Source organism: Vanellus vanellus, assembly GCF_965231255.1.
Source record: "Vanellus vanellus genome assembly, chromosome: 2".
Taxonomy (NCBI): domain Eukaryota; kingdom Metazoa; phylum Chordata; class Aves; order Charadriiformes; family Charadriidae; genus Vanellus; species Vanellus vanellus.
Window position 1 is genome coordinate 20,564,184 of NC_138906.1, and position 144,179 is coordinate 20,708,362.

At 40.1% G+C, this 144,179-nt stretch overlaps 2 protein-coding genes across 2 annotated transcripts; both read right to left on the bottom strand.

The window, feature by feature from the left end:
* Positions 1-14,220: 14,220 nt before the first annotated feature.
* Positions 14,221-21,954, bottom strand: MSRB2 (methionine sulfoxide reductase B2; the record flags this gene model as incomplete). Its single annotated transcript, XM_082479775.1, is given in 8 exon segments — positions 14,221-14,325; positions 16,302-16,449; positions 20,429-20,505; positions 21,507-21,563; positions 21,565-21,666; positions 21,670-21,708; positions 21,711-21,806; positions 21,883-21,954. Coding segments are annotated over 8 exon segments (696 nt in total).
* A 16,100-nt stretch (positions 21,955-38,054) lies between these two features.
* Positions 38,055-94,691, bottom strand: ARMC3 (armadillo repeat containing 3; the record flags this gene model as incomplete). The annotated part of the gene is made up of 17 exons (XM_082480052.1): positions 38,055-38,264; positions 39,779-39,941; positions 42,468-42,665; positions 47,947-48,039; positions 49,131-49,231; positions 55,040-55,208; positions 58,683-58,819; positions 59,983-60,232; positions 73,281-73,386; positions 73,508-73,660; positions 78,952-79,135; positions 79,924-80,118; positions 81,433-81,608; positions 81,925-81,993; positions 84,422-84,547; positions 87,306-87,423; positions 94,644-94,691. 17 exons carry the CDS (start codon positions 94,689-94,691, stop codon positions 38,055-38,057), a joined length of 2,496 nt encoding a protein of 831 aa, XP_082336178.1.
* Between the last annotated feature and the right edge of the window lie 49,488 nt (positions 94,692-144,179).

Sequence of the window (144,179 nt, forward strand, 5' to 3'; positions counted from 1 at the left end):
TTTGTTTAATAGTCTTGGCTGTAAGATGATGTGAAAACTATCCTGATGATTTTTAGCTAGGAAGAGCTGACCTGCCATGGTTGTTCGGTTCCAGGAGAGGATTTCCAGTGGAGATCCCTCAATGCTCACTTCTAATCGCAGTTAAGTTTCTCTCCTGCCCGGAGTTAGACATCTTACATTTGCTGGCTCCTTGCTGAGCCCGCTGGCTCACTCTTGCATTCTTTGTTGATCACCCGCCTCTCATCATACCAGGAGCCTTGGGGCTGGGTGCCCAGCACCTACAATTTAGGCATTGCAAAACCACATCTCTGCATCCATTTAGCCCTGAGGCTTTTATCTTTGTGGCAAATTATTAACCAAGTCAGGGACATGAAAAACATCTACACGAGGAGATGCTGCATTTTCTTTGGAAGTTGTCCACACAGGAATAGTGCTGTTTGACCCAGCCTGGTACCCCTTCTCCTATGCTCGCCTTCCAGCAGGCATGGCAGAACACTGTTCACCCCACTCCATGAGAACCTTTCTCATAATAAGGATTGTTTTTATGTCTCCTCTCAATGATCTCTTCCTGAGACTAAGCAAATCCATTTCCCTTCATTGTGCGCTTTTTAAACATCTATCATTTTTTGCTGTTCTTTGCTAATTTCCCTGTAGCTTTTCTTCAACTGTAGTGCCCCAAACTGGTCACTATACTTAGGCTAAGCCTCACCAGTGCCAAGTAGAGCAGAATAATTACCTCAGTGTTTTACCCAAAACACTGCTGCTAATATATCCCCAAATGACATTTGTTTTTCTGCATAGGTTTTATCCCACTTCACATAGCGCATGGCTCACGACAGCCAGTCGATCCCTTCCTGCACTATTGCTGCCTTATCAGTTATTCCTCATTTCACAGACCATGCATTTGATGCTGTCTTTTGTCCCAAGGCTGCATTTTGTACTTGTCTTCATTACAGTGCAACTTATTGATTTCAGGCAAGCTCTCCAATCTGTGAAGATCAATGTGAGTCCTGATCCTGTTCTCCAAATCAACCTCTCCCAGCCTCTCCCAGCCAACGCTCTCAGGAGTTGAATCAAGTACTCTCTTTTCCAGCAGCCAATTTATTGTTGAAAACATTGGGGCCACAACAGACACCTGCAGGACCCCACTCGGCACATCCATCTTTGAGAGTGAACCGCGGATGAGTGCTTTGGTATGAATCAAACATCATGTGCTTATTCTAATCTGTATTTAATTTAGATCTCATTACACGGCTTTGTAAGAATAGTAAGGCTTTTGACACTAACAAAGTCGACATATATCACATCTATTCCTTTATACACTTGGCTAGTTAGTCCTTCAAATCAGGACACTGAATTAATTTGAAGTGATATGTTCTTGATTAATCTATATTGATATGTTCTACTGCCTTCTTATCACTTCTGTGCTTACAAATTGATTAATAATTGACTCTCATTATCATGGTTACGCTGATGGATTAATACTTCCCAGGATCCTCTTCTTTGCTCTTTTTTGGGCTTGTAAACACATGCCTCTGGCATCAATGTCCTCAAGCAAGTCACTTAGGGTGTGAGTCATCATTGCCTCTGACTTCAGCCAGTCAAATGCTGGACACTAATTAGGAGAGGAATTCAGTTCCTTACACACAGGAATATGACACGCATAGTCTAGTATCTTGTTAAGTATGCCATATATATTGTACTTATACAATATATAATATTGTATAATACATAGTATAAGTATATATAGTATACAAAGTATAAGTACTTATATATAGTAGCACATAGTATATATATAGTAGTTATACAACATATAGTATCCAAGACATTTCTTGGGGCTTGCAGATAAGACACAGGACCCACAGCAGACCTGCACCTTTCTGGAAGCTCAGCTGGAGCTTCCACGCAGGCTATCCATGTAGGATACCTGATACTATCTAGAATGGGGTAGGGCATCTATATCTATGTTAAAGTTACTGCAGCCCTAAGTATAAGATGTTCATTAATATTCAAGGCAAAAAGATGGATGTAACAAACCACCCCCAGGAGGGAACTTTATTATGATGGAGTCCGATGGCCTTTGGAGACGCCACTCCCATTTCACTGGCAATGGAAGGCATCAAAACATTTTAGCTTCAAGTTATAGGACTACATGTTTTTCAAGGCATTCTGACATTTAAATGGCCAAAATGCCTAGCAAGCATTTTGAAGTATCTAAGAGCCTTGCTCCCAGACTGGCCCATGCTTATTCTGGCTGATTTTCAGTACTACCGACGATACCCAGTGTAGGAAGCTAATTACTCCAAAGCCTCCCGAATTCTGGAGTGCCCTCTTTACATGTTCACAGCTCTCTAACAATTAGCAAGAGAACCTGCACTGATTAAACCTTAGCTTGGGTAATTTTGTTGGTTGAGAGGAATCCAGGGTTTTATAACTCAGCCCTATCTATTTAAAGTGCAGAAAACAGCCTTTCACTGACTCTCAGGGCGTTGTGAGGATAACCACATGAAAGCTTGCAGGGCACTCTGATCTGTGGTAACAGAGCCACATGCACTCAAGGCAGAAGTGTTTGATACACGATGTAGTACAGATTGCAATACTGGAAGCTCACCTGAGCTGCCCACAGCCCTGAGCTGTGTTAAGACCTTCCTCCAGATCTGCTAAACATGGCAGGACATCTTTAACGCACCAACAAATGCAGTAAATTAAGAAAACATCAAAGATCACATCAGGTGACAATTGCTTCTTTTTTGTTACCAAAACTCTCAAGACCTCTTCTGGGCATAGTGAGTCCCAAAGGTACATGTCCATGAGCATTGCAAATCCACAGGCTGAGCTGCATGCATACACTCATGCTCTTCTGACATACCAGATCTTTATGATAAATTCCAGTCAAATGAATGAATGACATATAGTACTGGTGAGGAAGGGGTAGCTGGAGAGAGCAGCATTTTCCTCATCTGTGCCTTTATCTGCAAGCTGTTAGAAATTTGTAGGAATAATTCCACTGCCAGTAGCATACAGGCTGTTTGATTTAATCCATGCCTCCATCAGCTTCCCCATCAACAGAGCCCGCAAGGACTTATCATATAATAGTTCAGAACCAAATGAGCTGCTGCAGTTTCCCGCCCCAGCATGAGGACTGAGCCCGAATTACCCTAGGCCACCTGTCCCCGCTCACCACTGCAATGTACAGTAGAGGGATTTAGCCCTTATTTGTGATCTTTTGTCTGCAGCCTTGTTGTTTGGGTGGGGCTGCACCTGTTCGTGGCGAGTGGGAATCCCTTAATTACGGCTGTGGGGCTGGGCAGTGAGCGCCAGCCCTGTGCAATGGCACACAAAGGCTTAGGGGAATGCGTGTGAATTCAGTGCCCTCTTTATGCCATGCCAACATTCATTGCAAATCCTCCACAGGTCTTCACGGCTCAGCTCCTGCATTCCCAGGGCTTCTGTCTGGTGTTTCACACACTGGATTGTCCTTTCTTTACAGGGCTGAGGTGCTGCCTTCCTATATTTTGCAATCTCGGGTTCTGCAATTGTTTAGGTATAGGTATAGCAGTTGAGCGACAATGACACATTTTAAGGTTTACCTCTGGCTACAGCATCACCAGTTCTCTCCTGTTATCAAATGAAAATTGAGCTTATTGGTGAACATATCCCCTTTGCTTTGAAGCATCGTGTTAGTAACGATAGCTTAAGCTACAAAGACACCCAGGTTATACACTCTACTGAATCCCCAGAGACGATGTGACCCCAATCTCTTCCCCGACTGATCCCAGTTACCCACTGAAGCTCCCGTCGATGCCACCTCACCTCAGTGAGTGTCTCATTCCCTTCCCTACCCTATGCTCCCCTCTGCCCTTGACACCTCATCTCCTCTTGCCGCCATCTCCTTGTGCTCCCTCTTCCCCCTCCCTACCCAAGCTGTCCCCCTCTGCGTTTCAAGCCAAATGTCACCGTCTCCCACCCAAATGCCACCAGAGCACTCAGAGATAGCACGGCTGGCCTTCCACCTTTTAACTCCAGTGGTCCATGTCACAGAGACCTCTCAAGACCTCAAATAAATTTGTGCCTACCCACACCTTGCACTCCTGGGCTGACGCGTGACCGGTTCAGAAGCCAACCTGCCTGCCAAAATCGACCGCGCTCCCGTCCCCCAAGACTCACAACACAACGGTTTAGCCCACCCTTTTCCTGGCCAGCTCCCCAGCTCCTGCCGGTTTTGGCGATTTAGGGAAAAAAAAACAAAACAAACGGCCATGCGGCGGGAAGCTATGCGGCCCCGGCCCCGGGGCTCTGCCGCCATCTTGTGACACCGGGTGGAACGGCACCGACAAGGGAACGGTCCTGTGATGGCGCTCCCGCCGCTCTCCCAGCCCCTGGTGGGGTGTGTGTGGAAATTTTGGCGGTTTTTTTTTGGCGAATTTTGGCGGTGTGGCGGGCTCAGGAGCTCGGGGCCTTCGTGCCTGCCACACCGCCAACCCTATCCTCAGTGGGTTGTGGGTTTCTAGCTGCAGAACATGCTGGTGGATGTTCTTCCATCTTCATGGTGGGTCAGTGCAAAGAGTGAAGCTGGTACCAGATAATCGACGCCGAGTCCCGCCAATGCCGACTCCTGTGAAGAGTGCAGATGAGGAACCCGACATCCATCACCTTCTTTGAACCTGGCGTAATAGCTGTGAGGATAACCAGGGTTGAGAGCCAGCTGTTGTTGAGTTTATATGACAAATGAGAGGTTCAGATGTAAGACTGATAGCAATTAGATTGCCACCTGCTATCGCTTTAATCCGTATTCAGGATTTTTAATTGTTGAGGGGAGGGGGCAGGGGGGCTGTTGGCACATGAATACATAAGGACTATCTTAAAAGGCACAAAGCGTTAGGATTGCATCCCAGTCATCGCAAGTGGGCCTGCCCATTTTTTTTTTTTTTTTTTTTAGTTTTAGCCTCTGCTGTGAATTTTGGTCTCATTTTTGAAGAGTTTTGTCCTGAGCTTTCTAGGACTTCTGTGCTTTGTACTTCCATCCATGATTTTAATTGTTTGTTTATTTATTTTAGCGAATGCGGATGATTCCATTTTCGGCTTGGCCAGGCTCTCTTCAGTTTGGCTTCCTGACAGCGTTCTGCTGTCAAGTGGCCCGCATTCATTTGCATTGTGTCTGATTTTCGGCAGGTCCCTATCAGAGGCCTGTTGCTCCTGGCTGTTACCCAGGTGAGCGGTCGGTCCCCCTGCAGTCAGAGCGATAATAGCTGTCAGTAATTGCTACTTCCACAGGTTTGTGGGGTCAGGGCTTGCTTCTTCCCCCCTCACTCCCCACCCCTTTGGATAGCGCTAATCTGCTTTCAAGTCACGCTTCATCAGAAAAGGAGAACGCCAAGATTTTTGAAAGGTTTGCTATCAGGTTCCACAAAGGAAAATGCTTGGGAGAAACACGTTGATTTTGTTGGGAGAGACACACAAAATAGACTACAATTTGCATAAGGAGCTACTGAGAGAGGAGAACTGAATGAGAGGTCGAGGGAAGGGTTTTCATTGACTTCAAAGAGTATTGGATCAGATCCATGCAGAGCATCTGCGACTTCCTTTGATGCACCAGCAAACTGGAGATAACAAGCCTCTCATCTCTGTACATGCTCTACCTAAGGCATTATGTGGAGAAAGAGGTGGAGACTGGCCATGGCACAAGCCAGTCTTAGAAGACAAAGTAAGTCTGTATAATCCATTGGGGAGAAGCTGTTTTTTCCAAGTGATCTACGGTTGCAGCGGGTTTGAAAGCAAATGTACCCTAGAGGTCACTGCAGAGCACCCGTTTGAGCCGTTCTGAGGGAAAGTTGCCAAAATATTCTGGAATATTAAAGTAGATTTTTATTTAAATGTATTTTGAGGTGACTCTGAGTAGTCACTGTCTGTCCCTCTCCAAAACCGCCCAACCCTATGCCATACCTCCACAGAGCAAGATCCCAAAACTGTACCCTGTTACCTTTCTCAGATGGAATGTCACCTCCTTCTTGTTAAACCCTCCACCTCATATTCCTACCCACTCCCTACACCACACCTCACCCCATGAGGTCTTCCTGCTGCGGAGTAGCCCAACCTCATCATCCTGTGTGCATCACATCTCCCCAGCACCCACAACCTGCCTCCTCCACTCACCATGATGCCAACAAGTAGTCTCCTTTGTCCTTCTCCAGCCAGAATAATGTTTCTGGTAGCAGATAGATCCCTGCAGCCACTGTTGTGGTTGCTGCAGGCTGGGAAGTCATCACAAGTACAGCTGAACACCTCTGGTCTGCTGTAGCTATTTATCTGTGGAGAGGTGCTTAACAGGCTTAGTTAAATACCACAGTCTGGGCAGAGTGGAGGAGTTTTACTGTGTCTCCTTGGAGTTCATCAGCTCTCTCTGTTTTAAGCAATGTTTTTTATTGGCAATTTCTGCCTATTCTTGAGGCAGGTGTAGGGCAAGAAGGTGAAACTTGCAGAAAAGAAGATAAATTGGCACAGGGGTGATAGAAATAAGAATAGCAACAGGATCAAAATAATAACCCATCATAAGCATTTCTACAGCCCTTTTCATCTCATTTCATGTCAAGCAATTTGCAAGAGCAAAAAAAAGATTAAGTCTCTCAGCAGTGCTCATAGGTCAGAAATACACAGTTTCTTTCACCTATTGCTTAACTGCTGTCACCCCTGAATTAGGACAGAGAAGCTGTTCATAGCTCAAGGCAACGATGCCTTGCAATTTAGGGTGTGAGAGGCTAACTCAAACTGTAAGACAAGGCAGCATTTAGAGTCTAGAGTTGGCCAGGCCACTGCCTTACAAAAAGAGCCATGGATCTTTAACACCCAGTGGTCAGGCCCTCAGTTTGACGTCTCAGCTGATAAAACAGGAAAGGTGAAAGCAGGGGCAGAACCAATCTTTTAACAGCTGGCTGTAGGAGAAGACAAATTTGTAAACTGAAAGAGGAACAAAGGAAAAACATTTACCCCCCGCTTTTAATAGAGATTCATTCATAAAAGTAAAGCGAAGGCTACAAGGTCATAGAAAGTTACATGTGATCTGGTTTTGGAAAATGCCCTTCTTACAGACCAAGCTTGGAGGCAGAGGCTATTTGGGCTATTGCCAAGGAGAAGTGTCATGGAGGCCTTTTTTATCCTTCTCTGGGGGCCTAAGGAAACTCCAGCTAGACATATTGTACATGACAAGGTTTAATGACCTTTGTTCATAAAGGACCCGAGCATGAATACCCAAGTGCATTCAGGAGAGACCCAGGACTAAGAGGTAATGTAAAGCCTGAAATAGGGAGGGAACATTTTCTGGATTGGGAGTAGGGTCATTTCTGGGGCAGTGAATGTGTGAGGGTTCATTTTGCACCTGGTGTTCTGATTAACAGAGCGGTCAATCTCCTGAACTTCCTAAGCATGAACACCTGCTTCTAGCTCTGCTCAGATCCTAGCCCTTCACAAGGCCTTCTCCCTCAGTAATCCAAGAAAATGCATAGGCATGCCGTGGCTCTGGCAGAATTGTCCCCAAGAGACTGTCACACCAGGGAGGATTGATCTCAGCTCCCCTGTTTCCTGAGAGCTCACAGTCAGCTCTTTAGCTGCCATCCTCCGCATGCTTTCCGTCCACCGGCTGTGTCCTCATCCTTCAGTGCTGTCTCCTTCTGGAAAGGAAAACACCAATTCTCGTTGTCTCTCTTTGACTCCAGCACCTTCCTCTGTGTTGCCTTTGCCTCCTTCCTAACAGTTGTGCAAAATACTTTTCTGTCCTTTCCTGTTCCTTCCTCCTCTCATAAAATGTCTGGACCTATCTTCTGATCTTTCAGAAATGATACCTGAGCAAAGATGACCGGGCTGTGGTCCACATTTCTGCAACCCACACATCAGTAATGTGGCAGGGCAGCACAGTCTTTGTTTCCAGAACTAAGCAGGATACTCAAGCATCCCCCATGACCTTTTTATTTTCTTTTTTCCTGATTTTGTGGCAGCTCCTCTGTCCCTCACAAGTTTTTCTGGAAGTCACTTTGTAAATGCTGTGAATCTGTGTGCACAAAGGAGGTGAGTTGGGTAAACACAGATGATGCCTGCTCGGCCATCATCCCCAGAGCCCGCAGGCCAGGTCCCTCCAGCGTGTGCAGGTAGCTGCTGACTCAGATGTGGGTGCAGGACTGCGTGTTTGATCATCTCCCTGGCACCAAGAGAAGCAGACTGAATGTGTGGAACAAGGAGGGTTCAGGCACAAGGTGAGGGTGAGTGCAGTCAAGAAGGCCAGAGCCCAGGAGGATATTACAAAGGGATTTCTGAGGAGGAAAGAGGAAGGATACCACAGAGAAAAAAAAAAAAAAAGAAAAAACAACAAAAGAGAAGACAGTAAAAGGGAGCACAATAATGGGCATGAATTTCTCTTTCTTCTGCCCCATGGCAAGCTGCCAATCCCTTCCACACACATTCCTCAGTGCTACTAAAACCAGTCCCCATGGACACACCTGCCTTGAGACAAATTCTTTTAGTGCTGAAAAAATCTGGGCACTTCTTCAATACAGAGCTTTGCTTTTAAACTACTTTGCCTTTGTGAATTTTGGCAGCAGCTCACACTTGGAGAGCTTTTGAGAACCCTTTCTGTAATCAGATTTCCCTGCCCTGCTTTGGGGGACTGTGGGCGAGTCACTTCCCACAGCTGTCCCTCAGCTTCCTATTCTGTGACATGTGGCCCACCACTACCTCAAAGGGCTGGGGCTGAGCATCATTTGTTCATAAAGAGCTGTGAAATCCACCAGGCTGATGCGGTGCTGAGTGCTACACGAAATGCTGTGAGGGTGGTGTTACCGCAGCTCATCACTTGGGTGTAGCAGGAGGTGGGACAGGCGCAAGAATATGGTTTAAAACTCTTCACTCCCAGTGTGGAAAGTCATTAAGTGAATGGAAGAGGAGGCAGTTTGGTTGTGCGGTAACAGGACTTCTTTCTTCTACACAGCAGGGCCAAGGTTGAAGACCAGATAATACAAACATTCTTAGGAGTATAAGCTAAGTTCTCACCATCTTGTTCAAAACCAGAAAAAAAAAGCAAAACCCAAACAGACTTTCTCAGTTCCTTCTCATGCAGGCTGCCCCCTGAGCCACCTCATACTGGACATGTTCTGAGATGGCAAAATCCTATTTTCACTCTGAGAAAAGTGTCTCTCCTTTTCTTGTTGTGAGCAGAATCAGACTAGGTTGTCAACAAGCTTAAAAGAGAATCCAAATGATTTGCAGCATGATGCAACAGAAAAGAGCATCACTACAGTTCTGTGGTTACATGGCTAAAATAATGGAAATTACAACTTCTGGTGAACGGAGCGTGAAGCTGTTAGTAGTATAAGAGTAACCTGCTCCTTCTTTCCTATCTTCTCTCTGTGCTCACAAAAAAGCCATGCTGCTTCCCAAGCAAAGAAATAGCTGTTAGCAAGCTGCCTTGTGTCATTTCTACCTAAAGCTGTCTTGGAACATGAAGAACATTTGTTTATTTTAGGGTGCGTGGCAATACACTGCACAGCCACAGAATACAGTGGACTAATCCCTAACCAGACCCATACCACCTTTGCTCTGAGAAAGAGGTCAAGTATTGCTCTTTATGTGCCAAAGTTGCCCCGTTTGGCTTGGCTTTGGTTTTAATACCATAGCTGGAAAAACATAGACTAATTTTACCTCCTCTCTTTTGATAATTCACCCCCCTAAACTATCAAGTACCAAAACAAGTTTTAGAAAAAGCAGGGTCTGAAGGTCTGGACGCTGTTAGGAGCCATGCAGAGTCTAATTCTGGCTTGGCTGCAAATTTAATTTGTAGACTCGAGCAAGTCAATTAAATTCTTTTCATCAAGTCTTCCCTCAGAAAAACTGAGAATAATTACTTGCTGTGTAGAGATGCTGCAAAGACTAAGGAAGTCTTTAAATAGGTTATTTAAGATGTTAAAATCTCTTAAGAATTATGTAGAAGCCTCAATTAGGATTTATAAAAAGGTTATTTAAAAGCACAATGGGATAAAAAGTATCATCACTGAAACTAATTTATGAAATATCAATGTTGAAAAACTTCTCAGATGCGAAGGATGGAACATAAATCTGCAGTTGCCTGGTGGAGTATATTCAGCTCAGAGAAGCAACTGCTCTTTATTCGTTATGGTGGAACAAAGTCAGTGCAGATACAGGAGGAAATACTTGTAGCCTATGGTACTCTTTAGTAGGGTCTTCCATTATTATCAGTCTTTATTATTCATGATATTATAACACTTTGGGCCTTTAGCTGGGATCTGTTCTGGTGTGGCTGGTTCTACAGACACAGAAGATAATGAAGTTCCCTGCTCCAAAAACCTTACGGTCAGAGATCCTGGATGTCCAGCAGTTTACATCACATGGGAAGACCATAAATGTCAACAGCTCACAAATTTTATGTTTATAGATATAAAATTAGCTTGTGTAAATGCAACATCGTGGGAGATAAGCTCAAATACATGATGAGAAATGTCACATGGATTCCCCTGGCAGATGCATGAAGCACAGGGTAACAGTGGCATCATTACGGCTGGTGTAACTGCCGGAGTACAGCAGTTGCTTAGATGTGCTCTGTGCGCGTACCAAGATGTGAATTTCAGGGAGGAAGTCAGGAAGAGGCAGGATTGCTAAGTGGCCTTGCAGAGTCTTTGATGGATCTCCTCTTTGGTTTTGGCAGCTCAAGATAAAGCACAAATGTATTTGAAGAAAACTTGACCTTAAATTTGCAAAGGCAGACATTACTAGCAGAGCACAGGCCAGTACCATCAGCATGGCTGAGACAAAGCACAAGGTGGGACCATGCTGTGATAGATCTTCAGAGTGAAAAGTAGAAGTCTGAGCTGACGTACAGAGAATAAAAAGCCAGCAGAGGTAATGGTAAAACCAAGACATAGACAGCTTGCAGTTTTGTATGTGCAGATCTTGGCACATCCTCAAAATTAATTGTTAACCTAATAATAATAATGCTGTGCTCAAGAGATCTTGTACCCAAATGAACGTGGTCCTTCTCCCCCATCTTGCACTGTAAGACAAATAATAGAAAACAAATGAAGGACTATAAAGGACTACTGAGGAGTAACCCATTTGATCCGCATCATTTTTTTCACAAGTGCTAAAGCAATAAAAAGACCCCTGCCTTATCCCCACCACAGTACTGGAAATTGCTCCACAGCCAGTTCCAGCCTCTTCCTGATACAGCAGAGAATGTAAGAGAGAGAGTCAGACATTGCCAAAAAAAAAAGCATCTGAAGAGCTAATTCAAGAAGTTCATACCCATTTGCTCCACTCATTCCTCCCTTACCTACCCCCCTCCCTTTTCCTCTGCTCAGTCCTGCATCATTCCTTTGCATGGCTGTGTTTCAATACAAGAGGTGCAAACTGCCCGCAGTGGGGAGGGCTGGGAGCGATAAGAGGGCTTCTGTTGATTTTGGGTTTTATTCCAAATTGATGACCAGCAAAGCAAAATTATTTCCCCTCTTGCCCGACTGATACATATACATGGTTACATACAGATATCTAAACACTTCGAGATTTACAGTGAGATGTAAAGGGTGGGATATTCATATACCTCTCAGTATAGCTACTCCAAACTGTGGGATACACGGCCGCATTGAAAGGTGATGTGCCATTACTTGGATTTTACACATGTGGTGAAAGCCAAACCTTCCTCTTTTCCCCATTTTCATTTGAAAAAGCAGAACAATGTTGCTTAGCTCAGTGCTGGTTTCTCCACGGCAGTAGTGTTGTGCTTCATGCTGTTTGACTGGTGACATATCAGTGTAGTGCAGGTTGGGTGCTGTCCTTGAAGACAGGGGTTTGTTTCTGTGACTGTATCTGTAATTAACACTGCACAAGCTAAGTGGTGCCTTACAGGACTCTTTCCTCAGGTCATCCTGCTGTATGAGTGAGAAGGCACCAGCTGCTGCTTAGCCCAAATGTCCAGTTACATACAGTGATGTTTATAGGTGGAAAATAAATGTGCTTTCTGCTCAGGCAAGCTTCCTCTGTCAGTGATGGCTACTAACCTGCCACTTCACTAAGAGCTGGTCTCCACCAACCATGTACGTCCAAGGTACTAAACTGAGTGTGGTTTGCACACAAGTCTGTGTGTGGGTACTTGTTTTGTCAGACCCATGGTGTATTTTGTTTGTATGGCATTCAGTCTTATCCATAGAAGGTGTCAGTGAGACGTGGTATCTGTGGGGACAGGCAAGACACAGGTATTTTGCCAGTTCTCTTCCTACTTTCTGTCCCTTGTAGAAACAAAGTCTGTTTCGGTTTGGTATCCCAACCAAAATTCACTGTACTCAGGCAGGTGCTGGCTTCTCCACCAACACCTGGCTGAATGCAGGAGTCCAACTGGGGACACCTTCTAGTCACGGTCCTTTCTGAGACAACCCTCTCAAGGTGAGGAGAGGGGAGAGGGCTGCCTGACTAAAGAACGTCTGTAAGGGCCAACCCCCCTTTCCAATAGCTGTGTGACAGATTTTAAGAAAAAAAATCCCAACCAGTGAATGAAAGTATATCAGGATAGGGGGGTACATGGATTCAGAGCATACAAGGACGGTGATTCCTGAACAACATGTGGAGACTCTTGGGAGCAGATACATGGACAGGCTGGGCACGTACACCCTGGTCAGAGCAGGCAGAGGATAGCAATAGGTGATGTAAGGGCATCTCTGCATGGCAGAGCGTGATGCAGCATGGGCACAGCAAGCAGCATGCTCTTGCCATTTACAGACACCTCTGATGACAATGCGACCGTCACTATCTATGACACCACCTAAAACCAGCAGCAGCGTCTGCTTCATTCATGCTGCTTCACACCTCCGGTGGCCTTTGTGCCATTCTGATTTTGGTTGGCTGTAGTGATCACTGTCTTCATATGATGTTTTTAAAAGTTATGAAAGATAGAGTTCTCCTGTAGAAAGTACAAGAGAATGAAAAATGGCGGAGCTGCAAGACAGAATGAGCAAAAGTAAATCCAGTGCAACAGAGGTCCGTTTTCTGAAGATATTAAATGGTTTTAAGACTACACTAGTAAATGAACACACCCTTTTTATTACTGAGGCAACCAAAGTGGGGAGAATGGAAACAGCCTGTTATAGGTAAAGCCAAATGAGGTGTTGCCTAGTAACTCTCAGCAGGGAAGCATTTAAACCAGCCAGTTTAGTGAAGCTGATGTTCTGACTCAGAGATTATTTTCTCTGGAAAAAAATCTGAAAGCAGGAAAGCTCAATTTAACAAACATATGATTTATTTTCCTGTTACAGAAAACCATAGTGACAATGCTTGGGAGAATACAGAAGTATATACAAACTTGTACAAGGAAGAACAGGCAAGGCATGTTTTCGACAAAAGCATCACTTTACTGAACGTGTTTTTTGATGCTGATTTTTCCCCCCAAATACAAAAAATTTCACATTAATTTTTGTTTTCAGATTCTGAAAGTAGATAACAGAAGTCTGGAGATATTACACAGATCATTACATTATTATCATATTATATATGTATGAGGAAGTTTCTGGAGCAAACCCTACTTCAGTTCTGCTAGTGGACACAGAATCAAAGTAATTGATTTAAAAGAAGAAAGAGTCCACGTCTCCACTGGTTCCATTGCCTGGAATAGTTTTAATTAGGCCCTCCTTCAGAACTTTGCTTTTATGGGTTCACGGAAAAGTCACTTGGCTTGGCTAAAGGTCTCGCATCAGGGACACACCTCCCCAACCTAATTTGGAGTTTTACATTATTTTTTATTCCCTTTAAAAGGATATGATGATCTTACAGAAGTAAAAGCTCTGGCATGATCAGCCATGTACATCTGTATTCCCGGGTGCCACAACTACTGTTCAGCACAGGCAAAGTCAGGTTCAGGAGAGCGCTTCACTTCAGCAACCTCAATACAGTTAATGATGATAGTTATGAATGTGAACTATTGCACAGATTTTTTTTAATTAAAAAAAAATACAATAAACAGATCAACACATATCACACTAGCCATGAAAAGGCAAACTGCCGAAGAGTTACCACAAAAATATGTATTTTATCAACACTGATAATAACTGCAAAGCAAAGCTGCAATGGCATAAGTAATAAAATTTGAAGTCTATATTAAAAGTGTGAGAGTTTTTCACAAGTCTGTTGTACGAGCAGGGAAAGGATGTTCTGTAAGCCACAGAGATCCACGTTTTACTAACCAGAGCCTGGTTTGAAGTTTAATGAAACACTGTTGATACAGAACCTCTGCCCAGAAGGTGTGGGACCATCATCAAACACGTGGCCTAGATGGGCATCACACTGCAACAGAAATTATATATTGTTATTACCATTGTAATTATGGACCAACATTGTGCTGGTACCTACTGTGCTATCCTGAATTAAGAAATGTGTATGATGAATTCGCTGTTGAGTTGTGTGGGTGGAGGAGTCTTGGGGAGAGACTAGAAATGCGTCCTGGAGTAATCACCTCTGGCCAGTGGGTGGATATCTGCCCCCAGACAAGCAGATCCCAAAAGAGGAAGTCAAAAGGTACTAATCCCAGAAAGTATAAGAAGAAAATGGGCACATCTAGACATCTCAATATATAATGAAAATTTCAAGTTAATTGAGACAGTCACTGTAGGTGCTTCTCACGGGTCAAGTGAGGATTCCCCCCCCCAAATTACTGATGGAAAAAAATTAGACTCAGAATAGCTATCAGTGGCTCATTATAAAATTAGACAGTTGTCTTCAGCTGCGGTTCTTGAAAGGTGATTGCTGGATATTACCGCAAACATGAACTCTACCACGATAATGGACTGCAGCGAATGATTGTTATGTTTGCAGATAATACCTGATCTGGCTAGAAGGGGCTGCAAGCGCACTGGAGGACAGAATTAGCAATCTTAACTGTTTGGAAAAACAAACACACCCCCACAAAAAAAAAAGAAAAAAGGCCAAGATGCAATTCATTAAACTCAATTGCATACTTTTATGCCTTAACAAATGTAATAAACAGCCCAGATTTAAGGTAGGGAAGAAATGGTTAGGGGTGGCAGTTCCTTTAAAAAGGACCTGGGTATTACAGCAGGTCCCAAAACAAATATGGGTCATGGGCTGTGGAAAGGTAAAGGTGTGAGGACAGGAACACTACCTATAATGGACCAAAACAGCCTCTAATCTCCGATGCAGGTGAGGCCCAGTGGCAGCGTTATGTCCAGCTTTGCACTGTACTTCAAGAAGGAAAAGGATCAATTGGAAGGAGTGCAAAATAAAGCAACAAGATGATCAGCGCTCGAAAAAACACTGCACAAAAAGGAATGGTTGAAGGAACTGGCCCTTTCTAGTCTAGAAAAGAAATGATTGAGGGAATCAAAATAGCTACCCGAAATAGAAGGGTGGCTTCTGTGAAATAAGGCAACCCACAGAAGATAGCTGTGAAGATCTGCGGCACCATCACCACGGTGCAGGGCAAAGAGTAATAAGCTTCAACTGCTGCAGAGCAAACTTAGTGTTTTCCCCAGTGTCTAACCAACAGGAAGCCATGAAGGTTACAACTCATTACCTAGTGAGGCTGTGGAGTCTCCATCACTGCATATTTTAAGAACAGCTTCAGCAAACATTTATCAGGACTGAGTTAGGAATAACTGCCCCTGTGATGGGTCAAATGTATGGACCAAATCTCAGAGTTCATTCTACTGTCTGTTGTCATAGAGTCACAGAATGGTTATGGTTGGAAGGGACCTTGAAGATCATCTAGTTCCACCCCACCTGCCATAGGCAGGGACACCTCCCACTAGACCAGGTTCCTCAAAGCCCCATCCAGCCTGGCCTTAAACACCTCCAGGAATGGAGCTTCCACAACTTCTCTGGGCAACCTGTTCCAGTGCCTCACCACTGGAAGGTTGGTTAGGAAGAAAAATTTCTTCCTAATATCTAATCTAAATCTGTCCCCTTCTAGTTTAAAGCCATTCCCCCTCGTCCTATCACACACACATCCTGTCACATCCTGCAGTTCACCTGAGGTCCTCTGAATAAATGTTCTGTCTAAACTCCAACCCTTGGTTATGCTTACACAACTACTCTCCCCAGTCACATCATTTTCTTCACCCCAAACTGACTGCCTGCATTTGGTACTTCAAACTCTACTCATGTGTTTCATACCAAGAAGTGAGACAGAATGATTCCAGTGATACCATAATTCTTACTGCTGTATTTAGGTAGATTAATTCATGGGCACAAAGAAAACTTGTTAAGACTTGACTCTTCGGGTTTCACCTCAAAAATAAACATACCTGTTTGCAGACAACTTCCATTCTAGTTGATCCCAACGAGTTATCTGGTTGTCTCATGATATTGGTATTACTTTCATCTCTGCCACAAGTGCCGTAAGCCTCAGAAAATGATGGCCATCCAGTCCCAGAATTGTACTTCTTTTCTGAGCTGTAGTGGAAACCAGATCTTCTTGTTTATTAATAACAGAGATGTTACAAAAAAGTCTGGTTTTAATAAGAACATTGGCTTTTTTCCTTATCCCTGTCTTGTACTGCTATTAATAATATTTGGCACAGTAGAAGTTTTCTCACTGGCATCAAACTGTGCTGGAAGCTCTATTCTAAGCTCCATCAGCCCACAACAGGAGCTTTTGCCTCACTGTTTCTATTTCACTGTCAGCTTGAAAAAAGGTTTTTCCAACAACTGAGCACACTGTTTAGCTGAATTACACCTGCAAAGTTGCAGTTTGAAGTGTGGCTCAATACAGCACAACCTCCAAGAAGAAAGGTTACAAGAAGAAAACAAGTATGGAAAATGGCTGGTCTGGCCCACCGGACCAGGCTCACGTCCAGCGATGGCTTCGGCTTGCAGTCAACCATCAAACTGGTTTGGAAAATCAAAGAGAGCCTCGCTCAAACCATCAATCAACCAATGACAAGTCCTCACAGCACAAAGATCTACTTTTCCCAAGAGATAATGGCAGCCATCAGAAACAATGCTACAGACTCTCAACTTGTGGGTGCCTCCTGTTAACATCCAGGATTCCCAACCCTGTTTAGTTGCATATGAAAACCTAGAGCATATTGGAAAAAGTTTTTGGGATATAGCATACGGAAATGAGATAATCCCTCCCATTTGAAGTTGTGCAGGCTTTGATAGCAATAAATACTTTCTTCTAGCAAAGAGTGACATAGTGTGAGTTAGAGCGAGAAATTAATCCAGGCTCAAGTACTACTAGGATAAATGGTCTGGAGACCCACCACAAGGGTTTCCTCCCGGTTTCCCTTGTGTTATCCCAGTTTCACAAACCTAATGCTCTTACTGGCATCTAGCGGTGGATGGAGACACCAACACCAGCAGCAGTTTCCTATGACCGGGGGGATTAGTCCGTTAATTGATACAGATTTTAAAGCAAAATACCTAGTATATATCAGGTATATTTCGGTGGGATATTAATACAGTGAAGAAAAGTCTGCAAATCTTACTTTCAGTGCCTTTTAGAAAGACAAGGCAAGCAAGCTGGACAAAAAGCTTAAAAAATCCAACCAAAAGAACAGTGCATGTTTCAGCATGCATTTTATAATTAACTGTACAGGGCTGTCTTTGAGCAACACAACTGTGGAAATAAAAGAGGATTTGCAAACACAGACTGACCAAAGGTTAGTTTTTGTGCAGGCTGTTGCTCAGTCCTTGACATCAATCCACAAAGACCCATGAGAAATGCTGTCCTACTGCCTCCCCTCCGTAAAACCGGGGAGAAATAGGACACAGCACAGAAGCAGCTGCACCAAAGCAAATGCAGTTTGCAGACTCTGTGTTTGTACGAGAAGGTATTTAGGGCTCCAGGCCTATTTGTTTCCAGCCAAAGAGGGCTCCCTGCCTTCCCAGCTAGAAAACCCCACAAACACTGTGCCTACCAGCCACAGCATCCCAAGGTGTAACCTGGGGGAACAGAAATGTCTGTACATGACTTCTGAGTTTCCCTGATATATACCTGTGCTGTTTCTTTTTTATTTTCACAAGACTTCAATCAGAACTCTTCATTTTTTGACACAGGGATCCTTCTGCTTATTCATACATAGATATGAGGATCCTCTCTGGAACCCTGTAGAGTCAAGGAAGGTCTTTAATGCGATGCGGGCTTTGCATCTGACCCTGACTGACTCCGTCCCTTATATGCCGCTCATAATACTTAAGTTTATTGTAGATGTTTTCCACTGCTAAAGGATCAATCTTTTGAGCTGTTAAACTAGCTCTCAACAGAAATGGTCTCTGTGTGGTTTTACTAACAGTAATATCACTTAAATTCCCTAATAGAAACATTTTAGTACCCAAAAATATTGCTGTTCAAGATCATATTTGGCCTTTGAAGTATTTCACCACTTAATTTATGGATAAATGGACTTTCCCTAAACATATGCATTAGATTAGCCTTCGACACACCATTCCTCCAGCACATGTCACTTACTTTGATCCTTATTTCAGTCGTCCTGGATGGAATCCAGATAATTCTAAAAAGTGCTTTTTGCTGTATGAATCTCAGCTGTAGGTTTATGGTTCGCTGAAGGTTTGAGATTTCATTAAAGCACCACAATTTGCTATCTATAAAGGTTAGGGGTTTGTTCCATGTATTTCCAACTCTTTCAAATGAATATTTGGCAGCAGAAGGTAATAAATTCTGGTATAAATGTATACACACGTGTATAGTTTGAAAGAAAGGAAGAAATGCTTCATATTTACCTGTAGCTAATGATCTAATGCATTTGAAAAAGAAAGGACATTTTTTAATGCACTAGGAAATAAACATGATGAATGAATCTCTTATCAAATGCCATTTTTTTCCTCATTGTTAGTGTTCTCCACAACATAATGCATTTGTGGAAAATATATTTGCAGACTATTTTGCCCATTTAATAATTTTCAATTTTCTTAAAATGTTTTTTTTCTGTAAGCTTGGATGATGATGATGATGATGATGATGATGATGATGATGATTATTATTATTATTATTTCCTTGTATCAGTCTGAAAGGCTTAGCATTATTTTATAGTTTAAACAAAAGTAGCTATATTCTCTGAGAGCTGGATACTGCAAAAAGCAGCATGACTGTTTGGTTATATTGTTGTTTTGTTATTAGTTTAACAGCAGAAGCAATTCCCTCCAGTCCTCATCTCTCTTCATGTTGGCCTGTCAATATCTATTTTCTAATATAAAGGATGCCTAAATTGAAGTAACATTTGAAGGAATTGAAGGAACTCATCCACAGCTCGGTAATTTAAAATGTCTCTAATTTATCTGAATTTTCCAGAGCTATTTTTAGGTTTTGTGTTTGTCTTTAGAATATTCTGCACTGCTGCATTAGCTTCTGAAATAAATTTCTTTTAAAGTGTTTATTAGCAAACCTCTACAGAAAAAGATATATTTAAGCAAATGTTCATTTGCATAACAATAGTTTTCTGTACTTGGCCAAAGGAAAACTGCCTGTTCACTATTACCAGCCTCCGATTTTACCATTTAATAGCTTAGTTTAGGTTTATTTTTAATACAGGCATTATATTTCCCCCCATTTCTTACTATCCAGATCTCCTGTTCCTCAGCTTCCCATCTGAAGTTCTGATCTGTGATGCATCCTTTAAAGTCTTCATAAAAATGGGCATATCAGCCATATTCCATTGAACTCTCGGTTGGGAGTAAATAAAGGCTGTTTTCTGGATCAAAAATATGAGGAACTGTCTTTTCTGGTTCAGTTACAGAGAACAGAACGCCCTCTGCACATCCTACTTTGAGGCACTCTATTTCCTTTTACTTAGACTTTAATGAAGTTGCAAAATATATAGTATTGTAAAGAGCACAGAGGTTAATAGCGCAGTTGTTCGCAGTCAGGTTTTAAAAAGTAGATTTAACCGAAAAGGCAAAAATAGTGGAATTCAATTTAGAGAACAAGAAGGGGGTGGGGGTAAAGAGGAGGTCTCAGCTCCAGTACGAGGGACCCAGCACTAGACCCAGCTAGACTAAAGCAGACCAAAGCCAGTAGCATGAGGGGCAGAAGATGACAGTGGAAGAGCACAAGAACACAGCAAACATACAGTGATACGCATAAATACATGTATTTTATGGCAGCTTGTGGCTTAGGGACCTCTTAGAGAGTTATTATCAACCAAAAAGGACTCTGTGTGGCAAGAGAAAAAGGCAGACCCTAATGTAGCAGCCGCTGTCTGCTGGTCACTGGAGATCCTCATGCACTCAAGAAAAGGGCATCCCATGCACCTGTATCACCACAGGTATTCTGGAAAATTTATACATAGTACTCTGGCAGCAAAGGATTGTTTTTCTGACCTACACTTTCCATTCCTCTCATGGAAACACACTACCCCTCCTGCCGCATTTACAGCATTTTAAGGATGCTGTGAAATCTGAAGGGTGTTACCTGAACAGTGGGGCGTTGCAGCACACGCAGCAGTATATTCCCGATTCTGTGTTATTCAGATAGATCCCGCTAAACGGCTTTTAAAAAAGGAAGAAAAAAAGAGAAGTTAATAATGCAGGTCTTTAAAAGCTCACCATCTGGAACAAGCATGTAGGAATCAGATTCAAAACAGGAGAAAAACCATAAAAAGAAGGCTTCACAGGGGGGCTTTGAAGAACAAACATTAGCAGCCTAAAGAAATGAAGGGGAGGATGCCTTTGGATTAATAGTGAAGACTACCCCCTGCCCCAAGAAACTTTGAGACCAGTCAGATGCATAAATCATCCAGGTACCAGGGCCGGAGTCGTGACCTCCGGGGAACTTGTGAAATGTGCAGGATCCCAAAGACCAGGGCTTTGCTGTGGAGTGCCACAACTTCAAAGTGGCTCTACAGAGGGACTTTCCTTCTCCCTGCGTGGTCTGGAATTGGGATCCTTGTTTTACAGAGAAGGATTTGGGCACGGTTCACATGATTTAATCCCGTGGTACATGCCCCACACGCGCAGAAGCCCAGTCTCTGGGCCTGGGATGCCGGCACTCCACCCACAGTGCTCCATGGCCTCAGTCACAGAAGGGAGCAAAGCACGGGGACAAGGCGGGTGTGTGATCTGGCACACGAGGGATAACCCAGCTCCTGAATGGAGTGCTATGTGTAAGATTTCTATGGCTAATCTACGTATGGACAAAAAAAGGAAGCTACAGGACAAAAATACGATCTTCTGCCTCCCCTCTGGAGAGGCCTCCACTGCTGCCACACAGACAGCTGAGCTGGCAGTAAAGTACTCCAGGATAAAAAAAAAAAAAACAACAAAAAACCAAAATATGAAAAGAATGCAGAATATTTTTTCATCTGCGAAGCGCTCTGGGTCAGAACAAAATCCATGCAGTTCAGTGTGTTGAGTCTCACTTTGATCCACCGGAAGGCAGGAGAAAAACCTGCGAAGCAACTGAGTGGTGACAGTTGCCCAGAGCAGGTTTTCTCTGGCCAGCAGGCAGAGGAGGTGGCTTAACCTTGGACAGCATTAGTGCTTTTGCTTACCGGTTCAGTTCCTTTTTCTCTTGTCACATAGAATTGCTCGGGAGTCAATTTTTTTTTTCCAGTCTGTAGCAACGGTTGCTTCAGCTTGTTTAGTCAAAGAGCCTGTGTCTTCAATTAGATGTAGAAAGATTATTTGTATTATTTTTAATGCCATTTTAACTTAGACGCTGTTGATGCTTTCCATTATCACCTCAATTTTCCCGAAGTTTCTAAGGGTCCAGACAGAGCACAGGAGGGCAGTTCAGGGACATATGAGCAGGGGCGAGTGCAGGACTTTGCATCTGCTTTCCATTCTGTGTGCTACATACGGAGAGCGGCTCCAGCGTACCGCTTGGGAAGGCTCTGAAGGGAAACGGACACCTACAACCCAGGGTACCATCTGCTTTCCCAGCGCAGCCCTCTGTTCTGGCTTGGGATGACCGCTGGCCTGCAGGTGATCCTTCCTCATCCCCGGGTATCGCTGAAAGCTTTGGCACTTTGCCTCTTGGAAACCCTCAGAAACCAGAACTAATGCTCATTATGGGCCATTAAAGACTAGCAACTTCCACAGGTCTCAGTGAAAAGCGGTGCTCAGAAGGAGCACTGGAAGAAAGCAACACCTACAGCCCAAGAGAAATGAGGCCATAGTTAAGTGAGGAACACACAACAGGAGAGCAGAAGTCACCCATCATGGTGCAAACCTCCAGCAACGCCTCCTGTGAGTCTGTACACACCATGCAGAACATTTAGGGTGGTATGGAATTGACAAAGAATTAATAGATTGGCTGAAAAACAATGAGTAAAATAGTTTCATTCCTTCCTAATCAAATAGTCTGAGGTGGGGAACTACCTCCACGCTTATCTCCCATCCGCACAGGATCCTTGGAAAAAAACCCCAGCTCCTGAGTGATAAACACTTCCCTGAACTCATCTCTTGCAATGCAGAAATTATATTGGGGGGGGGGGGGGGGGGGGAGAGGAATTTGCAAATTACAATTTAACTATAAAAACTGTAGTTTAGCCTGCCGGTTCAAGAGAAATACATACAGCACGCTGACTGAGCTCTTTCCGACCAGCTAAAGGACACCGGGGACGGGGATGCCCTCCCCTTGCAGGGCTGCAAGGGCTGCTTGCTGCCCTTTTCCCCCACCCCTCCCCATGCTCCGGGCAGAGGGTACCTGTGCTACTGTGGGCAGCGCGGGTGCAGCCGCTGCCGGAGCCCCACGGCGGGGAGCGGAGGACGAGGAGGCGGCTCCCGAGCATCCTCCGGAACAGACGAGCCGCCATATCAGCGGGGCGGGACCGGGAGAGGTCTAATCCCTGCGTTCAACCTAAACAATTGCACCTTATAAAAGCCATGAGTAAAGCACCCGCTTAAATACTGATGCAGCGTTTGAAGGTAAAGGTTTCAATCACTTCTTGCCCAGAGGCAAAGAGATCAGCTTAAAAACTGAGTGATCGCTGCAGCCATAAATATGCCATAAGTACAAGAAAATCCTGTCGAGGCATTTGCTTGCAGGCATTATAGGTTGTTTTTAAGGAGAATAAGTCTATTATTTGCATGCAAAAGTGGTCTTGCTCTCCTAAGTGTATGTTATAGGCATCGCACTTAGTTATATTGATCGAGTAATTGCAAAGGCGATGTGCTATTTAAGTGGCTACTTGTTTACACGGTGTGATTTTCAGTCACAGCTGCTTTGATTTGGCCTATAAATATACCTGTAATAGGACCTGTATTTTACTTTGGCCTTCTGTGCTTAAAAGGTGGACATAAGCACAAGTCAGTTTGCCAGGTTAAGCTTTAATGCTGTTGTCTGCTTTTTTTCCAATAGCTCCATTTCTGATTTGGAATTAGTTCATCATTACTGAATGATGTGGAAGGAACTGTTTTGATTGCGGCAGATAACAAAGCTCATAATGAAAAATGACTTTCTTTTTAGCCTAATTCTTCCAGCATAATTTTAAAATCAAAGCTGAAAAAAAAAGTGTTGTGCAATCAGTCTTGTGTATACATACCCTTTTTATTGAATCAACTTCATGTCTCAGACGGTGAGTTCAATGGCGGCCGAGGACATTCAGCGCAGCATACGATCGGTACTGTGGCTGTAATCAAATCCTCTGCTGGGATCCACTAAGCCGTGCATGGAAAGACAGATAGCAGCAAGGCTGGTAGATGATCGCATTTGATGTCTGCAGTGGCAGGGGAGGAGGGGGCACACAGCTGATTAATGGCTTTGTCCTATATAATAAGACACGGTGGAGTGAAGTCAGAGTACCTCAATAAAAGTCCTGGAGATGTGATGCCTGTGAGTCCTCAGGACCACGATTCAGGACGGTAGGGGAGCAGGGATGCTGGGCACGGAGGAGAGGGCTTCGCTGGGGCTCTCGGTGCTGGTGGAGGGCAACATCTATGCTGTAGGCAGAAGGACAACATTTTTCCATGTTCAGCCTTGTCAGGAAGTAAAGATCAGAGAAAGATCTTTCCAACCCCCTTCTAGCTTACCCCATGGCATCTCACATCAGTCGTTTAGCCATGGTTTAGGAGGGTATTGGAACATGTTAGAAGAGGCCCAATTTGACGCTCCCTCAGTTCTGGCAAATGGCTTAGGGCTGGAAATCTGTGGCAGGTGATGGTGTCACTCCAGGGGCTCACTGCCACTGTCTCCAGCTCAACCACAGAAGAGAGGCATATCCCTCCCATTCCTGGCCTTGGTCTCAGGCAGTGTTGGCTGCTGAGGAGGACAGGCGATCAATGGAGTTCTCCCTGAAGAACCTTATCTGGGAAATGAAGGAGGGTGAGAGAAAGCGATTAGTCCTGAAACTTGCGTGTTTTAGTGTAACTGACTTGATTTAACTGGTGCTTTTTTTAAAGACAAAAATCAATAAAGAACAAACTGTCACTATCTTTCTTGCAGGTCTCTGGCAGTGGTACTATCCCAAAACGCAGCGATTTCGAGGCAGTGGGAACTGAGCCAACACAGGTCCGTTGCTGTGCCATGTTCTTCAGGCTCTGGAGGAGAGGAGCAGGCGGTCATGGAGGAGAGGAGCAGAGGTCATGCACCCCAGGAAGCAGTGGAAGCAGAAAGCATGAGGGCCATCAGCCCTAGCCTCCTCATCCTCTCTGTTATCCCGTTTATTGCAAGCTATCCCCTGGTTAAAACGTGCGCGGTGGTGGAAGAGGCGGATCCCGTTCATCCCAGCAGCCGTGACCCACATTTGAGTTGATGCAGCAGCAGATCAGGTCCTCCATTTTTCCCTCCAACAGACGCCTGACCTTCAGTCCTCCAAACCAGCATGACAAGTCTTCCTCAAGCAGAAAACACCCCCCCCGGCTGGAGGTATCTCATTTTTCAGATCTTCAGTGCTGTAAAACCAAATCATTGTCCTGTCATGCCTGTAATATTGCCTCCCATGGTTACAGCACATACCAAGCTTCGTAGCTAGGCAGAGAACCGGCCTGCATTTCTCCCCATAGACTGTTATAAAAGCCAATTAGGCTGTTACTTAATTTTCCTCCTTTTTTTTTTCCTCCCTTATGCACAAGGGGAAGCAGTTGAAAGTCTCCCCTAGCTACATTATGTAAATTTTCAAGTAAATTCTCCCTGAATTGAAATTCAGCGGGTTTATTGTTGAAAATGTCGCCTGAGTCCAGCACATACGCAAGCTGCATCCAGAGAAGGGTCACTCATCAAAAGCACAATGTCTTATTAGATGTGTGTAGATGGGGGAGAAGCTCCTCAGCTCCTCCTGTAGCGTTACTTTGTGCCGAGGCAGCAGCAGCAGCATGTGTGTAGGCGGGTGAAGGCGAGAGTAGGAGGGAAGCGGTCACGGTCCAGGCTATCCTGCTAATATTTATTCGGCTCTAACCATTTCCCAGCCCAGGCTCTGTCTTGGCTGACAGCTTTGGGGACAAGCAGAGCATCACATAATGCCTACGCTGGCAGATACGGAGCAGCCAGCCAGGAAGCGGTGAGGGGCAGAAATCAAATGAACCCTGATCAAATTCAAACCTCTGCTTAAGCAGCTTTTGCTAATAAAGCCCCTCGACATTACTACATACGGAAGAAAACACTGAAATAGTGGTATTTTTATTTTACATACATTTGCATGCAGTCAGTTTTCCTCTGCTCATTTTGTCATACCTAATGTATGTCCCCTCCAACGGGATGTTCCCATTGGGACATATGGGAGCTCAGCATGCAAGAATTTGGCTTGGACCTGTCATATGTAGTGGTACTGTGTGCCCAGGTCCCCGGAGAATGAAGAAAAGGGGACCAGAATGAGCACTTGGGTGGGTAGGTTGTATCTGTGGCGGGCTCTATTTTCCTCATGTAAATCCTCATTGCTTTTGTAGGACATGATCGCAGGAAGTCCACATCATTCCTCAGCAGAGGCTTCCCTCTCCTCTAACAGACTTGGTACAACTCCACAGCTAGTTTCTAGCTCCTCAGATGTGATGAAACTCTGAGCTCCTGGTATATGGAGATACTGTTTCCACATGGAAATGTTATCCAAAGGTATGCGGTAATGCTCTGGTGCTGAATTCCAACGATGGAAAGGGATTTCAGCAAAAGTTATTAGTAGCAGAAGTGCAAAAGCATCTTGGAAAGGGTATTGCTGGTTTCCAGAGGCACAGGGAGACTGAATGCAGATCTGAACCTTCCTGAAGCTGACCCACGGATTCTGCTGAGATTCGTTTATGGAGTAGTGTGGTGTGATTCAGGTCAAAGATGTCATCAGAACTGATGAACACACAACTTCTTGCCTTGTTTGCCTTACGGTCTCTTTTTGCTAATCATAAGCTATAGGATACCTAATTATTCTGTCATCTGTTTTTAGTAAAAAAAAAAAGTCATATTTGTGGACTAACTTAAGCAGGAGCCTTCTGCTGGAGTCTAAAGGTAGAATTTAGAATAGCATTGCATTTCATTGCATTGCATAGCATAGAATAGTTCCAGCTGGAAGAGACCTACAGGTTTGGTCCACTGTGACAAATGCTTTGAGATGGATTAGACCAAATGCCCTCTATAACTCCTGTCCAGCATAAATTATTCTAGGATTCTGAATGCTTTGAGAAATTTCTTGCAGGTGAATGAAATGGATATTTTGCAATCACTCCTTGATAGAAAACTCTACTCTGCAATCAGGCCACCAATTTAGTTACATTTCATCCACTTTGAAAAGCAGACATGCACGGACTGAGCGTATCTGCAGGGACAGCTATTGGGAAGCAACAACTGCAGGCTATTTCCCTGGATTACCCCATGCGTCCCCTATATCATACCATCCAAGTTTCTTGAGCCGCATAGACAGTAATAATACATTCCCCAAACATGTGTGTTTTCTTATCCCTTGTAGCTCAAGGCAGTGAAGAACTGGGATGGTTTTTCTTCTACTCAGTACCCAAAGCCTGAACAAAACATTGAATGAACAGTTATTTGGCAGTAGCCACCATAGCGGCAGCTTTCTGTAGGTTATCTTAATGGATTTATCACCCCGAACTAAGCCCCGACCATCTGTTCATTCCTCTAATTACAAATGCAGAAAAAGCTAATTCGTGATCGCATCATAAAAAAGTAAAATGGAAATGATTTAAGAGTAGGGTATGTCATGCTTCACACTCTGACTGGGGGAAATTGCTCTCCCTTCAATGGGCTGAATTCCCCGACAGCAGAGTTTGCCTCTTTCCCAACAAACAGGAATTCCTGAGGAGTAGCGCTCACCAGAACAGGATTTACTCCCACTTATTCATCTTAAATGTATTTTTAAACTTGGGATTTACATAAGTGTAGTAATGAACTTTCTTTCCTTCTCTCTTAGGTGAGCCCCAAAAGATTTATTTTTGATGCGTTTCCTAATCAGGAAAAGCACACAATCATGGTCCTTAACACACACACACCCCCCCCCCCCCCCCCCAAACTCTGCATTTCCTCCATCTCACTTTTGCTGTGATGCAGGTGTGTCTGGTAGAGTCGCCCGCTGGTTTTGTGCTGGTAACTCATCTTCACTGCAATGCTCTTGGTTTAGAAGAGAGGCAGAAAGCGGGGGGCTGAGTGTGCCTGCCCTGCTTCCTATGAATGACCTTAAATTCTTTTGTAGTGCCACTGTCCGAGCCACCAGTGGCGGTCGTGGTTTAGCTGGGAGTTCAAGTTCTGCTTCACTTGTGTTGTGTGGGTAGAGACTCCTGGCAGTATCTGTCCTCTGCCCTCTGGAAATCTTATACTAAAAAATGGATACAATCAAACGAGTTAAGGGGCCGAGAAGTAATACCTCAGTCCTCTGTGGTTTTTTATGGGGTAAATCTTCCTGCCACCAACACCTCTTACCGGTGTGAAGCGTTGTGCCCTGGGTCTGCAGCAGCTTCGGCAGAGCTTTCAGCAGCCCTAAGGACTGACTGTGACCCAGCTCGTGGGGGAGTTTGATGGTGCGCTTGAACATGCTGCCGGCTCCCTGCAAGAGATATCTGCCTCGTGGCGGGACAGGGAGGCTGGACCTTGATTTCACTCGGGTAAGAATTACAGAGTAATTAACAGGACTGTTGGTAAAGTAGATGGATATTGGAAGGGGGAAATATCTCAAAATTAATTTGGTATCCTGGTTTTTGGAAGCTTTTTAGGTTTCTTTTCCCCCAATTATCTATCTAATTTAAAAAATTGCCAGAAGGTGTATGGTGTGCTTTGCCTAGCGTGATTTGCTTGCCTTAAACTTATTCTTTTAACAGTACTTCAAGGTTTGATTATAATCCTTGGTCTCCAGCATGCTCACCAGTTATCTGTTGGAAAAAATAGCATCCTGTCCTCAAGGCATGAGCTGGTTTTCCATTTCATGAAAATGGAGCGCTTGGTGGCAGTCTGGCCCAGCACTCCCCATTGCCACAGGAATGGGAGTCGGTGTTTCCTTTCCGGGTCCTCTCTGAGCAACTCTGGGCTGAGCAAAAACTTCTGCTCCAGCTTCATGTGATATACAGACTGGCCAGACCTGCTGGAACAACTACCTCTATGGGAACTTTAGGTTAGGAGCCTTTTAAAAAACAGTGTACTGCATCGATGTTGCTGCTATAAATGTTTTGGTCCATATCCGCTATGTATGAAGAAGGTGGAAAGGATCAGAGCAGGCTCTAGGTTTTACACAGACCTCTTGTTTCCACACCATATTGCCATTCATCTAGCAGGGAAAAATACTGGTAGCTCAGGTATTGCTAGTGTGTTCGTTAGCATGCATTGCTTTAATTTTTGAGTGGCAAGCAAAGACACCTTCCCAGCATACCTAACGTTCAGTGGCATTTCAGTACCAAAACTGAGCACAGACCTGGCTGAAACCTGTGCTCCTGTTTACTGCTGAATTTCTGTGGTCAGCAAATACATGGCAAGTGGCATCAGCACACTAAATTGGTGGTGGCCCCTTTCTTATCCCTCCTCTATCCCACGGTAGCAAAAGCTACAGACCAATCCCTGTGTAAATAACTGCAGAATTCTGACCAGAGGTTTCGCTCGGAAGAAAGCACCAGACCAACGGAGCAGTGTGCTCCTTGCTGCATGTCACACTGCATCCTGAACTCACCCTGTATTTTGTGCTATTTGTATTTTGGAAGCATGCCTCATGCTACACAGCTCTTGGCTTGCAGCGAGTGCCATGAGGAATTTGGCCCAGTGCTGCAAAGCCCCAGTCCCTGTTAACTCCTGATCCTTAGCTGTCTCGTCATTGGGAATTCCTGAAGGAATTTAATACCTGAATAGCTCTAAGCTCATCCAATGCTTGGAACTACAGCCCCTGACTTTTTTTTTCCATATATTTATATCTAAGGGCCAGCCTTCAGTCATCTAGCTCTCTTTTTGGTACTGCAGCTCCTGTTAATAGCAGGTGTATTAGAAGTCTACAGCAAAAATAGTGTCATGAAAAGAAAATGGCAGTCACAGCACGTGATTCTTCTGTATGATCTACCATAGATAAACTGTGTCTTAAGGGTGCCCATTTGTCACGAAATACTCTAACTTTCCGACTTTGGAAATCAGATATCATTACCAAAATCTCTTACATCCTGGGACACTGAGCACACTTCCGCCCTTTCATAATTTGTTCCCTAATGCCAATTAGAACTAGTGACTTGACACGTTGAAAAGTCTTTTGAGTCTTGAATATCTTTTTGACACTTGGCCTTTAAGGAATCTGCTTTCAGACTCTGTCACTAAAAGCATCTTGTTTAGAGAAGTTCATATTAAAAAGGAATCAAAAACATTCTATGGCGCAGGCTTTTTCAAATCCTTCTTGTAACTAGGAAGCACTGCTGATCTGTAGAAGGATGTAGGTTAGAAAACACAAGAGATGAATATCACAAACAGTAGGACAATCTAGGGACATCTGGAAACGGCAAGGGAGAGCAATAACAAAGAAACGGGCAACACTGAGCCTATGAGCTGTAATTTAGATGTGGGACCAGAGTGCGCTGAGGTGTCTGGTTGGGTAGGTAGCTCAACCTTTCCTGCAACAGAAGAGTGACCTGGTTTTGGAGCAGCTTCTGTTCCACAAGAACTTAGCACCATGTTTTAAAGCAAACTTGCACAACGCTGGCACCACAAAAGGGAAAGATGTCATACACTGCGTAGTCCATGGAGGAGTCTGTTACTTTTGGCAGTTTTATGTGGCACGGATGAGGGAGGGAGAAACAGTAGTGGGCAGCTCTAAAGCTTTATATGGACTGGAAAAGGCTTGCTCACAGGTAGACCTCCACATAAAACCTAATGGCACTGCACGTTTCTAGAAGTCTTTTGCTAAAAAGCCTTTTTTGTCTCTTATTCTAAAATAAGCAAGGTGATCTGGTATAGAGCAAGCATTAGGCTGCTGGAAGACGGGGTCAAAGAAGACCTCTGCTGTCCTCACTTGCAAGGTAGGACTAGAATGAGGCAAGCTGGTTATAAACAGTGTTTGAGTAGGTGGGTATAGCCTGGGCAAAGGGCCGCATGAGCCACAGGGTCTGCGGCTTACTTTGATATGATTGCTTTTCTCATCTCATCATATTTCCCCCAACATTTATCCAACTTCAAGCAAGAACTGGCTTCAATTATGCTTTGCACTTGGTTTCCATAGATGGCATCTCAGCATGTCAGTGAAACATCAATGAGCTGGAAGAACTAGATGATTCATTAGCATGCAAATAAGCTCACTCCTTAATGAGAGAAAAGCTTTTACTAGCTCATTGTGTGTCCAATACGCTAATTTCTTCCATGTCCTACAAATAACATTTTTATAAGTCAAAGATACGTATGTGTGTCTTTTTCTCCCTCTGTGTTTCTGTGATTTCTGCACATACTCTACCTGTACCTGAACCCTAAATTCTGCCTGGGCAATAGTGGACAAGGAAGGCCAGAGAAAGTCATTCCAATATTTCTGACATCTTTCAGCGTCAGAACCAGTGTTTGCATAATAGGAAAATAATTGGCTTATTAAGAGGGCTAAAGAGCTGATAATTTATCTGCAGAGTTCTGCTGCAATAGCTGTACTGGTAAAGAGTGTGAAAAAATCATGCCCCAGGTCTACACAGCTGTAACGCGAAGCCCGTGGCAAAATGCTGGAGCTGAGTCCTTTGGTCCTTTCCCTCTGTGCTGTCTGGGGAGAGGTGCAGCTGCCTGGGAGGAGACACAGCTGTGGTGGTGGAAGGTCAGCAGTCTGGATGTGCCAGTAGGTGGTTGTATGTGGGTATCTGTGACGTACTGTGTGTTTTCCTCTCTGTGTAGTGCTTCGTGGTGTTTTGGATGTGTTGATCAGCACTCAGCAGTTAACATGGTTTAGCTGCCCGCTGATTCCCACCCCTGCCATCAGCAGGCACGGTCCTGCCTCCCAGAGCGTGGCCAGCCCCACTTCTCAGCATTTGGGTGGCATCCCTCTGGCCTGTAGGGTTGCAAATGTCCAGTGTCTTACATAGATCCAATGTACAGGCTTGAGAAAGCTCTTTTTTAGCTTCTGTAGTTCAGGGGAATAGTTCACACAGGTGAAAAAGAGGTCTTTTGCCAGGGGCTTTTGTCTCACCACCAACCGTGGATACTCTGTTCAGGGTTATGACCCCAAAGTGGCTCCTGGCATCCCCAGACACCCCCCAGTATGACTTGTCGGATAGACATGCCTTAACATGTAGGCTACAAACCTGTAGGAACACAGGGTGAACACCTTGCACGGCCAACACAGGTCTTTCGGCTCACATGCGTTGATGTGTGCTCCAATATTTGTGCTTCTGTGTATGGAAAAGTCCTTGAGAGAAGATGCAAAAAGAGATTAAAAACAAAAAGGAGGGAAAGTGAAGGAAAGAAAGGACAGAGCAAATTAACAGATGGTGCTGTAACACAGGCTACTGTCATGAATAACTTACCAGTCATCTTCGATGGTGCTTTTTATTCTATAAATAATAACTTTTGAACACATCTTGCTTGTCTCAGAGCTATGGTTTCCAGCAAGCAGCGTGCTTTCCTGGTTCCCTGCTGGTCTGGTTGGTGTGGCTGGACCGTGCTGCATGGGCACCCCGGTGGGGGGGGCTGCACTGCCTGGTGTTTCGGGGTGGGACACCCCAGCTCTGACCGATGAGCAATGCTTTGCTTTTTTTTTTTTTTTTAAGGATAAAGAAGGATACCGGATCTTTTTACTCATTCAACTCAATCATCAAAAACCCACCCCATGACGTGACGGGTCATTATTAAGATGATGAGGATAAATACCAATAGGCACACAGACTGGATGCAAAGATGCTTCTTCCTGTTCCCTGTGGCTTGACATTAAGGTATTAACAGGCCATTAAGGGCTGTTGCTTCACTCGGGCCCTTGACAATTGATCATCATAGTGGGAATTTTTAGCCAATATCTCATGCTGTAGTATCAAATAGCCCAGGGGCCCAAACCTGCTATTGCTGCCTGAACCATCACCTCCCTGCTGGTAGTAGCTGTCACGTGTGGTGGTTCCTCGTTATGGAAAAAAGAAAAAAAAGGCTTATGAAGAATAAAAACCTTTGTAGTATAAAATACTACAAAGATACAAGAAGATACAAGAGGTACAAGAGCTGTGTATTTAGTTCTTTCCTAAGCCTTGAACTTTGGGCTCTTCTTTATTGCATACATCATGTTCTTCAGACTCTTTGGTGCGTCTTATCATCCTCTAAGATCAGAAGTAACAGAGTGCATACTTGAAATGGGCTAAGTCCATGAAGTCAGAAAAGCATCTCCTGGAAATTTGTACCTTCTACCTAGTGGAGCATAAGAGCTGTCATTTACTGTTGCATTTAGCAGCTCAGGATGTCACAAAGGCATAATGGCCAAATCCTATATTGCATAAGGAAATTGTGTATTTTGAAGGCCCAGAGGATGAACCACAATTCCATGTTGAGCATGTAATTTCTAGAGACAACTTTTGGTTTTTTTTTTTTTTTTTTGCATGTTGATGTGTCAAAATGTTACCTCCTGCTTGTTCACCTATCACACAGCAATGGAGTTATCTGTCATGGAATCATAAGGAAACCTTGACTCACGCTAGGGTTCAGGAAGACCATGGAGCTATACAGAGCATCCTGAGATCTATGATATCGATACAGGTTATGCTTCCCACTGTAACCACTGACTTTGCTGCTAATCTGGAGAGCTTTAAAGACACCTTATTAGACCTTGCATACTAAGATTCTTATAATGAGCTGTACCCACTCCTCCATATCTCTTCATTCTATGAAATGACGTAGCTAAATGCTCAGAATTGTCAATTGTAAATGGATTATTAGGAGCTACTAGGAAAACAAAAAAGAGAAAAGAATACAAACTCTTCAGTATTGTACGCAGGTCTAATCTAATTTCTAAAAATATAGTGTAACTAAATACACTATACACTAAATACACAGAGATACAAGTAGGAAACAGCACAATGACTATAGGTATGTGTGGGAGTCCACACAAGAAGTGATTAAATATACCATGCATATAAGTACACTTAGGGAAGAATATACTGAGGGTAAATAGAAAGGACACCCATAAGAACACAAGCCTTATGGTGATGCTAAGTAGGAAATGAATGTCCACTGTCTCTTCTACTACAAAAACTAGGAGATAATAAAGGAAAGCAGCAGATGATAACAAATTCAGAATAAATGAAAAGAGATGCTTCTTTGCACAACTTTAGTGCAGACAGAAAACTTTAAGAACTGTTACATACATATGCACATAGAAAGCCCCTAAACTGCAAACTGCTGAACACTACTCAAGTACTCTGGAAATGTATAAATGTATAAATATATTCATGCCATGTTATTAACCTTTTCTATATTCACCATTGCTGCAGATGGGCTACTTGGTTGGATAGACTCTTGGCTTTTTGTTTACTTTGCTGCAATGGCATATGCTGTCTTAAGGCTTTTAATTATATGGTGATTTTTTTTTTGCTTATTTTCAGTCTTCTGAAGGAAAATAGGTACTGCCAATGAGTTGTTGGGGAGAAGAGTCTTGTATAAACCAGCAAGAGAGCTATGAATATGATAAATACATTAGTGCTTTTTATTATCTTAACTAAGTTGGCACATTAGCCAGTAAATGTCTACTGCCTCTGCACAATCTCCATTTTGACACTCTGCGTTGATAATGAGCTGGATTTATGGAGAAATGAATCATGTAGTACAAAAGCTGCAGATTCATGCGAAGGAGCAATGAATGAAATAATATGTCGCTATTCAAAATGCGTATTTCCTAATAAAGGACTTTTTTGTTTTTCTCTGAAGTCAAGTTTGATGTCAAAAATAACAGAACAAAAGCTCCTCTTGGACTGGAAAAGAAACACCTGTTTTGCTCTAAGAGTCTTGGATTCTTCTCAGGATCCACAGTTAATCAGCAACAGAGATTTGCTGGAGAAAGAGTTCATTTCAATTTCTGCTATGCAAGGGAGTACGCAGTTTGAGGGAGTGATGTTCTGACATTGCTATAGTTTAGCAGTGGGTAATCGGAAACTATTTGAAATGTGTTAATTCTATAAATTACACAGCAGTTGTGCCCTGCTAGCACAAAGATAATACAAGTTAACCTCAGTGCTCCTACTGCTCAGGGATCGAGGGCGATAGAAGGGAAGCACGGAAGTGCTGGTACTGCTGCTGCCAGCAATCTGTGCCGCCTCTGCATCTGCTTGGGGAAAAACAGAAGAATCCACTTCTGCAGCAAGGTGTTTACCAGAAGCACACCTCAGAAACACATCTCAGCCAAAAATTGGTCAGAAGAGCCTGGAATTATCCACTTAGAATCCCCTTAGCCACAATGGTTCTGGCACACGCAGAACAAGCAGAGGCAGAGAAGTGTGCAGGGTCAAAGCATTAGACCAAAAGCTCTATTGCAACTTGAAATCACATTGACAGTGCCACCAATTTCAGTCTGCTGCTTTGCTGGCTCATGTTCCTTAGAAAGTTAGAAATCATGTCTGACCTTTTATCAACACAATCCAGTTTTGTATTTCTTGATATGCAGATGTGCTGCATATTAAACAGTGTGTTTTTCAATGCCAAATCAAAACCAAAAATTCTCTTTAATGAAAATGTATGGCAGGTGCCTGCGTGTGTGTATGTGTGTGTGTGCGCATGTGCGGTGTGTCAGTTCCAGATGCTTTGGAATAGACCATGCAATAAGCAGCAAGCTGAGCAGGGCACTACCTAAATTCATCACAGTCAGTATGAAGTTAAGTAGTTCCAGTGAACCAGAGGAACCATGACTATGGTGTCTTCATGCTAGCTTCCCTCAGAAGCACAGACATTACGCTAAGGATGACTTAGAGGTGCCTCTTTCAAATCAGGATCTACAGTCCGCAACGCTGTCCTTCGATAATCATGTACATACCCTCTCTTTCAAGAAGCTGAACATGTCTCATTTGGTTTTCATTCTGCACAGCTGCTGGCCATGATGCCCACTTTTGTGTAATTGCCCAATGGTTACAGCTGTGGAGGAATGACCCTCGTTTCAGTTCCTGTCTTTGCCTAAGACAGCCTTTCACCTTGCAGGAGAGGTGTTGCTCGAGGTTGGATACAGTTCCTACATTTTACGGTAGACATGCAGTAAGGTATAAGAACATTTCTGGCAGTGGGCACTGGAGACCCAGACTCTCTTTTCCTAAAGGAAATACCTAACTCTTACCCCTAATAGTCGCCCAGCTTTTCTGTTTCTACAGTCTACTAATCCTGCGTTCTTTTCTACATGATAGCAGAGCTTCAAAAAGAGGGATGAAGAGTGCTTAGTGGCTATAACATATCCTGGCAATTATGTAGCTGCAGACGGTTTTGTTCATGCTTAGGAAGGCACCAAGTCTGACCCCTTCCACCTCCCGAGTGACTGATCTGCCCACTAAACTATTATGTAAAAGGAAGTATGAGGCCCTTCCCCACCTGCTCCTTAAAAGAACGTAGGTGATCACTTCACTCAGGCATGGCCCTACCCAAATGTTGTATGCTGGGCACGTCCTGGGAATATTCACCCAGCTGAGCCCGGCAGAAACTTTTGAACATTTTGTTTTCTGATTCAGATCTGGAATAAGTATGAGCTGGGCGGCTCATGTCAAGGCTGGGGGAAGTCTCCAGCAGGGCATGGGCACAGCTACAGGTCCCTGGGAAGCATCAGATAAAAATATCTGGCATCTTTTGACTTACTTGACAACTAAACCGCAGTTTTCAAAATAACAATTTGGGATTTAAGTGTTTATATTCTACCTAGATCTTGTTTCTGACACTCAAATGCATTACAATTTTGAAGTGACAGAACTCAGCTAATACAAAGCTAAAAGTTGTGAAAGACATAAACCAACCCTCATCCAACATTTTTGGATCATCAAATTCTGCATTATACAAGGTTGTGTAGTGGTTTTTTTTTTTATTTGTTTAGGTATCATTTTATGTAAAGCAAGCTTATATGTCTAGAATAGAAGTTGCCCAATTTTTATTTTGAAAAACTTACATTTTGTCTTTTTTTTTATATTGACTTTTATTAGAAACAACAAAAATTGCTTTGTTTTTTAAGACATCCTCAAACAGTAAGTCACACTTTGACATTATGGTTCCAATACAAAATAATGAAATTCCAATGTAGGAAAACTACACGAAATGATAGCTAGTAGGAAATTAATTCTTATTTTACTTCCATTTCCTGCACTTTTAAAGTCGCAGGTTTCTATAGCCAATCATGCCTGTCAGTGAGAGCATATCACTTTTCATCAGTCCCTTACCTGCTACGTAGCAATGATAAGAAACACATAGCAATGATAAGAAACACATCCTCACCTTCCACTCAGTTCTGCTAACATACCGTGTATTTTGTTTCCAGAGTTCTTTTTCATTCTGAGGTCTAGAGTACTAGTACTGCTAAACATAAGGTAAAAAAATGAACATGCGGCCATATAAGTGAATTTATACCAGAAAGATAAAATGTTCACCAAAGAGCTACCAGAAAATCATGCTGCATGTCAGAGGAAGAAGGAGGGGGAGTGGTGGGATCATGCTCGTAAGTAGTAATGAATACAACAGATATAAACCTCCTCAAACCAAAGCAGACTATACAAGTGACTGAGCGTATACAAACATTAAAAAAGTAAAAGAACACAGATCCCCAATTTTTTTATCACATTTTTTGGTGGGTAGGGAGTAAATGCCTTACTGGTGGTGTTCTGGTCTTCTGAAATTCAGATTCGCACAATGTTGTCTGCATTGGCCTAACTTCGGTACAGGACTTCTCAGTTTTCCACACTAAACTCACTTGATAGTGGTACTCCTTGAAATACTCCAGTACATTCTGGACATCTTCACCAGAAAGTGTTTACTGGAGTGTTCTAGCCAGTGTTTTACCTCTCTTAGATGCACCACCACACTTCAAGAGCACCATATTACCCAAGGCAGCAAGGAATACAAATTCCCTGTCTAAAACTGCTGCCTTCTCAGGATCCATTTTATCTTTAAGTGAAAAGGGAAGAATTTAAATTGCAAGCAATAACTTATCAATCGTCCGTCTTCCCTGTGCCAGGACAAACAGTATTTACTTTCATCCAGCGTATCTTATTATCTGTAATTATCAACTCTGCCAAGTTCCAAGAAATATAAATGGCATGTTTTCTAAGGAGGGTGAAAGTATACTGTTATCTTAGTTCTTCTACTTCTCAGTTCTTGGGTTATTTCACACAAAAAATTGCCCAGTTGTTTTCAGGTGACTTGATTTCACCAGATGTCACTTGCTTCACAGATATATACTTTCTATAAATGTCCATGGGAGTTGAAGGAACATAAGAAAAAAAGAATATACTGTATTCTGGAAATAACTTAAACCTATTTAATATGCATTATGATGTTAACACATACCAAATATTCTTGATCTACCAGATTTTAATCTGTAGTTTTACAGTTTAGTACCAAAAATTAAGAAAATTTTTAAGCATCGAAGTTGGATGCCTAAAATATGTTTAATTAAACATTTAGGACAACATACCAGATATGCTTCTTTTTGATAGCTGGACCTGCAGCCCCTTATGTTTCATAAATATTAGGACTGCAAACATCTTTAAAATAGTTATTTTGGTGAAATTTGTCAAGATGATTAAATATATTTGTACTGATCTGCCTCTGCACTTCCTTGTTTTATCAAAAAGCCTGGCTCAAACATGAGGTCCACAATATACTTTTGAGGAGGAAGCAGAAGCCCAGCTATTCCTTGAGGAGAGTCATCAACCAATTCAACTTCATTCCAAGCTCTGTTATACTTGCCACGAACTAAACTACAGCGAATGCCAATCCTGTCTGCTATCACCTAAAAAGGAAAGAAAGAGGAGTTAATCACAGTTAATACGTGTAGCTTCTGTGATATACAGCAAGGCCAAGAGACGCTTAAAAAGAAAACAAGTATCTGAAAGGCCAAGAACTTTCTTGAAACAGACTTTGTAAATCCCTGAAGTGTTCCAAACTGCAAATCTTTGTTGTTGGTTCTGCTTAGAAAGTGTAGGCTTTTAAATGTTATTTCTACCATATTCTATGCACAACATGAAAAATACTCATTTTAACTCTTTCAGACACTGATACATTTGTTTATCAGCCAGTCCTTCAGATCTCAAATGAAGTGCAACACCCACAGTACCCAGCAATTGTTTTTTTCTAGTTGGAAGACTTATTTCTGAAAAACACTTTGAAGAACTGTCTATTCAGGCAATGAGGTGTAGGTACATTGCACACACAGAGCTAGTATGAAATATTAAGTGCAAAAATGCAACACTTATCAGTGCAAGTTCAGGACGGCTGCTTCGCTCTAAAGCACGCTCCTTGCTTTTCAGCCCTGGGAATGTGGGAAGCAATGAAACGCGAGGCGAGCGTCTGCTAGATGAAACACCTGCCTTTCCTCTGTGCTGCGCTGTCACTGACAGACATATAATGGTTTCCAGCTACAAAACTGCTTTCTCAGAATGCATCTGCTGTGAAGGAATGAAATCCTGAAAGATTTTTAACTTGTTACAAATGGACAGGGATATCCATTGCTTACACTGCTGTGGCTTTAGGAACGATGATCAGTCCTTACAACGGTTTCTCAGGACAGTGGAGGATAAGTGAACAACAGTGCTGCTCCAGCACAATTAATTCATGCCCTCAGACCTCCGTAAAATATGTTGGGAACTTTCTCTCCCCACAGATACCATAAATTTAGGATTGTGCTCTTTCTCCTGCGTACTGTTTCCTAGGTCCCTCCTGCTTAATGCGTTAGGCCCTTTCTTCTCTTTTCCTTTCCATCCAAGAAGAAGAGAGGTCCAGCTACCCAGCAGCCAAGGAAAAAGGATGGGACAGATACGCAGGCTGCACCAGTACATCTTCACATGAAGACAGAAGAAAATAATCTTCCCATCTAAGAAACTAGAACATAAAAGCTGTTATATACTATCATAGAATATTGGATAGATACCAAATAAAAATTGTCCCAACAAGTTTACATTTGCAGCATGGAAAAAAAAAAGGAAGCTGCATAATTCAATATTTTACAGTTTACAGAAAACGTAAAATGTTTTGACTCCCAATCAAATATTTTGGCTTTTTGCCATTTATCAAGTGTTCTGCTGATATCACTTAAGACAATTTAATGACAACAAGAATGTTTACAGAAAGAAGCGATGCTGGCTTTCATTCACTGGGAAATCAACTTTGCCAGTGAAAAATGACTTAAGTGTATACAAAAGATTTTGCATGAATATAAATATTATATTATACTGATGCAAGTATACTTTAGTTTATAATATCCATTTAACATCAATATGTTGTGTTGTAAAATAAATGTTGATGTACCTTGAAAAGTAAAGCCCTGTGGTAGAATGTCCCTTTTTTGACTTTCCCAATAGGCACAACGTTGCATTTCAGTTCAAATTCTATTTCACTTATGTGAAGTTCCCAGCTGAAGTCATGTAGTTTGTCTCTTTCAATCGGGCCACCCATCTTGTCTGCAACAAACCTGTTCCAATGTATACTGGGATCAATTACATCTATAATTCCTCTTGTATTTGTCACAAAAATAAAGCGAAAATGAAATGCATACAAGCAATAAGTGAATGACATACAATACTTTAATACTTTTGCTATTTTAATTATTTTATTTAGTAACTCATATTTTAAATACGCTCACTGTTAAATACAAGTAACCATAACTCAGGTCATTCACATTTATCACAAACTTGTCAGCAGAGATTCTGGAGAGGTCTAAGGATAGGCGATAGGCACAAACTCCTCAGAGAAAATCACCAATAACAGTGTAATTACCGAGGAAATCATTCAGAAGGTAGCGTTCATCTTTACAGGTAACAGATTATGTGAGCTACGTATTACAATTCCTGGCCCTTCCATTTGTTTCAAATAGTAATAAAGGTGTGAGAATATATATGCCAAAAATAAAGCCAGAGGTAATGATCCCAACATAGAAAAGCAACTATATCCAGGAAGGGTACTTCAACTTCTACATGTGCTTTCTTATTCAGTGTTAGGTTTATGGTTGGACTTGATGATCTTAAAGCTCTTTTCCAACCTAAATGATTCTATGATTATATCAAAGCCCATATTTGGGGGGTGAGTGGCATGTATTTATCCATTAAAAAGAATGGCTCAGTCAAAGAAACAGAAGATCAGAAGTCACAATCTGTGCAAACGCTGCCAAAAGCATGTCTTTGGGATGACTGTGCTCCCACAGGACCAAGCCCCTACCTCCTCATACACACCTTCACCTCCCCGATGCATGGCCCCTGTACATAAAGACCTTTGTTCCTCAGAGTGTCCTCAGCCACAGGCACAAGCGTTATTGAGGGTTCTCACTCTGGACAGGGTGTTGCAGAGCTGACATGGGAATCACAAGCCACTGCTTCAGACAGGGAGCTAAAATCTGTATCATCTCCTCTGCAGTGAACAGGTTCTGTCCTCACCGTACATGCAAGGCAGCCTCAAAGGCCCTACTTCTCAAAACCCGCAGCCTGAGGAGGTACTGGTCACAACAGGGTGGGTACAGGGAGTTATCACCGAGCAGGCTGGACACGGTATCTTGAAGTTGGGAATTACTGGACGAGGCTGAAGAGGTGGGGGGCTCCAAGCGGTCGCTTTGTGCTGCCTGCGCCTGCAGCCAGCCCTCAGTGAAGAGCACAAAGCTGCTTGAGCAGCTCCTGCCTGCGCACAAAGATGTGCTGCGTTTGTTTAAAAGGAGAGAGCCAGCAATAGCGCGTGTCCCCTCATCTACCCCGGCTGCCTCCCCGGCGAGCACAGCAGGAGCTCTGCTCAGGCTGCCGAGGGCTGCTGCAGCCGCCTCCTCCTCCCCTTCCTCCTATTCAACACACGCTATTCAGGCAGCCGCTTAAAATGGAAGCTACACATCAAATCCCCACAGAAAACATTCTACTTAGATTTCCCGTGATTGTCTCGCTGGGTTCTGTGCCTGTAAGTATTTCATTGGTATGTTTGAAGAGCGGATTTGAAAGAGCATTTTATGGATTCCACCTTGAGGACGGCAGCGTGATTTATGCACAGCTGGATAGTTAAGGATGAATATCTGTCGTGTCAAATTTTGCAATCAACAGAAAAGTCATTCCTCTTATCACATTAGACCGCTTCATTAAAAATGAGAGTTAGTAGAAGAAACATATTTTGTGAGACTCAGCGGGATCCGACGCCAAACTCTCCAGATTCAGGAGGTAGCCAGGAAACTGCTAAGATAGTAAAGGTTAAACTAAGGAGAAGATGAAAGCAGCACACTGCTTGGAGGTGACAGTGATTGGTGCCCAGGCTGAGTAGTCAGTGTAACTAATGAATCACACATTGATAACAACAGTCTGGACACGCACCGTTGCAATATTCGGACACTATTAAATCATCAGGATGTTAATTCCAGTAGCACCTAAAAACTACACTAGAAAAACGTCTCGTGCTTTTGGCTCTATAAGAAAACAAAATACAAGAAAGTTTCTGTCCCAAGGGGTCTCCAAACCAACCAGGCAAGAGAGATTGTAAGAGAAAGAACAGACACGAACACACAGAAAGAACACTCAAGTTGCAACAGGCTCAGTATTAGGCTGGGGTTTTAACTTCTGCGTTTAGGCTCGGCAGCACCCGGGACTTTCCTGTTCCTTGATTATATAGATGTTATATGCAGCTGTTGTGTTTATTGGAAAGGAGATCAGTACATATATATATCAATGACAAAAAAAAATATGGAATATTCATATGGAAATTGTCCATATTAATATTTTCAAAATGAGAAATCTGTACCCTTTTGTTGCAAGTGATATTTTATTTTAAAAAACTTAAACTAATTACAACAAATTTAGAAACAAGGAGCTTAAAATCTAAAATTATGTCAAAATTCTGGACCAAAGCTGATTTGTATTCCAATTAAGGATGGAGAAAATAACAAATTTTTAAAAGTTGTCCTTGGATGAGAAAACTGTTATTTTACCAATTCAACTTCTTTGCGTTATTTGTGGAAACACAATTCGGTACTCACTGTGCAAGAGCCACAACCTGTTCCCGAGTAGTAGTCAGTGGTAGAATTGTTTTGGAAGCATCATTAATGTAATCCAGTAAAATGAAGTCAGGTGGTGGTAGCCAATGTGCATTTTCTAGATTTATTTCATCCTGGACTTCAGATATAATCGGAGAAACTTCTTTCATTTTTGCCTCTTCTTTTTTCCCCTTCCCTTTTCTTACATAGGAAAAAAATACACTTATTTAGAATACCGTAATCTAAAATCTATCGCAGTAGTTCTCCAACAGGACATTTTAGACAAACTGATTTTGGGGGAAAAATAGTCAAAATCTTTTCGCTTGATAATGAATAGTCCAAAATCTACAAAGCTCTAGAGAATATTTGTGGAACGTACCCTCAGGAGATGGTTAGGAACCGAATGATATTAGCTCCATATTAATATTCCTGTAAATTCTCATTTTATGTCTGTCTGTGGCTCTGATATGCTTTTCTCATATATGGATTATCTAGGGGAGGAGACACCTACGTACAGTGACATAATAATAACAACAGGTTTTTAGGAGTATATAGGAAACATTTTTAGACAGCTACATTTTGTTTGCATACGGTCATGAATTAAAAATCATGGACTCCTGTGAGTTTTTATTCGATAGAGAACTGGACTGCAAATAAAGGAACAAAAGGTATCAAGAGCACGGCTGAAATCTTGACAGGACACAACAAGCAGTAGCCTCTGTAGCTGCAAATCCACGTACTTCAAGCTTTATACAAACTACAAAATTGTTCGTCAGATGAAGATTTTATGAGATATCTGGTTTTGCTGACTTTTTTCATTGTACACACTACATTTTTCACTTATGTTCAGAATCTGAAAAATGACTGTGATGCTGAACAGCCATCATAAGCACCTAGCAGAGGTATAAATGAAATGCTCGTTCTGCTTATCTAGAATACTGTACATTTCACAACTTATGCAGCAACTATAAAATCAGTATCTTACCAGAGGTATTGTTAAGATCTATACAATCAGACAGTTTAGGATTTTTCCTTTGTGGGAACACATGGAACTTGTGTTTTATAAGCATTATGTCTTTTTTCAGCATAGGTCCTGAATAATTCTAATGTGAAATAGGACAAAATTTCTTTCCTTTGTTTAACAGTTCTGGCTTATTTTTTAAAATCTATAATACTTCTAGCATTCTTGGAAGGAAAAAAAAAAAGAAATAAAGGATCACTAGAGTACATGGCTCCAGGGCGCACTATCATTATTGTATGTTTTTCAAATTATTCTTAAAATTTTTACAATGAACAGCCCTCTTAAGATGGAAGGCATTGGACAAAGCAGAAGGGCATATACCATTATCAGTAGTCTAATTCAAGAAATTTGTCTTCAGAATACTTTGCAAACTTTTCTTTTACCTACTGAGATTTATCATATTCACAAAAAGCCCTTTTCACAGATTTCATAAAGCACATTTTTTAGAAGGATAACCAATTAAGATTTAATCTCCAAATTATATAAAATTCACCACGCTCTTAAATAAACTGTTCCGGTTATTAATTACACTTATACTTGAAAAAAGCAGACAAACAGTTTTCTTTATCTAATGTGACTCTAACTACAGCCAGGGGACTTTACAATACTAGATTAAACAGCTACCTCCTTCTCCATTTAAACACTTATGATTATGGTTAAGAATACCTTGTTTAAAAAAAATGAATTATTCCCACCTCTCTGGTGTCTGACTTAGCAGGTTTTCAAAACAACAATTTCTACAAACGGTATAATCCTTGTTCCTTCACCATTTTCTTTCTTTGTCCTCTGCTCTTCCCTCCTGTTCTCCCAGTATTTTCTTTTCTCTATGAAAAGTGCACCACTAAATTACACTGCTATAGCAGGAGAATTTGTTCCCTTTTCCTGTCTACTCAAGAGACTCTTGAATCACTCTTATTCTCCTTCTTTCCAGTTTTCAGGAAGGAAAGACCTGAGAAGGATGGGTTTGAACAACAGTTTGGTTTTTTGCCGCTTTTTATTTCTCTGAGGTATGACTATGTTCTGTTCCTTGTTGGAACGGCTGATATAAGGTTGTCTTCCACACCTGTCTCTACCATTTTCCTCAACTCTTCAGTTCACCATGTCTGTCTAATATTTGTCTCACAAGGAACTGTGGAGATGCTGTCGTACAGCTCAGTGATATAAAATAATCAGTAACTGTTGCAGTAGACTTTTGCTATCTTTTTCCTATCCTCTTTTTTTATCCCCATTTACCAGTGTGAATTATGACATCAGAAAAAAATCACTCCCCTTTCCCAAACCTGTCTTACTACTCGTGAGACATACTTGCAGCAAATGCAGAGGAACATTGCAAAGGAGAACTCATGGCAGTTTGTAGTCTCCAAGCTGTTTCTGATTCCTGTTGCAACTTCCGTACAACAGTCCAACGGGTCACCAGAGAGACAGTGTGAGGAAGAAGACAGCCAATACAATATCCTACCACCAAAAGACAGCCATGACACTTCTTTTCTTTCCTTTTTTGCATAGCTTAATTCCTTGGCTGTCTTTAGAAAAGCAGTAAATGAGCATTGGAAAGTATTTCCTTAAATGCCACACTGGAACATAGCATGGAATAAATGCACATTTATCAGTCTACATTAAATATTATCTTTTAGCCCAGTCAATGTGTATATTGGATATGCAACCATTTGATCAAAAATGTTGCTATCTGTCTATGCAAATGTATGTCAAACTATCTGCTAGGCACTTCCTTTACATCTAATTCAAACAATTCCAGCAGACAATTACAACTGCCCTTTCTCTTCGCTTTCAACTATGGTTTATATAAAGAAGTATCACTTTTTCAAAACAATGGCTTTAAACTGTGTTCAGTAGTACTTTCCAAAATAAAGATGAACAGAAACATACGATCAAAGGAAAAAACATGTAGGAAAAAGTCTAAGCATGTTTGAGACTTGGAGTCAGATACTGACCTTCAAGTAACTCCCATATATCTTACAAATTAATAATAATAATGATGTATGAATTATGGATTTAAAATGAATGACAATGGGGTTATAAATCATACAACTTGATCATGACATTCAAAAGCAATTATTTCATACTTGAAGAAAGAAGTCTTTGTATCCCTGCAAGTTTACTATGGGAAATTGAGCCAGATATTTGTTTTTTCCTAAAGAAAATGCTTTTTTTTTCCAAAAGTGTTATGGTTGCTAACAGAGCAATCACTTACTGTGTAATTGACATAAGTTACTTTAAAAAGCAACTATTCAAGGGTATCCTCATCTCACACTGTAATAAACAAACATATTATCTTGCCAGAACAGGGCTCTAAGATCTGCACAGCTGCTTGAGACTACGCAACATGGTCTGTGACTATAGAGCATCATCTGAGACGAAGGAATCTCCCACTGGTGCGGAGCAAACTTAACTGGGGGGCTCAATATCTCCCCTTGCCTCCTGCTCCCTTTGAGTAAACTGGCATATGCATTGTGGGCCACGACCAGACCAGAGCGTGCTGGGCATTGAGAAGACGTGGTAAATGAGCAGAAGCTAGAATAGACCTGGTAAGATGCTCAAGATGCAGTACCTAGTCTTTTGCATCAGGAACTGTTTGCAATAGGAACCTTCCACAATGCGATTCATATGATCCATTTCAGATATCTACTACAAAATTATTTAAACTGAATTCCAGAAGTGCTTGCAGTCCAAATAACTAGTCAAATGTAAATGTCTGCCTTGGAAGTCAATAACTTTTGGATAGACTTATCTCAAAATGTGGATCCTCATTTAAGTCAGAATCTCAACCCTTCAGTAGCTATTATCTGTCAACAATTTGCATGTCAGTTCTAAACAAACTGATACCTATATAATTCAAAGTATAATGCCTTAAGCCTTTTCTCTAGTGCTACTTTTGCTCAGTGAAGACCATTGACCTGATAACTCCTGCTTTCCTTCCATTGGAGGTACCATTGAACTATTGAGATCACAAAGCATGTTCCAATTTTCTCTTGGTTTCATCTCTCAAACACATACAGACACATACATACACAGAAAAATATAAGCAATCTACGAAATCAACCATTATCTCTACCAATAAAATGCCTGTACAGACAGTAGCATATCATAGTTCATGGATGAACTCCAAGCTAAAAATTGCAAGCATAGTGCCTCGGTTCCTACAACAGACACTCCATCTCTCCCTTTTTTTCAAACCTGCAGTGTTTAGCATTTTGCAATGCCCACCACTGACTAGAATAAACAGCCTTGAGGCATGGCCAAGGCCCCCTATATCATAAAATAAGGAAAATTAGGAATTCAGGACTGTGACCCACAGAAACCAGCATGACAAATGGTCAGCTCAGTGAGTTAGCTAACAGAAAAGCTGAGGAGAGTTGCAGGTTACATCATGCATCACGTTCCTATCAAGGACTAGATACCATTCCATTGATAGCAAGGAGGCTCTGTTTGGACTGGATTTGGAACCCTAAACATCCCCCTCCAATTAGGCATATTTCTCTGAAAGGCACTGGTGTGGTTGTGATTGTGCTGCTGTTTTACAGAAAGAGTTACCGGTTCAGTTGGGAGACCACAGTTCAGTTTTCTTCTACAGGAACAAACTAAGGGTTAAGCATTTTATATTAAATGTCATCAAGACAAAGACTAGAACTTTGGTCTCGACTCTCTCAGATCAGTGCTCTAACAGCTAAAGTAGAAAGTTCTGTTCATTATGAACAGAGTTAGTGAACAGCTATGACGAACCACAACGAGACTGTTAAACCCCAAATATCTTGCATTCAGCTATCTGCAGGTGGGAGGGGCAGGCTCAGATCCTCTTTCTGTAAAAGAAGGAAATTAATTTCCCACAACAAGGTTAGAGATTCTGACCTATCTGGTATGAGCAGACATGCTCACCAGATCAGTTCCACAGGATGGACTGTACGTAGTGTATGGTATGGATCAGAGGGAGCCCTGCAAGACTGAGGCATTTTTAGGCTTGTTGCTGTCAAAACAGGGACAGTTCTGAGCACACCCTTCTCAGCTTTTAGTCATCTATGGGATTTCACTGGAAGAAATTTAATCTAGAAATAAGGGTGCATGTAGGCAGTGTAGGAACTTTTACGGGTCTAGGTTCTAAACTGAGAAAGAACTTCTACCCTAATTTCCCGGTGTCTTGGTTGTCAAGCTGTAAAATAACAGCATTTCACTGCCTCCAAGGGATACTGAAAGGAAAAACAGCCAAATAAATGGGACATGTTCAAATACAGCATGGGAAGGGAGCACGAGTAATTACTAAGGTAGAGAAAGGAAGATTGCTACAACTAGGAGGTGAAAGAAATACTCTGAAAACATATTTAACATTTTATTTGGGCATTTGTGCTCTGTTAGGAAACTGTCTATCACCATTTTTCACTCAGAATTCTATTTCTAATGTTAGAGCAATAACAGGACATTGACAACCAGTAAATTTTAAAACAATACCTTGCTTTTTCTCTACTGCCTTTTCTTGAAATAGAAGGTGACAAGATAGTCTGTTCATAAGATGAATCTTGTACCTTCTCTTCTACCTCAAGACTGAAACAGAACAAGATATTTTTGCATGTTATTTGCAGGGTTAGTATTTGCATGTTAAGCGATGAAAACGGACTTCTGATTTTAAAGGACAGTAAATATATTCATAGGAAGTAGATAAGTAAAAGAAATAACATAGCCACTAATAAACTGGATATTGATTCAGGGATCAAAAATGAAGTATGGAATACCAAATGATGGGCACAAAAGTAACTGAGGAGTAAGACTGCTGCCAAGGTGTAAGGGCAAGAAGCTGTATCAAAGTCAAAGAAAGAAAACCTGATAGTTAAAGACAACTCTAGGGATCAACAAAGAGCATGGAAGTTTAATTTGTCACAGATATTCTCAGACATCTTTATGGTGTCACATACAAGCTTAAAAGGGAAGCTAACGATACTGTAAACCAAATATGTGATGTGTTGACAGAGAAGAAGGTTTTGGACTTGCAAAATATTGGTAGAGCATTCTTTGATCTGTGAGACTGTTTACAGGAGATGACTCCCAGTTAAACAAGCCCAATACCAACTTCCTGCATTCAAATCTAAGAAGATTTGTTAGGCTGGCTTCAACTTAAACAGAGAAGAAATGGACACAGGTTTTTTATCAAGCCTGAAAGCTCGATGCTTGGCTTTGTCCTTCCTCTTGGGATGTTGTGCTTAAAATTCCATGCATTTGTCTGTACAAGAAGATCATAAAATCATAGGTTTCATTGTTGCATGTTGACGTTCAGCTTAGATGACATAATTATTATGGCAGATGACAAGCTTTGTTATAACTAATAAACACTGGGTGTCCCACCATCAGGAGTCAAAGGGTGTTAAATGAGTAAGTCTTAATGGCTAAGTTAAAAAAGCAACTTAACTGAATAAATCCTTTCTGTCTAGAGGGAAAAAAAAAAGTTATTTTCCAAATTCTTATTTTATAAAATACAAATCTCTTGCCTTCTACAACATGAAGCACTGCGTTGGGATTACAATTTTACTATTTTATATATGTATTATATATCAATACTATGTAGTTTGTACTGTAAACAGTGGAAACAATGGAAAAGATGAGCTATTGCAATAAATGTTAGTAGATCTAACACAACTCACTCTTCTTGTGGTTTAGCATTAATGAAGATTATGGCCCGATGGTCAGTTAGCTCTTGCATACTCAGTTCCTCCAAAGATAAAAATTTCACTCCAGGTTTTATCTACAAGAAAATTAGTATAAAAGATAAGGTGTTCTGTTCAGTTAAAGATGAAGAGAAAAAATATATTTGAAAGATATCTAAATAATTTAAAATTCCTAAGCTTTAACAGAAGACTTACATAAGAACTTATAAAGCCATTCAAAATACGTGAAATTGGTTTCTTCTTCATTTGCATTTTCTTCATCAATTTTCTCAGAAAAGATTAAGTAATTTAACTTGTTGTAGTTATTGTTACTATGTCATTCCAAACAGTTCTTGAATAAAGAAATGTTCCTGCCTCTGAAGGATTTACAATATAAGATAGAATTTTCAAAAGCAACCAAGTGCTTTAGGACCAGGTATTCCACTGATTTTCAGTAGGACTGATATTTCTAATTCATTTGGGCATTTTGAAAAGTCCTTCTCTGGAATGAGTCCTTCTCAGTCCTTCTCAGGATTGAGTGCACCCTCAATAAGTTTGCAGACAACACCAAGCTGGGCAGGAGTGTTGATCTGCCTGAGGGTAGGAAGGCTCTACAGAGGGATCTGGACAGGCCGGATCCATGGGCTGAGGCCAAAGGTATGAGGTCCAACATGACCAAGTGCCGGGTCCTGCGTGGGGAAGAGTGGCTGGAAAGCTGCCACTGGTGGAAAAGGACCTGGGGGTGTTGGTTGACAGCCAAACGGACATGAGCGAGCAGTGTCCCAGGTGGCAAAGAAGGCCAACAGCATCCTGGCCTGTATCAGGCCTCATGTGTGGCCATTAGAACTGGGGAACTAATTGTCCCCCTGTACTTGGCACTGGTGAGGCTGCACCTGGAATACTGTGTTCAGTTTTGGGCCCCTCACTACAAGAAAGACATTGAGGTGCTGGAGCATATCCAGAGAAGGGTAACTAAGCTGGTGAGGGGTCTAGAGCACAAGTCTTATGAGGAGCAGCTGAGGGAACTGGGGGTGGTTAGCCCGGAGGAAAGGAGGCTGAGGGGAGACCTTATTGCTCTCTACAACTACCTGAGAGGAGGTTGTAGCCAGGTGGGGGTCGGGCTCTTCTCCCAAGCGATAGGACAAGAGGAAATGGCCTCAAGTTGCACCAGGGGAAGTTTAGATTGCATATTAGGAAAAATGTCTTCACCATTTGCAGGGGTTGACCAGGGGATAAATAGGAGGAGTCAGGAAATTAACTCCTGGCTCCGAGACTGGTGTATCCGGCAGAACTTTGGCTTTTTTTGATCATGGGCTCATCTACAGGAAACCAGGCATGCTGGCAACAGGTGGGGGAAGCCTAACCCGAAGGGGAAGAAAGATCCTGGGACAAGAGCTAGCAGGGCTCATCTATAGGGCTTTAAACTAGGTTTGAAGGGGGATGGGGATGAGACCAGGATTACAAAAGTGGTGCCTGGGAGAAGCGTACCAGTGCTTCTGGGTAAAAGTGTTAGCAAGGTCTTGCAGCCTGTCCCAGTGATGGTGGGGGATGGTGAATTGTGTGACAGCCAAGACACGAGGGGTAGTGATAATTTGGTAGCTACAGTAGTGCCTGAGTATGATCAGGTGCTTGTCCCCCCAAGAAAGTGGCAGGGCAATTAGCCCAGCTGAAGTGCATCTATACTAATGCAGGCAGCATGGGAAATAAACAGGAGGAGCTGGAGGCCATTGTACAGCAAGGAAACTATGATATAGTTGCCATCACAGAAATGTGGTGGGAGGACATACACAAGTGGAGTGCTGTAATGGATGGCTACCAACTCTTCAAAAAGGATAGGCAAGGAAGGAGAGGTGGTGGGGTGGCCCTCTATGTTAGGGGCAGTTTTGAATGTCTGGAACTTAACAGTGTGGATGACAACACTGAGTGTGTATGGATAAAAATTAAGGGGAAGGCCAATAAGGCAGACATCGTGATGGGAGTTTGTTATAGACCTCCTAATCAGGATGTAGAAGCCGATGAAGTATTCTACAAGCAGCTGGCAGAGGTCTCACGATCATCTGCCCTTGTTCTTGTGGGGGACTTCAACTTCCCAGACGTCTGCTGGAAATACAATGCAGCAGAGAGGGAACAGTCATGGAGGTTCCTGGAGTGTGTGGAAGACAACTTCCTAACACAGCTGGTGAAGGAACCAACTAGGGGAAGTGCACTACTGGACCTACTGTTTGTTAACAGAGAAGGTCTTGTAGGGGATGTAAAGGTTGGAGGTCGCCTTGGGCAGAGTGATCACGAAATGATAGAATTTTCAATTCTTGATCACGTAAGGCGGGGAGCCAGCAGAACTGCCACCTTGGATTTCCGAAGGGCAGACTTTAGCCTGTTTAGGAGCATGGTCGAGAGTGTCCCTTGGGAGGCAGTTTTGAAGAGCAAAGGTGCCCAGGAAGGCTGGGCATACTTCAAGCAGGTGCTCTTAAAAGCGCAGGAGAAGGCCATCCCCTTGTCTCGAAAAACGAGCAGACGGGGAAGACAACCAGCCTGGCTAAATAGAGAACTTTGGCTGGACCTCAGGAAAAAAAGAAAAGTTTACATTCTCTGGAAAAGGGGGTTGGCAACTTATGAGGATTATCAAGATATAACAAAGCTATGTAGGGGGAAAATGAGAAGGGCCAAAGCTCAATCAGAACTCAGCTTGGCCACTGCAGTTAAAGACAATAAGAAAAGGTTCTTTGAATATATCAATAGAAAAAGGAAGACTAGGGAAAACGTAGGCCCACTGGTGAATGAGACAGGTGCCCTAGTGGTGGAGGACGCAGAGAAGGCAGAGTTACTGAATGCCTTCTTTTCTTCGGTCTTCACTGCTAAAGCTGTTCCTCATGAATCCCACACTCTGAAGGCAAAGGGGGAGGTCTGGAGAGTGGAAGATTTTCCCTCAGTTGAGGAGGACCGTGTCAGAGACCACTTGGCCAAGCTGGACATTCACAAGTCCATGGGCCCTGATGGCATGCATCCGTGAGTGCTGAGAGAGCTGGCGGATGTTATTGCTAGACCACTCTCCATCGTCTTTGAACGGTCATGGAGAACAGGAGAGGTGCCTGAGGACTGGAGGAAGGCCGACATCACTCCAATCTTCAAAAAAGGCAAGAAGGAGGACCCAGGGAACTACAGACCAGTTAGTCTAACCTCTGTCCCTGGGAAGGTAATGGAGCGACTCATTCTGGATGTCATCTCCAAACACGTTGAGGAACAGGAAGTTATTGGAAGTGGTCAACATGGATTTACCAAGGGTAAATCATGCTTGACCAATCTGATAGCTTTCTATGATGTTATAACTGGTTGGCTGGATGAGGGGAAAGTCGTGGATGTCATCTACCTTGACTTTAGCAAGGCTTTTGACACTGTCTCCCATGACATCCTCATTAGGAAGCTGAGGAAGTATGGGCTAGATGAGGTGACAGTGAGGTGGATTGAGAGTTGGCTGCGGGACAGAACTCAGAGGGTTGTGATCAGCGGCACAGAGTCTAGTTGGAGGCCTGTAACCAGTGGTGTCCCCCAGGGGTCAATACTTGGTCCAATTTTGTTTAATATATTCATTAATGACCTGGATGAGGGGACAGAGTGTATCCTCAGCAAGTTTGCTGATGATACCAAACTGGGTGTGGTGGCTGACACCCCAGAGGGCCGTGCTGCCATCCAGCGCGACCTGGACAGGCTGGAGAGCTGGGCAGAGAAGAACCTAATGAGGTTCAACAAAACCAAGTGCAAGGTCCTGCACCTGGGGAGGAAGAATGCTAGGCACCAGTACAGGTTAGGGGCGGACCTGCTGGGAAGTAGCTTGGAGGAGAAGGATCTGGGGGTTGTGGTAGACAGTAAATTATCCATGGCCCAGCAATGTGCCCTTGTCGCCAAAAAGGCCAATGGAATCCTGGGCTGCATAGGGAAGAGTGTGGCCAGTAGGTCGAGGGAGGTCATTCTCCCCCTCTACTCTGCACTGGTGAGGCCACAACTGGAATACTGTGTCCAGTTTCGGGCTCCCCAGTTCAAGAGGGACAGGGAACTGCTGGAGCGAGTCCAGCGAAGGGCAACTAAGATGATTAAGGGCTTGGAGCATCTCCCTTATGAGGAAAGGCTGAGAGAGCTGGGACTCTTTAGCCTGGAGAAGAGAAGGCTGAGGGGAGACCTTATTATGGCATACAAGTATCTAAAGGGTGGGTTGAAGGAGGATGGAGCCAGGCTCTTTTCAATGGTTCCAAGTGACAGGACGAGGGGCAATGGGCACAAGTTAGAACACAGGAAGTTCCGTTCAAATACACGGAAACAGTTCTTTACGGTGAGGGTGACAGAGCACTGGCACAGGCTGCCCAGGGAGGTTGTGGAGTCCCCTTCCCTGGAGATTTTCAAGACCCGCCTGGATGCAGTCCTGAGTAATGTGCTCTAGGCAATCCTGCTTTAGCAGGGGAGTTGGACTAGATGATCTCTAGAGGTCCCTTCCAACTCTGATAATTCTGTGATTCTGTGATTCTGTGAAAAGGGTTGTAAAGCATTGGAACTGGCTGCCCAGGGAAGTGGTGGAATTGCCATCCCTGGAAATATTTAAAAGACGTGTAGAAGTGGTGTTTAGGGACATGGTTTAGTGATGGACTTGGCAGTGTTAGGTTGATGGTTGGACTTGATGATCTTAAAGATCTCTTCCAACCCAGTCAATTCTATGATTCTATTCTATGTTTCTATGGTTTAAACTAAACACAGCGCTAAAAGTGATACTGGAGTCAGTCTTTATATATGAACACTGCTTTGTGAGAGAAAGGGTCATGACCAAGGTGAAAATATGGACTCGTGAGTTCTTTATTGTCGTGGTTTGGGCCAGATTCACCACTCAGGCGGAATGACAGATGCTCTCCCCTACCTCTCCAAAGAGAGGCAGGAGAGAGAGAGACTTATCAGTTTAGAAGGAACTAAACTACTTTAATGAAATATTAATAATAAAATAAAAAAGGAAATAATGAAATATACACAAAACTGTATCAAGCTTCCAGGATGATGATCATGTCACCGACTGGCACTGGGGAAGTCATAGACTGGACTCAGTGACAGATGGGAACTGGATTCTGGATCTGGATTCCAGATTGGGATCAAAGGCAGACGAACAGAGTCCTCCTCGGATGCCGGCCATTGAAGAAAGAGAGAGCTGACCCTTTGATCTCTTAACTTTTATACTGAGCGTGAGGCAGACAGGATGGAATACTCCTTTGGTCAGTTTTGGGTCACCTGTCCTGTCCGCTCCTCCCCGCAGGTGCAATCCTTCTATGCTTTTCCACTTCCAGCCATCCAACGGGGCAAATAACAAAGTTCACTGGCGTCGGGGGTTATAGCAATAAGTATAAGCAAGAGCCTTTCTGCATACCATTCCTTGGCATCAACTATATGACATAGGTCTTATCACTCTGAGAACAATCAGTTTCTGCAATATATGCTGATAATTTCTGTAGTTAGAAGCGGCCTAGCTAAAAAGTAAAGTTACTGTCCTGTTTTACCTCAAACCAGAACATTTATGTAAAAATAAACAAACAAAAAGTCCATAGGTCATTCAGTGTCAGGTTAGTATTAAATACACTGCAGGGAAAGAGATCAGAGGAACTAAAGTCTGAAAGGGATCTGGAAAGGAACTAGGTCTGCAGAGCTTACATAGGATTGGGAAGAAGATTGCAGTTGGGGGATAGCATGGAGATGATGATATTTCATCCATGAAGAAAGATAATAAAAAGAAACCAGTATTAAAGCTGGGAAACTTCAGGACAAGAAAACAAACTGTTTTACATTGTCAGATTCTGGCTTTTGCTATAGTACTCTTTCTAAATCAAGAAGAAAATTTTACTCTTTCTAAGTAGAGGAAATTATTTAAAGTAGCTTACCTGACCACAATCATAGAATCCATCAGCAATGATATTACTTGATGATAAATATCCCATCCGGCTGTACTTTTGGGAAAGATTGTTATCAAGTAGCTTTTCCAGAGCAGCTTCACTATAGTTATTTTTGCGCACTATTGATAGATTAATTTCTTCTAGGATGTCTAAAGCACTGTTAAACAAAATACAAAGGCTAATTCATCATTAAATACTGATTAATTGTTATTATACAGTTCAGAGTTAGTTTTCAGCATTACCAAGGACAAGACAGATTCATTCCCAAGTGCTGGCCTTGTGCCCTCTGGGCCAGCAAGGAGGTGGCTGTGCTGTGCAGAATTCTTTCTCTAGAGGAGGAAAACGCCTCGCAGTGCTCAAAAGCAAAAGCAATTCCTTTAGGTAGTTACACCGTTACATAAAGAAATGCAGACAGGATGCCACAACATTTTATCAGAAGGATGTTAGGCACCACAGAGAACTTCAGAAACAGAAGGATGTAAAAGTAGAGTAAAAGGAATAATGTTCAGAGCTCACCACATGATACAGCTCAGGGAACCTCTCTCTCTCTCTCTCCCCCCTCCCTAAGTTGCAACACAATTTGCACATTCCAGTTGTGCATCACACAATGCGCGAATCCTTCTGCTTTAGAACCGTTACTGTGTTTGGGGGAAGCGCAGTTGGCAGAGATTTGCTAAACGTGGATGAGCATGGGAACACCAGCAGCTGTGTCAGCACCACCAGGATGGCAGGATTTTTGCAGCACAGAGGTAGGAACAAATAGTCATGTGGGGGGACAGGAGGACAGGAATTCCTTTCTTAAGCTGTTTCTGATGCTGAAACCCTTATACTGATAACTTCTGACCTGAAAAACTTAGGAAAAGCTCACTTAGAAGATAAAGGAAGCTGAATCCGGAGAACATACCTTGCTGCAGTTTTGGAACTGTTAGGAATGAAAAAAAAAAAAAAAACCAGAAAAAAAGAGGGCAATATATTCACGTGTGTGTCTATGTACATATTCAAATTTATATCCATGTGTGTCTATACACACATGCAGACATTCTTTACATCCTAAGGAATCGATTATATATATATAAATATAAAATGAACTCCATGTTTAGACTGCCCATTTCTCACTGTGAACTACGCAGGGAGTCTCAGCTGTGGACATCTACAATGTAGACTTCTGAAGGTACATCAGATGAATTCCAGAGAACAATTTTTTCAGGAAGGCAAACAGCAACCTTCTCTTTTAGAAGAGAGTAATGGGAGAAAGTAGTGGAAGAGCAGTACAGGTTATTTGTCATACAGCATACTGCAACGAAGTCGGGTAACCAGCAAGTAACGCAGGGAAGAATTTTAAAGGGGAAAATTAATAAGGAAAGGCTAACGTGTACAGCAGAGTCTAAACCAGAGGACATTACAGGCACAATGGCACATTACCCTCATGTGGAGGAAAAACAAGTCAAAACCAGACAAATACAGCTGCACCAAAAATTCTGTGAGGATGCAAAAACCAAAAAAAAGACTCATATGGAAATGGAAACACTGACACTTCCAACAGAAAAGAAAAAGTAAGGGACAAACCCAAAAGACCCACAGGCAAAGTGAGACACAGCTCTTCAGGGACTGAAACAAAAATAAATGTTTCATATGCTACAAGTCAGAGAGGAAAATGTAGGCTGATTACTCAGTGTGGGAAGAAAACTCACAACAGATGGCACAGAAAAGACTGAAGTGTCTGATGCCTTTTTTGCTTCAGTTTTCATAAAAAGGTTGCAAGCAGACGCCTAGCAGTAATATTAACAAGGAGGCAGAAACAGTAGGTTTAACGTGTCTAGAGTAAGTTTGAGGAGAGAAAGCTAGCAGTCCCTGAGGACACTTACCTCATACTACTCTATGAACCGGCAAAAGCAACTTCTGAACTACTTATAATTGTATTTGAAAATTCAGGGCGGACAAGCTAGGTGCCAGGAGAGTGGAGAAGGGCAAAGATAACATCTAGCTTTCAAAAAGTAAGAACAAAGAAATTATAATAGACCATTCCACCAAAGAATGTGTCCAAAGAACACCATATCAAATTATTAAACAATCAGTTTGCAAGCAACAAGAGATAATAAATAGCCATTATGTATTTGTCAAGAACAAATCATGTAAAGCCAATGTAATCCTTTCTGTGATAGAGTAACTGACTTACTGTATAGGCAGATGAAGTAGATTTGAGATATGAGTTGACTTGGAGATATGTTTTGACTTTAATAAGTCTTTTCACATATTCCTACTTGAATACTCATGAGCAAGTCAGGGAAATATGATCTACATGAAAATAACATGAAGTAGTGCCTGACTGGTTGAAAAACTATGCTTAATGTATTGTTATCAATAATACGCTGTCAAACTGGAAGGACACATAAATTAGAATCCTACTCTGATACTGTCACAAAGAGAGGATTAAATAAGAACAGTGCTATATGCAAGATATAGAAAATAATTACTGAGCTTTATTTGATGGTGGTCTGACCTCAGCTGAAGTACCTCTTCCAGACTGGGAGATGGCACTTCAAAATGGCATAAATAAACGAGAGAAATTCAGTGATGTGTGATAACATGACACAAGATTTCAAAACAAAACCAAGTTTAACATTTTTACTTTGTCATGAAAAGGAAACTGAGAAAGGGACACAGAACATCAGAAAATTCAGTAAGTTAAACTCAGATTGCTATAAAAAGGTGGTTATTCAATCCCACTAAAAGTAGGACAACATATAGTTGGATTGATTTGCTGTAAGGGATATTTAGAACTCAGAAACCCCTTCTAATTGTAAGGATACTCCAGCACTGGAACAGGTTACCTTGGAAAGTTGTGAAACCCACTCAGAACTGGTATTTACACTGAACAAGCAAAAGTATGCCAGTGTACCTGATTCAGTCTCACAGTTGGGCAGGTGGATAACATCACCTTTGAGGTCCTCTCCTGAACTAAATTTCTGAGATTCTCACTCTGCAGAATCCCCTCACAGATGAATTTTAAGTACCTCTGCAGTAAGCAGAGAAGTGTCCAGCAGAGGGAGCAGGGCAATTACATATATTTTAATTGAATAATGAGTAAAAAAGTCACCCTGTACAAGGAGCCCTGTGTCATAATTCTTATAACCTTTGGTAATTCAGATATTAATATATGGAACTTGGAGTTTCTAAGAAGGAATAAAATAGAGTCTCTTTTACGTGAAAATTCAGCACATTTGCAGTTAATCAGAGCTTGTAAAATTTAGCCTCTGTGTAAGAAGTACAATTTACTGTATATTGAACTTAGCCCGAAACCTTAATTTCAGTTTCATATGTATGGGGCACTGTAGTCCGTAATTTTGACTGATATAAGCACACCTTCAATATAAAGCCTAATTCAGTCAATGAAGCAATAAACATTTTTATAATTACAGACAGTTCTCTTCAGGCTTACATTTTTTCTTAAGACTTCTGTTACTTAAAATTGATACCATTTCATCTGTAACATCTATGGTGCAAAAGTAGTTTCTGCTTACCAGAAAGTATAGGTTAACTTTGTTATTCTGCTACAAATATGTAAAGATTGACTTAACAGAGTTCTCGCATCAAAATCTTCCCTCTGCCCCTTGATACTGTTTCTACTCACCCTAGTCTGCATAGTTCAACAGCGGTTAATTCATCGCTTGCACAGACCATAACAGCCAAACAGGCATTCCTTCTGACTTCTTTATCCTTAGAATGCAGCAATTCAACAAGTGGTCCCAGTCCACCTGCATTTCTTAACTACAAAAAAATGAAGACATTGACACTTACCTATTTTATCCATCCCAGCAAGAACAGCCTGTGAAATTCACCTTCCAAAACTTTCAAGCCTTGTAGACAAGCTGCGCTGGGCCATTTACGGGGATTCTGTGCTTCTGTGAACTCTGCGTGGGTCGGAGCTGAAGCGAGCTTCAGAGCGGTACAAGGCACACATCCCTTCTGGCTCTGCCTTGCTTTTCAGTTATTGGATTGCGGCGTGGAAACCGAAGAGACTATGCAACCCAAGACTGCCACGGAGAGTTACACAGCTTTTTCTGTGTCCTGTTGCCTCCTAGCAACTAATTTACATCACAATATATTTGAATTTGTATTGTATTGTATGTATGACAATCTTATTAACATCCTATTCTCTTGTGTGCTATAGCATGTTTCCTATGCACGCTGGAGGAAATATTGCTCATTTGGATTTTTGAAAAGAAAGACATTATAAGGACATTGAAAGAGGTAGATTAATTATCTATGCCCCTTATTCACGTCCTAATTAACAGCCTTGACCCATGAGAAAACCCTAGCTTATGATCCATGAATGCATATAGCATCATCCTTATTTATGAAAAGAAAATAGTATGACCATTGATAAACAACAAAAAGTTCAACTTCCTGGATGCCACTGGTCAAGGGATTAATTATATTTTGAGTCTTGTCTGAATTACATTTACTCCATGCACATCCAGTATCTTCTAATCAAGGCCGGACATTGCCATACAGGCCTTGGAAGAGGGCAACAGAACAACACTGAGGGAGAGTAAAGCGCGCAGAACTTATCTTCAAAGTTCAGCCGACAGTTGCAGCTGAAAGAAACCTTGATGTTTAATGCTCAAAAACATGGGGATTTAGATATAGCCCTGGTTAGAGCTCATTGAAGCCACCGGAAAGCTGTAAAACATTAATCTGGTGCAAGCAAATACAGCAGTAAAAATACAAATTAGAGAAAACCCTTTCCAAGTCCTCATGACAAACTGAGCTAAATTGAGCTGAACAAAGATGAAAGTGAAAAACTAGTTACTATCTAGAAAGCCTGGGACTTTTAGGACAAACACAAAATACAAAGATTCTAGGTAGGGATAACACCAGCCTCAGGATCTAGAAATATAAATAACCACAACCTCGAAGAGTAGTTTTACCTCAGTTCTTGCATCAGCATCACAGCCAAACGCAGCCACAGCGAATGCTGCTTTGCTTTGCACTTGGCTGTTGGTTGAGCGCAACGGTTCTGCGAGCGCACTCATAACACCGTGGCTCTGGATATTTAGGCGGAATGGCTCTTGCATGGCCAGGTTTGTTAGCACTGTAGCAGCATTAGCGATGGCTCCATCTCTCTGAGAGTTCAAGATATTAGCTAATGGCTCAATTGCTTCAGCCTCAGCAACAGCACTAGCAAAATGAAGGAGAAAAAAAAAATCATTATTTTAGGACTATTTTTTTCCTCCTGGTGTGCCGTATTTAGCAACTAAATTAGTATTACATTTCAAGATTTTATATATATATATATCTATATCTCATTTATATATGACTCACAGTGTGAAGTTCAAGAGGCACAACCTACGCAGACAAAACAAGTCACAAACTTCGGGATTCTTTAACTAATTAGGACATGGACTCTTTCTGAGGTTTTGAACAAGTGAATTAAATCTTGCATCTTTTCAAAGATGCGGAATTTCTGTGTCCTTAGTTCCAGGCAAATGCTTCCGCAGACTCTTGTCACCTCTCCCCATAATTATTCTAGCGCTACTCCTAATAAGGATTATAGTGCACAGAATATCATGTTGTTCTTTGTGCTGTCTCTGTAAATTTCTATGATCAGATACCTAGGTGGCATAAACGTAGTACACCAAGTTTCTGCCATTCTTACAGAGTAGGTGTACATGGTGCAGTTCAGTGCAATGGAGAAATTATTGAGCCCACTTTATACAAGCTGATTTAGACAGCAGGAGTACAACAGACACATCAGCACAGAGTGCAGGGCTGTCTATAACTGTGGTTCCACATCAACTAGTCTATGAGCAGCAGATGCAGTTTAAATATTCCCTCTGTTCCCAGATGGAATTGCAGCCATGGCTGAAGGGTGCTGCCCCTCAGCAGTGCTGGGACAGACGCTGATGTGGCTGCGTTCGAAGCTAGATGTGCAAAACAACCTGTTTGCAAATAAAATTGAGGAAGATTGTTGGGATTTTTTTAAGGATCATTTCATAGATTTAGGTTAGAGCACAGCCAAGGAAAAAAAATAACAGTTGAAGAAGCGCTACTAAGGAAATTGCAACTTCAGGCAGGAGACAGCAGAAGGGGCAGGCAGCTGCACTATTAGAGGACACATTTGCAAATTACTTAATTCTGATGTGCTGCAAAACTAAGCGACGTGGGCCTACATCTCAGTCACAGCAGGAGGAACTGGCCTATGAGCACTTCATCGTAACACTGCTGTTCTACTTCTGGCACTCACCGGGATAGTGCCTCAGTTTCTCAGTTACCACCGCATTATGTACTCTTTGGTTTCTTTGCCATAGGCAAAAGAGAATACTGATGCAAATGTAGTTTACATTCTTCAAATGCCATAAGATATTCCATGACTTAAGATTTTTGTTGACCTTCTTGCCAAAACTTTGCTTTCTGCTAAACAAGAGGAACTTATTTCTTTGTCTGTATCATCTTTCGTTCATTTCAGTTGTATTTTTTCCAATGTCGTTATAAACCAGCACACTATAAAAATTGAATTGTCTTCCTTCTGAGTTTGTATATAACATTTGATCAAATGATTTGAGGCATATGTCCAATTTACTATCTGCTCTTAGTAATTTTACATTGGGCTCATCTGTTTGTTAAACAAAAGTTGGCAATATTGTTAGCAATGGAAATGCGCAGATGGCAATTTGAATTTTCCTTGCAACTGCTTTTTATACCCTCTTTTAGTACATTTTGTCTGTATCAAAAACATAACCAACTCTCTCACCTCTATGCAAGCATATCTGAGCACTTCAACAACAGAAGAGTGCACATTTTTTATAAGTTTTGCTAATTTCTGTCAACACATTAATAAGAAATCTGGATGTGAAAATCTTATTTTTACTGTAGCAGTGTCTTACCAAAATCTAACTAACCTTTTGGTAACTTTCACAGTTGCAAGATAAACACAAGCTTAGAAGTATTACATACACAAGAAAGAGTTATGCTGTCAAAGACTGTCAAGGCATTGATAGAAACAAAAAACCTCAAGGATGCTGATAGTCACGCTCTCATGCAAACAGGATAGAAAACAGAATGAAGGCTGGCAGGCAGTAGTTCCCAGTTTGGAAAACCAGGGAAAAGGCAGCAATCCAGGGACTGAAGGTGAGTACGGTTATTAGCTTGGGTGCAGCATAAAGGTATAGAGCCAGTTTGGTGTTGGTGCTCCTGAAGCACCAGTAACTTTAATGCAAGTACGTCAGTCTCTGTTCAGAAGTGAATCCTATATTTTCAGATGTCCTGCACTGCGCTCTTCAGACTGTCTTAAATTAGCTGTATTTCCCCTTATCTGGGTGTCCTCCCTCCTTTTTCCTCCTTGACCAGATGAAGAAAAGCTGAAAATGTTTTTTTGGGGGTTTTATTTTTTGTTTTGGTTTGGTTTTGGTATTGTTTATTTGATCGTTTTTTACTTAGGTAAGGCCACTGTATTTCTAGGTTCTCTGTTTAATATTGTCTTCTCTTCCCCATGAAAATTTTATCCAGATTTCCAGCTTCAGGAATGCTGTAGCTCTATCCTGGCTGCTGTATATGAAGAAATCCCAGACATGTTGACCGCACATGTAAGGATCAGCTATACACCACATGTATCACAGGTTTACCGGAAAACACCACATTCATAGCACATGTAACAATGACATGACGTACCTGCTGGCAAAGTGTGGGAGAGACTCACCATATATGCACACAGCCATGCACAGTAAGGCATGTCCATAAGATATCAGATTTACAGCATTACACAGAATATACACACATAGCTTATCCAGGAAAAATACCAAACAAAATCAAGCAGGTTTTCCTGTACAATGGATACACAGAAATTCCAGGATTTATGGGACAGATCCACTACTCACGAAATGCATCACTGCATCTCTCAGGTGTAGTATATCCAATACTTCTGCAGTAAGTATAGGACTTACTATTCCTATACTACACCAAATAACACATGTATTCTCCCATAGGAAATCCTAATAAACATATAGTCCCTAACAGACTGATTCCAGGGTGACACACAGAACTGAATGACGTAGCCAATCACATTATAAGCAGATTTACTATAATTTCCATAAAGCCAGCAAGTACACAAGTACTTAACAAAAGAGCAAGGTGACAGCTCCTCGTGTGTTCAGAGCTGACCTCAGCGAAGTACAGAGCACAGCCAATTTTCTCAAGTGCCACTCAACTTCAAAAAGGTTGAGAACCACTGATTTAGAAGATCATACATATTTATTTCAATCCTGTGCTTTACTTCTACGCAGATTCATTCTGAGTCACAGTTTCATGAGTATAGTTTAATCAAGTAGCACAATGGATTACAAGGCAAAAAGAATTCATGTTAGAAGTGACAAGAGCAGGTAACGAGAGTTGAAGGTAACCGATATCTTTGAGAATAAGATTTTAAGAGGGCGTGAGCACCTAAGGGCAACGCTGTGTCCTGGTAACAGAGATGCATACAGAAGAGGTTATGAGGGAAGAAGGAAGAATGGGGAATCCATGGTTCAACTCACTCCTACCCCATAGCCCTCCGGAGAACATGGAAATAGCGCTGTCACCCTGGGCCACGGAGCCCCAGCTGCTAAAGAGACAGCAGTACCTCACCTCAGAAGGGAGCTGAAAGAAGGAATATGCTTAAGTTTTTAAGGTACTGAAATACTGCAACATTAAGATCTAAGGATGGAGGTCCTCGTTCCCTTCCACCTTGGGCAGAGATATGCAATGCAATTTTTTTATTATAAGGAAACAAAAGTCAGAGGAAGAAGCTTTTACCAGCACTGTCTTTGCCTAATGCAGGTCAGCACTAGCCTCTCTCCCTGCCCCCAGAACACTCTCTGCTGCAGACACATCCTACCGAGGTGGTGCACTTCATCAGTGCTCCCACTACAGGACTAAATCCTCAAGGAAGAAGGGAGCCTTGGTTTAGCTGAAAAAAAGCATACACTTTTTGATGTGGAAAAGGAGTAAATTATATAAATGCACAGCTTTTTTCCTCCATGCTGTGTAAAGATTCAAAATACATCAACTTCCCTAACCATGGAGAGAAAAGATTAGGCAAAAGGAAAGAAGACAATGATGGGGGGGGGGAGGGGAAAGATGTTGCATTTGCCATGGTTTTCTGAAAAGTGGAAGCTAACTACCTGAATTCCAGGCAAACAAACAAGCAAAAATGTACAAGATAAGTGTAGAAATTACAGAGCTCAAATTAAAGTGAAAATAATTTAAATGTTATGATTTATAAGCACATGGTTATGATCATTAGAGTGCCTAACCTAACAAGGGTAGGCATTTACCTTAACCAGGGTACACAAGGTTCAGGTACCATAATGACCTTAACCATGCCCTGTAGTGAAATGGTAAAATTCTGCTTTCAATTGAATTCAAATTACTGTATTCAAGCACAGCTAAAATATTTTTCTCAAGTGTCATTGGAAAGAGAAACGTTAGGAGGTCAGATAATAAATATTTAATTTAAATTATTAATTTTAAATATACATTGTAACAAGCTATTAAGAGATTTTCTTGAAAATTCTCTAAAAGATCACTCAAGACTCAAAGAATAAATGAGAGAGAGTTTGAGAAAAACAAATGTTTACTGTTTTTACTGCAAAAAATATATTAAAAGTTGACAATAAAATCATTACCAAAAGCATCACAATACAAACTTTTTTTTAAACAGTTACTTTGGAGATGCATATGAATTTCACTGAACTGAATATTTTGGTGCTTTAGTTGTCTGGGGTGCAATAGGAAAGCTTAGATGTCAGTAGAGTGTTGTGAAAACAATCAAGCATAAAAACAGGACGTAAACTCAGTGGGTATATTTTATTTTATTTTTAGGACTGTAAGCTCTCTGGGGCAGGAATCACCTCTTTGTTGGCATCACATTAAGCATAATAGCTCTAGTCCCTGACTAAGCCTCCTAGCCATGGCAAGAAAGATCATAGATTATTTACTTAGTGCATTGGGAATGGTCCAGCTGGATTTTCCTCCTGAGGAGAAGGTCTAGCCTAACGCAGAAAGCAACTATCAGTGTTCAAAGAACTGACAGAAACCACTGAGGCTGCCCCCTGAAAGCCCCTAATCCATGGAGGGGAGATAGAGGGGAAGAGCAGTGGTGCATCTTCACACCACTGTTTACTCTGGATTGTGCCTATTTTACATTATACACTTTACACTATATACTACTATACACTTCATAAAAATGGTAAAGTATGTTTGGTTTTGCTTCTTCTATCACAACTGAACATAAACTGGATTATATTAAATTATATTTTTATTCATTTCTATGTTGTTTACTTCACCCCTTTTGACAGAGGATTTAACAAAATTCCTGCTCAGAAAAAAATCAAATTTTAACTCCTGACTCCTTATGGACTTCATTTTCCAAACGTATCTGCAACTGCATGTTTAATTTCTGTGCAAAATTACTGTGATTGTGTGCGAGGTGCTTAGCTATCCATTTATGCCTGTGCATATCTCATTTTCATACATAATTGCATGTAAATTATGCATAAGAATTATGCATCTAATTACACACACATTTTTTAAAATCAACTCTATCTGTGTTAAATCGCATGACTTCTTTTTCACCCAAGGCGTTTTAGATCCAGTTTTATTACATAATTTTTGACTGAGAAAGTATATCATAACTAGAAGTTTGAAAAGGCTTAAGAAATATCTTTCTTTTTCTCCCTTAAATGTATTACTATTCTTCATTTGCTTTGTTATGTCATCAGAATAATCACATCCAATGTCTTCTGCATTTACCAAAAATTTCACTTTGCGATTTAATTATTTTCAAAAGCAATTGACTGTTGTATATAGTCACTCATACTTTATTTAAAGACTAATATTACTTCCATTTTCTTCACTTTACAAGGGAAATTAATGTCAGTATGTTTATTCTGAGTAAGGGAATCTAGCACAAGGGACTCTGATCTACAATTTGGGGCCCCTTTGTACTACAATAAAAATATTGATGATATCAACAAACCATATTCATTTTTCATTTCAGGAACTGAACCCTCTATTCCTGTTTTTTAATGACGAGTATCTTGTTAAAACATCAACAAACCCACAACTCAATAAACCTCACGGTCTGGAAGCAATAAAACCTGGATTAGCAGAGACTGTAATACCTGACTGTCATTTAGGGATTCACAGAGATCTTCAACTCATCTGACAAAGTTACACAGATCTCAGTTCTAAAGCTGCAGTATAGCTAATTTAAAGTATTACATAGGCATTGATAATGAACTATCTATTCATGATATCTGAGCCTTTCAATTATAATAGTACTCACAACCTTTATTAACAATTTCTGACACTTCCACTATTATGAGAAAGGCTTGAAATTCAACAATAGAAACCCTTTTTGCCACTTAAAGATGCCATGTAGCTTCAGCCAGGATAAGCTCACGAAAAAGACACTACCCCCCTCTCTCTTTTTTCTGATCCAAGAAGTAGTGCATGCAAAAACCAATAACTCAGCACAAATGCTGAGAGTCTGGAATCCACATTGTTACAAAAGCAAAATAACAGGGAACATTCAGGAGTCTCCAGAGCAGCCTTCATGCAGGTGTGAGGGAAGGAAAGAAAAAGCCAAAGCAGGGTCCTCACAAGAACTCCTCTGAACACAGGGACTGAGGAGACAGTGCCTCTTCTTCATCTTTGGAAGCACCAGCTGAGGAAGGACAACAAAGCTGTGCCAAGTCAGTCTCTACACATGGTACTTGGACTGTGAAAGTTGACCCCAGCTTTCACCACTGGATAAGTCTTTTCAGCAATCTGTTTTGCCTTGCTAAAGGCTCAAGCTCTTATGATTCAGAGTGGAGAAATGTATGCTTTTAGTTTTCTTTCTTAAAATTATATCTCTAAGAAAGTACACATGTACTATTATGTTAAGACAAAATTACTGAGGTTGCAAGTCAAAAGGTTTAAAGTTACTTGTGAAAGCTTATTTTTACCCCCTTGTGTGTATGACAGTCCAATTAGACAACATGCCACAGTCAGCGCACAGGTTAAATTCGCAGCAGGACAGAATTAAGTTTGCATGATCAGCCATAAACCTGTGATTCCCTTATATTCACTTAAAATAAATAACCTCACTCTATACTAAAGTTAAAACATATACTTAAATAATTTGCATTTAATTTAGAAATAGGCTACAAAGAAAACATGCATGCAAAAGCACCAATACATTTGTCTGACATTTACTCAAATGCAAAATAACCTTGCAACTTTTAATTCATAAAAAGAACAATTTATCTCCATGCATATCACTGAATGTCACTGTAGGGATAGACACTCAAGAGAAATTGTTGTACTTGTGCTACTCCATAAAACACAGTTTTCTCTCCCAGGCTTAGGAGTCTCCATCCAGGAAGAACAAAGTTTCACCTGATCCCACAGAAAAATACCATGGGAAGTTCCAGGTGACAACACACATGCTCTGAGTGAAATCCCAGTCTTCCACAGCTAAGGTAAATAGTGATCATTACTGCAAGGCTATGAAGGTAGGAGAGTACAAACAGGCCAAATGATTTTACTATATCTATAAGGGGTAGAACTTCCATATAGTTACCATTATCCCAATTTAGAAGTGTTCTGTTTTCTGTCTGAAACTATTTTGGGTATATTTAGGTTCTCATGCACTTTAGGATGCTGTGACATGAGATTTGTGTTAGAGATGAATGCTCTATATTGGTCTCTGTCTTCAATATAACCTCTGATAGGCAACAGAGTTTAAAAACAAACAAACAGGTAAACGCCTAACAAATTTATTTGTGAAAGAAGAGTTCTACTGGGAACAAAATGCAGTTACAATGTCTGAATCTATAGAAGGATGTTTCTATACAGCCATACCTTCACAAATCTCTTAAGAGAGAAAACCAACAGCGGGCTGAGTGAAACACTGTGCACTCTCCAGCAGGGCATGATTTAGGGTACTGTCCATGGGTTGTGTATCAGTCAGCCGTTATAGTTATAGTGGGAACCCATTTCTGAATGACATCCCAGCATTAAGCCTTGATTCAGCTTTTCTGCCAAGGGAGAAATTTACCATAAAATGTCTTGGAGTTTTCAATGGAAGTCAATATGTAACTTGCAAGGAAAAGCTTGTGAGCTCTTGGGTAATGACAGTGTTGTCTTATTTTCTTTAGAAAGCACCCATCACACTATGGATATACACTAAGAGAAAGTCAAAACAGGAATCTGTTCATGGCATGAGTTAACTGTATTTGCATAGGGCTCAGCAGAATGGCTGCTAATGTAAAAGATAACAACACAAACCACAAAACCCAACAAAATCCCTTTATCTTGCAGCACAGTAGCTCAAAAAAATAGTTCTGTCACTAGGGGTCAGTATTAAAACATATTACTTTTACACAATACAGCTAGTGGCATTCTATTGTTGATTCCCTCCTTCAGAAACACAAACTTATCCTATAAAGAAAGAACTATTAAACCATAAAAAGGACAATACCTATGCAATGGATTATTACCTATTTCTGTTCTTAAATGTAGCTCTCGTACTATAAATTATTGTTCCTGTTGTCATAAATTAAAACATATATTCATGCAAATCTATTATCTTACATAATACTGACTCTTCAATATTGATCCATGTATGTGAATTAGGTTCCATCTACAGTCTTGAAAGAGAAAAGGTATGATTAAGTTTCCCATTTTCTAATAGGGAAGAACACTACCTAGTGATACTACTACCTAATGGTAATAATCATAACTTCTTAATGATAATTACAAAATTTGAAACGTAAGAAAACCAGACATTCTTTAAATTTGACAGCCATATCCATCTTAAAAACACTAAAAAATGTGTGGATACTGAAAATCTCCATTTAAGAAGGTGAGGGACTCTCACTACAGGTGATCATTATCCATACAGAATAGACTGAGGATGTATTTTGGGTCATTAGATCAGTATATGAATTTAAGTTTGGAATAGATGCAACACCCACTGAAGTCAAGGGGATAACTCACTTCTTCCTCAGTGGGCACTGCCCATAACCAACAAGTTCCTAACCTATCTCCCTATCCCCAACCTACTCCCAAATTTTGGAAATCTTGATACATTTGAGAAAGCATACATTCAGGTGCTGTGATAATGCCTGTAACTGCCTCTATGGACATAATTTTGCTAATGTAAATAGGTCCACTGATTCCTGTGAAGAGTTAAAGAATTAGAAAATTAAGTAACATCAAGCTTGCTGACTTTGCAATTTTGGGAATGATACTTTACTATTTTTAATCCAGATATAATACTTAGAAATATGTAACATGACACTAATTATAAACCCCAGGAGGAATATTCTGCCAGATCATAAGTCTGTCATGTACCACAATTTCCTGCAGCCCTTAGTACAGCTCAACAAAAAACATCCCTTTCCTTCTTCCCCCAAACCAAACTCTAACTGAATGCTATAAATTTTGCACTTAAAATAAACAATTTAAAACAAATATTATTGAGGCTGTTAATTAGTTTTCATGTCCAGTACAAAGCTCTAAATTTCAGAGCATATGTTTTTCCTTAGTAGTAACTCCATTAGGTGCCCAGAATTCAGACATTGCCAGATTTATGAAGACGGCTATTAGAAATGGCATTTGTGCTACAACAATACTGAAGAAAAGACCTGGTCAAATTAACGTCTGACTAACTGGTACACTTGAGATCTTATTTCTATGTGTTACTTCTAACTAATATCATATTTATATTTAACACGATTAGCTTATCCTAAATACATGGAAAGCAAAAAAAAAATGATTATACTTTAAATAGTAAAAAATAGGCAGAGGCTGAAGTAAAATGTTTGTTGTGTAGTTAGTTGTACAGCACAGAATAATTTATTTTTCTGTCCAATAGATGGCACTGCTGTTTCTTTGTTTGTGTGCAATTTTTCAATTTGTGCATAATGTACATTATTGAAGTGACTGTGCCTATATTTCCCGACGCTTGGACACATCAAAATTAGACAGATTTCACAGAGTCTTTAAAATGGCATTCTGCTGTCCAAATAACTGTATACAGTTTTCAATAAAGGAAGTTAGTGTTCTGGATTAAAAAATGTGAAGTGGATGCAAATACCCAGCTGAACATAATTTTCTTCTTCCCAGAAGCAGACCACAGAAACAAATTCTGACACGTATATATCAAAGATGGCCTCGGAGCTACACACACAGTAACAAAATAATTTCTTTATCATATATTAGAATTAGTATGTGGGATTTTAAACTGCAGTATACTTTGCAATTTTATTTTTATTTAGCCAAATTATTAACAAATTTACAAAGAATTTATCATAAATATACAGCAGCATTAAAATTCTGTCATTACTTTGCAATAAAATTCTGATAAAAGCATCACCTTGGGGGTGTCAATCTGTAAACTAATGAGGCATTTGACCACCGTACTTTTTTCTGTGTGCTACTGATGCATGACACAATATCAACTCTGCAGCAAAAACTTAAATGCTGAAATAATTTTTGCATTCTGGTACAGATCATATTGAAAATCCATGTTTTCCAGTAAACCTGAAAACTCAAACCGTTTGTGTGGGATTCATGTTTTCTTCTGCTCTAGATCTTTGGTTAAAATATTACAGGGGCCAGAGTCATTCATTAGTTTATTTATTTTTGCCAAATCGTGGTTGCTTGGGGACTTGCGTGAAATGACAAGCTGGTCTCTGTCCCGTTCATCGTGAACAGGTGTTCTAATTACAAAACCTCCACCATATTTGACACCTTTATTAGCTGTCTCAGTTGAGAAACAAAGGATTGATTGGGTATGGGTATAGAACTACCCTTTCATTGCTGTGGGGAAGCACCTAAAGGTCAAGGTTAATATACATTAGTGGGGGGTAGTATTGCCCATTGCCTATGCTGTTCTTGTGTTATTAATCAATGTAAGACTTTATCCTTATGAGCTAGCTGTTGTGGGAGCCTTAATTACACAATTTGTTTTAACTTGTACTTTTTTTCCATGTTATATGGAAAGCAGAAAACACTTCTTGATCAAATATTCCTAACAAGAAAAACACATCTCCAGCAAAAATGACAGTCTGGTACTCTGTTCACATTCTGTAATGCATACTGTACAAAATGAAAGGACAAGGTACACAACCTTCAACTAATATAATACATGCAAAAATGTTCATGAAACGAAATATGGCAGAACACGTGTATTTGAGTTCAACAAGATTGAATTTTTGGCTGGTAAATAGTCTTTCCCTTTACTGTAGCCATTTTGTTCTGGCCACATAAGGTCTACCTGCTACTACTTGCTTTATGATTTAATATTCTTGGAGGGTTTATAACAAGAATCTAATATATAACCAATAAAAGGGCAGTAGTCTCATTAGTCTCATTTGGGACCAGAATATTGTCAACATAATTACACAGCTAAGTCACATCATTATAAAAGTATATCAGCATCTTCATTATATATACACTTATTTCAGTGGTTTACAACACACACACACACAATATTCCAGAATGAAACATGATTACAGTAACTTAATCTGGAATGCATTTTCTCCAAACTATTTTTTTTTTCCTATTATGTGAATGTAAAATAAATATGGGCCAGATACTCAGTCAGTGAGCTGGAACTATACCAATTTGTATCAGCTGAGGGTTCAACTCCATATATTCATTTATAGATCCTAGTCACACTTGGACCCTTCTATGACTTATTAATGGTTTTGATTTAGAAATAAAGCTTGGAAGTAATTATATAGTCACATGGCATTCATCCAACATACATATTTAATGTAAATTATTGCTTCCTGATTTTCACAGAAGACCTGTGATTAGATTATCTGGTGCTTCCATATTGTACTTGGAGCTGGATTGCGAAGAGAGAGAAGTATATGTAAGCCACCTTTACAATTTCCTGACTCTGCCCAGCAAGAAAGAAATACGAACTCCATTATAATGCAGAGGAAGAGAGACAGCTATTTCCCTGCCTGAGGTCTCAGAGAATTGTTCTAGCAGTTGAGCTAAACAATGTCCTGACTATCTCCTTGGCAAAAGAAACTGAATGAGTTGGCATAAGCTGCTATACCAACTCAAAACTCTCCAGAGATTCCCTTTTCACAATGTGAAACCTCAAAGGGCTGCGCTACAAAAAACAGCTGTAGTGGAGCTGAAAGTTTGACCCCTAGACTCCAGTACTGCACTCTTTTTATGTGTGTTTGACTCCCACTGACACCAACTGAAGAGTCACGCACATGAGGAGAGCAGAATATCAGACAAAAAAATCTACTATGTGAATCTGAACAGAGCATTATTCTCTTGTGTCAAATTATGTCTCCATCTGGTAACATTAAGTGAATACTGGTGACTATTAGAGCTGAATCAATAAATTGAAACAAATAATTTATTTGGTGAGTTATTTTACTTTTTCACTTCAAAGAGTGCCTGTGAATGGATTACAACTTCCTTAAGTATATTCCAGGAAACTTTTAAGGAATTTTATTTTATGGTTTGTTAGTTACATGTGATTGCTCATATACGTCAGGCTGCTCTGTTTCTTTTCCCTGAACAGAACTTGTAATAGAGTTGGGATAACAGAACTATGCAACTGACAGTAGAATTTAGTTGATACAATTATTTTGGAACTTATAGGCAGCTAATGATACTTAGTTCATTATTTTGGATACTGAAGTTACACCTCTTTTCTTTTAGAGAAAGGACTATGAGCAGTCTCTATTACTTGGGAAACAATAAAAAAGACAGACAATGCCTATATTCAGAATATCTGAGTGCTCTCCCCCTCTAAGACTGGGTTTAGAGCAGTCAAAAAAGTTGCACGAACCATCAAATTTTAAAGCATACCTTACTGATTTTGAATTTTCAAAAAATATCCCACATCAAATGTCTTAGATTACAAGGCATATTTTCCTCATATGTTCTTTTCAAAATGTGATTTATATCTATGCTTTCATTACATCTGCTTCATACCTTTCCTTGATAAAGCAGACATTAACAGAGATAGCGTATCTCTTATAACACTGATGAGAACCAACCTATTCCAGACGACTCATAAGAACCAAAAAGTGCCTTACAGTCAAATTCAAACATAATTCCCTTGTAGCATAAGGACAAGATGAGGCATTCTTTAAAAATCAAAATATTATCACTTGTGTTCAGGTTAGTGTTTTAAATAATAATTTAATTATTGCAGACTCACCTTGCATTACTAGGACTGGCTGCTGTCAAATTAGCTAATGCTGTCACTGCAGCTTCTTTTACCTCTTCATTGTCACTGCTTAGCAACTGCACTAGCTGGGGAATCCCTTTGAAAGAAATAATTGCATACATGAACCTTTAAAACCGTGACAGTCTCCAAAATTATAATATGCTCCTTGTAAAAGGAAAAGCACAGATTCTCAGTTCATCCCTTCCCACCTTACTTACCCTGGAGTCCCAATGCACGTTTGCTAGCTAAATTCCCACACATGGCAGAAATTGCTTGGGAAGCAGCAACTTTAACTCCATCATTATCAATTTCCAAAAGATTTATGAGGCACTTCTCCACCTCTTCCTCCTTTAAGATTTTTCTATTTTCAGCTTTAAACAAAAAAGAGTAATAGTGTTAACCTGCATTCATTTTCTAAATCAGTGTAAGGACATGAATTTGATTTCATATAGTTGTTTCCAACATAACACTTGCTTTTGATACCACCAGGGTATCACCTGAAAGTGCTCAAAGGACCTGATCCAAAACCCATTAGACTTCAGTGAACTCTGAATCAAGTCCAAAAGATTACTATTAAATACAGCTTTAAACATACATAGACCAACAGGACACAAAGTTTGTTCTCTATAAGACTTAAAACTGCAGAATGCATACAGGCCTGATGAAAACAGCTTTTCCAATTCAACAGATCATACTTAGGATCATGCTTGACTTCAGTTTATGCTAACAAAGTCCAAACGCATAAAACTGAAGAACATACTAGTAAATGTACAATTGAACTTGGTGGAGGACCAGTTAACATACTCCAATAGACAAAAAAAGGCAAGGGGAGTTAAAAATTGAATTTTAAATTCTGCACAGCTTACAGTTCTTCATTAATGCACACTTTGCAGAGAATTTCAATTTTGTATTTTAGCCTGGTGACACAGGGTTCACTGCTGACCTACACTGCAATGATCGGCAGCAGCTAAGGAAGGATACCGATGTTCCCTTCCTCTACACAAGTAACAACACAGAGCTTCTACAAACTATCTACAGACATTGACAATTAAGCTAATAAACTCACTCATCCCAAAATGGATGAGATCAGAAGTGCAGGTGTTTGTTAGAAAGAGCCTTGAGTGAAACTTTCTCAGCCAGAAAGCCACGACAGCACGGAAGATCTACAGTTACGGGGGTCAATAAACATTAAACCATATGCATAATTTAAAGCAGATTAATTACAAGCTTGAAGTTATATCTATGTGGTAAAGTTTTCACATCTATCAAAGAAATTCAGGGCATGAGAAGTTAGTAGGACTTTGACACATTTGGAAATTTTACCAGTGCGTAGTAATACTTTGAGGGATCATTCCCTTATTTGGACTGTTGTGTTGCAAATAAAAAATTTAAAAGGAAAGAAAAATATCATAAGTACGCTTTTAAATAAAACTGAAACACTAGTGAATGAAAGTAAACAAACAGAAGACCACAAAGCCAATGAAATGAAAGTTTGACTGAAAATCTAGTTACAGCAGAAATGACCAAACGCACACACACGAGACAGCTAGCTGTTTTCTCCTCTCCAGCTCAATTTTAAATATTTTTAGAATCATCAGAGATACGCAATTAAAATCCCAAAGCAAAAGAAGCAACAAATAAAACAGAAAGGATTTTAAGTGTTAGCAGAACTTTGGCCACAACCTTGATGCATATCAGCCAGCTCTCAAGAGAAGGCCTTAATTGGGATTACAGACAGTTTTGACAAGTTATCAAGCATGCCGCTGGCCTGTTGCTTGCCAAAGTAGTCCATAATCCCTAATAATGATCTCTAGAGGTTCTTCATGCCTCAGTAATTTGCTTCTTGTACAGCAAGTTACTTATTACTCTACAGATTTTCTTAAAAATTATTCTTGCTTTTAAAAGCAGTTATGATGATGGCTGTTTCATTTTGAAGATAATTTATACTTATATGAAATAATAATAATAATAGAATTCATTTGAATGAGTGAAAATAGTGATTTAAAATATTTTAAACAGAATAAAGAATGTTTCAATAATCAAAAAAGATTTTGGATTTGAATCTATGGTAAAGAGTATGGACCTATATTTAGCTAGCTAGAGAGACAGACAAAAATTATTAATATTTTAAGATCCAGGTGCCAATTCTATTTAAGGGATGAGTATTTTCTGCTGATCCTCTCTCTGTTTGTATGAGTTGTTTCCTTTGTTTCCTTTACTAGAGAAAAGAATGTACAATTGAAAAGCATCCTTTGTACTTAAGCACTTCTCATGTCAGTGCCACCACCATATTTAGTGATGAATTTCTTGACCCCTAAGTAATCTGAATACATTGATTTAACATGGAGTAAAATACTCAGGCAATAAGAGAGTGTGGAATACTAACACTTCTCTCCAGTTTTTCATGCATTGACCCTATCATGAGCCAGCCTTTGTTTTCAATATATTTCCCTATTTCCCCTTCATACCCCCAAATCATGATCAGAGTTCTACTGATTACATTTTCAGCTCAGCGTCATCACCTTATAGAATTATTTATAACAATTTCAAATTCAAAAAGTTAATGTTAAAGAGTGTCATGACCTCTCACTGATCTTGAGTTGAGATAACCTAGATAAATAAAAACCTGTATTATGAAAAAGTACATGTTAATCAGGCTACAGAGCAGGTTTAGTATGCTCCCTTTGGAAAGGATTTGCATTTAGATACATGTAAAGAACAGGGAGAGCTTCAAACCAGAAGTCTGAATAAACTCTGGAGTTGTTCCTAGGGTCATGGGCTCCAGGTCTTTCTGCTTCGATTTGTCAGGTGGCTGTAAATGCGCCTCTTGGCACAGAGTGAGGCCAAACTCAAGTGAGCATGATCATCATTTTCTCCATACACACTCCGTAGCATTCTGTTGTTGCTGGTGTGTCTGGCAGTCAGGGGAAAGTCAGGCCGGCCTTAATCAACAGTCCAGATAATCTACTCACAGATATTCAATAATTTATAGCATTAAATTATATTTTGCATTCTGAAATGACTGCATTATTTGCTGGGCAAGGAGGGAATCACAGTAAAATTCACCACTGTAATTCTGAGCATACAAAAGAAAACCTTTGACAAATTAATATATTAAATTCAAAATTATGTTACAGAACAAAACACATTTTCAGGGGCAAAGGGATAATGATTACATATAGAAAAATGATCAATTTTAATTGCTTAACCAGAGCAGCATCCTGAAGCTGCTATTTAAAATTGAATACAGTGTTTGTACCATGTAATTTATTCTGATATTGAGAATAGCTCTTAAGGGATACATCTGTCTCATAACAACAACAAAAACTTACAGAAGTCCCTTTCCAAAGGGCTGAAAGGGACATAAAACAAAACTGTTTGCTATGATCACATCTATCAGGAAAAAAACAAAACTAAATTCCATCTGTCACCAATAATAATTTCAAAACCAGACACTGCTGTATACTCAGCTGCCAGGATTATAAAAACAGATAGATACATGTTCTATCATAGCAGAAGTAAGTTTTTCATTTCAATGAAAAGCAGTATTTTTTTTTTCCTCAAGTATGCAGGAAATGTTGGTAAATTGCAAGCACGATTATCAAACCCGAAGAATGTGGGCTACTGTATGGCTACTGCAAATTTAATGAAAAATTCATAAAAGAACTTAGAGCTGTGTTGTATTATATTGCATTTACATCACAGCAAGTATTTAGTATAGTATACATTAGTGTTGCCATTTGGATAGGCTGTTTAGTATATTTACAACCAGAATCCAAACAAACAAACAAGAACTGCAAATATTTCTGTTTTCTTTTTGCACTTGGACTATTGCTTATAATGGCCCCAATGCCACTTTTCTTTCCACTGGAAGGCCGACTTTAGACCAGCAGCTCTATGTATCTGAAATAAATTCAATACTCCTGGGGGCCACGCTGAGCAGCAAGTTTACTGGACTGTGTTTTCCACATGTTGCCTTTTGTCCAAGTCATTGTCACCAAAATTCTACAGCTCAGAAGCAAATATTTTAAATCTTCTTTTGATCTATTTTCCAAGCTTGCTGCATCCATACCAACTGTCATAGGCTGAAGAAGAGAGCAAACCTCTATAATGAAACCACATTGACTCCATTTGTAAAGAAGTATGACAAGAAGATGCATCTTTGCTGACGGTAACATCCCATGATATAAGATCATAGGCAGCACTGTAATATATTATGTGTAGTTCTTGCCACCGTGCTTTAAAAATGTGTTCAGACATGCTTCTACGAACAGCTGCTAAAATATTAGGCCACAAAAACTGAAAAAGGTGTGAAAGAGGAAAAGGCGGCTATGCTTATTTGAAAATAAATATGAAAAAGGAGTGAGATGCAGTAGAAAGTAGCTGGAGCAAATATAAATCTGCTTAGCATACTACTTACAAGACTGTCACAGGACTATCAAAATGATACTGACAGTCCTAAGTAGCACAATAAAATAACAATACTAGAAAATACACAAAGAAAATACTGGCGTACGAAGGTCCCTTCCTATCTTTGATACCTAAACATTAATGAAAATAATTTTCAGTTACTTGCAAAGCTTCCAATAGATAACGATAAAAGCATACAGAAACCCACAGAATACTAGGAAATATAGTTTCCACTCTTTTCATGTATCATTTGCAACCCAAATAATTACAAATATTCAGGATGTCAAACTAAGGAAGGTGAGAAAAGAATTGGAAAGATAGGATGGAGAGAGAAGAAAGGAGGTCTGAAATACTGTAGAGAGATTATTTTAGCCATATATTAAATATATTTGTAAAATACACATAAATTAAAGCCATGATTCAACCACAAGATGATAGAAACATGAATGAAATATTTAAGCTCTACTGTCATAGTTACTGTCATCAAAATCCCTCGACAGAATTAAAGTCTTCTACAGACAGAAGTATGTTATTTCTTACACTGCATTTTGTTACATAGCACTAGTAGGCACATGTTGCAACTCAGAAGCCAACGTGTGGAAGGAGTCTCAAATGTCGATTTATTTAAAGGCATCTGTGTGGGCAAAAATGATGAGCATGTTCTGCCTAATTCAGAATTCCTTGGTGAATTAAAAAAAAGTGTATAAAAAGAACTATAGGATGAATAATTATAAAAAGATGACAATGAAACTATTTAACCCCACTGGGAATATTAATCTGCAAGCCATTTGAAAGGCTTTTTTTTCATGTCCCTGTTAAAGGAATTTGTATTTGAAATTGCCTGACATTTAGACAAGCAGTTGTATGCAAGAGGAAGTAAGCATGCGATTAAGTCTTAACTGATAGCGATGAGAAATAGCGCCAGCAAATGTGGCTGAAGATGGCATCACTGAACAAAAGATAAAGATCGTATTTTCAGAGCTCAATTTTCTTTTTTGAGGACAGCATTTTGCAAGAATATATTACATTTAAAAATAAATTGAGGCAAAATCTTAACATTTTCATATATATATATATATAGCCTAGCATCCAATTGCTGCTCTGATTGGCAAGATTCATCACTTTAATTCATTCTTGCCAGTGTTTTCCTCAGCACAAGTACTACCCTCAACCAGGTAAGACGGCCTCATTCTGGATGAAAATTTACTTCATAAACAAATTCATGTCCATGAATTTTTAAAAAGTCACATACAGTCATAAGCTGCTCTGGCAATTGCCTTTGCTGCATTCTTCTGAATATCTGGAACAGTAGAGACTCTTACAAATGAAAGTAGCTTTTTAAGGCCTCCTGTCTGCTGAATCAGTTGCAGAGTATGTGCATCTTCAAGACAATTTCCCAACACGGCAAGAGCTTCCACATGTAGATCGCTGAATTCCTAGTAAGGAAAAACCCCAAACAAATAACCTTCAAATCAGGATTAAAATATCTTTTGCTTCTAACTTTGCTTCTAACTTGTCATAACTTTCTTTGGGACAGTTTATTCCTACTGTACTCGTATTTTTTGTATAGTTTTTTTGATGTGCCTTAGGATGCAACACAATTTATCAAAAACAGTAAAAACCCTGAAAGTTTCTCATTTACATCAAAGTGGGTTGGGCAGGTATTCAGAAAGGACCTGTCACCTTAAAACTTTAAAAACTTCACAAATTTCTCTATGCATTATATTTCCCATGGTGACACCTGAACTCAAGAAGCACTAAAATGAGTCTGATAATAACCTAAACAATGAAATTTCTGAGGTACGAAATTATATTTAAGACCATTCATATCAAAGTAAATTCAGAAAAAAAGATCAGTGTTCAAACTAGGAACCAGCACCAGAGTTCAGCATATAATAAAAAATTTTGAGGAAAAGTCATATAAAAAGCTATATGGTGAATTTTTCTGATATTTACAACAGTTTGAGAAATGGACAGTAAATCCAACACAGTATTACTAATAGCAATAAAGCAATAAAACAAATATAAACATTTTGATGAATCCCTTTGGTCCCTTTCTTAGTAAGCTGGGTATCCTAGCTTATCCTATTTCTATGTAGTTAGCTCCAAGTAAGGAGTTCTTTATTCTTTTATCACTCTTTCATAACATGAATAATATTTCTCATTGGTCATATGAACACTAGCAGCAAGAACAAAAAAAAACTTTAAGGCAAGTAAACTGTACATTGGTTTCCAATATCTTCAGAAGACAATCTAATCCTTTATTTTCTCCCAGTATTATCCTGGTTTCTCTGTCTTTGCTAATTTCTTCCAAGGTTTTAAGGGCTAACAACTGAATAACTGGGTATTCAGATTTCAGCAGTTCCAGCAAGGGTGGAATTACATTCAGTGCACGAACCGCAGCATGGCTTTGAAAATCCTGCAGTAAAATATTCAACAAAGACTGTTAGCAATAGAGAATATAACAGTACATCAATTCCTGACTTTACAGAAAGAACACCAAAAATCTGACTTCAAACATACAAAAATGAGTCAATATTCCAGAACTTGCAGTTCTGAAGGTTTCTTTCTTTTCAGCTAAGAATCCTACTGAATATAATCAAGCCCCACCAACCTTAAATTCCATTTTTTTTTGCATGACTGAAGTACACACTACAGAATCTAGTCCTGTCTAAGGAAGCCTATTTACTCTTGGTTTTGCCATGTTTGTCTCAACATACATGTTTCTTTGAGAAAGTTTTTAAAATCTATTTTTATTTACCTTAGTGGGGGGAAAATAGTTTTTGCACTCTACTGTGGTTGTCTGGTTATATCTTCTTTTGTTTTAGCAATTATGAAATGGCAATTTAACATTTCAACTTTAAACAGCCTATATGCAGCTTAATAAAAAGACAGTAGTAGATTATATTAAAATAGAAAATAAATAAATAAATTACAATTTGCTTTTAAATAGCTTATTGCACATGTGCAGCATGCAATTATCCTTATCAATATAAGCAAGCACCAGGTGCAGTTATCCAGATATACCCTGCAACAAAGACAGCGAGATAGTAAAAAGGGAGAAAGAGTAAAATGTGATTCTGAATAGACATGCTCTGATGCCCCAAAAGAGATAGAGTTATAAACTGAATTCATTATTGAATTGATTCGCTTAAGCCATGGAGAGAACTGCCATACAAATGCACCATTCTTTTGCTAAGCAGCATATGGATGACATTAGTGCTGAGTGTGAAAGTAGCCAATAACAAATCTATTCCTCCCAGTATGGAAAGTAGCTGTTGACAGCATTCACCTATCATTAAAAAGATGTTCAAAATATGGACTTGCTGGCCAAAACAAGGCACAATGCAATTGCAAGTTCTTTAATTTACAGGATTATTCCAACCTTTTGGATAGTCAGGTTATAACCCTCATTACCGAGATTAACATTTTCCAACTAAGAAAACAAATTTATATTTAATTAAAAAAATCTGAATCTGATCTGACTTACATTGCTGTACAGCATGGATAATTGCATTAAGTTCAACAGAATTAGAGTCAAATCAGCTATATTCGTAACTAAAGTGACAATCAAGGACTGGGGTGTAATGTTTTAAAACACACTGGGGAACACTGGGGAGTAAAGGAACCAAATACTTTAAAATTATTAACCCCACAGAGGATAGCAGGGGTGGGGGGGAAGTGCTTTTCTGCCTCTGTAATTTAAAACAACAACAACAACAAAAAACTTTACCTGCACCAGGAGGTAGATACATTCAACTGAATTCTTCTTAACATCAGGATCGGGGCTACCCAGCAATCTGACAAGTGGTTCTAATACACCTTGCTCAAATATTTGTGCTTTAGTAGTATATTCAACAGCCATATATGCTAGGCAGAGAGTAGCAAATTCATGGATAACTACATCTTCTGTGAGGGAAAAAAAAATATTTTGATCAATTTTTATTCAGCACAGTACATATTCACCAATCCAGTGGTTTAAAATACTATTTGAAGTCAATAAACAATAGCTGTTAATCATACCTAACATCTTGCTGCATCTGTACAACATAAAACACTACTCAGTGAGCAACAGAGCTAATCCTATAAAAGCAATTACCTATTTAACATGCATTATGACAAATCATAAGTTACAAGGAAGATTTCATTAAATTGTCCGATCAAATGGCAATCATAAATTATTTCTGAGTGTATTTTTGCACAAGGAATGAATACGGCAAGCTACCTTCTGGCGCCAGCTGTGATATAAGTGAATTTGTGACATCCAGTTCCCTCAGTAACTTCTTGACATCATCTACAATAGAACAAATACAAAAATGAAGTCTTTCATTTGGCAACCTCGGCTGAGTAAAGAAATGGATTCTGCTCTAAGGGAAATGTATTTATGGTTACTCCCTGAGTGACAAAAAGATCTGACCTGGAATGACACACAACTGAAGTTATACGAAGATCATAATGGGTCCAGAAAACACAGAGGAGATTTTCAAGTACCAGACGACCTTCTTTGACATTCAATATATAGGAAGTTCTTCAATACTTCATTGAAACTTTATTCACAATACTTGCATCTAGCAGATTCTGATTAAACATTGCACAGTTTTAGTTGTCAAATAAGTCATAACCCAATAGTTAAAATTATTTGTGGTTAAAATTATCAAAATAAAAGCAATCCTTCTGTTATTTAATTTTCAAGCCATCACTTTTTAATTTTATGCTAACAGAGCCCACACTGCAAATTGAAAACATGAATTATATAGGTCTTATTAAAATCACATTAAAGACTTTCAGAATACATTTTCACTGTTGCCAATGGCAAACTAGCAAAACCACAACCACTGGATAGTATAACCAAAAAACATTCTTTGGGACAGACTTCATGTGATCTTACAGGGCTGTGTTGTTACTGTCAACACATTACAGTGTTGCAATGTAAGAAAAAAGGTATGAGTTGAATTTACTTTTAAAGGAAAAAAAAAAGATGTGAATAATATAAACGGAAGATCTTCAGTCATTCAAATCCACGTTTGTGCAGCAGCATTGGAAGTCAAGATCTGAAGGGAGTAACTATATGCCAGTGCCAAGTTGCAACTAAGGTAAAGAGCATAAGGTCCAGCACAACATGAAAAGCAGGTAGCTGTTGACGGAAAGACTTAAATAGTGGTTAGCATACCATCAGGGAAGACAATTGGGTAGAACATCTACCAAAATAAGACCTGATTAATTATAGTAACTAGATGAAGGTTTATAAAGCATTGTAAAAATAACAGTCACTGAAACTCAACATTATGTCACTTATCCTTTTGTCTTCAGGTATGTCTACCTACCACTCAGTACAGCTTGATCATCTGGCACTCAGCCACCCAGCACGGATGTAATACATCCATTTTCACCTTAAAAAAGGTACAAGATATGTGCATCTACTGTGGTTAAATCATTTAATAATGGTATCGCTACAGTAGGTACACTACTGTGCCATGAATGCAATGTATCTGAGAGATATTCAAGGCTACTTGAATTTCACTAGCTCAGATACAGATAACAAAACATTTACAGCAGCACTGACCTGCCAAAGAAGCTGGGTAAATATGCATGCCAATGCTTGATACTTCAGGACTTTTTTTGCAATCAATACTTGAGTTAGCTACTTTAAATCTAACACATTTTCTCCCTTATCTCTGTAGTTACACTAATGCCTCAAGTAACAACTGATATTCAACCATATAATTTTCTGTAGATGATAAATACTACTTTATCCTTCTCTTCTAACTTTTGTAAAAGAGAAGAGTGTATCTTGTCCACACTGGCAGGCATCTTATGTACTCAGGCTTTCCCTGATAGACATAATTCCAGTATTAAACTGTTTATATTTGGCCCCGTCAAAACAATAATAAGGGTTGGAGGAAAATTAAGTTCTCTTGTAACTTTTCTCAAAATCAGTGGAGTTCACTCTAGCTGAATTTGTTCCTTTATTCTGGGCCGCTAATAAAGAATTCTTTCACATGGACCACCTATTGCTTTGATGATGTTATGGTTTGAGAGACCCATAACAATTTGTTGTCATTTAGACAATCATTCTATCACCCGATGACCCCTCCCCACCTGGGAAAGGGAAATCGGGAAAAACAAGAAAACCCGAGAGCTGAAGTATAAACAGATTTAATAAAATAAGATTAGATAATTAACATTAACAGCACTAAAGAACTGATATTGATCCCGCCACCAATACGGAATATGCAAAGATTATACTCAGCCAATTATATCAGTAGGAAGCTGTGCACTCCCAGCAGTGGACAGCAAATGTCGGACACTGCGAGCGCTACGGCTTCAGGAGGAAGGGAAGGCCTCAGGGCTCCGGCACCAGGGCACGAAGTTCTCAGGATGGCAGCCATCAAGGGAGAGAGCGACTTCGCAGCAAACTTTCTAATTTATAATGAGTGTGACGTTGATGGTATGAAATAATCCTGTTGGCCAGCTTGGGTCAAGTGCCTGGGTCTCGCTCCTCCTCATCCCTGCACCTGGCTAGCTCAAAAACACTGAGACCTTGAGACCCACACACCATAGCTGGCTGTAAAGTAAATATTTTCACAAATTCAGACACTGGAGTCTTCTGAAAGTGCAGTTTTCCCAAGCATTAGAAGAGAAATTAGTCCTGTGTCTCTCAAATCAGGACAGAAGAACACACTCATACACATTGAAAAATATCTAAAATTGGAAACTCTTACGATTAGAAGCCATGATGCCAAGTACCATGATGGCATTTCTGCGTACAATTGGATCTTCATGTGATATGAGTTTATACAGATGTTCCACTGCTCCAAGACCAAGAAGTGTCACTTTGTTTTCATCACCTGAAGAATAATTAGGTTAAAAGTTCTATAAAAATGCAACACACTCACAGTTCTAATGTAACAAAGTAAACCAGCCAACAATCTTTTCGCGGAATCACGGAATTTTCAGAGTTGGAAGGGACCTCTAGAGATCATCTAGTCCAACTCCCCTGCTAAAGCAGGATTGCCCAGAGCACATTACTCAGGACTGCATCCAGGCGGGTCTTGAAAATCTCCAGAGAAGGGAACTCCACAACCTCCCTGGGCAGCCTGTGCCACTGCTCTGTCACCCTCACTGTAAAGAAGTGTTTCCGTGTATTTGAACGGAACTTCCTGTGTTCTAACTTTTGTTGGACTGTAGAATCAAAGAACAAAGGCCTGGACTGGGAGACTGTCTAATCTATATCTCAAATAAACACGTGTCAAATAGTATCAAGGATTAATACCATCTAGGATTAATTTGTAAAGCAAAGAATGCTTCTGCCTATTGGACACCCAACTCAGTTGTTGGAGGCTGCAGTGGCAGTACAAAGGACAGCTTTCTATTTAGCGAAGTACAGGTGAATGATATCATTAAGAACCTAATTTTAGTTTCCTCTTTTCTTGCCTCCCAATTTTATTTTCCTCAAAATAACAGTTAATTTCATTCTGTGGATCTGCACTAGCCCTCAACTGAAGCAACTACCAGGATTTGGATTATTAAATCCCACCTGAGATTTCTACCACCTGAGATTGGAGCACTCTGTAGCTGAAGAGACGCTGGCCATGCAAAGAACAGAAGTGTTCTGTATGATTACAGCCTTCTGTTCTTGCTTACTCAAAAAACATCCAAAATGCAAGAAACAAAATCCAAAACCTACTTCCATTCTCAGTTCCCACAACTTTATAATTCATTTTCTAATGAACCACGCCTGTCCTTTCTGGCTACAGGTGAGCAATGTGAGAAGAGACTGGAGAACTATGCTCATTCTCAGGCCAAAACACAATTAAAATACAATAACTATTTTGTATTGAGGGATGAGACGTAATTTACAAGCAACATTCAAGAAATGTTCTATTCTGCTCTGGTGAGACACCACCTTGGGGAGTACTGCATCCAGCTCCGGAGCCCCCAACGTAAGAAGGACGTGGACCTGTTAGAGCAAGTCCAGAGGAAGGCTATGAAGATGATCAGAGGGCTGGAGCACTTCTCCTATGAAGACAGGCTGAGTGAGTTTAGGTTGTTCTGCTTGGAGAAGAGAAGACTCCGGGAAGACCTTATAGGAGCCTTCCAGTACTTAAAGAGGGCCTACAAGAAAGCTGGAGAGGCACTACTTACAAGGGCATGTAGTGACAGGATGAGGGGGAATGGCTTCAAACTGGAAGAGGATAGATTTATATTAGATATTAGGAAGAAATTCTTTACTTTGATGGTGGTGAGACACTGGAACAGGTTACCCAGAGAAGTTGTGGATGCCCCATTCCTGGAACTGTTCAGGACCAGGTTGGAAGGGGCTTTGAGCAACCTGGTCTAGTGGAAGGTGTCTCTGGCCATGGCAGGGGGGTTAGAACTAGATGATCTTTAAGGTCTCTTCCAACTCTAACCATTCACTTAACTGCAAAGTGAAAACATCTCCTTCTCTTGTGACACACTGCAAAATTACAGTCCAGTCTTCTGGAAGATTACAGGAATATCAATGATATATCAGTGATAACATTAACAATTTAAAGGATTATTAATTTAGTAGAAACAGAAAAATCAAACATCTGTCCTCTTGCAGTGTGCCATATTTTACTGTCGACAGCAGGGCAGAAGCCAACAGAGTTTATGATGCGTGGTACCTAGCTGACTCCCAACAGTCCAAATTCTGTCTTCACATATTCACAATTTGATTGCATGCCCTCAGCCAAGCTTGCCATAATAAGTTAACCTAAGTATCGTTCAGAACCCAGTGATCCCTAGCCAACTGTCAAAGACTTCAGCTCTTCTCTCACAACTTCAGCAGTGTTGACAATTGCCATCAGTACAACAATCAGCATATAAAGCCATAATTTTTAAGAAAATATAAATTAAATGGAAATTAATATTAAAACAGATTAATTATACCAAGAATGCTACCAGTGTACACCAATTAGAGTGGCTGGCATGGAATGAGTAGGAGAAAACTTAGGATATTATGTGCTACATAATTTTGAGCCTTTGTTATACAGATGTCTTCTGGGTACCTGGAACATGATGCTTAGCTACAGATAATACAGGGACTTTTGGAAGATTTGGAATCTTGGAGACTTGTTAGATTCCCAACAAATACAGAAATAAGCTTGATAAAGGAAGCTGATCAGTCTCTAATAAATCATCTGTCACAGAAGTACTGACACAAGAGCTACATGCAAAAATTACAGAAATAGGCTAAAAAGTAATTTTTATTGAAAACTGAACCTTGAAATAACTACACTGGTATGGAAGTTTCAAACTGTAACATAAAAAAGAGAATTCTTTCCCACGTGCAAGTCTGTCGCTCATAACAAAACAGATCTAGGTTATATTTAAACCAAGCCCTACTAAACAATGAATATAAAATTCTACAACAAAATGATAAAAATTTCCTTCATGAAAACCACAAGACTTCTTTATAACTGCAAATACAGGTTTGATAGATATTTCAGAAAAAAAAAACAACAAAACTTTGTCAGAGAACTTTGAGATTAAATGAACATTTCAGTGCTAGGAAACTAAAAATTGTGAACTACTATCAAAATCTAAGCAACGCAAAGGAAAGCTCATTGCAAAAAGACTAACCTTTTGATGCAAATTTATACAGAGCATCACAAGCTTTGGCCAAAACTTCCTCTTCGGGAGAACTAAGCATTAGCACAACTGTTGCTGCTGTTTTGCTTTCAATCAATAAAGGATCAAACTACAAACAAAAAAAGGAAAGAATAGTTTGATTTATACTGAGCCTTCCCATGTGCTGCAGTGGACCCTCACACCTCATTAAAAAAATATAGTTTGAGATCTACTTTGAGTTCTAAATATTAACATGAGTTGCTATTTACTTGGAGAAATTAAATTTTTTAATAACAATTTGAGACATTGTTGAAAAAAAAGAAAGAATAATTGACTTCCAAATACAATCATGATTTTATCCTGTATGAACATTTTGGAGAAACCCTGTACATCTAGGAAGTCTTGAAGGCAACAAACTCTGTAATTCTGTTACACATATAAGAGCATCCTGTGGCTTCAGAACCAAATATGAGAAGTTTCTTTTGAGCAGCTGTGCACAGAGCCTATGAACTTAGGTGTTGTACGAGCAAGAGGATTTGATTACTCTGTGGCATTAACACTTAGTGGTTTCTTTAAAAAAATAAAAGGACCCTTCCTGTGCCTTCATCAACTCAGTTCTCTAGCTCACCATGATCTTGTACTAGGTGAAGTATTTCCATGATATAATCCCTGTTTATCCAGCTAGAAATGACACAAAGTGTTCATTTCCATTTCTGACCTCTCATACAGAAAGAAATCTTCCAACTAATTTTGCAGTTTTCACCCTCTTTATAGACTCTTCAGGACTAACATCACTTAAGCAAGGGAATCTTCTAAAAAAACCTTTCATTCTTCAACAAGACTCAAGGATTTCTGAAAATTCTATCCATTAAAAAGTTTTAAGCTTTTCACCCTCTTTATAGACTCTTCAGGACTAACATCACTTAAGCAAGGGAATCTTCTAAAAAAACGTTTTGTTCTTCAACAAGACTTCCAGAGAAAAATAAACACAAAGATTGATCTCAGATGAAGTTTAACAAGAAATTAAATATGACATGAGTTTTAAATCTCGCTATTTATTTACATTGATCTAATACCAAAGACGCTATTATGTTGCTCCATTTTCGTTGCCTCTCGTGTTCACAAGTAATCGTATAAACTACAATTCATTGGTAATTCCTAGGCTTTAACGACAGGTTAGCACATGAGCAGAGTGAAATTGGTCTAATCTCTACCCATTTGTGCAGACATTAGATTCACTAATACTGTCTGAAATATTCAATAGGCACTTTCCTATCAGAAACTGTTTTGTGCTGAAAAAACAGTAAGAAGAGTCACTGAAATCAATGAATGTTTAAGAAGTCAGAGCCCTGAGCAGATCAGTGATTTGCTGGTAAATAACACAGTTTGTCAAAACTATCATTGAACTGGATATGACTTTTGCGTATCAGAATGCCAGCACAGCTAGAGTTCCCCCCGCCTTTTTTTCCCCCTATATTTTTTTTTAAATCAAGACTTGCTCCTAAATCTTCATACATCATTGCAGATTCTTCCCTGAATAGCACATACAGGACAGATTACCTGCTAGAATAATATGTCTGAAGTTACAAACAACCTTGAATTAAACACAGACATTTAACTGGTTTATAAACAACAACATTTCCAACATTCAGTTTGTATTAAGAAAAAAGCAAGTTAAATGAAAAAGAAAGCTATAATTCAAAAACTTCTATATGTCTTTGATCATGATTTTTGTGTACATTTGACTTCAAAGCCATTAGAAACTGCAGAGAATTTGGGTTTGGTTTTTCTTTTTTTTTTTGGCTTCCATCAACTTAACCTAGTTGAATTTGAAGGTAATACAAAATATGTTTCCAGTCAGAGCAAAGACCCATCTAGCCCAGCATCCTGTCTCCAACAAAGGCCAGTAACAGGTGTGGGCAAGCAGGCTATTAAACTTTGCTTATATTCCCTCCCAGACTCCAGCACTCTGCAACCTAGAGAACTGGTGAGCTAGCAATTTTACCTCTCTGTTCAAAGAGTCCAAGAAAAATTTTCAACCAGTTAATTTGGTACATAATTTCTGAAGCCATCTGTATCTTAGCCACCCTTAATATTCTGAGACACAAGTATCACAGTTCAACAGTCATATAAATAGTTGTGCTTTTTCTTTGTTTTAAAACTACCACCTGTTAACTGTATTTGTCCTCCACAGTTCATTCATCTTAAGAAGCAGCAAAATAAATTAAACCCATTTGCCTTCCCTGTATATTCATAATTTTGTAAGTTTGTATGATATTCCTCTTCACAGTCATTTCATTTGGGGAATGAAGAAACCCACTCTCTTTGATCTTTCCTAATACAGAAGCCACTCTGTCTATTCTTGTCTTTCTTAGTACTTTTCTATAGTTCAACTGTACTTTTTTGAGATGGAAACACCAGAACTGTTAATGGTATTCAACATGTGCATGCATAATGTATTTGCTAGTGACATGGTGTTTTGTCTTTTATTTCTGGAATTTGAAATGTTGTATTTATTCACTTTTGCCTACCGAGTAGCTGGCTGCCATTTTCATGAAAGTATCCACGTCGATTCTGATAGGCTGCATGACACAGGGTGCAGAATAAAACGCCATGACATTCCACTGGCAACCTCTCTCCATTATGAAACCTGAACTTAAATTTGTTTTCTCACCTTTGCTTTCTATTTAATAACCAGACATTATGGCCAGGAGAAGATTTTCTTTTTACCTGACAGCATTTCTGTGGGTGAAGAGACTGGTCTAAAATCTTTTGAAAAAGCTAAATAACTGTATCAACGAGAACACCATTATCCACTTGCTCACTGGCTCCTCTAAAGAATTCAAATAGATTTCAGAGACCAAACTTTCCTCTACACAAGTAGTATTGATTTGCCCCCATTACTATCATATTTATCCATGTATCTTTTTTTTTTTTTAGTAACTATTTCTACCAATTTACACTGTGTGGAAGACAAACTTTCTGTAATTATTGATGTATTACTTTTTGAAAACAAAATTTTCTACCCTCCATTCCTCTAGTACAAAGGGTGCATATTAAATACCACAAGTAACAGTACCACAATTTCAGATTTTAGCTATTTTTCAGTAACAAGACCCAGGCAAATACCATTTATTCATAGTTTGGCAATTTCTTCACATTTGTTTTAATGATTTGCTACATAGCTTTGTCTTTTGACACAAAAATATGTCATTTTGCTTTTCTTTTATGACTTTAATCACCTAATAGTGTCCCTCTAAGAAGCCTCTTGCTTTTAGTCAATTTGGAAAAGCTTTATTGCTAGTTGTATCCTTGCTAGTTCTCTCCCAAAATATTTTGGTACATTGTGACATTGTGCTTTTACTTCTCACTTGTGAGTGCAAGGGGTTTTTTTGTTTTCCCATTTAGATGCAAATCCCACCTTTTGAATGATGTATTTATCTGCTATTATTTTGTTGTTTAATAATGCTGTGATTTAAAAAAAAAAATCCTTTAAATTTGAATTAACTGACTACAGGTCTGCTTTATCATTGCACCTTTCATAGACTCTTTAGAAGCATTACTGGTATCTTTGATATTCTTAACCCCTTTTCCTTTACCTAGAAAAACAGAGTAACTATATACCTGGTCATGCTAATTATTTCAGTTCTGTCATTGTCTGATGTCCTATACTAACAACATAAACTCAGGATATTCCACTGAATCACAAACAGCTGATGTTAGAAGGCACTTCTGGTGATGATCTGATCCAATTGCCCTAATCAGAGCAGCGTCAGCTAGATCTCAGGGCTGGTGCACAGCTTGATTTTGTCTGTCTCCAAGGATGGAAACTGCATAACCTCTCTGCACAACCTGTGCCATGTTCCATCATTCTTACAGTAAAAAAAGACTTTTTTTTAAATGTTTAAATGGAACCTCCTGGGTTTCAGTTTGTGCCCATTGCCTCTCATCCTTTCACTGGGCATAACTGAGAAGAGTCTGGTCTGATTGCTTTATTCCCTCCTATCAGGTATTTATACACATTGACAAGACCCTTCCTAGCCTTCTTTCAAGACTGGACAGTGCCAGTTCTCAGTCTCTCCTCATATGACAAATGCTCCAAGTCTTTGGCAGACTTGTTCCAGTAAGTCCATGTCTCGTGCTCGGGAACCCAGAAGTGGACACAGCACTCCAGGCATGGTCTCACTCACCACTGTTGAGTGGAAGACAATAGTCCCCTCTCTCAAGTTGCTGGCAACACTCTGACTAATGCAACCCCGGATTTTGTTAGCTTTCTTTCCCCCAAGTGCATATTGCTGGTGCACGTCCATCAGAATCACCAGATCCTTTCCTCTAAAGCTGCCTTCCAGCTGGTCATCACCCAGTCTGTATTGGTTATTCCTCCCCCAGGTGCAGGACTTGGCATTTCCCTTTACTGAACTTAATGAAATTCCCATTTTCCTGTTTCCCTCGTTTGTTGAGGTCTGTCTGAATGGCTGCGCAACCATCTGATCTGTGAAGCGCTCCTCTCAATTTGGTATTTTCTGCAAAATTGCTGAGGGCGCACTCTGTCCCGTCATTCAGGTCACTCATGAAGAGGTTAAACAGTACTGTTCCTAGGATCAACCCCTGAGGCACAACACTACAGCCTGATCTCTAGCTGGACCTCATGCTGCTGATCACAACCCTCTGAGTCTGGCAGTTCAGCGAGTTTTCAGTTCATTTACACTGTCTGTTTATCTTGTCTGTACTTCATCAGTTTGTCTATCTATGAGGATGCTATAAGAGACTGGTGAAAGCCTTACTAAAGTCAAGTCAAATTAATATTTAGGCATTAATTGCTAAAAAGAAGGTTTTTCTGTGGAGACTGAATTTCAGGACTTGGCATTGCCACTTCATCTATTCCACCTTTCTAACATCACTGTTGTGAATGAAGCCATTTTCAAAAATACTCAGCTTTCTTCCAGTATTTTCTCTAGTGGTAATCTTAGGTTTCCCTTTTAAGGTCTATGCCCTAGCTGATGATCAAATACTAATATTGTCTAGACCACACTTAATGAAATTATCATAGGAAAAGTTCCTATCAATCTATGTCAAAGCTAGTATATTTTATCTGCCTGAATTACTGTCTAAGGTCATCCATATAGAGACAGAGGCTTAAAGCAATATTTTTCCTGGAGAAGCCCAATTCTCAGAACAGATAATAACAAAAGACAAATTATGAAAGGCAGGGAAAACAGAGTCCTCAGAATGCCTTCTGAACCATATAAGCAGTGACTAGGCTAAGAGATATGTTTCCCACCTATTCCTAGAAATCTATAAAAATTAGTGGTCATCTGCAGTACCATATATTCTCAGAGCATTCCAGATGCACAAAGGCCCCCTTTTATAAGCCTGTCCTCATTATCTCAAGGCTTCTTTTCTCGGACTTGACATTTTCATAAGCAGATTATCAATCAGAAGATAAAGGCTAACACATCTTTTATTTTGTCTGTGTCTCATTTCCTGCCATCTGAAATATCCAGGTGAAATTTAAAGTTTTAAGATTTAATTTTACATGATCGCTATTAACAATATTCTCATCGATAAAAGATTTTCTTGGTTGATAGTTACAACTAATCAATGATCTAATTTCATATTTAATACTCTTTTGCTATGCAACATTCAAGTTTTTTTCTCCTGATAGAACTGCTAGAAGAGATATGCTAACCTGAAGTACAATAAGGGTAAAAACTAAGCCAAAAACTGCAGATGCCATCTGGACTTCACTCTTTCCAGTTCTTTCCTTTTTAATAGTTTTATTCACCTTTTCTGTAATTTTTTTTCAGTTGTTGAATACCTTTTCTAACATTATTCAGTTTATTGTAGTAGTTAGTAGGCTGTATCATGCTTTTCTCCAGAAACTCTAATGGTGTCTTTTGGATCTAGAAATTGTGGTGCTGCCTCTAGTGACTTTCTAGATATTTACACAAAAAGTCAATTATTACTTTGGAGGGGGTTAGCTCATTTGTGTGCCTTAAATCTACTGTCGTGCCTTTCAATTTTTTTTTCTTAAACTGCAAAGATACCTAGTTTTAATTCTTCAGGCCTGTTTTAATTAGTCCTATCCACATACACCTTCTTTGTGTCTCCTCATGGTTTTCTAGGTTATTCCATACAGAAATGGCTTCAGATTGATTTATCCTCTCATGCTGAAGTTTTATGTCAAGTCTCCTTTCATAAGGATTTATTATTGATTGAAGCTTAGGAATTATGTTTGTAATATTCATCTTGCCACAGAACAGTTGGACAAAACCTGGTATCAATTGCTATGCCTCAGTGACATCATGGCTATCGGATATTACTGTCTTAGTCAAAATTATTTATGCTTATTTAATATTGAAATTGTGATGTAGTTTTTGCTGATCAACTTTTCTATGACCTTTGAAAAAGCTCTTGCAGTACTATCACTCCTTACAGACAAACCTATTGTTTTTTTAAAACAGTGTACCAAATTTTCCATTTAGTTTCATGCTCCTCTGTGCGACTTGTTGAGGTCCTGATTTTCATTAACTTAGTTATTACCCATCACAGAATTTATATGAAACTTTAAAAATACCTATATTTTGAACCTCTATCTTTTTTTCTTTTTTTTGAGGGGGGGGATATCTTTGAACCTTGTGAATTTATAGAAACTCTTGAAAAGTGTGCTAGTGTGAGACCCTTAATCTCCACCTTTTGAAAAAAGTCATATTACCACCATTATCCCATATTTGGCTTCAGCTCTTGTACTTCTCACTGTGAACTGCCAATGATACCAGAAAAACCTGAAGTGATGCTAAAGACTGTATATCTTTGCAAAAGATCCAGAATACATAGTACTATATGCAGTATATTATAGATATAAAAAATACTGTATATATATACCTATATATAAACACACTGTATACATATTCAAAATATCTGTAAAATTCTGTATTCAGTAAAAAACTCTGTAGATCCATCTTAACTCTTTCATCCTTAAAGAAAGGAAACGTCCCCACAGTTGAAAAGACAGGCAGATTTCAGATCGCTCTTCTCCTTTCTCCTTTGATTTTTACAAATGGAAAGCTAATATTGTTCTTAAAAAAAAAAAAAAGCCTGGATTGTTTCATACATACATTATTATTTGCAAAGCCTGCCAAAGACAACAATCTCCACAGAGAACTACACATGCCCAGTCACTCTGGTTTGTATGCTGTCCAAGAAAAGCAGAAACAGAATCATCTTTAAAAGACATTTTTAGAATAATGTGGGTAACCTAGGAGAGTATGGAACTATGGAAGGATGGTAGAGCTGGACCTATAATTGTGTAATGCTTATTTTATAGCACATAGCAGTTTATAAACTTACCACATCCTTGGGTGGAGGCTCTACTTCCTTCTTTACTTTTTTACCCATTCTAAAAACAAAACAAAACAAAAAAATAAAAGCAGACAAACAAAATCCCTTCTGTGTTTTAGGAATCAGTTTATCGGTGATTTAGAAAAGCTTGTAAAATAAACTCATTCATTTGACCCAGCTAATCAGTTTGAAGATTTCTTTGACATAGTAATCTCTATACACAAAATTGTCCCTTATAAACAAAACAAACTTTGTAACATTTGAATACATTTGGTAAAATACACCTGTCAACAAAATACATAACTAAAACAAAAGATGTGAGACATCACAAGCTCAAGTTGTAATGTGGTACAAACACATAGGACATGCTTTTCTGTAAGTTAGTTTTATCTGCATCTATATATTGAGTCTGGCTGAGGTGGAGTTAATTTTCCCTGTAGCAGCCCTCATAGCGCTGTGCTTTGTATTGGTAGCTAGAAAGGTGTTGTTGGTAACACACCAGAGTTTTGGCTACTGCTGAGCAGTGCGCACACAGCATCAAGGCTGTCTCTCCAACATTGCCTCCCTCACCAGTAGGCTGGGGGTGGGCAAGATCTTGGGAGGGACACAGCCAGGGCAGCTGACCCCAACTAACCAAAGGGATATTCCATATCATTCCATATGATGTCTGCTCAGCCATAAAAGTAAGGGGGGGGCGAGAGGGGGGGGAGGCATTTGTTATTTACGACATTTGTCTTGTGGAGCAACTGTTACACATACTGAAGCCCTGCTTCCTGGAAGTGTCTGGACATTGCCTGCCCATGGGAAGTAGAGAATAAATCTTTTGTTTTCCTTTGCTTCCGCACATAGCCTTTGCTTTTGCTTTATTAAACTGGCTTTATCTTGACCCACAAGGGTGTTTTTCCATCTTATTTTCTCCCCCCACTCCCTGTCCACTGAGCAGGGGCATGATAGAGCAGCTTGGTGGGCACCTGGTGTCCAGCCAAGGTCAACCTACCACAATCCATAAATCATATATGAACTTGAAGGTCCTATAAGGCTATTTCCCCATATTTGTCTATACATTCTATGCTGGCAAACGTTCTATACAACTGCAGAATGTACAATTAAGTTCTACCTTGAAAACGTGGTTCAAGTTCAATTTGAATCCTCAGTTCCTATTTCACAGAAGACAAAAATCAGGTTTGCAGGTATCAAGAAACTGCTCTGCACAGTACAAATTTCACTGATTTAAAAAAGTTACATCTATTTACACCAAGTCCAGCTTCTGCCTTCTGCTTTTTTTGCATTAGCACATGTGCATATGAACCAGGAAGACCTTCTCAGCTGCATCTAATAGCTTCTGAAGCATATGGATGTAATACCTCATGTGGACCTAATTTCATGTGGCTTGCAAAACTTCAGCAGAGCCTTCCAGCTAAGCTACAGGCAAAAGTAAAGAGCAATGCGACCCACTAGCACTAGCTATGCATAGAACATAACCCAAGTTATGCCAAACTTAGGTTTGTTTTAACACTGCATAAAAGTGAAATGTGCACTGTTAGTACCCCTTAGTAACTCCTCAGCTAGTTCTCAAAGGGAAACCACACATTCACCCTCGGCCAGGACTATCCTGACAGCCTCCCTGTGGCTGTCAGGTATAAAAAGTTATTTTCTAGTGCCATATGAGCCACAGCCTGGCTGTTTAGAAACGTTAGGGCTATTGTTTGCTGTGTTCAACAAACATTTGGAGCTCTTCTTGAATCCTCTGATTTTTTTCAGGTATTGTTCCTCCACTGGCCTCTCAAATTAATTGTAACACAGCAGTATTGAAACCAGTTGATAAGCACATCCCAAAAATGGATCTGAAATTTAAAACTTCATAGGCAGGTCACTAATTATAGTTTTGAGAGGAAGACCCATACAATCAAAGATTCTTCAACTCCAATCTGCTTTACCCTTGTGCATACACACATACAAACACACACCGTAGGAACATGTGTACGTATGAACACATATACACACTAGAATTCAGTGTTTCAGAAAGTGCAGCTTTGGCTACAGAGAAAGTAACTTATAGAAGAGAAAGCATAAGGACAAATTACTGACAGTATATTCAACAAAAATGATGGACATACTACCTTCTGATTTATGCAGTCACTGTAGAAAGTAAGCATACACATACAAGAATCAGATTTAGAAGGACATTCAGGATATGTGGGTTATTTAAATTGTGTTAAATCCTGGTATGGAGATATGGGCGCTTATTTAGAATTACTCAGTTCAGCTCAATGCATTTCAGATATAAATTAAACTAAAGTCATAAAAAGCAACTTTAATCCTGAATGATTTTAATTAGGTTTAAACCAAACAATTTTAAAAGCTATTTCATGTAAAAGTACTTATAATGTTGTACAATTAATGTTCACAGGTTCAAAAAATTATACATATTCCAAGACTGTGAATATCTAAAGCCTTTAATCGTAAATATTTCTTCACACTGTATAAATATATCCAATCTCTGACAGTATTTTTGAGAAACTTATACATTTTCCTACATGTCCAGAAATATTTGGTTCCTTGGCAATATTAAAAAGCAGTATGATCTGTAGCAACAAGCACAGAGAACAGAACAATTACTTTATTGCGGATCGTGCCCCTCAGTCTGTTTCTTTGCTGCAGTTACTATTCTGGATTTCAATGCATTCTGCCATCAAACGTTGGTGTTAGCTTTGTTCCCATAAAGCTCTCTGTATTCAGCGGTCATTCCCTGACTTGAGGCAATGACACACGTAGAATTCTTTGGCCTACTGATAATTAAAAATGTGTCTTCTACATTGAATTTTAATTATCGCAGACAATCAATGTGTACAGGTATTGAAAGGCTACTGACCCATAAAAGAACTTCTTATTCAAATCCCTGTCTCTCCATGCTAACTGCATGTTGTCTTTTTCTCAGTAGGTTTACAGTACGCGTATCTTTGATTCTCAGTTTACTAGTCTAAATAGCTAGAATTCAGAAAAAATTGTAGCAGGATTTAGATTTTTAAATGTGATTAAATGCTGGGTCTACGTTATCTGAAAAAATTCTTTTAAAAACTAGGTCTCTATTCACTATCAATTAAGTGTAATTAATTACACTAATTAATTCCTGGAGAAACTGGCTGCTCATGGCTTGGACAGGTATACGCTTTGCTGGGTAAAAAACTGTCTGGAAGGCCGGGCCCAAAGAGTGGTGGTGAATGGAGTTAAATCCAGTTGGCGGCCGCTCACAAGTGGTGTTCCACAGGGCTCAGTATTGGGGCCAGTTCTCTTTAATATCCTTATCAATGACCTGGACAAGGGGATTGAGTGCACCCTCAGTAAGTTTGCAGACAACACCAAGCTGGGCAGGAGAGTTGATCTGTCTGAGGGTAGGAAGGCTCTACAGAGGGATCTGGACAGGCTGGATCGATGGGCCGAGGTCAATGGTATGAGGTTCAACAAGGCCAAGTGCCAGGTCCTGCACATGGGTCACAACAACCCCATGCAGCACTACAGGCATGGGGAAGCAGTGGAAAGCTGCCTGGCAGAAGAGGACCCGGGGGTGTTGGTCAACACCTGGCTGAATATGAGCCAGCAGTGTGCCCAGGTGACCAAGAAGGCCAACAGCAGTCTGGCCTGTATCCAATATAGCGTGGCCAGCAGGACTAGGGAAGTGATCGTCCCCCTGTACTCAGCACTGGTGAGGCCCCACCTGGAATACTGTGTTCAGTTTTGGTCCCCTCACTACAAGAAAGACATTGAGGTGCTGGAGCATGTCTATGGAAAAGCAACGAAACTGGTGAGGGGTCTAGAGCACAAGTCTTATGAGGAGCGGCTGAGGGAACTGGGGGTGGTTAGCCTGGAGAAAAAGCAGCTGAGGGGAGACCTTATTGCTCCGTACAACTACCTGAGAGGAGGTTGTAGCAAGGCGGGGGTCAATCTCTTCTGCCAAGTAACAAGCGATAGGACAAGAGGAAACAGCCTCAAGTTGCACCAGGGGAAGGTTTATATTGGATATTAGGGAAAAGTTCTTCACCAAAAGGGCTGTCAAGCATTGGAACAGGCTGCCCAGGGAAGTGGTGGAGTCACCATCCCTGGAGGTATTTAAAAGATGGGTAGATGTGGTGCTTAGGGACATGGTGTTAGGTTGATGGTTGGACTTGATGATCTTAAAGGTCTTTTCCAACCAAAACAATTCTATGATTCTAAATTTTAAAGACAAAGTAAAGAATATTTTCATTTGAGTAATATGCTTTACTTCATTTTCTGTAGGTTTCTAAAATCATAGGAGCATACTTTTTCCACATATGGTTTTCAAGATTAAAGGGTTGATTGTTTTAAATCATGTAGAGCTAGAGGTAATAAAAGACGTTGACATAACAGATGTAGCCAATGCATAGTCAAGAAATCTATGAAGTTATCATTCTATGTTACTTCCTGTCCTTCACCTGGAATTTATTGCTTTCAGTGGTAGACAAATTAGCCTGCTTTACTTTGCTACTACCCAGTTTTAGTGCAGCAGTCTAACCAGGTGCTGTCTCTCAGCCAGCAGGATAGTCATTATATCTAACTACATCCTCACTCCAAAACTACAATCCTCAACACTCTCCCTCAGCTCTGGCTATTCTTCGTGCCTACGCTCAGCAGGTACTTCCCTGTTTCAGTCTGAACTTCATTAGGGCCTCCAACTTTCCCATAGGACCAGAACTACCCCAGTGTAATTATCTCAAGTTGAACCAGTATCCAAAAATTATGAGTAGTGTCCACTAAACTAAATTAGATATCAGTACTTAAGTTCATCACTCTCCCTGATAATAGATGGAGATCTAGTCAACATATTCAATAGCTCTTCAGGCAATTAATCCTAAAGTAGGTATCTAAAACAGAATTGCACCTTAAAAATAACTACTTTTTCCTTGGACCAAACCCAGAGTTTAGCGTTTCTACCTCATGTATTGACATTTACATTGACATTTAAAGCTAGTGAGATAAACACTACTACCCCGTTTCTCCATGTGAATCCACACGCCAGGCTAGGTCTGGCAAATACTATCACAGTAGACTGAACATTAGCAGAACCAGGCATATGACAAAACACAGCCACTTTGTCTTTTTAAAAGTGGCTGAAGGAATAGGCCCATCTCCAGTAACATCTCTGTGACCAGAACTCTTGCCTGTAAGTGGAAAATGATTGTGAAGAACATCACAAATATGGACTTTTTAGTTCAAAAGTGGAACCCTATAACCTCTTGGCTATTATATCAGGAACTGGAATCTCTGCCATGTCAAATAAAATAAGGAAGATTTATTTAATTTTTGAAAGATTTGTTGCAGATGCCTGCCCAGAGGAGCAGATTCCAAGTACTAGTACAAGTAAAATAATGATGGCCATGATCCCTGTACTTACTGCATTTTATTGTCTTGCTCTAGGAACCTCTCTGCTCAGCGTGAACAGTTTCTTAGATTGCAAACCTGAGATGTCCACTTATTTCTAGCCACTACACTTTTTCTTTTTTTTTCTTTTTTTTTAATACAAGATGATGGATAGCAAGTAAGCTGTTAACAAAAAAAAAGAGTCTATAAATCATATTTTAAAATATGAGGAAAGTCTTATGGTGTTTTTTCTTTTCAAAATACTGAAATCTTATGAACACTTCCTTTACAGTATGGAGTGTATACTTATACTAAGAGACTCCTGTTCCATACACTTAAAGACCATGATATTTAATGGTTTTAAGTCAGACAACGCATTTAGAAAACATTACCTGTTCCATTTGCATCTTCTGTTTTCTAAAAACCTTAAATAATTGACTCAACAACGTAACACCCTGCACATACTGAATGTTACTGAGACTGAGACAAAGAACAGGAAAATGTCAAAGACACACTCAGCTGTGGAACTTACCTCTTAGTCAAGGAATCAAAGGTCTCTTCTGAGAGCAATTATTCCTATGGAAAAGCAGTGCAGAGAGAAGGATTTAAGAACAGCTTCTAACCAGTTCTCTATTACATGTTCCACTTTGCAAATTAACTGTCCCATGCTTTAAGACAGTCTGAAGCTCTGTTACAACTTGGCCATGATTTTCAAGTTCTTCCCAAAAATGATGCACAAGTGAGATTCTTTTTGCCTTCCAAGTGATAATTACGTAATCTCAATTTAGTCTAGCCAGTTTAAGTGAAGTCTTGCTGTTTCTTCTTGTCTCACAGAAATTAAAATCTTTTTTCCGTGGTAACAGTGAAAATTGCCTATAAATTCGTCATCTTCATTCATTATTTTAACTGATTTCTGTATCGACACTCTAGATCTGCTGCCTTCCAATGCAATCAAAAGGAAGATACTAAAATTATATTCATAGCATTAGCAGACAATCTCACTCGTTTCTTAGGTCCATAAACTAGTATGTGCTTTGTATGCCAGCTTAAATATCCTCCTCGACATTCTCAGGTAGCTTTGTCATAATTAAGAGAACAATATGGAATAACCTTGAATGTTCCTTCTTTCTTCCAAATTGTTCTTCCAGCTTTCTTCTGTCATACTCCTTAAATATGGATCAGCAGAATCCCTTCGCTCAGTGTTGTAATGCCAGTGCAAGCATTAATACACTATAAAAAACTCAGCTTCATAGGAGAAGAGAGTTAAAAAGAGATAACAGGTCCAATTTAATATTCAGCTCCTGAAGATACATGCTGCATGAAAATAATACATTATATGAGACCAATTAAGTCAAGACCTTGGAATCTGCCTACTGTTTTATCTGTGTCCATGTGTATGTTAGGCAAAAAAATGATCAGGATTAAGTCAAGAATCAGCTACTGTGCAACAGGTCTTAACTAACCAAACTTAACTAGAATCTGTTCCTAGACACAAGACAGTATTTTCTATTTTGATTCAGGTGGACAAAATTCATCCCACTGCAGAAAAAACCCCAAGACTAAATATACCCTGATCATTCTGAGAGTTCACTTAAAAATTCTTTTTTTTTTTTCAAATGATATGAGCATTTAGAAATCATACACACACAGAACAAAAAAATCACAAAAAAAAAACAGAGATCCAGAGTGAAGTACTCTGCAGCCAAACAATTAAAAACAAAACAAGTTTGTAGTTAGATGCCAGGTTGAGGAAATAGCTATGAGAGAGAAAAGGTGGGGATTTCAGGTGAGCTAAAAAATAATATAATTATCTATTTAAGATCTCAGAACTTTGCAGATACATTGATACTTTTTATTTGCATTCTGATATCACATTGACATTCAGCTGAGTGTTACTTTCAAAAGCCCAAGGGTACATGCCTAGATTTTTAACAAATGCCAAGATTCTCAGGTATTTGATTCCACAACCTGATGCTGTGAAAACATACAAGATTTGCAATAAAATTTTGACTCATGTACAGCCTCTGATTTACAGCAGCACCTTTTTTCACACTGCCCAAGGACCATACCGCTGTTTTCTGAAGCTGAACAGCTTGGTACCCCTAGTAAGAGGTGTGCTAAGTCAGGAGTGTCAGTCATGTTAAGGTCCTAAGCTGTAGAAGCAGAATGTATTTTCCAATGTGTACAGTGTAAAAGATGATGTCTGAATGTTAATAAAAAGAAGTAATGGGAACTGAAGTACGTGATAGTATTCTTTCCTAATCACAGAACAATTAAGAGGCCTCAGCACAAAAAGCGTCCTTCAATGAGTAAGACCAGTCTTCCATGGCAGATCAGTATCCTGCCTACAGAGTGGTAAGAGCCAAATGCTTCTGATAAATGCATGAAACCAATCCCAAAAGTCAAATTTCCTCCATCTGTTACAGGTTTTTTATTTCCCTAAAGTACGTAGGTTTCGATCTCCTGAAGTTTTTATGTTCTTCCTAACAATAGTAGCTATTTTTACTGTCCACATAAATGCTTAATCCTTTTACTCTTTATTTTTAGTCTGACATGCTACAGCACAAGTCCAATTGTCAAGTGTACTGTATAAAGAACTACTCTTTAGATTAAAAAAAAAAATGTAAACAGTTTAAATGTCTTATTCAACACAATATCCCCTTGTTCTTATATTACAACTTAAGTTAAAAGATGTCCTGACTTGATCTTTTCTACTTTCTTTTATAAGTCCCTGTACATTCTGATTTATCACCTTTCTAAGCTGCCTTAATTATTTTTTCCATCTAGCTTTTCCAGACATGTATGTTTCTTGTCTCAGAGTCCCTCTGTGACTGTTGAATCTTTCTCAGATATGATGAACCAAACCTGAAATACCATAACCAATTCTAGAACACTACTGATTTATTCCAGTGACATTATAACTTTTGGGGTACTAATTTTTACCAAATTTCCTCAGTGAAGATTTTCACTAAGCTATTTACATATGGGAAACAGCTCATTTTCCCAGTTGATCACAATTAATTTAGGTTCACTACTGAAGTTGTGCCAAATATTTCCGACAGTGAAATTACATTGGTTTCATCAATGATGAATTTTATTTGTCACGGTGTTACCAGTTCACCAAACTGAGCAGAAAAGCTCTCAGAAGTTTCTAGCAGTCTTCTTTAGTCTTAACATAAATAATTTTATCTCACCAGAAAATTTTGATTTCTCTATGTTATTGCTCATTCCCAAATTACAATTAACATACTAAATGACAGCAGACCTAGGATCTATCCTTGGAGAATCTAAGCTGTGACAACCTGAAGGAAGGAGGTTCTTAGGAATTATGTGTGTGATTTTAAATGTGTCACTGAGATGCATAGTGAAATCCCTCGTCCCATGGGAAAGAGACTAAAGAAAAACTGACTTAATCTAAAACAAATGAGAAAGAGTAGTTACCCAACCACTGTGTGAGCAATAGTAGCAGGCCACTTTTCATACAGAAGTCAAGATGGTCTGCCTGAGGAAGAAAGACATTTTAAACACTAGTAAAAAATTAAAGACACTCTGAAGTTTTTAGCCAGCTGTGCGAATCTACATGCCTTAAAATTAATGCCTCCTTCTGCCAGTTTCACAGGGATATCGGGCTGAAAGGGACATTCTGAATGATCAGATTCATTCCCCTCCCCTGTCACAGCCACCGCATCACGTTAATCCCACCAGATACCTATCATGCTGCATCTTAAAAACTGTTAGGTATTTTGCTCCCACTTCTCCTGTTAAAAAGCTGTTTCACCAGCTGATTGCTCAGACAGCCAAGGACCTTTTTTAATTTTTAATTTACATTTATTCATGACCAGTCTACTGTATTTGTGTCATATTCAAACTTTTGTCAATTACTGTCTTTGCTAATTTATACTAAATAGTTATACTAGACAAGATATATTTACTATATTCTATACATACTATATAGTACATTATATATACCCTATATATATTTACATATAGAGAATCAGAATATATTTGAAGATAACAAACATATCCCCACTCAGTTTTCATTTCGTTAGAAATCTTTCCTGCAAAAAATGATTCTCCGTTCCCCACGTCACCCTCATAAGCCTTTTTTAAGTCAACCTCTTGGAAACATGGATGACGACAGCTGAATGCAGCATCCCAGATGAAGCCTCTCCTGCCTTGTACAAAATTGTACTTGTACTTCATCATCGACACTAGAAATACCTCAGCTGTATTACTACCGCATTCATGACTTTTATGGTTACATCAAACTGCAAGGGTTGTGCCCCATCATTTAATTATAACTGCTCATTCACCAGGCTTTAATATGTTAACAATTAAAAAAAAAAATTGTTACCGTTTAGGAAAAAATACAAGTAGCAGGTTTGCAAACAAAAGTAGGAACTATAGGACATACAAGCCCATCTTGGCATTCATCGTGTTAGCATTAGCTAACCAGAAAATGGCTGCATGATAAAAGTCAAAAAAATCACATGAAATTAAAAAGAAAAAATGTTGCTCCCATCAATAAAGGTGAGAAAGCGAGTTTGCTCATGGTCAATGAACAACGGAAACCTGATGTGTTTGTCTTGCATAGGTTAAGGTAATACAGGATCAGACTACCTTATATAGATGATCATTTCAGATTAGCAATAAGATTATAAAAGAAGAGCTCTGTTCTACAGATTCTGCTCCTCTGACAGCAAATCTATACTTTGTTTTAAAATTTCTGTCTGCAGATGCCCCAAAACCTTTGAAACATCAATAAATTAGGTGAGAGTCCCTCCCTAACAGCCCAATCACCTGCTAGTATTCTCCATGATAAAACTTCTGTATTTAAAATTTTGTTCTTTTTTTTTTTCCCTTCTCATCTATTATACATACAATTTTAGGTCTCGTACCTTTCATGTTACTATCACACATAAATTCTATATATCTTATCTGTAGTGCACTGTTCTTTCTTTGCTCGCATTACCTACCCAGACTTTTAAATAAAATTATTTTCCTCTACCATACAAGTTTCCTTAGGGCGGGTCCACTGCAGTTCACATCTAAAAATACTGGTCTCAGCGACCCTTTGCTGAAGTAGTCCACCCATGTCTCTCCCCACCTTTGCTGGCACCAATTCTGTAGCTCCCAGTTTCTTGTAGGAAATAGCCTCGGGAGCCCCCTAAGTGCAAGATTTGCTCTGCCTGGTTTTAAATGTTATTTATGTTCACTCTGATATACTTCAGCTGTTATCAAATCTTACAATTGTATTATAAATCTTGCAATTGCCCCTGCTTTTCTTAAAGGTGTAGGTGCTGTTATTAAGCAGGCAGCAAGTTTTTAGGGTTTTTTTTTGGTTGTGGTTAGAGGAAACTTCAACATATGCCTTTAAAAATATATTTTTTTTAATATTTTTAATTTCGATTCGTGACTTTTTAAAGTCTCCAGCCGCCTGGCCCTCAGTCCACCGATAGAGCCCTGAGGAACTGAACCCCTCAGGAGCCGAGGCTCCCACCGGGGCCCGCCGACCCGGCGACAGCGGGCTCTAACGACCGCCTTCCGCCGCACCGGCCGGGCACCGCCGCCCTCCCACCGCCACTCCGACCGGCAACCCGCCAGCTACCAGGATACGGTGTATTTCTGCTGACTTGCAGCTGACAGCCCCCGACCCACCACCCCCTTCCCCTCGCCCGTCCCAGGATTGCCGCCGCCCCCCCCGGCTCACTCACCGGCCGCGCCGCCCGGGGGCGATCACGCAGCAGCGGCCCGCACCGGTGTTTCTCCAGTTGCTAGGAGACGCCCGCGGCGCATGCGCCAGCTGCCGCGCGGCGGAGCGGGCGGGAAGGTGAGGCAGGCGGCAGGGCGGGCCGGGCCCGCCTGAGGGGAGCCTGAGGGGGAGGCTGGGCCTGCCGGGCCCGCCGCTGCCGCCGCCTCCTCTTCCCTTCCCTGGCCTTTCCCCCCTGACCCTGGGTAGCAGCTTCAAGCGTGTTCGTTTATTATGAATTTCCAAAGGCCTTGGAGAGTGGTTGAGCGTGCATGAGTCCATTTCTCCACAGTTTATCCCACCTCCAAAGTGCTCGTAACAAGCCTTGGAGGGAAGCATTCAGGCATTAGGACTGATGGGCTGGGGTAGCAATGAAAAAAGTAAATCAGTTATTTCTCAAAACTAAAGGAAAAGCCTACCTCCTCACCCAAAGAACACTGAGCACTTCTGAAAAGTAATGATGTGTACAGTCTGTCTAAAAATTGAAAGTTGCTATGCTCATGCCTTGCTGTTTTTTTTTCTCTTGTTCCTGTTTCACTGTCTCTTCTCAGTGCATTAATGAAAAAACAAACAAACAAACAAGCTCAAAAAGCCTTCTGTTCTTGGGAGCTAACGGGTAAAACATGCTGGGGACTCCAAGGAAGGTGCAGGCAAACCTCTGCCGGAGCACCACCGGCGGCGGGACGTTGGCGCGGAGCTTCATCAGGGAGCCGAAAGAGCCATCTCCTATCTATTATTAGCTCTGGGTTGTTGGTGGAGGAAGCCACGCCATGCGCCTAACGGTGCTGTTCTCAGAACAATAATTCATTGTAGTATTCTCTTTTGCCAGCCAGGGCTATTTTGGAAGGCATACTAAGCCAAATTCTGAAATCAAATAACATTTTCTAGCTTGAAGTGCAGCTTAATTGCTATCAGTAACGGCAGAAGTAACAGGAAACTGGCAAACATAATCATTTTTGGGCCTCGAAATCAAGTAATAATAGGTAAAGAAATTACAGCTGCTATCAGCTCTCTCCTGTGATTACTTTTTATCACAAATCTCATTGCTTTCTCCCCAGATTTCTTATAATGTTGTACTGCAAGTATAAATTTAGTTCTATTTTTACAAGCCATAGCAATCTGTTGAGATCATAGCACAACCAGATCCTGGCCTTACGCTATGATAAATGTGTATTGTCATAACAGAAGAGTTGGTGGGTCATTTTTAGGTGTAAGCAAGCTGCATGTGTGGAGATGTCTCATTCCACTCCCAACATCACCACTCCCATAGAAAATTTATAGAGATTTATAATCACCTTCACTGGAAAACAACTGCAATGACAGTCAAGAACCATTTATACCGACCTTTATCTCAGCAGACAGGAGAAATCACACTGGACTTCCAAGGCCAGTTTCTGGCTGATCTCTGGTGCTTTTACAACAGTTATTAGAGGCTTTTGCTTGCAGGGAAGAAAGGGAAAAATTTTGCTTCGCAAACTTCTTCATGGATTTTTCTTTCTCTAAACAGACTCAGGCACTGCAGTGAGGGGCAGGTGATAGAAAAGTAACACAAAATGAATGTAAACAGTGACGGCAAAGATTTGGTTTTAACTCTGTGCTGGGTCTGGCTGGGATGGAGTTAGTTTTCTTCGTGGCAACTTGTATGTTGCTGTGTTGTAGATTTGTGACCAAAACAGTGTTGGTAACTCAGCAATGTTTTAGCAATTGCTAAGCAGTGCTTGGAGAACATCAACGCCTTCTCTGTTTCTCACACTGCCCCACCAGCACCTGGGGGTGGGCAAGAGGCTGGGAGGGGACACCGCTGGGAGAACTGACCCCAACTGGCCAAAGTGTTATTTTATGCCATATAGCATCTGGCTCAGTAATATAGATGGGGTGTGGTCTTTCCAAGGTAGCTGTTGCTTAGGGTCTGGCTAGGCATTGGTATGCTTGTGGGAGGTGGTGAGTGATTGCCTTCGCATCACTTGAGATTTTTTTAAACTTTTTCTTCATTTATTAAGCAGTCGTTACCTTGACCCACTAGTTTTTTCTCAGTTTTGCTTTTCCAGTTTTTTCCCCCATCCTGCTGTGGCTGTGAGGGGTAGTGAGCAAGCGGCTGGTGGGTGCTTAGTTGCTGTTTGGGATCTACTCACCATGAACCCCATAATTTCCATGACTGGGGAAGCTTTTTTTGTGTGTGTGTGTCTTTAATTATGGTAGTTCTTATGGCTATTTCAAACATAATTCTTGCCAGACTTTAGTTGGTTAGGTCTTTTCTTTATTTCATATGGATGGTGTCTAGGTTTAATTCCAGACGGCAACTAGGACCACGCAGCTGCTCACTCTCTCCCCTGGTTGGGATGGGGGAGAGAATCAGAAGAGTAAAAGTGAGAAAAACTCGTGGGTTGAGAACAGGTAAAACAAAAGCTGTGCACGCAAGCAAAGCAAAACAAGGAATTCATTCACTGCTTCCCATCGGCAGGCAGGTGTTCAGCCATCCCCAGGAAAGCAGGGCTCCATCATGCGTAACCGTTACTTGAGAAGACAAATGCTGTAACTCCAGATGTCCCCACCTTGCTGCTTCTTCCCCAGCTTTATATACTGAGCGTGATGTCATATGGTATGGAATATCCCTTTGGTCAGTTGGGGTCAGCTGTCCCAGCTGTGTCTCCTCCCAGCTTTTTGTGCACTGCCAGCCGACTCACTGGTGGGGCAGTGTGAGGACTAGAAAAAGCCTTGACAGCTTAGCAACAATAAAAAACATTAGCGTGCTATCAACACTATTTCCTATCCCAAATCCAAAACATAGCACTATACCAGCTGCTAGTAAGAAAGTCAACTTCATCCCAGCCAAAACCATGACAAATGGTCACATAGAAAATATATGACGATTCAGAATCCATGTGAAAGAAGAGTGACATGGTAATTAGATGTATGATCACCGTGTGTTTCAATACACTCCTGGAATAATGAGCTCCGTTGTCCTCAAAGACTAAAGCGCCTCATGCAGATAGGAAATGAGTGGGTAGTCTCAAACTCATAACCAGCACCTTCTCACAAATTTTGTGAAGAGTATGCATCTGTATTGCGAAGGAGACGGACAGAAAGAAAGAAGGAAGGACAACAGCAGATGACCAGGAGAAAGACGAGCATGCTTTTTCCTCCCCAGCTGTTATTCGTGCCATGTTCACATGTCTAACCTTCAGGACCCAGAAGCATCTCCAGGTGTGTGCTTTTGTGGTGTTTTGACTCCACAACAGGTGAGATTTGAGCACATCCCTTCTGTGTTCTGTTGTCCCGTGTTATTTTCTATTCAGTTATGTACCTGGGAGTTAAAAACCATGAGCACATTGTGGGCACCTGCCTACACCATAGACTAAATAAATGTGGTATCATTCAGTGGAAATGAATTCTGCAGAGCTCATCCTTTCTGTCTTTGTTTTTATCTGTGTTTGCCATGGGTAGAGGCAATCAAGCACTGTGTGACAGCCATATAATTGCAGTATATTTATTATGTTTTGGCACAATCATGCAAATATATCAAGAAAAATACTTTTAAATTTAATTTTGTGAAAATATTCTGAGGGTGTCATTAAGTAGCAACATACTAATAAGGAAGCAAAAGAAGAGGACTAATGAGGAGAACAGTTACAAAATGTCATGAGAATTCATAACTGACAAATAGTCACAAATGACAAATATTTTATTGAAATATAATTTATTCTAGCACTAAAAAATACACAGACCAGAATAATACAAAGTGTATTAAAGACAGGAGATTATGAAATTATAGGGCTTGCTAGAGACTAAATACCTAATAAAGTGAATAAGGTCTTTATTAAATACACATTTTAATGACATTTCATGACTTAACTTTTGATAAAGCCACTATAGAATTTGTGTGCTTTCCTATGAAGGAACAGGGCCAAATATCCTATCAATTTGATTGGCTTCTGCAAAAATAAATCAGGTATGGATTAAAAACATATTTGAAAGAATACGTGGAACAACATTTTAAATATTTGATTTCAAAAGGGATTTAAATGCATACGCTACTGGTAAATCAAAGTATTTGTTGAATTTAAGCATTGGAAATTTGCATGTTGAGGTGTTTGAAATTATCTTTCCAGTGTTACTGAAAGCACCGCTGGGGGAGTCATTTCTCATTTCCTGAAACATCAGAAATGGAATTACTATTTGCTGGATTGCTTGTCTGAAATCATTCTTTTTTCCATTAAAAAAAAAAAAATCAGTCATAATTTATGCTTTAAGAAATACCTGCTGACGTACAGTACAAACAGTCTTGTCACATAACTAGTTTTATATCAGTCTCAAAAGACACTTAAAAGGAACTTTCCTTTTTTGACAAGAAGCAGCTGGCTTAGAGAGTGATGAATTTATAACATATCATCTTGGCATTTCAGTTTGCAGTATTACTTCACACATTAAAATACTCAATATCAATGTAAATGGACCTCTTTCTCTAGGAAAAAAAAAAGGAAATCAAAACAAAGAACAAGCCTTTCATTCTTTTGGCTTGCAAGTGAGATTTGTAAGTCTTCATTTTTTGCAGGCACCCTGCCTTCACCAAGTGTATGGTGTGGGAGTATTGAAAAATACCCTCCCAGTGTAGTTGTATTGTTTAGTTGTTCTTTCTTCTATATGTCAGTAAAACTAAATTAATGGATGATTCCTTGTAGTGAATGTATTAAACGTAGTTTGTAAACAGCAAATTGCATAGCACTATCATTTAGACAGTGATGACTTGCAGTCACAGCTTGTACCTAGATCATCTACAGCCTAGATCTCTGACTGCTGGTAGTGGTATATAACATCAGTGCATGTGTGTCTATGCACTAACATCTTCAGAGACGCTCAGAAGAGGAGAGGTGGTTCACCAGTGAAAGTTTTAAGCTGGGAGTTGAGACCTTAGGCTTCATGTATAATCCTGAAAAAGATGCATAAAATGAAACCAATTTGGTTGTTTAACTGGAATGACTAAATACCTTAGTATTTCTGTAGTTGAATTTCTGCCCATGAAACCAGACACTTCTGAAGTCCTCATCATACACAGTGTTTTGAGCTAAAGTTCATTAAGGTCCTCAAATATTGTTGCTGGAGCATATAAGCATTACAAAATTAATAAGGGTATGCTTCAGTGGTATCTGGTAAATCAGTAGGTGGCACACTTGTTTCTTAGGGCATATGTCTCCTAAAAAACTGAGATTGTGTTTTAGGTCACCATGACTATCACATTTTTTGTTCTTAAAAAACAGTAGGTTAGGAGTGACCACAGTCAGCTAATGTAAATGAACATAAACAAGTGTCGTTTTTATCTAATGTGGTATTTGAAAACTGTAGATGTTACAGAGGTGTTAAGGGAAGACTGTAAGCAATATCTGAAAGAAGGGACAACTGAAGAAATCACCTTTTTGACCTTACATCTAACACAGATCAGATAATTCTGCCTAAATATTTTCAGTCTCTTAGCAAATATATTTTAAAACATCACTGGTTCTCCCAAGACATAGATCCTCTGAGATATGTCAATTCTCTGGGATACTATTAAGTGGCAACCTGGACATGCTAAATTTGATACAGGGTGTTCTCAGAGGCCATAATCTCTTGTGCTGATGAATTAATACACAGATTGTGTTTAAAAAAACCAAGACTTTTCTTGCCCAAATTTCAATTCACAACTTCAGTCTTCAAAGATGAAACATTCTGTAGTGTCCTCAGGCCAAATTGTGCTGTATTGTTTCCATTCTTTTAACAGCATTGATCCTCTGAAGCCTTGCCAAAGGCTGTGTTTCCACAAGGAATGACAACTTCGTTCTTATCTTGGATTAGAAGACGGGAGTCACAAAGTATAGAAGATAGTTTAAAGAGTATTTTCGAGTTGTTTCAATACTAGAGCATTCAAAATGGAAATTTTTCTTGGTCAAAGTCTTTGCTCTTTTAATTATAGATTTAGAATTCTGAAAATTTGAGGTTTCGCTCTCTTTCTTTTCTTCCCGATGTTTCTTTCTGGTTTGGAGGGCAAATTGAGCGATTCTTTCACTTTTCTTCAGTTCCTCTTCATTAATCTACTCTGTAATTTACATAACTCTCAACTCAGAAAACAGTACAGAGTACAGAATTACAGTTTCATTTTCCTTTTGCTTACTGTGTAACTTTTAAAACTTGAGGCCAAATAGGTCTGCAGCTGAGAGAGAGAGAAGAAATCCTCCATGTAGGGCTTTTTTTTTTTTAGTTTGGAAATCAGAAAAGAAACAAACATTTTAAAGTTTGAAGTTATGCACACAAGTCATACAAATAAATTTTCCTGAGAAATATACTAGTTTGGATGAAAATCCATTTATTGCTGTGATTATTTTTTTTAAACTGAAAATGCCCTTTACATCTAGAAAATGGGTTCAGAGATAAGAAATTGTATTTAAAAGTTATTTAAACTATCATTCTATTGCTTTTAAATATTGTTTCTCACATTCCTTAATCTTAGCTGGGATACCTCTCTGCTGTGCTTTCTGATGTTGTTGTGAGAGTGTGTAAAAAGCCTGTTATTTCTGAAATATTTTTAAGTCAGATAAATGTATTTAGGAATACCTAAGTATCTTCAAACTGTTTTCCTCTCTTCCCCCCTCATAGTCAGGGGAATTTCTGTAAAAAATAGGGCTTCTATTTCTTCCCACACCCTACTAATTTTTAAGGAAACACTTATTTTGCTTTTGCCAGACTCAGATCAGCTGTGAGAATCCAGCATCTTGCTGGCCAACCACTTAATGAGCCCACGGGTAATTTGAAAGATGCCAGCACTGCTGTCTCCAAAGCCTGCTTGCAGTGCCAGGCCTTATTGTTAGAATCGTGTAATTCACAGCTTGAATTAGATCTCGATATAGAGCTAGATCTATCAGCCAAACTGGTCATATATTTTTGCTCTTATAAAAGCCAGACAAAGTGGAAGAGGAGCATAAAAAGCTATACGAGCTGTGCTTTAGGTCAGTAACCATGAAACTGCATGACACTGAATGAGGCTCTTGTTTTAACTTGAAATTATTTTGAATTTCACACGTTTCCTAGCTTGATTACTATCCAATTCTTGTTTTGGCATTATTTGTGTTGAAAATTACCATGGCATATTGTCAGCCTACCAAAATGTTACCTATTTCTGGATATTATGAAATCGGTCATCAGCCCAGTCATTTTAGGTGTTTGGCAGAGTACATTCAGGAGCGTTTGGCAGGGCATCTGCACAGAATTGTTTCAGAGCTGTGTTTGGTTCAGGATGCTGAATAAGATGTTAACTAACATGTTCTGCAACACAGCCCTCCTTTGTCTTCTGCTTTTCCTGTGTTCAGTTACGGGTTGTTGGATCTCGCACTCCATTTGACTCGAGAAGAAGTATATTTTTTGTACTTGCCCAGTCCTGATTTCTGAGTAGATACATACTAATGCACCTTTTGCTATTCTTAAATCAGAATGGGACTAAATGCTGTGTGGGTTTGCAAAATCACTGTTGTCCAGAGCAGCCGTAATTGGAGTTCAGTTGCCTTAGATCGTTCATTGATAGATAATATGAACACAGCAAAATCTTTCTGGAGTTTGGAAAGTCTGTGACTTTCCAAACACACAAGGGTGTGGTTGCCAATGCAGAGGGTAATGGTACTGAAAAGGGCTTTTAGAGCATATAATTGTGTTTTGGTTACCTTCCTTACAATTAGGTGGACACGCAAAGGACTACCTAGACGGAACGAGGGCTGTCTTTGTGGTCCCTTGGGATCTTGTTCTTTTCCCATTTGGATTCAGGGACTGTCTTGCAGAAACCAAAGCAGGGGGGAGAAGGGGAAGGATACAAGCTGGAGAGTTCATGGGTTTTAGTGCCTGACATAGGACACAAGCAGCAGACCACACTCAAACCAGGGAGCTCAGAAGCAGTCCTGGGCCCCTGGTTTAAGCTAACGAGGTTTGGTCCTGTACTGATTCCCAGGACTTTTGTGTTTGGGACCCTGGTGTTGTGCCGCATTCTCTCACTGTAACCTAGAGCAGGATCTGAAAGTTTGCTTACTAATTGCATGTCTCTGTGTTTTGGTGATCATTTAAAATAATTTCTGTATATGACATATACGTTTAATAGATCAACTTTTGCAGAAAATATCACTGCATTGCATCTCAACCTGTGAAGTTTGCAAGTCATCTGCAATGAACTAAAAAGATAAACACAGCAACTGTATATATTTCCATAGTATGCACCTCATGTCTTCATTAACCAATCCAAGAAGCCACCAGCAAATGAACAATTCTGTACCAAAAAGCTATTTTTAGTCCAAGTGGTCTTGTCTCCTTTTCCACTGTGGTTACCCTGAAGTAAGAGATGCCATCACAGCCTATGTAGAATTACTAGCCAGTGTTTAAATATGGCTGGTTTGTATATTGTTTGTATATTTTCTATACTGTCTTCCCTGTGACATGTTGTCCTGGTTTGAGGTAAAACAGAACCAATTTTGTTCAGTAACTTTGCTACTTAGCTGGGCCTCTTCTAACTACTGAAATTAACAGCATATTGTGCAGACAATGTTCACTCTCTCAGAGTGATAAGACCAATTGTTTATAGCTGATGCCCAGGCACGGTATGCAGAGAGGCTCTTGCTTATACTTATTGCTATAACACCCAAGGCCAACCAACTTTGTTATTTGCCCCGTTGGAGGGTTGGAAGTGGAAAAGTATAGTGGGGTCCCAACTGCAGGGAGGAGCGGACAGGACAGGTGACCCAAAACTGACCAACAGGGTATTCCATCCCATCTGCCTCATGCTCAGTAGAAAAGCTGAGGGATCAAAGGGTCATGGGCTCTTCCTTCAATGGCCAATGTCTGAGGAGGACTCTGCCTGTGATCCCGATCCTAAATGCAGATCCAGAATCCAGTTCCCATCCGTCACTGAGTCCAGCCTGGGACTGCCCCAGTGCCAGCCGGTGTCGTGATCGTCATCTCGGGAGCTTGATACGGTTATGTATATATTTCATTATTTATTTTTATTTTATTATTAATATTTCATTAAAGTAGTTTAGTTCCTTCTAAACTCGTACGTCTCTTTTTCCCTCTGCTTCTCTCTTTGAAGAGGGGTAGAGGGGAGCATCTCTTGGTCCCATCTGGGGTCCCCCAGGTCCCCAGTAGCTGATTTGGCCTAAACCACGGCACATGTGCAATTGGTTAATATTCAGGTTCTGTATGCTGGAATGAAAATAGACACACACTTGTAAAATCTTGTGTGTTTTGAGACAGTTCCTGTTTTCACAACAGCAGAAGTTTCTTTGCTCGTAGTGCGAAGCCTCCGTCCAGACACTCCCTCTCCCAAAACCTGTTCATCCCTGGGCTACGTTACTGCTTGCTACATGTTGTTTTACCTGGTACTTTCTGTACTTGCTTTGGATCCTCAGTCCACTTCTCCATTCAATAATCTCAGGTATTGGTGCCTACATCTAGGTCCCAGCACCTGGTATGCACATTGCTCAGTCGTTGGTAGGATCTAGCTGTGTAGGCCCTATATTTTGGGCAATGGCTCTTAATGTTTCTTGGTTTTGGAAAGTCTCTTGCTCCAAAAAAAAGGGACTTGATGGCTTCTTACGTGTATGCTGAATGTATGGCATCTGTCATGCCCATGCACTCACACAACTGAGTTTTAACAAGCTCTCTTTATGATGTGTCAGCTTCTCCAGTAGTTTATAGATTTATTTTTTTTTAACGATGTAACTGCAAGGTAATAAGAGCTAAAAGTAATGGTTGGAGACTTAGAATAGCTCAAGCAAAAGGATAGAAAAAAGTGATAAACCCCAACACTAATAATGGTAAAATAAGCATTGTAAGTAAATAGCATTGGATAGATCAAGGGGACTAAGTGGAATGTGGCTGTCCTTAGCACCCATGATGCAGCATGATGTTCTGTTCATGATACATCTGTGTAGTTGCACCAATCTCTCTCTTTACAGGCTGTGTCTGCATCAGCCTTGATAATGTGGAGTCTTTTAAACATTGATATTTACTTGACGATCTGCACAGCAGTTCAGTGTTGCCCTGGCATTCCATTGCAGCTGTGAACTGCTGCAAGCCTGAGCAAATCAGAAGCGCATGAGGCACCAGATAGAGAAATAGGATAAGTTGGGGTTTTACAGGAGTTACTTGTACGCTCTCAAACTTAGCTAAGTGAAGGAGCCAGCACTGATTCTGAAATAAATAATATATGTATTTATGATTGTAATTATTTTTAATCCCTCCCTAAATTAAATTATTTCATTTTTAATGTGCATTGCTACGTCAGAAAGCATTAGTTGTATATAATTTTACTGCTGATAATCAGGCTGGTGTGATGTATGTAACAGACCTATATCTTACAGCTCTATCTAATTTGCCCTTACAGGAAGTCATTTTGGTGATAGCTTGGGCTTTGTTTTTTTCCATTCACTGTGCCAGGAATTAAGATGTGGCAGATAGACCCACACTTTATACTGAGCAATTTTTATAAAGATGCCTGATTTGAAGAGGTGCTGGATATGTGATTATTTACTTTCTAAACAGTTAAATTCATACACTAGCACTGCTTTTTATTGCTTGCTGGTTGATTGTCGCTGTGTGTTAAACTTGAGTAGGGAGGAGAGAAGCTTTCTTTCTTGCAAAGAGAAATCAGATTTTAAAAGCATTTAGAAAATGGTGGCTGGTGTCTGCTTGCAGCCCTTTCAGCATATTTTAATTTTTACCTTCATCAAATTCTATTGGACGACTTCCAGTCTACTGATAGCAAAGTGTGTATTTAATAGCTTCTCATGTAAAATTAGGCAAAGACGACTGTGGTCATTTTTTTTCTTGATCAGCCCAAGTTTTGAGACATGTATTTCAGTTGCAATAGCTGTTCACGCAGCCCATGCAGTTAAGCAATGGGTTAACTGTTTCTCTCCTTGTGACAGTTCCTCAGTTGCTATAGATTAGCAGAGCTGACTTCAGCAGAACCAGATCTATTTCCAGCAGCTCAGGATATGGTCTCTTGAGCTATATTAGAATTAAACAAACTTGTTCAATTAGCAACAATTACTTTTGACAGTGAAAGGATAATAGAGGATTTTGCTCACAGGTGTCTGTCTTTGATCTTAGTCCACTGAACCATTTAATGATTCTGTTTGGTTTGGTGCTGCAAGCTATCAACTAGACAAAAACAATTTAAAAAAAAAATTAGTTCTATAATTTTCAAAGGCCTTTGCCACTAAATGTTCATGCCTAATCTCTTTGTGTGTGACTCAGGAGGCTGTAGCAGCAAGAAGAGCTGCAATGAGAAACAGCAAAAAGAAAAGAGATGCGAGGTGCACAGAGGAGGCTGAAATGGATTGTTTGATGACAAAGCTGAAGCACGAGCAGTCAGAGAAATAAATCAAAGGATGGTATTGCTTATTCTGTTGGATTTTCCTATATTTGTGCAGGAGGCAGGGACATATGCTTACCATTAAAGCTAATGTGCCTTTCAAACAAAAAACAATAATTCTCTGGGGTTTATGTTTTCTGTTCTCAGAACCCTTGAATTTAACATTGAAGTCATTAGCAATTATATGGGAGAAGATTCTCCCTTCAGGTCTCTCTGACTGGACCTAAAGAATCTAGATGCAACATTTCCCCAAATGATAGCTTGATACCACTTTCTTATCTCTAGCTAGCTCCACTCTGCTGCAGTGTTACGATAGAGTTCCTCTATTTTCTTCCGTAAAGTGTTGGTAAATACGTACTAAAAAAAAGGCTCAGAGTAACGTAGGTACTGAAGCCCAACACAGACATACTGAGATTCTGTAGAACAAGTGTTATTTCCTATTTGGTGGACCTATAGATAACTGAAAGCCCTTTTTTTTTTCATTTTCTGGAATACTCCATGCTGATGTCTGTTTGCTTACTTCACTGTCATGAACAGTAAATCTGTGCACAGTAAGTCGTAATGAATCACACTTATTAGCAGTTAATAGCTGATAATAATTCAAGACTATTGGAAAATGGAGACCACTGGTAAGGATTTATATAGCCATATAAATTACATTTAGAGTGTTATTCAGTTCTGACTTTCTCAGAATAATACAGAAACCCTATCACAATTGTCATGGTTTGGGCTGCACCAGCCACCAGGCGAGCGACAGATGCTCCTCCTACCTCTCTTGAAAAAAAAAAAAAGAGAGGCAGGAGAGAGAGAGAGACTTATGAGTTTAGAAGGAACTAAACTACTTTAATGAAATACTAATAATAAAATAAAAAGAAAATAATGAAATATATACAAAACCATATCAAGCTCCCAGGATGACAATCACATCACCAGCTGGCACTGGGGAAGTCCCAGACTGGACTCAGTGACAGATGGGAAATGGATTCCAGATCTAGAAGAGGCATAGCTAAAAAGTAAAGTCACTGAACAAAATTGGTCCTGTTTTACCTCAAACCAGGACAACAATGATTAACTATATTTATTTCTGTTATTATTCTGACGTTTATCAGAATAGCATATTTCAGATTCCTGTAAATTACAACAAGATATGACAGGCAAGCTGGATAAGAAAGGATAAACATCTTCAGAGGAAAAATTGGAATAATTATATATTGTACTTGTTAAGACAGGGATCTTGTTAGAAAGAAAGACGAGGAAAGAAATTATAACAATTTCAAGGCCATAGACAATTTTAACTAAAGATTCTGCTTGTTTTTCCACTTTGCAACTGTTATATTAGCCATAGCATAGGGAGATCAAATGGAAATAGAGAACAGGAAGCTCTTTCACATTGCAGGCGACTGTAATGGGTATTGCAAACAAAATCTAGCCATTTTTATTTGTCCCTTTCATTGTGCTAATGAGACTTTCTTGCTTATAAAGGGTTTCACTTGGCTATTGAGCTTTCTGCCAGTTTAGAAATTGGCTAGTACTATATAGTTGTATTGTATGTTTTAGCACCTGTTGTTATGGTCATTACTCAGGGATAGTGACAATTGCCCTTTGGTCTTTTGTACATGTTGTTCTTTCCAGCTTCTCTATGGCTTATTGTTTTTCGTGCTCTGAACCTGTCATCTTCCCAGCCTGAATAATTTTCTCGCTGTAGGACAGTTAGTGTCTCATCAGTCAAATACTTCACTATGGAAGTGATTTATTCAAAGCCGTGGGGTTTTACAAAACTATCAAAATCACTTTCCTGAATGACACAAATGATACCATTACTAAATATAATACAGAGGGATTTATTGCACTGTCTGCTTTATAATAAACTGCAAGTTCTGTGCACTGTATGGTATCAGATATCGGTGCTTTCAGGTCCCATTTATTTCAGTACCTGTGAGAATGCTGTGCTAGGCCAGGGGCAGAGGGAGCACTGAGTGATGGGCTAACATGGAGCTGGGGAACTGGGCTGCATCCAGAGAGTATATCCCCTAGCACGACCTCTGTGAGCAGGGGGCTCCATTAGGATGGTGTGGACTTGTGACAGCTTCATTCCTGCTCCATGATCTCATGCACCAAATCAAAGGATCTGTGTAAATGCTGAATAAATGTGTGTGTTGGATCCCCAGCTGCTAGAGAATGCCAGTCAGGAGCCAACTGCATGAACCCTGCATGAAGCAGAGTGAAATACTTGGCAGGTCTGAAGTCTAAATTCAGTGATGCAGTGGATGTGATTGCCACAGACTAGCATATTTTACAATCACTCACATCTTTTGGATGAAAAAGATAGAAGGCTATAACCACGTTGTGCTTACTATGCCTGAAGCAACATACAGCAAGAAAATGAGTGGAACACCATCGGATATTTTCAAATTCACTACTAAGGAAGGAGAGAATATAGTAATAATATTCCAAAAAAGACAGAGACTGTTATAACAAGACTTCTAAACCCAGAAAATAATCCTTTACTATAAGTACAATCATGGGTTAAACTTCATGTCAGAGTGCTTTTACAAAGCTGGTCATAGCTGTCAAGTTCAATCTGTAATTAATATATTGTGCTGAAAAATGATTATGTGGATGCATTTGGGGGTATTCTGGTGAGTTCAGTAAGCAAATGTTTTGACTGATATAGACAGTATTACTTAAGATTTTGCCAGTAGTTATATTTACATGGAGTTATGCAGTAATTTATGGTCTAGCACCTCATAGTCATCTGGCGAGCAAGGCTTTCTATAATTTTGATGAACATACATTGATTTTTCCCAAACACTGAGTTTGTATTCATATTCCTCCTTCTCTACCTTATTTTGAACTTTTCAGTAAAAGAGTTTCAAGCAAAAAATGACCAAAGATAGAGGAAGTGACCAGTGCTCACTTCCTTTGAAATGAGAATCTAATCCACATCTCAGTTCCAGTCAGTGGGTTTGAGTTCTGTTGACTGTAGTTTGAGGTCCAGCCACAAGCATTTCTAACTTCCCATTATGCAGAGAGTCCAGTACAAAGCTAATTAATTAGTAACACTACTAATCTTCCCTTACTGGAGCTATTGTTTGTCAGACCACTTTGAAAATGAAGCGCTTTTTTTCCTGTGTTGATGTATCACTCCTGAATTTATTTCTTCTTTTTTTTATTTGGGATAAGATAAACGAAATTTCAGGTTTTAGACAGCTGATTGTCAGTCCAAAATTACCAGAGGCAGTGAAAATGGAGATGTCATTACTTGTAGTTTTTATTCTGAAGACATAGAAAATACAGAGCTGTTGTCTAGTAAGTGCTTCCATTTTATCTAACAAAGTTGTAGACAGATAGTTGAAGACAAGTATCCCATAACTTGCAGCTTGATATCCAGCTTAACTGATATAATTCTTTAAAATCATGGTCTAAACATGTTCCAAAAGAATGGAAAGAGCATGAGAAACAATCAAAAAGTAGATCTTTCCAGTGAAATATACCCCATATATCTATCACATATACCTATGAGTTATAACTGATTAATAGATTTGGCTGTTGGTTAGAAGAGCAGTAGGTGGTATGTGCTCAAGGACAAAACTTGTGGGTTTGAAGAGGATTGTAGATTGTTGTGCCGATGATGGCAGGGATTGGACTCCCTAACATTGGTAGCCCTTTCCACTCTGGTGTGCCAAGTACTAATTCACCTAACGTTTGAAACTAAATTTCTGATGATGATTTTTTTTCTTTTGTGTTCCTCTGGATTTCTTACCATTTTCTTTTAATAATTTCAGTGTATTTTGTAGGACTAGCTCCTTTATTATTATTTTATTATTTTACAAGTTAGGTACAAACTAGGGACTAGGGACTCCAATTAAGTTGCCTGCACATAAAGTTTCTCCATACCTTTTCAGGCATCCTAGAGGATCCCAGACATCCTCAGGTAGATGCTAAATGCAGTGTATGACTCGTTCTCTTTTTATAGTGCCCAGCTAGAGGACATGAGGGGTACGCAGGAAGCTAGGACATCTCAAATGGCATCCCCAGGTGCCTATGTAAAAGTATGTGAATCAAACCTTTGGACTTTAGTTTGCAGATTTATGTATATACGTACAGCACAACATCCTACAGTCCTCTCCAAAAACACAATCAGCAAAACCCCCTCGACTGAAAAACAACTTAAAGATTAATTATGATCCTTTGCAGTATTTCTATTGTTGCTGTTGTTGCTGTTGTTTTCACGTCATGTTAACAACCAAATTTTCAAGACTTGCCTAGCTAAATGTATATATTTATGCCTGGTGGAACTTTGAAAAACACCTAGGCAGGATAAATATGCTGCATGTGGGCACACCTAACTCACTGGTATTCCTGGAAATAAGATATTTACCCTTTTTCGACATTTAGAAAAGAGCACGTCCCATAGTGTCTATGGGAACCTTTATGTAACTTCTGAGCTCTGCTTAGAATTTTAAGACATACCAGATTCAAAGTATTGGGGATTATGTGGAATATATAATCATTTTAAAGAAAGAGACTGACAAATACCATGACCCTTCTACTTATGCATCATCTAGCAGCTTCTTCAAAAAACCACAATAATTGAACTCTGTGTGGGAGAATGTGGGAGGCTGGAAGGTGTTTACGCACCAGTTCAGAAGGACTAGTCATGGCGTATGATTTGCCATGCAGATCTGCCAGCGCAGGCAGATCCCGGTGGCAGAATCTGACAAATGGGCAAGCAAATCCGGTGTGCTGTGGGGGGAGATAAGCAACGCTGTGATGAGACACAAAAAGGCAGTAACGTCAGAACTGTGGTCAGGGAATATCATAGCCACTGTATTTTGTATATACTCAATTGAGGGGGGGATATGTATAACAGATGGCCTGAAAACAGCAATTTTGAATTAATCAGGATGCAAGATTATGAGGATCTAGATGACAGATTTAGTGTATAGATGCAGAAAAGCTAGATATGAGAAGTATTACAGTGGTAGGAGTAGCAACCTATGCACATAGGCTTAGAATTTAATTGAAAAGGACTTCTGGAGGTCATCAAATCCAGTCCCTTGCTCAAAGCAGGACCAGCTTTCAAGTTACAGTGGGCAGTCCAGCTGAATTCTGTGTATCTTTAAGGATGGATTCCTACCCTTTCTGGGCAACCTGTTCCTATCCCTAAGTACCCTCACAGAGGAGTTTTTTTCTGTGTCCACTCAGAATTTCCTTTGATGCAACCTGACTGTGGTCTCTTGTCCTTTCCCTGTGCAGGTCTGAGGAGAGTCTGGCTTCATCCTTTCTGTAAGCCCAGTTAGGCAGTTCAAAGCAGCAACTGGATTCCCATTTAGCCAACTCTTTTCCAGGCTGAACAAACCCAGATACCTCAGCTTCTCCTTGTATATTGTGTTTCTGGTCCCTTAAACATTCTGGTGACTGTCTGGAGGACTTGGTCTAGTATGCCCATGTCTTTCTTGTACTGGGGTTCCCAAAACTGGACATGAATGTCGAATAGAGGGGACCATTCGCTTCTGTCAGCCAGCCAGCTATGGGGCTGCTAATGCAGCCCGGTATGGCATTAGCATTGCTGCTACGCTGATAGTCAGAGCCAGAGAACAGGGAATCTGCAGAGAAGTCGTCTTTGTAACTCTGGTTTCTAAGAACCATTAAAAAATCCCAGATCCCATTAAGGCGCTTTTATAACTATCATGATCTTGGATAACTCATTTAAACAGACAACTGAGAGGTCTCCTAGCATGGGTGAGTAGCCTAAATTGTATAAAGGAAAGTGTAACTGCAGTGATCAAGGATAATATGTGGTTGTCCATCAATTATTTTTTTGCTGACAAAACCCCAAAATAATGAATTCACTGAGGTATACAACGCAAGGGCATTGTGAAATCTTAATAATAAGAGAAAAGTTATACAACCCCAACAAAAAAAAAGTGCGTAAATTTCATACACAGTGCATGAATAAAGCTGTATGTATTTTAAATCCAGTTTATCTGGTCTAGTATACAAAAATTCACTCCATCCATGATTAGAAAGAAACAAATACTTTGTTTTTATAAAGTTCTCCATATAGTTCTATAAAATAAATTTATCTGTGAATATTATGACTGGTTTATCCTTTGTAACTGACAGGATATGTGTAAAATATCTGAGTACTGCAGTGCAAATAATGGTGATTATTTTTACAGGATGCAGACAAGAATCTTGTATATTAGGCTTGTTTTTCATTTACAGTGCTATCATGAAACTATTGAATGTCTTCTGAAAGATGCTGAGGACCCTCAGTTTCCACTGTAGGACTTTGTCTTTAATTTCAATATATATTTTAAAGGGGTACGTGAGCTCTTAAGTTTCTTAATATATTGTAATAAACGTGCCTTAAAATATTATTCGTTTTCAATACAAAACAGATGGTACAGATCCATGGTGTATAAAGAGAACTTAATCTAAAGCAGCCTTGATCTGTGTCTGTAGTCCTGCCACAATTTATTTTCTTTTGTAGGTTAATTCTATTGCAGACTGAAATCACAAGGCAGAAGTCAGAGATAATGTGGAAACCTTCATTTCCACTTTTTAAATTCTGACCAATAACACTTGGTCAAATCTTTCGTGTTCCCTTTCGACAAGGACCACGGAGCATATGTCTTAGGCTTTGCATCAGGTTAATTTTAGGCTCTATTGTGATTTCCTCTTTACTTTAGTATTTACAATCTGCAACAGCAGAAGTTGCCATGCTATTAGAGGGTGACATTCTGATATTATCTATCAAGTGCACTAGTACAAAATCTGGAAGTGTATGGCTCTGATTCTTTTCAGTTGTTTTAGTTGTGATTAATGCTAGCATAAAACCAGAATCAGAACAGCAGAACTATGGTGGATTTGAGTTCACTTATGTATTTATTTATATTGCAGTGACTCTACTTTTGATGCTAGGTGATATACAGAGATAAAAAATACACAAAATTTAATCGGATATAGAGCACATTAATAAAATAAAACTGCATTTGCAGGATTTAAATAAACCATCAGGAAAAGCCGTATGACGGAATTTAAGTCTTAACTGAGCAGAGATATGAAAACCAACAGCCCTTCTCAGCCCATTTCAGGGTTCCCTGGTGGCACGTCTCCCACCTCTCCCTACTTGCAGCCTCACTGTCAGTAGTGGCATAGAGTTAAAGCAACAGAGAGATGAACATAAGTGTCCAAGTATAAAAAATGTGATAAAACTACATATATTTTTTAAAAGGGCTAAAATATCTGTCCTCTGTTTAGCACAACTGAGCATCAGAGGCCACTGTCTAATGGCAAAGAGCACTCTGCAATGTCCACGTTAGCAAGTAATTTGGTGCAGTAAAAGAAACAGTTAATGAAGTAACCAGTACCGAGGCTTGTACATCTGCATTATGTGCAGTTCAGGGGTTTTTCTTTGGAGCAGTTTAATTTGGTCCCTTGAACCACCATAATCAGCATCATCACACATATGGTCTGAAGCTATCTGTGGCTGTGTTTAAGTTAGCAAGCAGCGTGCTGCAAGAAAAGCAAGCCTGCAGAGTGAAGCAGCTGGTGCTGAGGACCACATTATATGTGCTTCAGAGGGTTTACTTCAAATTAGATCTCACCTGGTCTTACGTACTGAATGTCCATCAGGAGAAACTCTTGGAGTACATTTTCCAGTTTACTTTCACCTACAAGGAAGCCAGTTTAGGCTTTCTGAGACCCCTCTGCAGTATGAATCAAAGATTAAGCGGGACGGCCAGGAGATCTGCTTTAAATGCACATTTGTGATCTGAACTGTCTAACAGTAATGTAGACGTACCCTGAAGCAGCAAGCACTGTTACAGGCTCATGAGTCCCCATTAGGGACTGAAGTGCAATTGGTGGCCATATGGAGCACAGCCATCAGGTTACGTTTCTCTGAAAGGAAACCCGGTTAGTATAAACACTGGTCTGCAGACTGCACCAATGTGCAGTAAATGAGGACTGTCAGGACTTGCATTGACTCAAAACACAACACTAATATAGATGCAGTTGTAGCCTTGATTCTGTGGCAGAACATTGAGTTCTTGGCATCTAAAATGGAGGCGAAGCAGACCAAGCCTCTGTGCTGGGACTTGGGAGGCGAAGATGAGAATCAGAAGATTTTCTGGAGATGGGTTTGAAAATTAATCTGTGTGCAGACGTGACAATCCAGTACCTTTACACAGCCCTAGGCATTTAATGAGATCATACGCCAAGCAAATTTCCCTCCTGTAGAATACCACTGGTGGAGGAACTTCCCTGGACTCTTAAGCCAGCGTTCCTCGTTCCAGCCTTGAAGACCAGGGGCAGTGCCCCCTGGAAGGGGGGGGGGGGAGGGGCAGTGCTTCATTCCAGAGTTTTGGGATTGGTTTGGGGTTTTTTTTGGTTGGTTGGTTTTGTTGTTGTTGAGTTTTGTTTTGTTCTTTTCACTACACAGTTGCCATTAGGTAAAGAGTCGTTTTCAAAGATCTTCAGCAGCCCATGGGAGGTCACAGGTGTTTAATGGTCTACAGCTGTAGTCTAAACATGGGGGTTTGCGTTTAAGAAAGGCTATTATAGCTGTCATTGAGAAGACAGAACACTTCCATTATAAATTCTGTTTCTTAGAGACCCTTAAAAAGCCTTATTATAAACTAAGCTCACTTTGTCTATTTTTCAAATATTCATTCCACATTATAGCTTGTTCCAACAAAATATAAGTGGCCCCAATAACAATTGTAAGCAAACAAGAGGAGTATTGACATAACAAGCAAAATAAATACTTTTATCAAATATTAAAATTTAATGCATTATACCTTTTATCTATGGAATGCCATAGGTAAATTGGAATGCATTCATGTTCTAGGCCTTGTAAGAGATAACAGGACAATCTAGTAGAAAACTATGTATAATTATAGAAAGTAATGGGCAGAGACAACCGCTGCTGTGTCAGTAGGGATTAATAAATCTTTTTAATTTTATCTAATGCCATTTTCTTGAATTCTAGATTGTTTTTTTAAGGTTTAGACTTCAAGTATTGCTAATAAAATCCTTCCTCAGATTGTATTCCCTGGGATTCCACTGAAACCAGTCCAGACAAACATAGTGTTTATTTAACTTTGAAAAATTCTGAAGACTAATTCTATACTGAATTATCAGTCATTAAGAACTATTTTTAAAATACATTGATTTTTGTTCCGTGCTGCTATTTAGAAACCCTTTATTTTGCAAACTTGTGCAATAGAACTTAAGAAAGCGTTTTAACAATGAAAATGTTGTAAGTCAAACAAGATTTTTCAAATAGTTAATGCTACTTCTTGAAGCATTTTGTTTTGTTTTATATGAATCTGCACTTGTGCCCTAATGTTTGCTATGTAATAATTCTGTTTTCTTTTTTAGTAGTGTAGATCTGCCTTGTTAAACTAAAGCCATGGGACCATGCCTGACAAATTTGGTGGCCTTCTACGAAGGAGTTACAGCGGCAGTGGACAAGGGAAGAGCAACTGATGTCATCTACCTGGACTTGTGCAAAGCATTTGACACTGTCCCACACGATATCTTGGTCTCTAAATTGGAGAGACATGGATTCAACAAATAGACCACTCAGTGGATAAAGAACTGGCTGGACGGTCACACTCAAAGAGTTGCAGTCAACGGCTCAATGTCCAAGTGGAGAGCAGCGACGAGTGGTGCTCCTCAGGGGTCAGTACTGGGACCTATACTGTTCAACATCTCTGTCGGCGACATGGACAGTGGGGTCGAGTGCAACCTCAGCAAGTTTGCCGATGATACCAAGCTGGTTTTGGTGAGGTAGACACGCTGGAGGGGAGGGATGCTATCCAGAGGGACCTGGACAGGCTGCAGAGGTGGGCCCAAGCCAACCTCATGCAGTTCAACAAGCCGAGGTGCAAGGTCCTACATGTGGGTCGGGCCAATCCCAAGCACAAATACAGGCTCGGCAGGGAATGGCTGGAGAGCAGCCCTGAGGAGAAGGACCTGGGTGTGCTGATTGACGAGAAGCTCAACATGAGCCAGCAATGTGCGATCGCAGCCCAGAAGGCCAACCGTATCCTGGGCTGCATCAAAAGAAGCATGGCCAGCAGGTCAAAGGAGGTGATTCTGCCCCTCTGCTCCACTCTTGTGAGATCCACCTGGAGTACTGCATCCAGCTCTGCAGTCCCCAGCATAAGAAGGACATGGACCTGCTGGAGCACGTCCAGAGGGGAGCCACGAGGGTGATCCGAGGGCTGGAGCACCTCTCCTATGAGGAGAGGCTGAGAGAGTTGGGGCTGTTCAGCTGGGAGAAGAGAAGGCTCCCGGGAGATCTTATTGCAGCTTTCTAGTACCTAAAGGGGGCCTACAGGAGAGCTGGGGAAGGACTTTTTACTCAGGCATGTAGTAATAGAACGAGGGGGAATGGCTTTAAACTGGAAGAGGGCAGGTTTAGATTGAACATTAGGAAGAAGTTTTTCACTTTGAGGGTGGTACGGCACTGGAACAGGTTGCCCAGAGAGGTCGTTGAGGCCCCATCCCTGGAGGTGTTCAAGGCCAGGCTGGATGTGGCCTTGGACCACCTGGTCTAGTGGGAGGCATCCCTGCCTATGGCAGGGGGGTTGGAACTCGATGATCTTCAAGGTGCTTTCCAACCTAAACCATTCTATGATTCTATGACCTCATTCACTCTGTTAGAAATGGAGCAAATAATTTGTGTACCAGTACTAAGTGGAAAGAAAAGTACGCAGAGAAATGCTGAAGCCAGAAACTAAAGTTGCTCCAGAACTGTAATCTTATAGAGACCTGATTTGTTCACATAGTGTTTTATAAAATGTTTTTCACAGAGATCCTGATGTTTTTCCTGTGCAAATTAATGGCAACGTGTCTGTAGATTTGCAGAAATTCAGGATTAGATCTAAATACTAAGGTAATTATAACAAAGACATGTAGACTTAAAGTATAACAAAGAAAATTCTAATCAGTTGATTAATACACTGTAGCAAGTGTTTAAACAGCTCACTTATTAATGGCTGTGAGCTAATAAACACCACTTCAATTGGTTTAATCAAATACCTTATTCAGAGCGGTGATAGCTGAAATTTTAAATGTGCTGTGCAAGGTGAGTAGGCTGTAGCTTTCCTACACACTCAGTGTGTGAGGGAGGTCGGGCCAAAAAATCTCAGAAATATGAGGTATTTGCTTTATTGTTAACCCCCATCCCCTCAGAGAGTTACACCTTGCAAAATTTATTTATGAACTTACCCATTAACTTCTTCAAAGAAAAAACATCCTACATCTGAATAATGTAAAGACTGGTCTCTTTGGAGAGGCAGACATATACTTCATGTACCCTGAGTGCTAAGGAATGATCAGCTTTTGTACTTAATAAATGGAAATGGTGATTATGTGCATACAAAGCAGAGTACAGTATGTAGGTAGGGCAGATATTTGCAGGAGGGCTACAGGAGTGATGTGAGTGCATGTGCTGCACATGCTGGCCTAATGCTGCCGGAAGCAAGGAAGGAGGGATAATCTGCACTTAAAACAATGTGACAGAGACAAAAGAGAACAATGTTTGGGATCACCAGCATAGGATGAATTTCAGAAGCTTTTATCTTTGATGAAATGTTGCTTTAATTGTTTCTCTTTGAAATGTGTCTAATTTCTGATCGCTGTTTGTGTGGAAAAGGAACAATGTTCAGCGCTTAATGCATTGGATAGAGAGATCTGGGATTTATCTGTCTCTGATTCCCCATGTGACCTCCAGCTAATCGTTTCCTCTCCCTGTCTCAGTTTCCTTATCTGTAAAGTGGAGTTAATAATCCTTTCTATCTCCCAGTGTGTAGTGAAGTTAGACAATTCAATTAATAGTTGTAAAACTAATTTAGCTTCTGGGGCAGAAAGTGATAAAAAACTGTAAGGAATTATTCATAAATGTGATAAGCCATCACTGTCCAAATCTGAAGAACAAATGTTCTGTTTCATATTTTTCCTAACTTCAGCTAACTTACTTGCATCACCATTTCTCTTTCTTTTTACCCAACATAGTTGTGTTAATGTAGAGCACTAACCTTTCATTTGGAATATTATATTAGCCTACTGCTAATATCAAACAAAATTAAAGGCGTATTCTTCCTTGGTAGAACACCACTGATTCTAAGTCTGAAGTTGAGACCCACTGAGCTATTGGGTGAATTTGGCTTAGTCTTTGGTGTGCTTTTATTTATTTTTTTAAACCAATACAATATTATCAGACCATGGACTGCAAACAGTTTTTCACACTGGTTGTAATTTAATATATTTTGATTTTCCATTGTAAGAAACATACATCCTAAAGACTGCCAGAGTGATTAATTTATACAAGTCATACATAGTTTAAAGCTTTCAGTTTACTAGCTAGCTGTACAGGCTTCTGTAGAAGTAGACAAAAATCCATTGTGTCCTTAAATTGCTGCTTCTCCACATGCAATTGTGTGTATGGGAGGGGGGTTAAAAGCAGGTACCGTATTCTGTTAGCTGCATGGCTTTGACATGCAGGTTGCAATAAACAGTAATATGGGGTATACTTGTGGAAACAGACTTTGCTTGAAATTATAAGGCTTTCTAAAAAGACTAATTGAGCTATTGCAGTGATGTGAGGGATGAGAACATGTTAGAAAAAAACCTTCAGAAAGCTGGGAGAATAGAGTTGCAAAATTTGTAATGGAAACCATTATTGAAAAATCCCCCCCCCCCGAAAATGTTTCAGTTATTAGGTGTGACTTTTTTTTTTTTTCAGGATTAATATATTATGCTGCTTCATGACATCAGCATAAACACCAGCATACCCTGTCTGTGTCTAGATTTCTCATAAATGGTCTAGAAGTCCTTAATGGTCTAAACAGTCAGCGCATGAAGTGTGTCCTGATGCAGAGCTGGTAACAATGATGAGGGTTGCTGGATGTGCTGAATCTGCTTGGTTTCAAGGCAGATGTCATATTAGCCCCAGCCTCAATAGATGATGCTTTGTAGGAACACAGTTAGGTGTAGCCTCCCATCCATGAAACATCAACTGAAGCGGCCAGGATGCAAAACTGCCGTGGCCAGGATGCAAAGCTTCCATGACCAGATCTGACTCGAGTGTGCCTCCTGCATCGCACGCTGAAGGATGGAGCTTGGTGCAAGAGCCTTAAGTCCCCAGTGAGAGGGACTTGCATCATTCCTGAGCTTTGAGTGACTAGAGCAGAATGAAGAGAGATTACAGGGAGTGGTGGGAGAAAGTCAAGCTGTTGCATGCATCCAACACTTATAGTGTCAAGAGAAGGAAGTAGAGTAATCTCCATTCCTAGTACGGTGGTACAATGTTGGTTTTGTCTATAGCAAATGGGTATACAACATTTCAAGTATCTAGTTTGATGAGAGCATAGAGATATTTAATTCATTGCGCTACAAGAGTTGTGCCCTATAGGTCAGCAGATGATTGTGAGGCAGGGCAGAGAGCAGCACAGTTATCAGGGTCAGCTGATACTTTCCATTATAGATTCTTTTTCCCCAGTTACATAGCTTTGCACCTCTCCAGCAATTTGGGCTGAAATTGTCCATCTCGCACAGAAAAAAAGATTCACCCAGTCAATTTTCTCTTCCTGTAAGACTTGTAAATTCTTAGAAAAAAATTCCTTTTTTTGACTAATACATATCATGGCAAAACAGGCTATTCAGAAAATCCCACTCAGCCCTACAAATAACATACCAAGTCATGAGGACTTCTGAGCCTCTTCTCGTTACTCAAGGACTTCTTTCTCTCTGGGTGTATCTGGTAGGTTGAGGCAGATACTGCACCTCTGGGACAAACTTGGGTACAGGAAGAATGACAGTGGTTACATAAAAGCAGCTGCATTCCAGTGTATTCATGCAAATTGGGTTGCGGGTGATCCCCTAAAAATTCTGTCCTGATATAGATTATTCTATAGAATGACATTATGAACCAAAATACCAACTGAACGAGAAGAGTTTACCAAAATGCCGTGAAGTTTGGGGTTTCTTCCCCTTTGGAAAAACCACTGAAGGTAACACTCTAGTTGCCAGTCTAGACAGGCGAATGACCACCCACTGAAGTATAAAAATAAAGTGCATATTTTCAAAGTCATAAAATGAAAGCATTTGAAACAGAAGCAATTAAAAAGACAGCCAGTGCACTTCCTGTAAGGAAATTAATTTCTCTTGGTTGTAGCATTGACCTGTCCGTGCTGTTCCTTGTAATAGGAACCAAATGCCAGATGCCTGATAGCGTTACTGTTTCTAGGCTGCCTCATCAGAAACAAATCTTTCCCCACGTGTTTTTTTTAAGCAGGCTGTTCTTTCTTCATAGCTGGAGCTGACAGCTTCCAGTGTCTCTGTTATAGCTTCTGCGCAGATAGGGGCTTGGGGAGCGCTTCATCTCCCCTAACTTTGGATGGCAACAGCAAGAGGTCTCTGTCAGACCAAGTCATCCTAACCTTCTTTTATATTCAGCTGAGAGGAAACACACACTTTCAGGGCATGGTCCACCTGTCCTGCTCTAGCACGTGATGACTGGATCTTCAGTGCTTAGAAAGGAGTCCAGATGACTAGTTCAGATGAAGAAGACAACTCCTCTGGGTTGAAATAAAACTCTTCTGAAATGAAAATCTCCCTGTTCTTTGCCATTCTGTAGATTTTAGAAACAATGTGCTTCTAAGCACAAAAGTGAAGCTTTTAGAGAATTACAATCTCCCAAATCACAAAAAAAAGAAAGAAAAAAGAAAGAAAGAAAGAAGGAAGGAAGGAAAGAAAGAAGGAAGGAAGGAAGGAAGGAAGGAAGGAAGGAAGGAAGGAAGGAAGGAAGGAAGGAAGGAAGAAAGGAAGGAAGGAAGGAAGTAGAGCTTGAAGCAAGTGCTGAAGAGATATCACAAGTTTCTCTGAATTATTAAAAGCTACTGTATTTCTTTAAAAGATTATAATAGTGATATATTTAGCTTCCAACACTTCCAAAGGAAAAAAGAAAATAGGTATATCTGAATAAACATATTCAAGAGCATAGATGTAGTGACTTGTAATGCCAATGTTAGCCATGCTATAACAAGAGAAAGAATGAGTGACAGCAATTCATTGCGGTGACATGTTTTAATTTCTCAGAACAGGACATCCTTAAAATGATACTTGCAGAGTAAGTACTATATGAACTCACAACATTAATATAAAATACAATTGAATTTATATATTTCAGCATATGAAATATGAAGTATGATATGCTTCCCTGAACATTTATGTTCTATATCCAACAAAAGGGAATAATACAGAATAATTGGCATGATTTTCTGAATAAAATGGGAAATTCTGAAATTGCATCAAAAGTGCCTGAAATGAAAGCTTAAGTAATTGATTTGAAAACTCAAAGAAAAAAGTTAAACTTTCTTATTTGGCATTTTAATTTGGTACTATTTCATAACAGTTATCTTTTCCATTTCAACCAATCTCTTGAAAATGGCAATTCACTGAATTCATCCAACCTCAAGAAAGCATAGTTTAATCTGGGAGCAGAGAAATCATTGAGCTTTATTATAAGATATTAAAAAATGCCCATGGAGTGGAGAACAAGATATCCACATTCTGTAAGAAGTGAATGGTGAGTTCAGGTGCACAAATTCTACAATGACTTGATATGAACTTTCTTTTATAATTTTTGCTTTTGCGATATCAATTATCCAGTCAAGATTTAAATAGACCACAAAATTATTTAGAATCTTCAAACTTTCATAGCCATTTGTAACGTAAATATAAGTTGAAGATGTGCTTCAGATGTTTGGGTTTGATCTCAGCTATCAATTGATTATTCAGGTTCATTAGTTAGTCAAATTACAGAAATGTCACAGAATTCATCTTATAAATGTCACGCTGAATGTCAGCTACCAGCTGAAATGGTGACGTTACTAACATGCTTCGTATGAAGGTACTTTCTGTCACAATAAAAATCGTTTCTGTCCACTGAGATGGCTGTGACTCAATGGTACCTAATTTTACATGTACAGAAGAACAGGAAGGATGCCTTCTGCTTTCAAAAGCTGCAGAGGAAACAGTTTTATGAATCTCAGTATGAAGGTCTTATGTAGAACCTCTTCAACATTTCAAGTTGCACACTTAAAAATAATTACTTCATATGTAACTATATCATGTTCATGACTTTTGATGAAATGAGATCAATATGCTTATGTTCCAAACTCAGTGTTTCTTTTTATGTATTAGTACAACCCCTAATTTGGGGATGTGGGGATTAATTCCACCCTAATTACCTAATTGTCTACCCACACTGAAACAAGCAGAGCAGCAGCACTGCACTTGACTGTAAAGTGGTGGAGTTTTTCATTCCGCTGGCACATTGGAAGGCTTTTGGACCATTGTGCAAATTATAGTATAATGCAATACTCTAGAAGAAATAATTATACCCAGCCTCTGTAAGCCAGGAATCGCACACAAAAAACTTGGGCCTTTTAATTTGGTCACATATAATGTATGAAATGCAGTTCTTCCAAAGCTAATGGAACCAGAGGGAGCATTATGATTATAACTCTCTTAATATATTTTTCCATTTAAAAACTGGGGTCAGACTTGAACAGAGGAAAAGGATGAAGTATGACTTAAGTGCTAGACAGTGGCATACAGGATAATATGAAGTGAAAAACACAGCATATGAGTAACTCCTCGGTGCTGTTGCGTGTCTGAATATCTGCTCTGTAAGATGCCATTTCAATAGCAATATATATGTTGCGCATATGGCAGGTAATACTGAATCATTCCCTGTTTTTTTGCAGAATCTTCAGAAAGGGTAAAGCATAATATTATCGTGTGTGTGGTGGGGGAGGATGTCTTTGTGGTTCTCTTCACCATTTCTTTAAAATAAGACATTAAAAAACGACTTTATTTTGTTATGGCTAAGGGGGATTCTGATTGGTTATGTACCAGTATGGTTCTCAGATTTTGAGTATCTTTTCTTTTGACATCGTTGTAGCCAACACTGTAGCAGGTTCCTATATTGCAAGAGGTGGAGGATATATTCTCATTCAGTTAGTAATACTGAGCTGTACCTTATTTAGTCATTAGCACTTTTTGAATTTAATAGCAATATTTGGAGAATGAGGTGTCCCAGTTTGGCCTTTTTCAAGGGAGGGATGCAGTCAAGCCTCTGAAAGTGCAAAAAAGCATCAATGTTTCAAAGAGTACAAACGAGACATGGAGGCAACGTGACACACTAGCCTCTGAAACTAAAACTACAGTATTAACATGGCATATGTGATATATGTAAGATGCCTGTAATCCCAAAAAATAGATGAAATTTCCACACAGCTATCATTTTTATGATATGTAATTCTCAAAATCAGTGAAATTTCAATTCTTAAGACAAAATAGGAGAAGAAGCAGAACTCTGCACTTCACGGGAGGGGCAGTCTCAAGCAAATTTCAGGTTATTCCATTTCATTCTCACAGATGCTGAGCAATTAATCCATACCTTTAATCATAGTATGATGAGAGAGATCAGGAGATAGAGAAACAGTGTTCCCAGAGAAACAGAGGGTTCTTAAAACATTTGTTGATGCTCTCTGTATATCCAGTAGCAAATGAAAAACCTCCAAGTTGAATACAGGTTTACTGAAAGGGAACCCACTCCTAAAGATGGCATTTTAGAGACATAGTGCTGATGAGTTGGCCAAAAGACACCTCACAGCATGCCTAAGGCTGTGATTCCCAGCTAAATTAAGGCTGCACACCTCCTCTCCTCTCCTCTCCTCTCCTCTCCTCTCCTCTCCTCTCCTCTCCTCTCCTCTCCTCTCCTCTCCTCTCCTCTCCTCTCCTCTCCTCTCCTCTCCTCTCCTCTCCTCTCCTCTCCTCCTCTCCCTTATGCTGGTGTTGGTGCTCATCTCATCTACAGCATACCAGTTCATGGATTTAAACGAGCAGAAAAAATTTCTTCTTGAACTGGATCACCCCAGGTTGAGACATGCACAAGAGAGGGAAAGGGGAACAGGCGGGTAGGGGTGAAGAGTTGCTAAATTGTGATGTAACTGAAGCATAAGTGAAAGTTAAGACAAAAGATTGGTAGTGACATTTTATACTTGCAATTACAGAATTACAGAATGGTTGAGGTTGGAAGAGACCTCTGGAAGTCATCTGGTCCAACCGCTCTGCTCAAGCGGGGCCACCTAGAGCCAGTTGCCCAGAAACATGTCCAGAAGGCTTCTGAATATTTCCAAGGTGGCTTTTCTTTTGTAATTATGTAAAGAATAAAATTGTTACTTTCATATTAAGCTTTCTAGGGGTAAAGTGAACTCATGTGAAGATGACAGATAGAGGGTATGTTGCTGCCCTGAAAGGAATGAGTATGGCCAAGTGGCCTTAAGAGAAATGCTCTGAATGCCTGCAAAACCAGTGCAGATTTGGGACTTACAGAAGTTGGGTTTCCCCTCACGTGGAAAAGTACTGACAACTGAATACTCCAATTTCAGTTCAGAAAAACTGTTTCCGAGGAACTAGATTTTAATCCAGACATTGATGCTCAGAAACCCTAAATCAAGTCCTTCTCTACCACCAGGAATTGCCTCTGTAGATACAATTAGCCCTGTTGCTGATTAAGCAGAAATTGAGCCCAAAGGGCTGACCTTGCAAAACAACATCCCTCCTAGTAGGTAGGGCAAGTGTTAGTGTTGGCATCCACAGATGTCAGTTAAGTCATCCTCCTCTACAGAGAAGGGGAGTGCATCAAAGATTTTTTTTTAAAACCAACTTTAAAGATTGTGTGTCATCCAGACAGATGCAAAATGGATTGTCAGAGTACAGCCAAAAAGGGGAAGACTTATAGAACCATACAATCGTAGAATAGTTTGGGTTGGAAAAGATTTTAAAGGTCATATAGTCCAAGCTCCCTGCAATGAGCAGGGACAACTTCAACTAGATCAGGTTGCTCAGAGCCCTGTCCAACCTGACTTTGAATGTGTCCAGGGATGGGGCACCTACCACCTCTCTGGGTAACCTGTTCCGGTGTTTCACCACCCTCGTTGTAAAAAATTTCTTCCTTATATCCAGTCTAAATCTTTCCTCTTTTAGTTTAAAACCATTATCCCTTGTCCTATTGCTACAGGCCCTGCTAAAATTCTGTCCGCATTTTTCTTATAAGCCCCCTTTAAGTACTGAAAGGCTCCTATAAGGTCTTCCCAGAGCCCTCTCTTCTCCAGGCTGAGCAACCCCAACTCTCTCAGCCTGTTGTCAGAGGAGAGGTGCTCCAGCCCTCTGATCATCTTCATGGCTCTCCTCTGGACTTCCTCCAACAGGTCCATGTCTTTCTTACATTGGGGGCTCTGGAGCTGGATGCAGTACTCCAGGTGGGGTCTCACAAGAGCGGAGCAGAGGGGCAGAATCGCCTCCCTTGACCTGCTGGCCACGCTCCTTTTGATGAAGCCCAGGATACAGTTGGCTTTCTGGGCTGTGAGTGCACATTGTCAGCTCATGTCCAGCTTTCATCCACCAGTACCCCCAAGTCCTTCTCGGCAGGGCTGCTCTCAATCCCTTCATCCCCCAGGCTTGACAGTTTTTAACAAAGCGACAGCAGACCATCATAGATTATAAACTGTTTAAGATGGTTGTGTTGAACAGTTGTCCATCATACCTGAAATGCCTCGGTTGAAATTCAGAGATCTCAAAAAATTAATAATTTGAATCATGGAAATCGTCTCATAAACTAGATGACTTTTTAGAAAGCAACTAAAAGGGTTGAGGATTAAAATGCATTAGTAAACCTAATTGCTGTGGATCAGGTCTGCAAGGCTTTTGACAATGATGTGAAGAAAGAAGCTTGAACTTAAGCCTTGAAAAGTCAACAACTAAGGCTTTTTTTTTTTTTTTTCAGGGCAATGACTACGGCCAGACCACACCACGAGCCAGGATGAGGCCCCTCCTGGCAGGCATAATGCAGCGCCTCTTGGCAGGAGGCAAAGATGGGGAGACCAAGCACATGATACCAGATAAGCCCATATTGTCACAGTGGCACAGTTGGCAAAGACTTGGGCCCTGTTTGCCAGAAGATACTGATTCATGTTCCTGACTGCCATTAACTTGTACGGCCAATTTATTCTAACCTCTCAATGTCTGTTTTCCCCATCTGCTGAAAATCAGTTAATTAACGAGTCAACTATAATTTGTTCCACGCTTTAAAAAGCTAATATGATATTGTCAAATATATGTCAAATAATACTAGCAACTTCCTTTGGGATACTTTATAAAACTTTTCCTAAAATGACAACAGGTTCTGCCTAGCCAAGGACAAATGTGTCCTGTCAGCTAAAACTTCAGGTTTCTCTCAGCAGAACAAGGCTTGGAAGGCAAAATGTCCATTTTGGAAAGGGCCAAAATATTGACAATTTCTCCCTGCCTGTGGCAGCCTTTCCCTCTTTTCCCTCTTCCCGTTGCAGCAGTTTCCCATGGTGTGGTTGTCTGCTGTGCACTGAGCTCTGGCCATACCTGACTCCATACTGGTTCCATTGCTCCCTTCCTTTTGGACTACAGCCTTTCCTTTAAACCATTCATTTGCATTTCCAAGGCAAAGATGTTTTTACCTAGGCCAGTGTAAGTAGATCACAAGTCACCCAAAGGGTCTCATACTTCTTTGGGAAAAACTCTCGTTGATTAGAGTTCTTCTCCTGAGTGAAAATCAAGAGAGACAGTCCTCAGATGTCATTATTCACATTTTCTTCTTTCTAGGTACCACCTTGTAGTAGTTTTACCACAGGATAGCTATTTTTCAGGTAGTTCATTTTATCTGAATGTTTTTCAAGTGCATCTCTACTCTGGTGACAAATCTATCATCAATGACACTTTCCGACTCCTCAGTTCCCTCCTTTGTGTACATTTGGTGCAATGACTCTTTACCAAAGTGGTTAAAATACTGTTACAGCGCTTCACTACTACATGCAGCACGGAGCTAATCTTTCCGAGAGGACTTTGTGTGTGAACACAGCTCTTTACTGAGGTCCAGCCCAGTCAATTTACCACGTGAAGTCAATGAGCGGATCATTTATGCTGCTGAACTTTTGGTACCAGCGATCAGTGGGAAACAAAAAGAAAACAAAACCTCAAATTGGAGGCTGAGTTCTGAGACTGGTCATTACTTTTAAATTTGAAAAATTTCACCTGGAAACTGTGGAAAATCTGTCTGGATATTTATGCACGATTTTCAGGATGAGATTTTAAAAGCCAAAATTTTCCACTCCTGTGGAAATCAGTTATGAAACCCTCCAGGACAGTGGTGGAGCTTTTAGAAACTGAAGCTTTCAACTGGTTCAGCCATCAACTTTAATCCCTTATGTTCATGTTATTTACATGGCTGTAAATTTTCACCTATACCATATATTCATCTTACATTTAATGTATCTATCCACTTTTTTAGACTGTTGCCTAAAACTGTTAAAGCATAGTTCTTAAAACACTTAAACGTGGGAATAATCTCAGGGCTGGAGTGCAGAGAAATTACTTTCTCCTACAAATTGCTAACTGCTTTTGTAATGATTTTTTTCTGTTTTCAATTTTTAATATTACTATTTCACAATTACTATGTAAGTATTACTACTATTATTACCTAAGGAGTGGTGTGATAGTTGGAAGAACATTAAGAATTTAGTATACAATTTCCTCGTGTACCAGCTGGGATACTCTAAAGCTAGACAGCAGGTACTGTCACGGAACGGCGCCTTGGGGATGGTGTCTCTGATACTCCTAAAAATGTAATGAAGAGCTGACCAGTGCAGCTTTCCATGCATGGAAGAGACGGGATTGCATTTCCCTCGGCAGCTCATTAGGGCTAACCGCAGCATGGACTATTCCTTTACCATATCTTGTGCTCTCTGACACACAAATATGATTTTCTTCATAGAAACCAAATTAATATACATGTATATTACATAATATAATATAATATAATATAATATAATATAATATAATACATTACATGTATTTTTAAATAGTTCCTCATGCAAAAGATACTCAGACTTGGCTTTTCCCCTCCTTTTCCTTAGACACTGTTAGAAGCAACAATATTTCAGACTTATTGAAATGCCTAGAGAAATACATCTTTCTCCTTGAGAGATTTGTTTCAAGCTAATACTACTTTCTGCCAGTGAACATGATGAAGGACAGAGCCAAGAGGAACCTGGTAACTGATAGAAAATATCCCGGTAATGGATGAGAAAGCAAATTAATAAAATACTGACCTGATAAGTCATACAAATTGTTTCTTTGCTCTGAGCAAAAAGGGAAACATGACTTGCTATCTGACAGAGTAGGTCACTTTGATGGCACACTTCATGAGACCTGCTGTCCCAGCAGAAGCTATTTGATTTCATTTATAAGGTAATGCTTGTTTCAAAAGATCAGTCTCATTCATGCTTTCTCTGCTATTCCTTTTTAAATATCTAATCTAATGCCTAAACCGCCAAAGTAATTTTCTTGTCACAAAGAGCATGCAGAAGAAGAAAGAAAACACTCACTGCTTCCTCCCTCCCTCCCTCTTCATTATATTATTTATTTGTCTCTCCTTCGTTTCCCCTTTTGTCAGCTCTTTCCTGCAACAGTCCTTCTTCTTTCTGGCTGGTGTTTTTGTGTATGTGTGTCTGCATAGTTGTGCAAGCAATAAATGACACGGAATAATCTTTTCTTGTAGTTTTTTTTTAACGGTGTCTTCGTACTATTCTTTGGTAGTCAGATAACGATCCAGAAAAATAGATTCTGCCTGCCAATTAGTCAAAAGAGCTGACCTGTTTCACATGAATAAGAATGGCTAAAGCCTCTCCTTTGCAATATTCAGCAGCCAAAATAACAGGGAAAAGGACACGCAAATATCAGGTTACATGGTTATGTTTACTGGAGTTTTCTCTGCTTCAGAAATAGAAGAGAAGCCACAATCTGCCACAGGTTTTTCTTCCTCCCCCGCCTTCCCTGCAGGAACCTGAACAGAAACCATGTGGTCTGCAAATTGTGAGCAGGATGGCAATGGTTTCCTTCCCCATCTCAAATATTTAAGCATGTCTGGTTTTTTATTTTTGTTTTGACAATTTTCTGTCAGTAAATATTGGTTCTAAACCAAAAAGTAGGGTCTGCAGCAGCAAGGGTGGTGTTGGTCCAGTGTCACCAATACCCTGACTCTGTGTTCAGCAGAGCCTTTAGGCCTTGGAGCCCTTCCCGACCGCAGGGCAGTAGTGTAAGACATTTCTTAAGCTTGAGCTCAAATCAAAATATAGTTGTTCAAGGAACTGAAAGAACGCACTGGAAAGCATGAATATTTTATACGTAGGCAGTCTTTATTCATCCTTGCTTCAAAGCAAAACAAAGCCCCTTGGCTTCCTCCTTGTTTTCTTCAACATAGGATGGGAACTCTGCCTTAATTTCTGCAGGACTGTGCAGCGCCCAACATCAAAGAGCTGCCATTTATATCAATATGAAAACTCCTGCAGTGCTGCACCTACGCTGCAGTTTGCAAGCTTCTCAGCTGCCCTTTCTGCCTGCCTTGCAGAGGAAATGCGGCTGCAACTTCATCTGCAACTGTAGAAACAGTAAGAAAGTTGAGGGCCATATTAGCTGTGGTTTGTGGTATGTATTCTGCTTCCATTTTCTGCCATTCTAATCCTACCCACCTCGCACATGCAAAATCGTATACTTCCGAGAGCGCTTTGGGCATATATCAGTTGTTCACCTGTGATTTCAGTCCTTTTTTCCCCCACTAATAAATTAATCACCAAGCCTACTTCAATCACAGACAAGATGTTCTCCTGGTATTAATCATTGTAACTTTTTTTTTAGTTTAAAAGAACTATGCCTTTTTATGTGAGAAAAGGAACTGGCTGGGGTTGAGATATGTTCAGTGCTTAGAAGAAGCATTTCTTTTTGCTTATAGTAACTTGCATGGATAATTCTATACCCTGCATTCCTCTGTGTTATGTCGATTGTACATCCACTCTGCTGGATTTTGCTCTCGCGCAAAATAAATACAAACTGGATTCTCGAACATTTGGAATAATAACTAATAACCAATTATAAGCCATTACAAATCACATACCTATATTGTGTCGCTTTAAGTTTAAAATAAAGGATGGCTCATATTATTTGACCATATTTTTACCACCACCAAAAAATGGGGGAAGTCTATCTTCATTTGCTTGTCAAAACAGTATCTGCAATGTAAATGGTGCTGGCCCCAGCCCTGGCCATATCTGCCTTCCCAAGTCCTCCACTACATGTTGAATAATTTTTGGTGGTGATGGAACACAATCAATTTGAAGCAAACAAACTGATCAGGCTCCTGCCTAGAATGGCTCTTTTTTCACTGTGGGACCCCTGGCTTTCTCCACAGCTGAATTCCTAGAAACTGTTATGCTTCCCTAGTGAAAGTGAGAGAACCTAAAGCCTGTTAGCTCCGATAACAAACCCAGGCGATGCGCTGCTGAAGACTGCTGTGAAGTTTTCTATGACATTGTATAATTATCAAAGCTTTGTCTGCACACGGGTCACATTGTTTGAACAACACTAATAATCCCTACTAATGAATCTCATACCAGGACTCTGGTTACTGACACCAAGCCACACATGCAGACCGAGCAATATCTTATCGTCCCCGTGAGTGCCACCTCCACTGCTAAAGCTTACCAAGAAAGAAACCTTGGGCAAAGAGGCACCTCCTCAGCTCTAGAATAGCTGCAATTATTTTGTTTAACCTACGTTTTAAAACCAGAATAGGCAAAACACTACAATTTCTTCAGGTAGAGGATGTCATATGTGTAAAAAGGTGCTCTTAGGCGTAGCATCTTCTCCTAAGAACAGGAGATACCCTATCTTTGCTAGTAAAATTGTTTAGTATAAGGAGCTGCAGTCACCTCTGCACTTGTATAACTATTTATATTAAAAGTTGCACTGCTCATTTAATTACAAAACATTAACAAAAAAGAATTATGTACGCCAGGCCTCATACACATGTATTTTCAAACATGTACAAGAGGGAAGAGTTTTAGTAAACTGAACTCAACCATTACCACTGCCTCGCATAAAACGGTGCTGGTCTCGTGGCTTGCAGCTGCTTAATCATATCAAAGATGAGTCCAATCACAGATTTGCAACACATTACCTTACACTCAAAAACCTTTCTCTTTACGCAGGCCTACAGCATTTTATGCAGTTTCTTGGAGATGTCACAAGAATCTCTTTCAGTCTTGTGCCTAAGCAACTCTTACACCATTCTTCCTTCTGCTCCCAGGAGAAATTAGTTTACTACGTAAAACCCAAAGGACTTCAGAGAAAATTAATTACAAAGTAGTTAAGAGGGTCAAGTTTTTCTTCATATCATTTGTTCTTTCTCCCTTCTTATTCTGGTGTTTATCAAGCTGATTATTCACATTTATTTTGTATAAAATAATATTTTAAATGTCTACTGGCATCGGGAAAGTTTTTGAGTAATTAAAATAGATTTAAGGAAGTGACTTTGTCTAATTTCCATTTTCTTACAGAATATTTCTTGGAAAATGTGTATTTGTTATGCAAATCAAAAGAATTTGTTACCTAGGGCAAAAATTTCTCTAGCAGAACCATATCACAATCTACTGAAACCTAAATATTGCAAGTTTTTTACATTAGAATATAAGATTTCCTTGAAAGGGAAAACCTGATAGATTCTAGCCCTCTAATAGCATATTAGGGTCCCACTGTCATCTCTTTAGCAATTTAAATAATAGTATATTACAAGCAAGCCATAAAGAAGAAAGAATGCAAACCTACATCCATCTTGGAGAAGGACAAGTACAGACCACTCAGCTGAACTGCCCACTCTGGAAATGTTAGGGACTGAATTCTCCTACAGCCCGTTTCCAAGCGCAGGAAAGATAAGAAGGTGATTGGGAACAGCCAGCATAGAATTATCAAGGGCAAATTATGCCTGAACAACCTGATTGCCTTCTGTGATGAGACGACTTGCTCTGTGGTGAAGGGAGGAGCACTGAATGGTGTTTACTTTGATTCTAGCAAGGCCTTTGATACGGTCTCCCATTATCTCCTTACAGCCAAATTAGTGAGGTATGGACTCTCTAAGTGGATGATAACATGGGTAGAAAATCAGCTGGACCACTGTGCTCAAAGAGTTGTAATCAACAATATGAAGCAGAACTGGTGACTGGTTGTACAAGTGGCATCCCTCAAGGATTCATAGTGGGGATAATACTGTTTAATATCTTTATTCATGACCTGGGTGGTGGGATGGAGTGCAGCCTCAGCAAGTTTGTAGGCAATATGACATTGGAGGGAGCAGCTGTTATGCTGGGAGGACAGGACTCCTGTTTAAGGGATTTGAATAGACTTGAGAATGATCTGATAGAAACTCGTGAAGTTCTACAAGGGCAAATGGGATCTGGGATCTTGCATCTGGGATGGAAAAAATGGGTTGTATTAGCCAAAGTGCAGCCACCTGTTAGGGGAAAGTGCTTATTCTCCTCATTCAGCACTTGTGAGGCTGTATCTGGAGCGCTGTGTCCAGTTTGAGGGTGCCCAGGACAAGAAAGGCATTGACACACTGGAGTGAGCCCAGTGGATGGTCACCAGTATGGTTATGGGGCTGCACGACATGCCACGTGAGAATAGGCTGAGAGAGCTGGGTTTGTTCAGCAGTGAGAAAGGAAGGCAAAGGGAGGGTCCTAGCGTTGCCTCCAAATACCTAATAGGAGAGGAATGTAGTGAAGACAGAACTAGGCTCTTCTCAGAGGTGCCCAGTGACAGGACAAGCAGCAACAGACACAAGTTGGAGCACGTGGAATTCTTATTAGATATGTGGAAAAATCTTTACCCTGCGTGGGTAGACAAACAGAATGGTTTGGGTTGGAAGGAACCTTTAAAGGTCTTCTAGTCCAACCCCACCTGCAACGAGCAGGGATATCTTCAACTAGATCAGGTTGCTCAGAGCCTCATCCAGACTGACCTTGAATGTTTCCAGGGATGGGGCATCTACAGTTTCTCTGGGCAACCTGTGCCAGTGTTTCAC